At 38.7% G+C, this 134,579-nt stretch overlaps 1 protein-coding gene and 1 long non-coding RNA gene across 5 annotated transcripts; one reads left to right on the top strand and one right to left on the bottom strand.

Moving 5' to 3' along the window:
• Window positions 1-20,059: 20,059 nt before the first annotated feature.
• On the bottom strand, window positions 20,060-30,455 carry NABP1 (nucleic acid binding protein 1). 2 transcript variants are annotated; one of them, XM_023217834.1, is made up of 6 exons: window positions 30,281-30,455; window positions 29,399-29,537; window positions 26,511-26,582; window positions 24,735-24,810; window positions 24,254-24,320; window positions 20,060-22,965 (listed from the first exon to the last, which is right to left on the bottom strand). In XM_023217834.1, exons 3-6 carry the CDS (start codon window positions 26,570-26,572, stop codon window positions 22,796-22,798), a joined length of 375 nt encoding a protein of 124 aa, XP_023073602.1. In that variant the 5' UTR covers window positions 26,573-26,582; window positions 29,399-29,537; window positions 30,281-30,455; the 3' UTR covers window positions 20,060-22,795. The 2 variants fall into 2 exon arrangements, with proteins under 2 accessions (XP_023073602.1, XP_023073597.1); XM_023217829.2 differs by having other exon boundaries at window positions 21,635-22,965; window positions 29,821-30,417.
• Window positions 30,456-30,663: 208 nt separating this feature from the next.
• LOC111546419 lies at window positions 30,664-99,768 on the top strand. Of its 3 annotated transcripts, XR_002732778.1 has the most exons (8): window positions 30,664-30,805; window positions 31,519-31,612; window positions 44,592-44,794; window positions 45,021-45,172; window positions 69,693-69,836; window positions 70,831-71,004; window positions 74,622-74,708; window positions 98,360-99,768. It is a non-coding gene; the product is annotated as an uncharacterized LOC111546419 (long non-coding RNA). The 3 variants fall into 3 exon arrangements; XR_002732776.1 differs by lacking the exon at window positions 98,360-99,768 and having other exon boundaries at window positions 74,622-77,819; XR_002732777.1 differs by lacking the exons at window positions 44,592-44,794; window positions 98,360-99,768 and having other exon boundaries at window positions 74,622-77,819.
• The last annotated feature ends 34,811 nt before the right edge of the window (window positions 99,769-134,579 follow it).

The following is a 134,579-nucleotide window of genomic DNA, read 5'->3' as shown; positions in this document are numbered from 1 at the left end:
GAACTTGCAGTGAGCTGAGATCCGGCCACTGCACTCCAGCCTGGGCGACAGAGCGAGACTCCCTCTCAAAAAACAAAAACAAAACAAAAAAAAAAACCTTTTAACGGCTCTCTATTTTGCAGAGAATCACATGCAAATGCCTTGCACTGGTGCTCAAAGCCCTGCCATACTTGGTCTTCATGTTATGTTTTGGCTTTACCTTCTGTGACCCCTCCACATGGGTGCTCTGTATTAGCCTTTGTATAATCACTATGGACAAATGAAAACATCAAATATAAGTAATGTTTATGTTTTGCGATGCAAACCTACAGAAAAGAAGTCTTCGAAATTAATACCAATAAATACAGTATGCAGATTTTCATTTTAACAGCCCATTAAGATCTTTCTTTCCCTCCCTCCCTCCCTCCCTCCCTCCCTCCCTCCCTTCCTTCCTTTCTCAGAGTCTCGCTCTGTCACCCAGACTGGAGTACAGTGGCCGGATCTCAGCTCACTGCAAGCTCTACCTCCCAGGTTCACACCATTCTCCTGCCTCAGTCTCCTGAGTAGCTGGGACTACAGGCGCCCGCCACCACGCCCAGCTAATGTTTTTGTATTTTTTTTTTTAGTAGAGATGGGGTTTCACCGTGTTAGCCAGGATGGTTTCGATCTCCTGACCTCGTGATCCGCCCGCCTCTGCCTCCCAAAGTGCTGGGATTACAGGCTTGAGCAACTGTGACCGGCCCGGACTTTTTTTTTTAATTTTCTGCATTGACTTTTATAGACACATACATACATTTATAGAACCATGGTTTGTTATCAGGTAATCTACAGGCATCTATGGCTTCAGTCATGGTTTAGAAAGAAATCTGAAACCGTCCAGTGTAGGTCTTCATCCAATGACATCAGACAGATATCACATAACTCACATTAACTTGAGTCTACCATCATTCAGAAATATCATGGAAGGTAAATCACTCTGACAGTTGACTTGGTGGAAACTCTGCTTATTCCTCACACAGGGTGTGGCCTTGAGGAGCATAATATGATTGGGCATATTTGGCCACCTTTCAAAAAGGACCCAACACAAAAAGTGATTTGAACAATAAAGGAAATATATTGACTCGTTTAACTCAGAAGTCCAGGCATGGCTGTTTCCAAGTGTTCAAACATAGTCTTTGGGAAGTTTCTCTGTATCTTAGCTCTTAATTTCTCCATGCTTTATTCCCCAGAAGAATTTTTCTATACAGGAGCAAAGATGGTCAACAAAATTAGCAACTCCTAAGGATGCTAAGGATATAAAAGGATGATGTCACTTTCCTGATCAATCAGTAAACATCCTGCAGTGGGTTCTTATTGGCCCAGTTCAAGTCACATGCCTATTACTGAGCCAATCACTGTGTCAAGGGGTGGAGTCAGGTATGATATTTTTATTACCCAGAACCTTCTCATATACTTTTGCTCCCTTCTGAAGCCAGAGGATGGGATCAACTCCATTGAACTACACGGACTGAGAATGGGAGCAAGGTGTTTCTCCAAAGGAAAACCAAGGTGCTGTTATCAGAAGAAGAGAGAAGAGAGAAAACAAACAAGTGAATAGTAGGGGAAGCTTCTTGCATTTGTGGACATGCCTATTACCTCTTACTATAATATGCTCATTAAGGAGACCCACAACTTTATATTTCAAATTTAAAATAAACTTTGGCAATATGCATCAATATTTTCACATACACTTAAGCCAGCAATCCTATTTCTAGAAATAATAATCATAGCTATGCTAATTAAGCGCTTCATTATGTGGCCAACACGGGCGTAAGCAATTTGCATAGGTTATTTCATTTAATACAGAACAACCCTAAGATGCAAGTGAAATTGTCTCCGTTTTTAAGCTCAAGAAATTGAGCTTAGAGAGGTTAAGTGATTTACCCAAGGTTGCACAGTTAATAAGAGGCAAAGCCAAAATTCAGCCTCCAAAGTCTAAATCACTATTAGCTACTTTTTTCAGAAGTCTCAGGGGCAATACGGTCTCATTGATATTTATTCTAAGAAAAAATATTATAGGTGAGAAAAGATATACATCCCAGGATGTTATTTATAAGTATTTGTTAACAAAACTCAAATGTGAAATAAAATATCAATAAATTATGTCAACCTACATATGTCCCCTCATTATCAGTAAATACATACTAAGTTCCTACTTTATAAAATGATAAAAGATTAATGACTTTTTTTGTAAGGCTGTGAAATTGCAAGTTTGTTCAAACCAGCTGCCTAAGCTACAAAAACATCCACAGTCAAGGTTAATCAAACACAATACGGCCTTGTGCATTGTTTCAAATCTAACACAATGTTAGCTTATTATTTAGGAAAAAATTGAATACTTAATCTGTACAATCACTCAAAATGAATCTGTATATGTATTACTGTCTTCTATCAGGCCAAAGGGAGCTTTAGGCTAAAGTAATTAACCTTGATGATGCTCAGCACTGGAATATTCCGTCAAATGGGAACATGATTGGCTTGAGAGACCAGAGAGCTGATGATTTTAACCACTGCACCTAACATGAGAAGTTTCGATTAACAGTTGGAAACCTACACTCTGCCATAGTCCCCAACTCAGGGCAAAAGACAGACGAAGCAGGACAGCAGCAGCCCTGAAGCTAATAAGGAGCTTAGACCCCCAGGAAGGACAGCTGGAAAAACAGTATACTGCTCTATACTTCTGACACTGCCTACACTGGGTGTAGGGAAAGGGAAGCTCAAAGTGTGTATGTCACTAATTCCTTATTGCCACTTTTTTAAAAAGGTAGATATTAATGTAAACAAGGTGAAGTTCTTACTGGACTTCAGATTTCTTTTCTTTTTTTTTCCTTTTAACCTTTAGTAATACTTAGAAAGATCAATTAGTTTAGAATCAGGCTCTTTCCATCATGCCTCCGTTTCTCATTACCTTCAGGAATGTATCCTCAGCAAATACAGCCCTAAAACACTCCTGAAAAGCGCATGAAGGAGAAGCTCATTTGCACAAGAGTAATGATTTAGTCCTGTTCACTTATAATTTGCATAATCCCTTTTCCTTTCTCCCTTCATAACTGTCTTTGATATTTTTTCTCCAAATGACACAGGCTGGGAGAAAAAATTAAGCAAGCATCAAAGTTCTGGTGCCTGTGTTCTCAGCTACTACATTAATCTTTAAGATTTTCTTTCCTGTTTATTAAAATCAGTGACTCATCCAACTTTACACATAAATCCATATCAAAGTTAATTAGAATCTCGGAAGTGTAATGTTTGTCTCTGCCTTTATTAATTCCCAGAACCTTGAAGTCAAGGCTCTGTGTGTGATTGTGGAAGAAAGGAAAAAGAGAAGCCAGTAGACATGACCTGCCAGGATTAACCAGCAGTGTTTGCATGGCAGGTTTCAGAATTTTGCCCAACCCTCCTTGGTGCAAGGAAGAACAAGACCTCTCAGCAGCCCAGCTGTCAGGTCAGCCTCCTCTGAAATTGGGATTAGCCCTGTCCCCAACTTGAAACAGGGAAGGTGGAGGTAAGAAGTAAACACTGAAGAATAGATCCCTGCTTACTGACTTATTTTTCTCTCCCTCCTCCATAATCAGAAAAGCAGCCAATTCTTATAAATTAACTTTCTCTCCTTTCATCATGAAAAGGTTAAAAAAATGTATCTCACACAAATTTGCAAAACTTCTACTGGAGCAGGAAAAACAAAGTGCAGGAAATAATGTGGGTACAAGGTGGAAATTATCATGTAGCAAGATATTTTTACATTTGGTTTTCTCAAATTATACCTGGACACAAATGTAGGCGAAGGTGCATGAGTAGGACAGGGGATTAGGTCTAATACACTTATTAGTGAGAAACTGACAGCAATAGCTCCAGCACCCAGGATTTTATCGCATATTGATTTTGCTTTAGGAGGTCTGTGTGGAAATCACATAAAACAAACTTAGAAAACTAATTTTCTTCTCTGAAACTGCTCTTGAAAATGTTGGAGAATCTTCCAATGAATTTTTTCTTATTTTAAAACATTAGTTTCATTAATAACATTCCAAAATCTAAAGAAAATGCTACAAGAAAGCCAAGAAACCCAAACTTATACCACACAAGAGGCTTAAATCACCCATAGATAAGACAAGTTAGAGTTTTAAAGCATAATAAATGTATTTTGCATGGACACATTTGAGACTACTTTTTATGAAGTTGTTTAATTCCATGGATGTGTAAGGAGATCAAGCCCCCAAAAAATGTAAAACCAAAAAGTTAATACTGACTTTAACTCACCATGGAGGGCTCCTTCAGGCACTCCAGCTCCCTGCAAAATACTCACCCAACCCAAGAGTTCCAGGAGCTCTTCACAATCCAGGGGGCCCCCACTTCTCTGCATGTGCACCCCTGCCTGCTCCCAGCTCAGGAGCAGCCCTGCTGCTCTCACCAGTCCAGCAGTAAACATACAAGTTGGCAACCTCCTGAACCCTTAGCTGAGTCTACCAGGGCAAGTAGATGAATAATGACTCCTTTGGCTCCAGGTGTTTGAACTTGTGAATAATGACTCCTTTGGCTCCAGGTGTTTGAACTTGTGCGAGAGGAATCTCAGAGCAACCTTGAGCTCTACTATGTTACATAAGTTACTGAGTCAGCCCTTTCCCTTTATCTCCAAAGCTCTCTCCTTCCCCAGAACCCAGCCAGCATGCAGGGCTAAGGATGGACTCTGAGAACAGTCACTGCATTGTACTCGATGCCTCTTCTTGCCCTGTTAAGGAAGGCTTTGTTCTGGTCAAGTTCCACATGCCCAGATCTTTTTTTCCTAGGATGTTTCTCACCCTTTCCCACCACCTCCCTCTCCCACTCAAATCACATCTATTGGGCAATCTCACCAGTGGGTCCAGATGCTTCTAAACCCTAGCAATGGGCCTAGTTTGACTTCTCTTCCCAGGAAGCTCTTCTGCCTCCAATCGACAATAAAAACAGACAAGCCTGAAACCCTAGATATGTTGATAATCCCAAGGAAGGATTCAGAAGAAGAACAGGGAAGGTAACAGGCAGCACCAAGAGCACTTTCACTCCAGCGGCTACTACTTTTACTGAGCAGCGGCTACCAGGTTATTTTGGACCAATGGGTGCTTCATGCCATTTCACAGCACGGCTAAAACGTAGGGGTGGGGATTTGCACAGACGGCTCAAATGTGACAAACAATTTGTCACGTAAGAGCAGGTAAAACCAGACCTATGCTTCAGAATTTACATAGCCAAGTTCATGTTCTCTGACAGCGCTGTCACGTTTCTACCCCTACCCATTACTGCTTATTCCCTTTGGGACATTACCAAGAGTTATTTTCCCGCATCCTCTGGCCCTTCCTTCCCCAGATGCTGCATTTAAGCTTCATCTTCACTCTTCAGTGCTCTCCCAACCCTATTCTTAAGAACTTACTTTTGTTTTGCATGAAACAAAATAATAAACACCGAATTTTGACACATCCTTTGTGCCACACTGATTCACCACATTCAAATGAGGCATTTGTTTTGATTCAATGTGTATAATATAAATCATACAGAGGACTCATGCTTTTTGCAGGGATAGGGTCTAAAGTCAGCATATAAAATAAAACTATGCATTGCCTAAATATTTTTAAATTTCTTTAAATTAACTTAGGATGCACAGTTTTATGTATATAGCCCTATACAATAAAATAAATCACTTACAGATGATTCCATTTACTGTAACAGAGACATGAAAAATCTAATTTTCAAAATTTTATTTTTATAGAGTGAGAGAAGTGGGTATTCTTCACTGAGTTCTGGGTAAGGCAGTTGCTTTACATTATTTTAAAAGCAGAAAGACAGATGTGTTTTCAAGGGCTAGAGTCCCACAGAGCAGCAAGATGCTGCCCTCTAAGAACCACGTCAGAACCCAGACAAACCAGGGGGGCGCCAGTTGTTGGTGTCATGGTGGATGCACCATTAAAATGAATATTTTTGTCTTTCTTTCCCACTTCTGTCTTGTTTTTATTGGATTTTGTTGGCTTTCTTGTTTGCTAAGCCAAGTACCCTTAGTGAATTCTCATAAATTAAATGTGTATGAAATGTGACTTCACTGTAGAGGGAAAAATATTCATCAGGTTGATGATTCAGCAATGTTCGCTTACTCAAATATTTAATCTAAATATGAAGTTAGGCTCCTTTTTACCAGGGGATTGAGTCCTCCTGGTATCACTGGTGCCACACAACCATACGGCCATACAAACACATCCACATCTGCATGCTCATGGTACATACACACTCACAATCAAGCAGCCACACAACCACCACCAAGAAGGCAGTGAATGAAACACCATCCTCCAAAAGCTCCAATCAATGATGAATCAACGTATTCCCCCACTAGTTGGTAAACTCTTTGGTGTCTGTGACCCCACACTGACTCCCTCCTATGTGGCAAGTCGTTACTCCTACTCCCCTGTGTTCCTGTGGTGCCCTACTGGCACTGAGCTCCTTGGCTCCATCTGCACTATTGTCTCACTGGGTCCCTGCTGTGCACTCTGCTGCCCTCCTTGCTGCCAGCATTTTGCAGCCGCCACCTTTCTGCCTCCAGCGCTGCTGGCAGCTTCTATTATTGCTGCATTTGCTGAGAAAGCCAGTCCTACAACTGTCTCCCTTCTCTAGAAACAAAAAAACGAAGGGGAAAACAAGGCACTCTCAGGGACTAGTCAGTTTTCTGTCCTTCAAAAGTCCAAGGTCTGAATTTCTGGTTTGTATAGAGTCTCAATAATATCACCTCACAAAGGTAGGAGGAGGTCTTCCCAGCACTAGTGCTTACTTCAGGATGGCTGATGATGGGGAAATCATTAACATGAAACAACCACAACAAACATTTACATAGCACTTAGAATATTCTAGGAACTGTTTAAAGTGCTTGGCACACATTAATTTATTTAATGCAATTATTATACCAGTCCCTTTCAATGTTAAAAGCATGCTTATACCTAAATTGGCCTCCTAGCCCCAGATCTAAACTTTCCAATAGAAGGGAAATCCTTTGCTCTCCCATCACCATCCAGAGTGATAGTTACGTCTTCCCACTCAGGATATAATAAGATTGGACAAGGTTATACCTGGCCTGTCCCAAATTCTGAGCATTCCTAGATTGTTATATCATAGTATAAAGGTTTAGCTTTCTCAGGACAGATAATGTGTCCATTCAAATTTTTAAACTTTTTAAAAAATGAAAATAAATAGAAGATAGAAAAATATAATAAACCCTTTTATACTAGTCCCCAATCCTTAATAATTATCATCTTATGAACAATCCTACTTCATCTATACTCCTACCCACAGTACTATTTTGAGGCAAATAACTAACATCCTATCATTTCATCTTGTGTGACCAGGTGCCTTGTCAATGGGCAGGAATATTTTGAAAAGAATCCTTTTCTCTGAGTAGTAGTTCTCAACAGTAGGCTTAAAATATTCAGTAAACCATGCTATAAACAGATGTGCTGTCATCCAGGCTTTGTTTTCCCATTTATAGAGCACAGGCAGAGCAGAGTTAGCGTAATTCTTAAGGGCCCTAAGATTTTTGGAATGAGCATTGTAAATGAGCAAGTAAATGAGCATTGGCTTCAACTTAAAATCACCAACTGCATATCCTCTAACAAGAGAGTCAACCTTTTCTTTGAAGCTTTGAATCCAGGCATTGACTTCTTCTCTCTAGCTATAAAAGTCCTAGATGGCATCTTCTGTCAATAGAAAACTCTTTTGTCTAATCATCCTTCAGTATTGCCTCCAGGACCTTCCACATATACCCAAATACACACATGCTCAAGTCCCACAGTCAGCTCTGTGGAACCTGCATATATGAAAAGATGGCCCTCTATATATGTGGGTTTCACATCCCATGAATACTGTATTTTCAATCTGCATTTGATTGAAAACAATTAATGTAAAAGTGAACCTGTACAGGCACAAACCATGTTGCTCAAGGGTCAACTGTGCATTGAAAATCTGTTGTTTAAAGTAGCCACCTGTCTTCCTCTGTTTGTGTTGCTATCAAGGAATACTTGACACTGGGTAATTTACAAAGAAAAGAGGTTTATTTGGCTCATGGTTCTGCAGGCTGTAGAAGAAGTATGTTGCCAACAACTGCTTCTAATGAAGAGCTCAGGAAGCTTTCCCTCGTGGCAGAAAACAAAGGGGAGCTGTTGTGTAGAGATCATATGTCAAGAGGGAAAGCAGGAGAGAGGGGAGGTGCCGGATGCTCACAGAAACCAATAGAACAAGAACTCACGCATTTCCACAAGGATGGCACCAAGACCTTCTTAAAGGATCTGCCCCCATGACTCAAACACTTCCTATTAGTTCCCACCTCCAACACTGGGAAACAAATTTCAACATAAGGTTTAGGGGCACAAACATTCAAACTACAGTACCAACTTCTTCTATTAACGATCTTAGCTAGATCTTCTGGAAAACTTGCTGCAGCTTCTACATCAGCACTTGCTGCTTTACCTTACACTTTTATGTTATGGACTTCGCTTCTTTCCTGAAATTTTATAAACTGACCTCTGCTAGCTTCCAACTCTTTTTCTGCAGCTTCCTCACCTCTATCAGGCTACACAGAATTGAAGAGAGTTAGAACTTATTCTGCATTAGGTTTTGGCTTAAGGGAATGTTATAGCTTGATTGATCTTCTATATAGACCACTAAGACTTTCTGTATATCAGCAATAGACTGTTTCACTTTTTTATCATTCATGTATTCAGAACAGAATTCTCTGGTTTATTTCAAAATGGCTACTTTTCCCATCCCTCTGCCAGAAGCAGAAGAGGATTTTTCTTTGATATTCACTATGAGAATCTGCTAGAGCTCCAGGAGATAAAACTCATGAAAGTGTGGGAGCCCCTCAGTGATTGGGTTTTCCTGGTGTTTTTAATCTCTTAGAATTGTCGCTCTGAGCCTCCAGCAAATCATCCACTACAGTTCAAGTTTTCCTACCCTGCACTGGTTCCCATGGAGGTTTCTGCTCCTGGGTTTTTGCTCTGGTAAGTTGTAATTCTTTGTATTTGCCTGACTACAAATCTGTGGGGCAGTTGTTTGCTCTATGACCTCACTGTTATTACAGATCAAAGAAGAGTTGTTGACTTTTCAGTTTGTTCAGTTTTCTTACTTGTTGTTAGGGTAGAGTAGTGATGTCCAGGCTCCTTAAATGTGGAACTGGAAACTAGAACAGGACACAACAGGTATCTCCAAAATATTAGGACTCTTCAACATAGCCAACGAGCCATGTCACACTAGGAAAAAAGTGACCCATTTCTTAATATTATCAATATCTAATCACAGTTCAGATTTTCCCATCGAGTACTTTTCCATCGAATACTTTTATCCAGTGGATTTTTTCACAACAAAATTCAAATAAGATTCACGAATTGCATTTAATTTATGTTTCCCTTGAGAGGACTTTCCACAATCATCACCCCTTTAATTTCCTTGCAATTTATTTGTTGAAGAAACATAGCTGTTGGTCTTGTAGGGTTTCAAACTTTGTTTTGGGATTATTTAACTTGTCCTCTGTACTCTAATTTCTATAAACTTGTAGATATAGAGACCCGAATACAGTCAGGCTCAATTTTTTTTGAAAGAATGCTAGTGTTAGTTATTATTGCTTCATGTCAGGAGGTGCATAATGTCTGGTTGTCTAGTGTTTTGTGATTGATCAAGGTGGTTCCGAATTGTCAACTAGATCCATTTATTAGAAAGTATCCATCAATTTTCCAAAATGATTTAGAAAACATTGGTGATCATTTCATAGATTGATTGTTTCATTAGAAGTAGCAAAATGGTGATATTATAATGCTGTCATTCCTTCTTAATTTATTAGCTGGAATTTCTTATAAAGAAGAACTTTTCCATATCACCTATTAGATTACCCTGAGGCATGGTTTCTATAGGAAAGACAATATAAATATTCTATTATTCTTTTTATTTATCTTTTTGCAGAACAATGTTTTCTGTATTTTGAGAATATATAACATATATACATATATACACATATATAATATATAATATATGCATGTAATATATGCAATACATATGTATTGTATGTGTATATGTATATATGTATTATACGTATATATGCATTATATGTAAATACATATTATATATGTATATATAATATATATACACATAATTTTCTTTTCTTGGAGGCAAGGTCTTGCTCTCTTGTCCAGGCTGGAACGTGGTGGCATGAACATGGCTCACTGAAGCCTCCATCTCCTGGGCTCACAGGACCCTCCCACCTCAGCCCGCTCAGTAGCTGGAACCATAGGCACGCACCACCATACCCAGCTTATTTTTTTTATTTTGTGTAGAGATGGGGTCTCGCCATGTTGTTCAAGCTGGTCTCAAACTCCTGGGATCAAGCAGTCTTCCCAATCTGCCTCACAAAGTGTTAGGATTACAGCCATGAGCCACCACATCTGGCCAAGTGTAATTTTAAACTCACAGATTTTAATATGAATTTCGATTTATTGCAATTGTTTTGGTATACACAATTTCCCATATTTGGCAAGAAATAATCCCTTCAAATTGGCTCCTAAGTCCTTTAAAATGTAGTATTTTTAAAGGGTTTCCTTTCTTTCATGTTCAACAAGATGTTTTCAGCTTATCTCATACATTTGTCATTTCTCCAAGGAATTCTTATTCCTTTTAGCAGAAAATTGCATTTAGAGACTATAATCTGGGTTCTGAGGGTGCTCATTACTGATTTTCAAATAACAGGGCTAGAAAATGTGCTTCTGTAAAGGAAATACATTATGATTTTATTGATATTTCCAATTCAAATTTTTAATTATAAATACAATTTATAATTTTACTTAGCAGCTTTGATTTTATATATATAGTTTCTTGAGTCCTAATATTAACAAAATTGCCTATTCTTGAGTCCTAATATTAACAAAATTAACCTAATATTAACAAAATATTAACAAAATATTAATATTTATCCTGCAAAATATATATAACAGATTCAGAGTAACGATATTAACATATATTATTATTTAATATTAATACTATTAATTTTATTTTTAATTCATTTTTATTTATTTTTAATTTATTTTCATACCTTAAGGCATATCCACTAAAATGCAGAGACAAATGACTGTGTTTTAAAAATACTTGAACTAATTCTCCTCTGTGTGTTTAGGGCACCAACACAATTAGTTTCATTTATTTCATTTTGCTTTTGCTTTGGATATGTAGTTATGCACCTCATAACATTGTTTCAGTCAACAATGGACCACAGTGAGCCACGTAAGCACTGGTGGTTCCATAAGGCTATAATGAAGCTGGACAATTTCTATCACCTAGTGACATTGTAACTGCAGTGACATCATAGCTGTCTTAATGGTATAGCACAATGCATTACATATGCAAATCTATGATTAAAAAAGAAGCAAATTGAGTAAACCACCATGGACATATTTCTGAAAAAAAGTGACACCTCCTCAAAAAGAGCCTCAGGCAGGTCCTTCAGGAAGCATTCCAGAAGGTATTGTTATCATAGGAGATGACAGCTTCATACATGTTATTGCCCCTCAAGACCTTTCAGTGGGACAAGATGTGGAGATGGAAGACACTGATGTTAATGATCCTGACCCTGTGTAGGTCTAGGCTAATGTGTGTGTGTGTGTCTTAGGCGGTTGTTTTTAAGCTTTAAAAGAAAAAATAAATAAATACATTTGAAAAAATTTTGAAAAGCTTATAGAATAAGGACATAAAGAAAATATTTTTGTACAACTGTACAATGTGTGTTTTAAGCTAAGTGTTATTACAAGAGTTAAAAACTTAAACATTTAAAAAGTTTATAAAGTAAAAAAGTTACAGTGAGCTAGTTCATTATTGAAGAAGAAAATGTTTTTTATAAATTTAGTGTAGCCTGTTTATAAATTATATAGTAGCGTAGAATAATGTCCTAGGCCTCCACATTCACTCACCACTCACCCACTGACTCATCCTGAGCAACTTCCAACCTCTGAGCTCCATTCCTGGTAGGTGCCCTATGCAAGTGTACCATTTTTTGACTTTTATAGTGTGTTTTTACTGTACTTTTTCTATGTTTAGATAAACAAATGTTTACCATTGTGTTACAACTGCCTACCGTATTCACTTCAGTAACATGCTATACGGGTTTGTAACTTAGGAGCAATAGACTACATCATATAGCCTAGGTGTGTAGTAGGTATATTCTATGATGTTGGCACAGGGACAAAATTGCCTAGTGGCACCATGTCTCAGAATATATCCCTGTCATTAAGTGACACATCACTGTATAAGTATTTTTTATTTTGATTGTAAGTGTGCACGTGTGTAAAACATTTACATGGTTCTAAAGTTCTAGCTATAAAACAAAGTAAATTTAGAGATCTCTAACTTCCATCTGTGTCCCCTCTTCTAAAAAATCATTATTACTGTTTTTTATTAATTCTTTCATTTTTTAAAATACATATTTATATTCTCCCTTTATTAAATAAGAGGTAGCATACTCTATTAACTATTCTGCACCTTTTTTCACTTAACAATATATCCTAAAGATCATTTTATGAAAGTATGCAAATTTCCTACCCCTGTTGGAGCTGCTTAGTATTCCACGGGGTGAACGCACTGTAGTATGTTCAACCATTCCTGAGTTGGTGGACACCTGAGTTGTTTCCAGTCTTTAACTATAATAGGCAATGCTTCGGTGAACGTGTCTTTTCATATCTGTGCCATTGTACCTTTAGTTTTGTATCAGTTAGCTTTTGCTATGTATAGCACACTACCTCAGAACTTAATGGCATAAAGCAACATTCATTCATTAGCTCAAGATTCTGTAGGTCAGCAATTCTGGCAGAGCTCAGTGCTGTCCTTCTGTTGTTCTCACTCATGTGACTGAAGTCAGCTGGCAACTCAGCTGGAGCTGGATAGTCTAAGACAGACTCATCCATGTGTCTGGTATTAGCAGGCTGTGAGCCAAGGTTTCTCAAGTGACCTCTCATCCTCCAGCAGGCTAGCTAGTGATCATTTATATGGTCTCATCTCAGTCTCAGGGCTCCAAGCACTTCAAGAGAGAGCAAGCTCAATGCCCAAGCACTTTTCTATCTTCTGCAGCCATCAAGTTTGCCAGGCCCACGGTCAGTAGAAAAGAAGAGGACTAACCAAAGACATGCAAACTTACTTCCCTGCTTCCATGGGAGGGGTATACCACCATCTATTTGCAAATTATCTACCATGGAGAGACATTGAGACATTACTAAACATGGGTGATACAGTTTGGGTATTTGTCTCCTCCAAATCTCATGTTGAAATATGATCCCCAGGCCGGGCACGGTGGCTCAAGCCTGTAATCCCAGCACTTTGGGAGGCCGAGACGGGCGGATCACGAGGTCAGGAGATCGAGACCATCCTGGCCAACACAGTGAAACCCCGTCTCTACTAAAAAAATACAAAAAACTAGCCAGGCGAGGTGGCGGGCGCCTGTAGTCCCAGCTACTCGGGAGGCTGAGGCGGGAGAATGGCGTAAACCCGGGAGGCGGAGCTTGCAGTGAGCTGAGATCTGGCCACTGCACTCCAGCCGGGGCAACAGAGCGAGACTCCGTCTCAAAAAAAAAAAAAAAAAGAAATATGATCCCCGCTGTTGGAGATGGGGCCTAGGGGGAAGTGTTTGGGTCAAGGTAGTGGATCCCTCGTGAATGGTTTGACACTTTCTCAGTAGCAATGAGTTCATGTGAAAGCTGGTTGCTTAAAAGAGCCTAGTATCTCTCTTGCTCCCTCTTGTCAACTAATATGCTGGCTCCTCTTCTCTTCCACCATGACCAAAAGCTTCCTGGGCCTCATCAGAAGCTGAGCAGATGCTAACAGCCATGCTTGTACAGCTTGAAGAACCATGAAAAAAATATACCTCTTTTCTTTATAAATTTTCAGCCTCAGATATTTCTTTTTAGCAATACAAAAAGGACTAATACAACAGGATTGCTGGGTCACAAGGCAAATTCAAATGTAAAATTGCCAAATTCCCCTCTATAGAGATTATACAGTTTCGCATTTCCTCCATGAGTGAATGTTCCTGTTTCAATAGTGTTACCAAGAGAATCTGTTTTTTTGGGTTTTTTTGTTTTGTTTTTTTGAGATGGAGTTTCACTCTCATCGCCCAGGCTGGAGTGCAGTGGTGCAATCTCGGCTCACTGCAACCTCCACCTCCCAGGTTCAAGCAATTCTCCTGCCTCAGCCTCCTGAGAAGCTGGGATCACAGGTGCGCACCACCATGCCCAGCAAATTTTTATATTTTTAGTAGAGACAGGGTTTCACCATGTTGGCCAGGCTGGTCTCCAACTCCTGACCTCAGGTGATCCACCCGCCTTGGCCTCCCAAAGTGCTAGGATTACAGGCGTGAGCCCCCGCATCCAGCCAAGAGTGTGTGTTTTCAGACTTTCATATTTTTTCCAATCTAAAAGTTACAAACAGTATCTCAGTGGTATTTTAATTTACATCTTTCATTATGAGTGAAGTTGTTTCTTTTTATATACTTAAGGGCCATTTGAACCTTTTTTCTGTGAACTGTCCATATCTTTTGCCCATTTTTCCATAGTGTGTTTTGTGTCCTCTATTTATACAAGTTCTTTTTATGTTAGGAATATTACCCCTTTGTGATATTACACATATTTTTCCCAGTTGTCATTTTATTTTTTAACATGTAATTGTAGTCAAATTGATCAATCTTTCATTTAATGCTTCTGAACTTTGAGCCATTTTTAGGAAATTTTCTCCATTCTTAACAGAATTCACCCATGGTTTTTTACTCTTTGTGTGGGGGTTAGGGAGAGTATCCAGTTTTCCCAATATCCAAGACTCCTTATTTTCCCTGTTGATCCGATACCACTTCTGTAGACTTAAATTTGACCAATTGGGTCTGTAATATGTTGACATTTAAAGTATGACTAATCTCAGGTAAAAATGTAAATTAGTAAAATTCCATATTTTGTTTTCCATTTCCCCTCTGCATACACTTCCTTTCAAAACTAACTCCAATTCTATCTCCTCTATGAAGCACCGTCCAGGGTCAGCAGCAGCCACAAAGTTTCACTATTGTTCAGTTGTAACAGTATAGGCTTTGGTGTGTCGAACTCAGTCACCGTCTAGTTGTGTGATCTCATGCAAACTACTCAATCCTTCTCATGGGGATAACAAAACCTCCCTCTCAGGGTCATTCGTAGGCAACTCACTAGCATAGTACTTGACATATAGTTAGTGTTCAACAAAGTATAGGCAGCCCATTAAAGAAGTGGAAGGAGAGGATCCTTAAACAATTGATAAGGAAAAGCAAAGACCTGATATGCATGTGACTCAGAAATGTGAAGTTCAATGCAGACACCTCTGTTTGCAGTGATAATGTGTCATGTGTTTGTGTACATACATGCACGTGCACATGGACTGGGAAAAAACACATGACTGTATTTTTTTAGTCTGTTTCACTCAGGAATGCTTCCCTGTAGACTCAGGTTATAAGACTTGGAGAAATCTAGAGATGACTTTGGCACATATGAAATCTTCCTTTCAAATAAGAATGTTTTTTAAAGTATCGAAAGAGTGATGCCTGCTGGGGCCATGGAAAAAGAGATTGACTGGGGAAGGCACAGTGGAGACTTCTAGAATTACAGCAATGTTCTGTATCTTGATAGAGGTTGTGATATAAGCCTAGTTAGGTATTTGTTAAAACTCACTAATGCACAACTTAGATTTCCACATTTCTTTGTAAATTTTACCCAAAAAAACCCTGAAAAATACTGAATTCTAATGAAAAGGGATATTGCAATGTTTAGGGAAAATTGTATGGTGTCTGTAATTGACTAAAAATGTATTAAAAATGCATTAATGGCTGGTGGGGCATGGTGACTCATGCCTGTAATCCTAGCACTTTGGGAGGCCGAGGCCAGAGGATCACTTGAGCCCAGGAGTTCAAGGCCAGCCTGGGACAACATGATGAAACCCCTTCTTTACCAAAAATACAAAAATTAACCAGGCATGGTGGCTCCCCTCTGTAGCCCCAGCTACTCAGGAGCCTGAGGTGGGAGAATCGCCTCAACCTGGGAGGCAGAGGTTGCAGTGGGCCGAGATTGCACCATTGCAATCCAGTCTGGGTGAGAAACTCTGTCTCAAAAAACATAATTAAAAATGTATTAATAGGATGCACAGATATCTGATAGTGGCAAAATCTAGGTGGTGAGTATATAGATGTGTACGCTAAAATTCTTTCAACATGGCTATATGTTTAAAATTTTTAATAAAATGTTGGGAAGTCATCCAATACTATAGCTATCAGAAGCCAATAAATCACTCCGCACCTCTGGGTGCACAGCAATCCCGAGGACTGTCACCAGGAACAGAGAATTCCTTCCAATGTGTCCTCTGCCTAGCCCTAAGCAAGCCACTGACCTCCTTTCTGACACAAACCTGGACCCACAAGTTCTCTGTACTTTCATCATCTTGTCCCTGCTGGGCAGAGGTGAATGGAAAAACAGCAGTGTACTCAGCTAGTGGGCAGGTCTTTGTAAGGAAGACCCAACTCTACATGCTGTCACAGTAAATCGTCAGCATAAGTGCTTTTCTGTGCCAAGACAGGAAAAACTGGTTTGACTGTTTTAAAAAGAACATAATTGTAATAATTCATATAAATGGCTTAATATTTCAGATTTTAAATTAGATTGTTTTCTAATAATGGCATGGAGAAACGAACAGTATTTTATTTCCAATGCTGATGGAGAAAGGGCTTAACATTTGTTGAGCCTTAGATATGGAGCAGATGTTTTGCATACATTAGCTCACATAGTCCTCCTAACACTACAAGTACATAGCTCCAATATCATTTTATAACGAGGTTCATGGTCCTCGAGCCAGTAAATAGATCCAGGACTCAAACCAAGATCTCCTCAGCCCAAAACCATGTTCTTTTTCATGGAAGCACACTCTGGCATTTAAAATAGGTTATGTTCTGCAAAGCTCACGTAACTACAACAGCAGCAGTCATTTGACCAGGATTTTACCAAATATCATTGGGTAAAGGAATGAAATTTCTAACGGAAGTGTCGTGTTCCACTCCAATTGTTTTTTACCAAACCACCACTCACCAAAAGGCATTTTTAAGTTTACACTTCTCACCAACAATATAGACAGATGTGACGAGAATACAAAACTTGGCAACCTTTTCCATATTTTCTATAGCTTTAGGGGCAGTTCAGGGTTTAATCTACTTAACTGAAATTTAATGTCGGTGTTGACTGTTCATAAACTAAACAAATGGCCCAAGTGCCCCTTAATGATTTTCCATATCATGCTTACACCACCATCAGGCAAAAATTGCTATTCAATGGAACAGAACCATTTCCCCCACGTGTTAAACTAAGCCAGATTTCTTAACAGACAGAAACTAAGCACTAATGACCCAGTAGATGGCACTAGCTGTGCTGACTACCTTTTTATTCAAGTAGTCCAGCAACTTAGGTCCGAAGTTTGTTTCCTACCAGGGCTATAAACATTTGATACTGAAGATTAGAAAAACATAGCAATCTAATCATGATTTCCATGTTACTTGCAGAAAATATTCATTGTAGTTGCCTCTCTGTATAGAACAGATCTTTACGTGGAAGATGAATGGTGGTTTCTGTATTTTCAAAAGTATTTATCAAGTCTCCAACTCAACTACTTTTCAATTTGGGCAGCCTTCTTTCATATAGTAAAGTAGGGAATTGAGGGACAGGAGGAAGGCAGAGGATACGGATAACATGAATTTGCTGAGATGAGCAACAATAAACTCTAAATTTTCAAAAACTTAGGGCAAAAAAAGCATTTTACTTTTATCTAGATAGACTCAAGTCATGTAACCTCCCTATTAATATCTGATCCTTGCATTGATATATAATTTAGATAATTTTATTTGAACCTTATTCAAAATTTGCAATGCCCACATCCAGAGGCAATACTGAACCTCTTATTCTGCTCAGGGATAGATGCTTTACCCAACAATTCTGCCCTCTGGAGGCACATTCTTTTAAGTACAATTTTTTGTTTTATAATCCAAAACTTCAGCATATATTAGCCTCACAAAGGTAAATGAAACTGAGAATATATATATATAATTTCAATACAAAGGGAGATCTCAAGGGCAGGAGGCAGGCAATCGCAGGGTTTCAAGTGCAGATCTCCCAAATATACACTGATGTTATTCTAGTAATGCAGACCTGTACTTTTAACAACCTGTACTTTTAACAAGTTCCTGGGAAGCCTCATGTAGATGGTTTCTAAATCATTAAGAATTTTACTCAATATCTACTTAATATACAAACCAAGAACCTATGCTGAGAAGCATAAATTTTGACGGAGTAGAAGACATAAAAGTTACTTGAATTTCTGATTGCAAGTAACATGTTTTAAAAAATATCAATAGCCCTTCAACAGAGGTTGAGACATATTGTGGGGGTGTAATCAGTAGTATGTCAATAAACTCTCAAGAGACCTGTGCTCTTTCATAGGTCAGCAGTGATCATCCAAGCCCACACGTTCTCAAAGCCTGGGGAGCCACAATAAAATTGTGAGTTGTCGACCAAGACCCTCCAAAAGACTTAAAAGAAATGTCTACTAGTCAAACTTCTTAAAATGTTCGTTGTCTTCACATCATGCTGGTTCTCTCACAGTAGTAAAAACCTCTTAGTAACATCTTTGGGTCTAATGTTAACATGGAAAAACGTTTTGTCATAAACCAGACTTGATTTCCTCTTTTCCTATCTGTGATCTATATTTTGAGAAACATCAATAGATCATTTTAGTTCAGAAATATGGAGTAATTTGGTTACAGTATTTGAATTCCAAATTCAGGCAGTCCCCAGTAAAGCAAACTGTGAGACATTTGGATGTAATTTAAATATACCTGAAAAGCAAGATGTTTTTCTAGCTTTTCCCTCAGGGCGTAACAACACACCATTCATAACAGTGCTATTTTCCAAAGGTCGCAATTAGATTTCCTCAGAAGCATACCTGAACCGTTAATCATTACAACTCCTTTGTGAAATATGGGACTGGTTAATTACCCAGTGTAATCACTGGCTGAAACTTCAGCACACTGGTTATCACCCCAGTGGAGGCAGGTTTTCACCTCTACCCCTACCTGTACCCCTCCCTTAATACCCTCCCTTAATGCCCATACCAGAGAACTGTGATCTTTCTCCACTAGAAATGTTCAGACTTTCATCAGGTAAGGGATAAAACAAAGACAAGAGACAGATCTTAAAAAAAAAAAAAAAAAAAAAAGTAGTAATAGGGCAAGTAAACTCAGGTTAGAGGAATTTGGGGGCATTCCATGTTGTTACTATTTCATATCATGTTCAGTTTGCTGTTTCTAGAACCCTTTGAAATTCATTAGAAGAACTTGAGTCATTCTCAGCCTAAAACGGCTTGGAGCAAACAGCCAGTATGTTAATGACACCAGAAAAAGTCATTTCAGTAACTAAACTGTTAAGAGCTATATGTCCGCAGACTGATGTAAAACTTGTACCTTCTAAGAAAACTTTTTAGGGCCATTTACCTACTTTCCTATACTTTAGAAGTTCTCCTATCATAAATTGTAACTTCAATCTTTTACTGACCTCACATCTATTTGTTTTTAGCATCATCATTCCCTTGGCATTACTCAACCTAGCAAATTAAACATTCATTTAAAATGTTAAATGATAAAAATACAAATGACAAACACTACTACACATATCAGGTTATCCTCAAGTTAAACTGTCATCAAAGTTAAAATTACAAAGGCTATAGGGACACAGTATAAAGCATTGGTACACTAGGAAAAACTTGAGTGTTTAAATGCCTATGGGAAAGCACACTGTAGCCTTCCCCACTAAATATCATTATCTGGCTTTACGGATTTTTTCTTTCAGTTTCTGTATTAGAGCAACTTCTCCTAGAATCTGCCCAAACAAGGGGCAAGCTGATCTGATGAGACTTTGATCCACTCCAGAATCGTTTTGTAGAAATCATATGGGGGACCCAATTCTGGTGGGGGATATTTTTATACTAAGTGGTTTTTGTTTTCAGTAGGTGTTGTTTAAACTTATTTCAAAGTTGATAGCTGAGAGCACCAGGAAGGAGGAAGGTAGAAAACTTTCTTCCTCTTAACTTCTTCATAAGTGTGTTCCAGTAGGCTGGTAAGGCAAATATTCATTATGGATTGTAATCCATTTTGCTTTGCTTTTGGAGGCTTCCCTTAAGAAAAAAGAAATCTGTTAATAAATGATAAAAACACAGAACAAGGTTACATTATTGAAGCAAGTGTCAATCACAGAAGTAAAAGCTTAGGTCTTTCTCCATTTAATCTCAACTTGTTAAACAGGGGTCCCCAACCGCTAGATCAGTATCAACTCTGGCCTGCTAGGAACAGGAACACCCAGCAGGAGCTAAGTGGCAGGCGAGGGAGCGTAACCGAGCTCCGCCTCCTGTCAGATTAGTGGTGGCATTAGATTCTCATAGGAGCATGAACCCTATTGTGAACTGCGTGTACAAGGGATTCAGGTTGCACGCTCCTTATGCGAATCTAACTAATGACTGATAACCTGAAGTGAAACAGTTTCATCCCGAAACCATTCCCCCCATCCCATGGAAAAACTGTCTTCCAGGAAACTGGTCTCTGGTGCCAAAAAGGTTGGGGACCACTGTGTTAAAGGGTAACAATACTTTCACACTGAATTCTGCATTTTTTTCCTACTGTTGGGGTATAAGATGACATTATTATGTGTCGCAAGTCATTATAATTACTTACATGGAAATCTTAAACAAGTCTAGAAAGGATACTCATACTTACTTGTTTTCATAGTTGTGGAACCTAAGGCTCAGAGACATTTCAAGTGTAATAAAACTCACCCAACATCACAGGTGAGGAGACAATGAGGCCAGGATTGGAAGCCCAGCATTCCATACCTGACAGTATTTAAATTTTCTAAAACTCCAAAATCTTTTCTTTTAAAATCACCTTTAATGCCACATCCTCCTACAAATAATTTAAAGTGTTGCTCCTATCTTACTTACATAAAACAATCATATACTAATTTGTTTTTTAAAAATTCTAAACATCTACAATTTTAAGAAACATACTCTCTATCCCAATCCTTAGACAACTTCTTCTGAGGTATTCTGCAATGTGAAAATCTTAAGAAAACATTAATCACAAACAAAGCCAAATTATAATCATGAATATGCATATGAATAAAGGAACAAAATTTCTCTAATTTTTGTAACCCCAGTTACAAAAGTACTATAGAACACAAATAAACTTGTGGAGATTATTCGGTATTTTGTTTAACCCTTAACACTTTCCACACAGTGCCTAATACATACTGTGTACTGAAATATTTGTTAAACACGCTGAAGTAGGACAAACTGGCACAACTTTTTGTATTCAAATGCTATGGAGTTTTCAGAAAACAAAATCTACTTATTTTGTGATTTGAAGTGGAAAAAAAACAAAGCAACAAATGCAGAGCTAAGTAACCATAAGGTTGATACCATCACTACAACAGTAGTAGTAAAGATGTACTGGCTCTCCACTGTAAGTCATTGAAAGAGCAAAAATTAGGTAGGTTTGTGAACATTAACACACGCTTTATTCAAGAGATAATATTCAAAGAGTTAAATCCTAAGAGTTATCCACCCTACAGAAAAAGGGGAAGTGGGTACCACTTACGACATGTACATAAATTCCACCTTTACATTTCTGAATAAAGCTGTAATTGCTTCTTTGATAGAGCCATTTCTTAAAACTTTTGCTAATAAGGCTACATGAACTGTGTTCAGAAACTTTGACAACATGCACACTCACCCCTCTCAAAGTTAGTACCCAGGATTTTCACTCCAGGCTGAGTACCTGTTAAGTAACGAGGACTTAAGACTGCATGTTACTATATAATTCAATTTGACTCACCTCCAGTATGTTTACAATTTTTTTAAAATAATCAGATCAATGTTTATTATAACATTATAACTCCCTCAAATTATACTTCAGTATTTAACATGGTAGTTGCAAAAAATAAACATTCAAGGCCCCACTTTTAAATTTTCCTCCAATGTAATCCACAAAGTTGATAATACATGTTAGGAGCACTACTCTAAAATAAATGTAGCTTTCTTTTAAAATTACTTGTTGAAATATAGATTACATTCTATTCCAAATTCTGATAAGGAATCTGTTTTTCTGGTAATATAACAAAAATTTGGGATGAGTCAGTCCTTGGAAAATCTTAATGGTAGTCACTCAACAAAGTCAATCATTCTGAGAGCCACAAATACTCAAAAATTACTGCTAGCATTGACAAGTTCTTGTTTTTTGATAGTTATTGCTTTAGTTGGCAATATCTGAATACAAGACAAAAGAACATCTCCCATTAAGCCTTATGTTAACTATTACAAAACTTATACAGAAGATAGACTCATAGAGGCTATAAAGCTGATGTAACTCACCCATGAAATGGGTGCAGGTTTTTTAGAGGCTATCTATCCAATAATCTTTTTGCTCTAAAAAATAAATGCCCCTACTTTTCAGTGTTCCCATTCTTCAACAGGAGACTTGAGCAGCTTAACAGTTTTGCTATAAAAACAAACCATTCTTCTTAACAAACCAAGAATATAAAAGGAAACCCAATAAAGGACATACTTTTCACAGTTAACAATAAATAAAAGTGCAATAAGTGTTCAAGTAGGGCACGTAGTATAAAAACTACACGTGAGTATTTAGCATAGGTCATCTTTTAAAGGCTCTCCGAGGGTCCCTGCCATTACTGATTGTGGTCATCACTGTTTGATTACTAGCGGTTCCTTGTAGTTGTGGATTTATAGGTCCCCGGCCATTGCTTCTGCCAGCATGTGAAAACTGGTGTCCCCTTGATTCAGTGCCAGTGTGAACACCATTTCCTAAAAAAGAATATAAAAATTCATCACTATTTTCAGAGGTAGTCTATAGAAGTAGAACTATCTTAAGTGCCAACACGTTATTAATGCTTAAAAATATTAGGTAAAGCACACACTTTTATTTGCATATTGAAAAAAAAACACTCAAGGTGGGCTCTAAGTTTTTCCAAATGTATTGCTATAAATACGTTAACTTGATGCTGTATTAATAGAGAGAAAAAAGCCAACTTGGGCATCAAAATTAGAAATTAATAGAGTAAAAAAATGCATTGCCTACACTATAAAAGGCAAAATAGTGAATATTGGAATTTGGCTCAAATATGATTAATATCTCAAAACAGACAATGTTATTTTAACTTTTTAAAGGCAAAGATGGAGTTTCCCACAATGTGATCAGCTATGCCAAGACATGTAGCCTTCAAGTTAAAACATGAGCTGGCCAGGCTCAGTGGCTCACACCTGTAATCCCAGCACTTTGGGAAGCTGAGGCAGGTGGATCATTTGAGGTCAGGAGTTCAAGACTAGCCTGGCCCATATGGTGAAATCCCATCTCTATTAAAAATACAAAAATTAGCTGGGTGGTAGTGGTGCACATCTGCAATCCCAGCTACTTGGGAGGCTGAGGCAGGAGAATCATTTCAGCCTGGGAGGTGGAGGTTGCAGTGAGCCAAGATCACACCACTACACTGCAGTCTGAGCAACAGAGTGAGACCCTGTCTCAAAAACAAAACAAAATGAAAACTTAAGCCATCCTAATGAACTCCAATCACAAAACACTGACCTTTCCTCATATACTTAAGAAAAAAGACTTCAGAAGACCTTTAACAGGGCTACAAGGATCATAAACATGATGTCTGGGGGTCACGTTAAATGACATTTGAGGGTCATTAGCCTTTAAACGGCTCAGCTCATCTTTTAAAGCAGCAGCTCCTTATACATGAAAAATTAAGGTGAACTATGACTCTAAAGATAAAATGCTTTCAGTGCACCAAAATAACCAGTAATTCTGTGTCTACTATAAGTAATCACTAGATTACAGAAATTTTACAGGAATCAATTTTTAAAAAAGCATGGTATCTCTTCACAGATATCACCAAAACCTAGAATTCTCAATAAATTGGCTTAAGTTTATCGACTTTCTAGAGAATCAGCCCTTTGGGGATTCTCTGTTTACTGGCAGTTCACCTTTATCACTAATTTATGCCTAAAGATGCTGCTTTTCATCTAAATCTTTATAACTCTCTTAATTCTTACACCTGATCACAAATGAAACACACAAACAAAATCTTACCCACTGGTCCAAATGTACCTGTACCCACATTATTATTCGTGGAATTATTCTTCTGTTCACTCTGTGCCTAAAAAAAAGTTTTTAGTTTAACCAAATGAGAATAAAAACACAACTATATTATTACAACATTACTATATCCTTTCTTTTTCAAAGTTTTGGTTTTTGTTTTTTTTTTTAATTAAAATTTTAAAAGATTTTGCCTAGGTCATTCAAGGTTAAAATGTTAAGAAATGTTTCCCAAACTTTTCAGAATTCTGTTATATCCTATTTCCTGATAATTACTTACCACACCACAAAGTGCAAAATGGCACATATATCTAGTAGATGACACCTCAGATATACATCCTCACAAAACATACAATAAAAATTAAGTATTCTTTTAAAAATTCTCATTATACTGAGTATCAACAGGGCTAACCTAGTCATAGAATTGTAACACAGTCAAAATTAGCCGAATCATAAAAGTATACTACACAATTACCCCTTTGTTCTGCTGTCCTCGATAATCTGGGTTGGGTTCACTGAAATTTGGCACTTCTGAATAAACCATACAAAATCTGAAAGAAAATAAAGAACAAATTAAATGACTTCTGAAATAAAGTCATCAACTCTTCTTTATATAACATCTCTAACTTTAAGGAATGAGCTTATGTGTCAAATTAATAGCAACAAACTATCTCTTCATTTACAACAAAAACTTCCCAAACGATTATGTCTCATAAAACATCAAATATTTGACTGTCTACAAGATATATAACATTCTATTTTGTATTTAAATTCTTCTTTAGTGCTGAAAAAAGTAAATCACGTCAAAAATCAAGGACACAAAAACAACTCTGTCCTGTTTTTCCACAAAAGCTGACCAAAGGAAAAATAACATGAGAGTGAACCATGTTTAGGGTTCCAGGGTGGTTTCTCCAGCAGTGGTAATGGATTTGCACCGATCCATTCACCCACTCCCATTCAGTCCCTCTTTTGATCGATCACTGTGGATCTGCAAAGATAATCATTTAGGATTAAGAGTGGTTTCTGGCAATAAATAAAAACAGGCTACATAGCCACCAGTTTATCCAAGTGCTTCCTATAAGTTGACCATATAATGTGTACTAACATTACACAGAAGCATTTTATTAGCTCCTCACCATACCAAAGACAAATCAGAACCAGTTTTGGTAAATCCTAGACTGACCCTGACAAAGAGCAGTCATTAAGAAATGAGTGATCTCTAATGGTTTTTCACATAACTGACCCCCATTATTATCAACACCTCTGTATGAATACATGAAGGTCAGGAGAGAATCCTGAACCTTTCAGTAACAGACACTAAGACCTTTCATAACATATAACTCTATGAATACTACCCTAAGTGAATTCTAACTTTCCTTCTAACAAAGGCAAAGTGTTAAACATTTCTGATCTTTAAAAGCTAGCATGATCATTTCTTTTCCTTCATTATTAACCATAGGTTCTCCAAATAAGTATCTTATTCCCTCAGTGGAGAACAGTTTTCCTTTATTTGGTGCCATTTGTGGCTTCTCTCTTTAAATATCTTCCAATTTGACAGGCATTAAGTAGATGTCTGAGCATTAACCAAACAGAATGGGCTGATGATTTGGCTTACTGCCTATACCATACTTTACGAATACAACCCAATGTCTAGGCTAACATGGAGGCTGAATTACCTTACACCCCTAGAGAGGATGGCTCCTCCAGGTCAGGGTGGAGATCATTACCAGGGTAGTAGTGTATGGAATCTCGCATTGCGGCTGCCTGCACCGCACCTAGACTGTGGATAAATAGAGGACTTCAGTTTTCATTGCTGCAAGTCCTTTTAACATGAGTACATATTCACCCATAACCATAGAAAAAGAAAATTTAAACGTATGGCCTGAAACTTGGTGAATCACTAGCTTCGTATTTGGTGAATCACTGTAAGAGAGAATTTACTTCAAATGGCACTTGTGACACCTAAAAAATGAACATTTCTAAAACCTACAGAAATGCTCCCACTAGGGCTGGTCTCAACTGCAGCTTCTTCTACCGCTCTTTGCCAGGAAAAACTGACACTTTCAACCACACAAAACAGTACTGACAAGTGTTAAATTTGTACACACGAAGTTATTTTTTCAATTAAGCTACCAAAGACACTCAGTTTACTAGTCAAAAAAGCCAAAGGTTTACAGTTCATACCTACCAACTGTTCCGTAGATATTATTTATAATGTATGCAATTATACAAAATGTATTTTAATACTTACTCCCCAATTTTTTGAAGTTCACCACCCCTTCCAGTATAAAGTGTCAGACATCCTTTCCACATGGATGCATACCTAGAGAGAAAAGAAACATTACTTCTTTAGAAATATATTTATTTTCTTCTATTTAAATCAAGTAAATCGTCACACTATATATTTTTTGTATTAAGGTACAAGTGAGGATCAAGCCCTCTCTATCCACCATAGTAAATCAAATACAATAAATCTAACTTTGATAACCTGCTATTTACAAAAGAATACAAAAATTCTGTTGAATTTTGACATAATTATCTAAATCATAACAAACCCTGGAAAATAAGTCTTTTTGCAAAGCAAGCATTATTATACCTGATGACCACATCTTTAGTCAATTAACAAAGAAAAGCTTTTAATTGCAGACATTTAAAGAGAAACTGTTTTTCAGCCACAGGATATGTAAAATCACCCTAATGTTTCCTTTACAGTCTAGTCAAATAATGATATGTTTTTCCTTCTGCCTCCATAAAAGACATAGGATTCCTAAGCTACCGAAGATCTGGTAGAATTTTAAAGTGCTAAAAAAAAAAAAAAACACTAAGGTCACAAATCTTTCACCTATCTGCCTTTCCACACATGCAATTTTTAATACCACACTGGGTTTGTAGTAAACGAGCTGGCAATTGTTTACTCCGAACAACTTTGAAAGCAGATAGCATCGTTAAATAAAATAATCCTAGATAGATAAACGGTAAATTAATATCATAAAATCAATCCAAGGTTTGGTTCTCAATGGTTCTTTGTACAACTACTATGGTAACTTCTTGACTTTAACTTACGATTCAGTTCTCTTAATTTGAATAAGGGTTATTAAAGACACCATTCACCACTCTTTAAGTTACACAACGTGTGGCTTAGGAGACAGTGCATTAACATTTCACCTTACTAAAATAAAAATTAATGCATATTTTGAGAAAAAATTTGGTTACAATTAAAATATTTAACATTCACTTTAAGAAATGAGAACACTCAGGTAAGTTTTCAGGATATTCTGATAAACATGTTGATATTTGAACCAACCATTATTTAGATGTTAGGTATGTTTTTCTTCAAAAGCCATTTTTCTTAGATTCAACCAGAATATAAGGGCCTTAGAATGGGCCCAACTCCAAGCTGGGTGTGTTATTTTGGTAAATAAGGTATAATTATTCCCATTTCACAGAAGAGGAAGCTGAAGTATGAGGGGTAGTAACTTCTCAAGGTCATACTGAAGAAGTAAAGAGTTTCTTTAGTTTTTAATTTTCGTTTAAATTGTACTCCCAGGTAACTGTTCCCCTTACAATTCTATAGATACCTAATAATAAGTTTAATTTTCCAATAATTTTTCTGATGGAAACACCTGTGACTGTCACTACAGAACATGAAATACTTGAAATAAGATGCTGTTTTTAGCATAAAAAATACTTTTAATCATGGGGTGAAAAATATTTGGGGAGCCAAAAACTCCAATTACAATCATCAATCCTCACTATATTTCCCTAAGTAGGAATTCTCTTTTGTTTTTAAAGATGTGGAAGTTTAAAAAACACAGTTACTGTCATGAGTCAGTGTTATGAGAAGAAAATGTCTAAGTCCTGACTCTCACTTCCTGCTCTGATGACACTTTACCTCACTTCCTGAAGATGTTGTAAGCCTGGAACGTAACCTCAAGGAGCTCTAAACTCCTACTCAGTGCTTTCCAATACTTCTAAGATTCTACTTATTAGGCCAACATCAATCTCCACCACTTTCCCTGCAGTTATGATAAATTATTACAATTTTATTGATCTCAAAAGCTTCCAAATTCTGTTAACAAGATCCTTTTCTGACCTTTTATCTTCCTACGATAAAAATTCAGTAAATTTCTACACGCAATCTACTTTTTTTTAAAAAAGTTGTACTATTTTTTAAAGCCACCAATCTGCCAACTGACTCTTTTGGATGAAGGTATTGCGGATGTCTTTCTGCCAAACATTTTCTGTGTATCCCTTTGGTTTTTGAACAACATCCACCTTACAACAGAAGACACAAGAAATCATTTTGGAGAATGAGCCTTCCAGATACTGTAAAGTTTCCTTCTTTTTCCAAGTACAAATTTGACATATTACAGAAAATGCTAAATCCTTTACCTATAATTTTATGTCCACATTGTCTAAATAACATAAGTAAAATGTTGGCCAGGATTTCAAGTCATTAAAAATGGAGGCGGGGTGGGAAACAACTGAGTGGCAACTATACTAAAGAAAACAACTTATAAAAAAGAAAAAATATGGACTATATCAGTCTCCTAAAAAGACTCATTGACTCTGAATAGAATTAAAACTCTATGCTGGGCGTGGTGGCTCACGCCTGTAATCCCAGCACTTTGGAAGGTGGGGGCGGGCGGATCACCTGAGGTCAGGAGTTGGAGACCAGCCTGGGCAACAGGCTGAAATCCCGTCTCTACTAAAAATACAAAACTTAGCTGGGCGTGGTGGCACACGCCTGTAGTCCCAACTACTTGGGAGGCTGAGGCACGAGAATCTCTTGAACCCGGGAGACAGAGGCTGCAGTGAGGAGAGATCGCGCCACTGCACTCCAGCCTGGCGAAAGAGCGAGACTCCATCCCAAGAAAAAAAAAAAAAAATTAAAAATCTACTTAACCTGTAAATCGGGGTGTAGGCGCGTATTTCCCAGCTGAAACCGACTGCCTTTTACCGCAAAGATGTGTTACATCCTAGCGCTGCCCACCAACCAAAGTTAACACCAAAGGGTCTCAAAACTCCTCAGAGTTGCCCACAGAAAAGGCGGGGGGCTTCAGGGCTTGCCAAGATCCCGGGAGCCGGCCAATCCCGCTTCTGCAGACTGTTACGTCCCCGACTTTTTTGCACACCTACCCTCTGGTCAACCGAATAATATCCCCTGGCTGTATAAGACCTCCGATCTCATCCCACACGGAAATAGTGATGCTGCCCGTTTTATCTGCTACTTTGCACGATCTCACTTCATGGCCGTCTTTGGTTTTGGTCACGCGTCCTGTGAGGATTTAAAAATCAAAGGGAGGGGGTGTTAGATAATGAGGACACCCAGAAAGGCTAAGTCCTCCTCCGGTATTTTAATACATCTGGAAGTTGGAAAGTGACCAAGCCCAGGGCTCCCGCCTCAGGTAGGATCCGATCTCCGGCGGAGGCCACTGGAGCCACGTGGGTGGGGGAGGGGAAGGAGGGGGAGGGGAGCCCCGGGCGCGCAGCTGCGGCGCCCCTGTCTCCCGCCCCGGGACGCACAGCGGACGGTGGAGTGGGCTGCAAACCCCACTTACCTATCTCCAGGACAATAAAGACGACATTTAAGTTTTTCAGTCCGGGCTTAATATCTCTTATAAAAATAAGTGGGTCGTTGACCCTATTCATATTGGGGCAGGTGCGACTACGGCTGCGGAGACGCGAGTGGGCAGGGCGGGGTCAAAGCTTCCCACCCTCCCGGGACAGGGGCGAGCGCAGAGGGGCGACCTTGGGCAGGGGTGGCGATAGAAGGGGCAGAAAGCGGTTAGTCAGGGACCGGGGAAACCAGCCCGGACAGCACTGAGCCTAAAAAAAGAAAAAGGGAAGAAAAAAAAAGGGCTCACAAGTTCTAAAGAAAAAGGCGAACCACTCCGCACACCAACCCCGCTCCCAACCGGGCGACAGGACGGCAAGCGTGCTAACTGCCCCGTTCTTTGGATAAAAGGAAAAAAAAACCGCAGTGAGGGGACACTTCTGCCCTGAGTCCCGCTCACTCACACCAGCGCGCGCCCAGCCTGTCCCGGGCTCCGGGAAGGAATGAGTGGTGACAGCGAAACGGGAGCGGAGACAGAACACCGCACGCCCAGCGTCCCAAACAGCGACTGATGAACACGCCCCCGCGCCGGCAGGACCCTCGGCCCGCCCCGCCCCTTTGTGACGTCACGCTGCGTCGGCACGCCTGCCGCCACGCCCGCCTGGTGCGGGGGAGGGGGAGTGAAGGGGCGGGACCCAGCCGCCGCTGCCCGCAGAGCTTCCCTCGCTCCTCTCCGGGGGCTGTCAGTGCGGGCTCCGCCCCCTCGTCCTTCCAATCGCTCTCGGCCCCGCCTCCCCCGCCCGCCCGCTCTCCGCCCACTTCAGCTGTCGAGGCGCAGTGGCAGTTCTGTGCCGCCTCCCTTTCGTGCTGCGGCCTTCTGCCGCTGACTGTCCAACTTTCGGGTTTTCTTGCCTTTTTTCTCTCAGAGTTGAGCCCCTACCCGGGCCGTTTAGTCCCTGGGTCACGAGGAACGGTGGAGTTTAGAACCTGTGAGTACGTTAGATAGTTCGCAGTCGAGTAAGAACAGGGTTCGGGCAAGGGCGGCTGGTCCAGGACCAAGGGAAAACAGGCTGGGATGGTGATAAGGTCAGTGGCTACAAGGCTGGAAGTTTAGCACCAGAAGGGAATTTGGAGATCAATTCAACCGCCTCATTTCAGGCATACTTAAATTGAAACTCAGAAAGGTGAGGTAATTTGCAGAAGGTCACCCAGCAACCCCTGAGCAGGCAGGACTGCAACACAAATGTCGGACGTGGCCTTCCACTGTGTAATACTAAGCAAATAGACACGTAAATTCCTTTGTAGATTTCTCATCTTTCCTTACCCCCTGCCTCTCATATTACACACCTTCCCCATTTTGCTTTTCTTCTTTTACTTTGCACTTGTTTTTGTACATCTAAAAGGAATTAATTATTCGACAGCAGTGGGAACCCTTGAAACATAATCTGGGGAAAAAAAATCAATAAAGTTTTCTTTATGTCGCGTAGTGAAAAGAGCATGTGCTTTAGAGACAAACCTGGGCTCCAGTTATTTACTTGTGAGACCTTTGGGTCAATTGGCTTTTATTGCAGCTTTTTAACCATAATAAAATGGGGATCCCTGCCTCGCAGAAGGTTGATTAAATGGATCATAAATTGTCCAACTAGTGCCTAGCAAATAGTACATACTCAGTATTTTCCCCTTTTTAATCCCCATTTTACAGGCGATGGAACTCACCAGAGACCAGATAGCTAGAGAATGGCTGAACTGGGTTTTAAATCTAGTCAATCTTGACCCCAGAGCTCTCCAGCCTAAAGGTAATGTATAGACTTAACTTGCAGTGGTGTAATTATAAGAGTCAAAAACAGACTGAAGAAATAAAATATCAGGATAAAGTAGTGGGGCATTAAAGAATCATCTAGTTAACTCTTGGTGGTGGTAACAGAAATGTTGGGAAACGTGTCAGAAGCCTTAATTTTTTCCCTATTTTTATGAGTATTTTTAGATCAACCACCACTTCCCAAATATTTGCAAACAAGCAGCATAGATATTATAGCCCTAGAAAGAGTTGCAAAAATTGTCACAACATTAGCAAGAGAGTCAAGGCATTTTTAAGGAAACAGAAGCTTCCATTTCATGAACGAATAAAGCCCAAGGTGCCAAAGACACTGATGTCATACCGGAAAGTGGTGTAAAATAAAATTATGAGCATGATTTCAACATCAAATTAAAACAAATGATGAAACATGCCAGTTAATGGCAGAACCAGTGTCCAACCTCAATCCCAATCCAGATCAGAAGCTCTGATTCTACCATGGTTATCTGGCAGGACTTGACACTTCAATTGGATTGTACTCAAAGCTGTTTTTTCTTACACAGGCAAAATATTCTCACAGAAGCAATATTTAAGGCAGAGCTCTCTTCTTTTTTTTTTTTTTTTTTTTTTTTTTTAAGGTTTGACAAGATCTTCAAGAGATTAAGAATAGACAGGAAACCGATTAAGAATGTTAAGAGTTATGGCCAAGAGTTTGGATAAAGAAAGTTTGCCACTCAACTCTCAATCATTTGCCCCCAGAAAAGGGATTAGGTTGGGCTGTTCAGACTAACTGTATGGACATTTTATAAAAAGGAATCAGAAGCAGAAAATCAAGCCCCACAGAAGCAGAAGCTAGTGCTCCAAGCTGGCTCCGCCCTTCCCTTCCTCCACAGGAGAGAACTCAGCTGAACATCTACTTCCTTCCCTACCAACTCAGCAGTTCTCAGAAAGGAAATGGCAACCATATGCTTTCTCATTAACCAAAACGAAAGGCAGCCTTGAGAAACAAGATGGTCTGGACAATACAGAAACCCTTCAGCCCAGGCTAGTTGGTTTCAGCTACCGTTAAATCACTCCCAAAGGTGTGGTTAATAAAAAGAAAAAGGAGAGGTCAAGAAGAACAATTATTGCTATGCAGGTATCTTATATTACCATTCAGTGAAATAGATCTGCCACTCAGTCTACTCATTTAGGTCATAATGATTATATTAGTCATTCTTTAATACATACACAAGATTACTTCACGGTCTTCTTTTCTCTAAGGCTGTTGTTCTTCAAGCCTCCATTTTTCACAGCCTAAACATAAGCTTACTCTGAAATAATGGACTCTTCCACTTTATGCCCATAACCTCAACACCACGTTTTAGTGTAAAGATGCTTGCTGAGATCCACTATAATACAGAAAGGCATCCATTAGGATCCTGCACATGGAAGGTTCTGTTATCTGGGTCCTCACTGATAAAGGTTTTGTTGTAAATTTTACCCAGCGCTCAGTACTCATGCTCACTCACAGGTTTTGGTTTCTGGAATTACTAAAATTATTTTCACTTTGTTTGCACTATCCGTCTATTTAAAACTATTACAACATCAATGAAACAGTTGTTTGTACCAAGTACTGTTTGATTATAAATATCTTGTATAGTGAAACTTAACAGTTTTTATAATTGACAAGAACCACAGTGTGCTCACTCACCATACAGATATAATCTACTTTGTAACATAATTAGCATCGCAAAAAAAAAAACACAAATGGTCTTTTCTTAATTTTCCTAAAACAATTTAACCAAAAGACTCAGAAGTAATGTTTAGTAATGATTGCAGCAGTAGCCACATAAATCATTCATATAGTGATAAATGCTAATACACTGAGCATTTGCTATGGGCCAGGCATTTTACACTTATAAGCACTTTACACTTTTTTGGGTTTTGTTTTTGTTTTAGAGACAAGGTCTCACTCTGTCACCCACCCAGACTGGAGGCAGTGGCTGCACATATCTCACTGTAATCTGGAACTTCTCAGCTAAAGTGATCCTCCAGGTTCAGCCTCCCAAGTAGCTGGAACTACAGGTGTGCACCACCATGCCTTCGCTAATTGTTTTATTTTGTGTAGAGATGGAATCACACTGTGTTGCCCAGGCTGGTCTCAAACTCCTGGGCTCATGCAGTCCTCCCATCTCAGTCTCCCAAAGTGCTGGGATTACAGGCATGAGCCACCAGGCATGATCTGATGCACACTTTTTGATGTGTTACTTATGTGAAGTAATTGATCTCATTTTATAATAAGTTATGGAGCTTGCATTTCAAAATACCTGCTTGTTACATGTAATAACTTTTTCTACAAAACAGGTTATTTACCCTAAAAAGTACATAACTTTGTTTATCTAAATGGGTAACTGGATTTTTCAAAGGCTTTCTAAGTCACAGTGATAAGTGCAGTGAACATGTTATCTGATCCCCCAAATCTGATTGTGTGGGGATTGTGAAATCTACTTGTGAGGAATAAATCTGTAGTTTCCCTTGGGAAGAAATGCATCCCTAAATGGGTTAATTCAACTCAGCTACATTATCTTTATTATTATTATTATTATTATTATTATTATTATTATTATTATTATTATTATTATTTGAGACAGGGTCTTGTTGTCACCCAGGCTGGGATGCAGAGGTGCAATCACAATTCACTATAGCCTCGACTTCCCAGGCTCAAGCAGTCCTCCTGCCTCAGCCTCCCGTATAGCTGAGACTGCAGGCACATGCCACCACACCCAGCTGATTATTTTTATTTTTTATTTTTTAGTAGAGACCAGGTCTCACCGTGTTGCCCAGGCTGATCTCAAACTCCCGGGCTCAAGCAATCCTCCTGCCTTGGACTCCTAAAGTTCTGGTATTACAGGCATGAACCACTGTGCCCAGCATCTTTTTAATGACATTTAATGACAGAGTGAACAACTTTGGCTTCTGTGTTCTAAAAGGCTTTTCAAATGTATCATACCTCAAATAGCTACCTGGATTTATTGTTTATTCAGGTTAAGAAACAATATTATTAGCAAATAAACTAACTGAAGACTGATGGGACAACATACAGTGCCAAGATGCTTCAAAAAGAGTTGCTTGCTACTGTTTTTTGATGTTTCCCCATGTCCTATGAATAAAATGAATAAATAAATAACAGTTTTTAAAAACCCAGCTGGCCCAGTTGCAGAGCCCTGTTCCTTAACAGGCCCTACAAGGAGTTTGTGACAGTATGTGTAGGAGATTAATATCATGCCTGACATGTTGGAGTAGAAGGCTTGGTGTCTCTTTTTAGAATTCTGACTTACTATTGTGGTTTCTTTATAATAAAGATGGATATCTTTTCTTATTTTGGAGCATTATCAAGCTTATATACATGCACACAAACATGTGCCAGTAAATCACCAGGAAGAAACAGTAAATGCTTTCAAACAAACCCCTAATTAAGAGTATTACCCATAGGAGCATAGCATATCCCAGTTCGAAGGATGCTTACAGGTAATGTACGCTAACCCTTTCACATTGTGCACAAAAAAATACAAGCCCAGAGATGTTAACAAGGTTACCACCTAGAGCCCCTAATGAACTAATGGATCTCAGTAACCTCACCAAAGGCTGCTAATAATCACAAAAAGAGAGACAACCAGTCCAAAACAAATCAATATCTCCCAAGGTGGGACTCGGTCATCAACATATTTTAAAACTCCTTAGGTAATGACAATGTGCAACCAAGTCTGAAAACCGTAGGAGGCTAAGAGATTTTTTTTTAAGTAATTTTCTTTGTTTTCCAAATACCTATTAATATGCTGGAGCAATGTTTCCTTTATATTAGTTAGGGAAATCCTGCATTGATAAATTTCTAGGAGTGAAATTATTAAGTATATATTTAAGACTTCTGTTATGTATTATCAAATTACATTTTAGGAATTTCAAAAGAGATTTGTACTCCATTTGCCTTTTGTATGTATGCATTAAACATAATTCATTAATTTATTCAACAAAATTTTATTGAACTGCTACTACATGCCAGCACTGGGACTACGTCAGTAAAAAATAATACAAAAATCCCAGACTTCATGGAGTTTACATTGTAAAGAGATAGACAATTAAATAAGTAAAATTATATAATATATACTAGTGAAAAATAAAGCAGGGGAAGAGATGGGGATTTAGCAGGTAGGAGTGTAGAAAGTGGTGAGGGAAGGTGATATTTGAGTAAAGAAACAAAGAAGGGGAGGGAGGTAGTCAGGTGGGTATCTAGGATAAGCAAGATCATCACTCCAGACATAGGGAGAGCCATTGAAAAGACCCAAGTATCTCTGGCTTTTTCCAGGAATAGCAAGAAAGCTGCTGTAGCTGAAGCAGTGAGTAAGAAGAAAGTTTAGAAGATGCAGGGACCAGGGGAGAGGGCAGGGATATCATATATGAAGATTTTATGCTGATTTGGCTTCTTAATTTGAGACAGGAATCTATTAGAATGTTTTAAGCAAAGACTTGATATGCTAACCTCACTTAACAGGGTCACTCTGACTGTTGGGTGGAGAGCAAAAGGAGCAACGGTGGAAGCAGGAAAATCAGGAGGTATCATATTAATCCACTTGTGATGAGTGGTGGCTTGAAATAGGGTGGTAGCAGTGACAATGGTATAATGTGATCAGCACCTGAATCTATGTGGAAGATAGAGCCAACAGGTCCACTGTCTGGCTGCAATGGAGCATGAGAGAATGAGATGAGTCAAATATGAACTCAAGATTTTGATTCTGAGCAACTGGTAGGAAGGAATTTTCATTAACAGAAATGGGAAGGAATACAAGTGGAGCAGTTTGGGGGATGTGGAAAGATCAGGAGGATCATTTTAGACATAAGAAGTGAGATGGGAAGAACACAACAAGGTGAGTGGTGTGTTGGATGCCAGGTGAATCAAATGTTTCTGGGAAAAGGGGGTGATAGTTGTATCAAATGCTGCTGATCAGGTGAGACGAGACAGGATTGATCACAGGGTTTAGCAAAAATGAATATCATTGGTGACTTTGACAATGAAGTTGGTGAAGGATGAAAGCCTAAGTTGAGTTCAAGAGAGAACAGAAGTTCGTAAATTGGAAATATGAAAGTAAGCACATATAGCTCCCCCTAGGAGGTTTTTTGCAAAGGACAGCAGAGAAATTGGCTAATCACTTGAGGGGAAAGTGGGACAAAAGAGGTTTTTTTTTAAATGTGAAAGAAAAATAGTAACATGACTGTAGGCTGAATGGCATTATTCAATAGAGAGAGGGAAAAGTCAAATTGCTGAAAACAAATCCTTGTCCTTGAGTAGGTGAGAGATGATGGGAGCTAGGGCTGCTGTGGAGAGGTGAATAGGTGCGTAGAGGGATTTTCTGGAACAGGAAGCTGAGTTGCTATGATGGTAGGAGTGTGTGGAAGGTCTTTTCTGATAGCTACTATTCCCAATGAGAGAAGCAAGATCATCAGTTTAGAGTGAGAATGGGGAGGAGATGCTGGAAGTTTGAAGTGTAAGAAGAGGTTAGAAAGAGTCATTGGGGATGTGGGGGACTGAATGAAATGGGGAAATCTATTACAATTTTGGAAGCCAACTAAAGACTCATGTGAAGGAAATGAACCGCTAATTTAAAGTTGACCAATGCACATGGTTTTGTATTTTTCTTCAGACACATTCATCTGTGAGAGTTTAGGCACAGATCAGGCTGAGAGTTGGATTTTACCATTATCAGAGTTTTGACAAATGGTAGTAATCCTGGTTTTTGCAACATTTGTTGTACACATCTTTCCCATTTGTGATTTGCCTTTTCCTTTTATCTGTATTTTTAGTGCAGAAACTTTATATTTTTATATCTTCAAATTTATTATCTTTTCCTATGATGTCTTCCATTGCTTTTTTGCTTGAGGAAATCCTTCATCATGATAAGATGATATAAACTTTTTTCTATACCTTCTTCAATTTTTATGATTAAATATTTACCTCTTATGTATGCTGTGATGTAAAGCTCTAATAAAATATTCATCAAAAAGTTACTTTATTTTTCCAATGTTATTTATTAAAGAAACAATTTCTTAGATTTATTTTTTAAAATATTGTCTATTTTTTCTATTTTATAAACTCAAGTTCCAGTTTATCACTTTTATCTGATTTATCTGTCTGTTCTCAGTATTTAACATGCTCTAACTGTTGTATGTTTATGATTCTTCAGCATCTGATAAGGCAAATACCAACCTCCAGACCCCTTTTTTTAAACATTCTTTAATCATTCTTGCTTACCTTATTTTCCTAGACTATGTTGTCATGATTTAAAAACAGACTTTTCTCAGGGTTTGTTTGGAATTGAAAGAAACCTAACCACTGATTTGGGACATACCAATTTCTTTATAACATTCAAGTTCCCCATTCAAGAACCAGGCTATGATCCTCAATTCTTGTCTTTTAAATTGTACTGGATTGATTACTCATTCACATTTTTAATATATTTTAAACCCCCTTGAAATCAGAGTTTTACTTTGATTTTCATTTTGCTAGAGTGGTGATTCCTCAAGTAAGTTCCCCAGAAAGAAAAGAGGAAGAAGGTACCTTCTGATACTTTACATATGCAAAAATGTCTAATTTGTTTCTCACATATTTGGGGCAGATATAGAATTTCCACTTTTAGTTTTTTTTTTTTCTTAATATTTATCATTAAATCCAATGGATAGAATGTTCCTTGAAACACCGATTTAAAAGGGAAAAAAATGAAAGAGGCCGGGCATGGTGACTCACACCTGTAATCCCAGCACTTTGGGAGGCCAAGGCAGATGGATCACAAAGTCAGGAGTTTGAAACCAGCCTGGCCAATATGGTGAAACCCCGTCTCTACTAAAAATACAAAAATTAGCCGGGCGTGATGACACACGCCTGTAGTCCCAGCTACTCAGAACGCTGAGGCAGAAGAATCGTGTGAACCCAGGATGTGGAGGTTGCAGTGAGCCAAGATCGTGCCACTGCACTCCAGCCTGGGTGACAGAGCAAGACTCCACCTCAAAAAAAAAAAAAGAAAGAAAGAAACCTAAGTGTTATAAAAGGAAGATTAAGTTAGTGTACTATTACTAGGGAAGTATATGTAATTTTATAAATGAGGTCAATATACTGATAAGGAAACAAGTACGTGCAAAAAAAGAAGCTACATAATAATATGTATACTAACTTATAAAAACATATCAATAGGTTTTTATTATAGATATATATCTATAGTAAATATAGATATTTACTATCTATAATAAGTACAGATATATGTTACTATATATGTACAGAATCATTTTCATACTATATATAGATATATAGATGTATTTTCATACTATATATATCAATATATTATATCTATTTTCATACTATATATCTGGAAGAACATACACCAAGTAATAACAAATCACTATGGGTATTAAGATGTGGGAGAGAAAGAACTTTCACTTTTAATTTTATATACTCTGAAATTATTTGAAGTTTTAAAATGATGTTTTATTCATAGGTATACAGTTTTTTATAGCCAATGTACACATTTATTTCACCTTTTTTATGCTTTTATTTCACTTGACATGGTTGACCACATCCCTTTTGTACAACACTGGGTCAGGCACTTCTCCTATGTATTCCCGTAACACATTGTACATATCCCAATTACAAGAATTTTAACTTAAATTTATAATTTCCTCTTTATTTATGTATTCCAAGGATATCAAAAAGTCAGGTACTTTCCCTGTTTCTAATTTTATGTTTTACCTTACAAAGTACATGTTCAATAACTATTGTTTGAAAGTGTCTGTGTGATTTGAAAGGGAATGTGTATTATCTAGCATCTGGAAAATAAAAGAGGCAATGCTCAGAAGGCAGAAAAAGGAAGTGAGCTAGGCAAGGTGGAAAGTCCTGAGGGTGAGCTATGCCCATTGGTTGAGCAGCCAAACCACCAAGGGAGCGTTTCTTTAACTGCAGCCTAAGTAAGGCAAAAGGAACAAGTGGAGAACAGTGAAAGAAACTGTGCAAGAGCAGTAAGAAAATAACTGGCCTTCTCCATTTAGGGGAATTCCACACCTAAGTGGAAATGTAAATGTCCTTCTCTGGTGACCTCGTAGCTCAGCTATCCCAAGTGGGTGGGATAGATAGGAGTAACGTGGAACCTCTGAAGGGGAAGTTGGTAGGCAAATACCACTGCGAAAGCAAGAGAGAGCTGAGTTCTTGATTATTATGGTAAAGCTTTAGCTATTCTAAAAAGGAAACACCAAGAAGTGTACATCTAGATGCAGAGGCTTAAATAAGATGGAAGTTCATTTCTTCCTTGTGTTATAGTCCCAAGAAGAGCAATGCAGATTTGCAGGAAGACTATGAAGTCACTCAAGGACTCCAATTCCTTCCATTTTCCACCCACTATTCCCTTAGGTGATATCATCAGTGGGTTGTGGTCACACTCACTGGTTCCCATCTGTGGAAAAGAAAAAGAGAGGAACGCCAAAGCAAACAACTTACTTTTAAAGGTAGAAATGACCCAGAAATTGCACATACCTTCAGCTTACATGTTACTTCAACTCACATCCTATTAGCCAAAACGTAATCACGTGGTCACATTTAGCCATGAAAGAGGCTAAAGATGTAGTCTCTAGGTGAGTAATCATGTACCTAGTGTAGCCTTTATTTCTATGGGAAAAGGGAAGTATGGATTTTAGAGGGAAACTGTAAGTCTTTGCTATATGAAGAAACCAAATGTTGTGTTGTTAACCTAACTGGTAAAACTTGAAAGGCTAATGGCCACCAAATGCTGGTCTAAGACTACTATACATGTACAGTACAAAAACCAAGGACAGTGGAGGAAAGCATGCAATTTAAAGGTTTGTCCTTCAGTATGAAATAATATTCTTCCTATTTTTATGTTGTATTTAATGAGATGGTGATAATGGTAGATAGCATTTCAAATGTCCTTTCTTAAAAATAAAAAAAAAAAAAAAAAAAAAAAAAAACCAGAGTATTGGCAACACTACATCAGTATATCCATTCCCTAATGTGTGTGTGTGTGTGTGTGTGTGTGTGTGTGTGTGTGTGTGTGTTGAGATTTTACTGTTTCTTGAAATCTTTATCTGGGAACTAATGCTGCATGTGACAACCAAGCACAGAGGGTCAGCAGAGAAGGCAGTATTATCCCTACTCCTCCTTTAACATCGAAGATGGTTTCTCACCTCAAGGATAGGTTTTGTAAACTCTCCTCACTGGACCCACCATCATCTCCTTCTCTATATCCAGTTAGGTCCTCCCACCTCTGGACTCCCACAGTATTGTTTACATGGTTGCACCATAGCTGCAAGGTCTCTAAAGGCCTAGACTCTGGAACTAGCATAATGTCACTTTTGTCACATTCTGATGGTCAAAGCCAGCCATCAGCTCAAACCAGACTCAAGAAGATGGACAGGTAACCTCTGCCTTTTGATGGGAGGAGTAGCAGCAGCATATTGCAAAGAAGCATGTAGACACAGAGAAGTGTGATTCATATGGGTTGTGGGGGAAGGAGTCATTACTGTAATGCTTTTCCACAGCTGACATTACCCACATGATAACATTCTATCTTCCAGCCTTCCTGTCATGCCCACAACTTCCTTTAAAACAAAGTGCAGTTCATAGGGTACCTTGCTTCATACTATATAATTCTGCCTCCTGGCTTCAAGAAGTCAGACTAGAGATAAATACTTCTATTAGGATTAGGATTAACTTCAAGTGAGAGAAAACGCCAATTGGCTGGGCGTAAATAAAACAGAAGTTTATTTCTGGCTCTTGTTAAAGTACAGAGGTAGATTCTAGAGGTTTGGTATTGGCCTCCACATTATCAAGCCTATTCTATCTTGTAGCTCCATTGACTGTACTTTCCATTTCCAAGGTTGCCTCATTATTCAAAACAGCTGCCAAGGCTCCAAGCATCATACATCCCATTTCACTCAATAGAAAGGAAAAAGGCAAGGGAAAATAGAGCCCACTCTAATTCGGGATGTTTCCTAAAAGTTGCACACCCAACTTCCTCTTATATCCCATTGGCTTGCATTTACTCATATAGACACACCTGTCATCAAGGGGGATCAGGAAGGTGGCTTTCTGGTGGCTGTGTCCCCAGCCAAAAATCAGTGGTTCTATTACTATGGAAAAAAGAGTAGATAAGAATGAAGATATGAAGGAAGTGAGGGAACAAACTACGTAGATATCTGTGGAAAAAAAGCACAGGCAGAGGGAAATGCAAACACAAAGTTTCAAAGCAGGAGCATTCTTGGAAAGTTTGAGGAACAACAAGGAATCCAGCATAATTAGAATGAGAGGAGGGGTATCAGATGAGAATGAAGAGATAGCCAGGGTTCAAGCATAGTAAAGACCAGGTAATGTGCTGTGAATAAGATATTCTAAGAATCCCAAAGCAAAGCTGTGTAGGGGTCCTCAAGACCACCTACCAGGTTCAGTGATTTGCTAGGAGGACTCACAGGACTCAACATATAGTCCTACTTATAGCCATGACAGTGACAGGATACAGAGCAAATTCAGCGAAGGGAAATGCATATAAGGCAAAGTCTGAGGAAACCAGTTGCAAGCAAGCCTCCAAGAGTCCTCTCCTAGTGGAGTCACACAATAGGCACTTTATTCCTCTACAACAAGTTGTGGCAACAGGTATGAAATACTGCCTACCAGGGAAGCTCAAGGTTTTGATTGTGGGCTTGTCACAGAGGCACCCTTTTCCTGGCATATACCAAAGCCCTGACTGCCAGAAGGAAAGCAGGTGGTTAACGTAATAAACTATGCTGGTTATACTAACAATTTAGACAGAGTGGGCGACTTTTGTCATTTAGGGAATGGCCAGAACCCTACTGGAACCTAAATTTCCAGATACCCATCAGTAGCCAACCTTGCAAGGAGATTTCTAGGAATAGCAGTCTTGGGCCTATTGCTAATTCTTTCCTGAACAAAAGTACGCAGGGAGGGATGCACAGAGCAAAGTGGAGTAGGAACCAGGAAACCAAGCAGAGACTAAGCAGGCTCATAAGTTAGTAGAAGCAATGAGTAAATAGAAACCATGAACCAGATAAACTGAGACTTAGAGAGTACAATAGTAACAGAAGGAGGAAGAAGCAAAGAGGGAAGTCCATGGGATGACAACCTCTATTACTGCTCTTAGGATATCAGAGTTGCTATTAATATGTGATTCTGGAGACCAATGAACAATGCTCCAGCTTCACATAAGGCCTGATTATTCCATTAAAATTTTTCCTATACTTGCTTCCTAATGTATTCGTATCCTTATAATGAATTGAAATCACCAAAAGTTAGAGGCATATTTGTGCTCCTTGAAACCTAAAAACACTTCACTAATACATCTAGGGTTTTGGCCATTGAAAACTAGACATTATAGAGAAAAACTAGAATGTAGCCAAAGGATCACTGGCCAACCGGATAAAGGACCAAGATTTATACTGTGGCATAAAACCTCCACCCACTCCCCACCATAAAGCCCCTGCTCCAGCTACATCAAACTACTCACAAGTACATTCAAAGTACATTTATATACTTCTTTGATTTTGATCATATAGTTTACCCTGTTTAGAATTATTGGTCTTGTCATCCTCAAAAAACCCTGAAGAGCTTCTTTACCCAGCTCAAGAGTTATTTGCATTCTCTATGAAGCCTCTCTGACCATTTCTTCCCCATACACTCTTGTCTAGCCCCTTCAGAATGAATCTTTATTTCTGTACTACTCTCTCAGCTCTTGGTACACATTTCTATAGTAGCACATATAAAACATATTGTAATTGATAATTTATGTGTCTGTCTCTGAATAAATTATGGTTCCTAGCACTTAGCATAGTGCTTCACAAGTGGTAATTCTTTACTAAATATGTATCAAGGAAATGAACGGATGAACAAACCAAGAAACAAATGCAATGAATCACGTATTGAAGAGTTATGACACCAGGAATCAAGGACAAGGCTCCATGACCAAGACACCCAATTTTCAATTCTCATGCTTGAAACAATAATATCTCTCATCTGTTGGGGTACTTTTTATTTCTCCAAATTATGTTGCTTTTGTACTACCCTAGTTCTTTGAAGATACTATTACTTTACTCATGTTAAATAGCTGTGTTAGCATTGATTATAACAATTTCTCTAGTGAGCAAGCAAATTATTTTCTTAAAAATTATGGCAGAACTTAAATATCCTTCAACTAAAGAAGTCTGATGCTAAATATACTTAACTCTAGAGTGTCTAAGTGTGTTTATACAAGTAAGTAAACACACACAATTATTCTCCTGCTGTGAAAGTACTTTCTACCTCTAGTGGCTTATATGTGTATGCATATTTTTAAGTTAAACTTTTCAAAGGGGAAAAATTTCAAGTAATACTGATTTCACAACCCACTACTATGACACTAAAAGTGAATTCCCCAAGCAATTTTATAATAAAACCAATTCTAAAAGCTTAGACATGGTCATAGCAAACATCAAATAAGATCTAAATTTGTTACTATTTCCATGTGATTTCTTTTGAGTATTGACCCTTTAAAATCTGATAGTATATAGGTTTCCTTTATCTCCCTGAGAGTTATCAGAATCGAGGCCTTTGGTTAAATGCTTTCATCACATGTTTTGGTTGTGGTGGCTATTGTTTTCAACATGCAAGAGGTTGCAAGAACTGAACTACACAAAATGGATTCCCCAAAACTGAAAAGAGATTTTTAAAAATAGCACTGTCTGAAATTAAAGCTCATTCGAATTAATTTTGAATTTCCTAGGTCAGCCATCTGAGAGAGGGCTTGCAAATGTGTATTGACAAGGTTGAGGTGTTGCCCAGTTCTCACATGTGTGTAGAGAGGAGAATGTTGTTAAAGAGTTAGAGAAGGAAACCAATATTTTTTGAACATTTTCTTTGTGCCAGGCTCTTAACATATGCTCTCATTTAATCATCACAGCACCCTTCTATCATAGAGGTCATCATCCACATTCCACAGATGAGAAAAGAAAGTTTGGGGAAGGAGGCTCCAGGCTGCACACCTATTGCTGAGGAGAGCTGAAATTCCAACCATGTTTCTCCAGCTCCAGAGTCTGTGCCTCTACCACTTGATATAAAAGACCATGTGATCACATCACAAGCTACAAATAACTCTAACTAAATGTAAGCTATCCTGGAATTCATCCCTAAAATAGAGTGATCTGCTTGGAGATTAAAATTAAAACAAAACAAAAAAAAAGAATTAAACAGGGATCAGCAAATTATAGCCCCAAACTTACTTGCCAAATAACCAAAGGCTGCTTCCAGTCTACAAGGGCAGAGTTGAGTAGTTGTGACAGAAACCAAATGATCCACAGAACTCAAAATTTTACTTTTTGACCCTTTGCAGAAAAAGCATGCTGATCTGAACTCTGGAAGAGAATCTTTATCAATCAATATCTAGCGTTGTCCCAGGAAGACAGATTCAATGTGTAGCAGACACTGGAAAGCCTACCTTATATAAGTGCAAGGGGATCTGCTGACCCTGCCCCATTTATTCAAGTGAGTAAATTCCCCTCGCCATAACCTATTATCCATCAAGAAATCTCATCACAAATACCATTTTCTAAGTACCATAATAACTGAGAACAACTATGAAGAAAAACAGGTAACAGATAATAGTTGCTGTGAAAATATGGCCAAATTGTAAATTAACTATTTAATATGCTGGATTTAAAATCACCACACAATGAATTTACAATTGGTATGAAACTCTTAAGTAGATCTGATCATATCTAAAAAAACTGGTAAAAATTAGTTTCTGAACTTTGCCAGAATCAAAGATTAGGATTCTTATTGACCCAAAAAGACAGATAAATGAAGAATATCCAAGTTAAGAAAGTTAAACAGCCTCCCAATCTACATCATTTTATCAGTATGTTTCATGCATTAAATCTGTTCAAAGAATAAATAAAATTAATTGATGAAAAAGGTTTATATGCTTTTCAGCAATTATATTCACACTGTGTTTCTTATTTGTTTTTATACCATGATAGAATAATAGGATGGAAAACATGAGACTCTGCACTAAAATTTTGAATAATTCACAGAAAATTTTGGAATAGAATATAGATAGTTTAAGTTAATTAGATTGGCCCTATGAACCAATAATCCAATTTTCAAAGTAACATGGAAGAAGTAATTTTGGATGACTAGCAAAAAAATTAAAGAAAAAGCTGGAAATAGTTTAATTATAAAGAGGGAAAAAATTTTTAAACTGAATAATCTTTAAAAAGTAAATAATTTCTTCTTAATTTGAAAATATAGAGAAATTGGTGACAGTGATATAAATGTTTACTTAGGACAGCTTTAAATTTACAGAAAAAAAATGCAAAGAAAATACAGAGTTCTTAATATACTCCTCATTCAGTTGCCCCCCCATTAGTATCCTGCATTAGTATGAAACATTTGTTATAATGAATGAACCAATATATTATTAACTAAAGGATTCCCTCAGTTTTTATTTAATGTCCTTTCTAGATTGGTTTATTTTACCCATCCCTGAACCAAGTAGACATTGGCAAGGAAAATGGAATTGCTGTGATTGATTTAATTAATCCAGGCCGACCGTTGGCAGCCCAACTGTATGCCAGCTAACCTTAAGGGTGAAGTTGAATGGATGTTGACAGGTCAATCACTATATTCACTACAATGATTTTCTGATGAGGGATCTACTAAGATATACTATGGGGAAAAGAATCCTAATTAATCAATTAGGATCAACCTACTTATTAATAATCAACCTACTTATTATTCTCCAGTAGGACACTCACTAATATAACTAATCATAAATAGCCAGAGATGTTCATGACACAATAATTGTTTGACATTTCTAGAGGGTATTTCTAGAAACTTTAAAAATTTCCAACATTCAGAAAAACAGAAAAAATTTATATGATTTCTTGGTTTTCTTTCCATTCTATTGACAGACATGTTGCTTCCTATGCACTAACTTAAACCCTATAGATTACTGTCTTTTCTTTTTTTAAAAAAATATATTTTTTAGAGAATAAAATGCATTCACAAGATTAAAAATTCAGAAGACTCAAGTATATATAGTGAGGTTTCCCTCTACTACCTGTGTTCCCTAGTGATTTCCATTCCTCCCTACCACCAAAGTTACCATTTTCTTGTGCATTATTCCAGAGATAATTTGTGCAAATGTGTATTTATGTATATATTCTTTCCTCCACTTATTTTTACAATGCTCTCTTCACCTTGCTTTTTGTCTTTATATCTTATTTGCTCTTTCCATAGTGATATTGAGAGAGCTTGCTCATTCTGTTTTGTGTCTTCATATTATTCCATTGATGAATTTACTGTAATTTATTCAATTAATCTCTCATTAATTCACAGTTGAGTTATTTCCAATTTTTTGATATTACAAACTCTAAAAAGTGCTGCAATGTATAAGCTGAGATATATGTCATTTTACCCACATTCCCAGGAGGATATCTACAGAAAAAACTATTGCCTTTCCATCTTTCACCAAAATTTTATTTTCACTCCAAGAACAAGTTTTGCACTGGGTGAGAATACTCACAAAATAACTTTCACTAATCTTTGTTTGTTTAATATAAAAGACTCATTCAAGTCACAGACCAAAACCAACTTCATATTATATATTTCACACACTAATTTACACTAAAACTCTATTGTCTCACTAACAACAATCACTTTCTTAGAGCTTTACTTGGAGTACCAGAATTAGCAATTGGAGGACACATAACAAAATAATACCATTGACTGAATGTGAAACAAGTTGATAACAATATCAGGAAGATGAGATGTGCCAGGAAGTTGCCTGGCCTTGCTTGGTCGCATGGTAACTTACTCACTGGTCTTGGGATACTTTCAATTCAACTTGACATCTCAGCAAAGTTTCTAAGTTTGTGACCCTCTCCAGAGAAACTTCTATACATCCAAAGTTCTGTAAAAATTTTCTGTCAGAGTTCTTAAAATTATAATACTCAGGATATTTCAGCTGGCTCCCTTAGCAAAGGTCAGGAAAGCTAAATGCATTCTTTTCTAGTTACCAGTCCAGGACAGAAGCCAGTGTGCTGTGAACAAGATCTGAATGTGGATTATACCATCACCTGGGACTTATCAATGAATGCTCCATTCAGTCAGTACCCTCAGGAGCTCAGTAGTGGGAGCCATAATGATAACATTATAATTAAAATACTCACATTTATCGAGCATTCACTATGTGCTCTGCTACCAGCTTTAAAAGCATTTTTTTCATGATTCTTTTTCACGATTCTAGACTTGATTCATTTGCAGATTTAATCTAGAAAGCTTTTTCATGACTCTAAATTTCAGTCATTTGCAGATATACTTCAAGGGTCTACAGGAAGCTCATCGCTTCCTCTTCCACTCTGTAACCCAAAGTTAACCTTGATGTCAGACTCTCTCATTTGTCCTAAGAGTGACTAAAATGAAAATATCCCTTCAAGAGGGAACACAGTAAACAGAACCAGTCTTTTACACATCATTTTGACAAATTTCATCATATTCTTTCCAGGATAAAATCTTCATGAGGAGAGGACAGAAAGAGCTCTGTTGATATGTTAGAAGGTGGGGACAGAGTACTGCTAAAAAGGGGGCACTTAAAGGCAGGTTGATACACAGTAAAAGTTTAGTTGGCCTCAGAGTAGTGTCTGAAATGTAATCACCATTATTACCCATCTTCCAGTTATACATCTCTGTTATGAACGTGTGGGAAAACAAAGGCCAGAATGGTTTTGTTTGATTCTCCAAAGTATTGATAATAATAAACTTTAAGTAATGGTTCATTAAGTAGTGGCATGCTCAAGGATCAGAAACTTCTAATCAAAGCATTAGATAGCCTTCAGAAATTGCTTTTAGGTATTTATGAAGGGTGTTAGAGATTACCCCTTTTAAAATATAACCAACTCAAAGACCAGTTTTGTAGACATTTGCTTTTCAAAATTATTTTTTGGAGATTTTGATCCTGGGTCTTTAAGCATTAGATCTGAGTTATTACTTATCAAGACCTGAAACCACTCAGACTGAAGAAGATCTCTGCCCAGTTGCTGCAAGTGGTTGGCAAGTGGCATGGAATGCCTGAAGAAGTGGGTCACACAGTTAATTACGCACAATTTAGCCAAGAGGTAGGCAAAAGGCAATCTCACTCTGTCTCTTATCTGTGTCCAGTTTGAAACTTTATCATTGGCAGCAATTTGGTTTTTGTACCTTCCTAGCTTCCAAGGGGCATTAGGCTGGGCTGTATCATTTATGGCCTCTCCTAGATGACTGAGTATACCTTGCTGAGTGAATGTCCAGGGCTGAGGGAGGAAAAAAAGGCTGTGTGGTGTCCCACTATAGGCCCTGAATATAGGCTCTAACCAGAAGCACACAACTGGGCTGTGATTACTATGGCCTCACCTTTATTTCCAGAGAATTACCCAGCAACATTACTGGAAATGAGCTGTCTTGTCCAGTCAGCTCCCTTTCAGCAGAAAGGTTAGAGCCCCATGAATTTCACAATCTTGCAGCTTCTTGGGAAATGCATTATGAATTTCCAAATCTCTTATTCAGCCTTGATAAAATTCCCAAATGATTGCAAAAGTGAAAATAAAACCCAAAGCCATTTTGAACCTTGGTATTTACAAATAAGACAGGGAATAAAAATTACATGCAAGTAAACTGGACATCATAATCCTATCGACTTTTTGGCACTTAGTAGAATTCATAGTTTCTGTGTGGAAGGAATAAATATTGATAGTAATACAAGTTTAATCTTGTCCTCTATCTCAGTAATTTATAGGGTGTTAGGACTGATAGGAATTTAAATAACATCTACTCCATACCTTCATATCACAGATTTGAGACCAGAGAGACTGTCAACACACTTATTGGCACTTAGCTTACATGGTAGAAAGAACACTCAGCTTACAATGAGAAAACTTGAACTTGAGTCCAAACCCCGACACTTTCTGGTTGTGACTTTCAGACAAGCCAGCAGGCCTCAATTTCTATATTGGCAAATTGGGGTAATTTCTGCACCAGGAAGGCTTACTGTGAATGTTGCTTTGTTGAGGGAGGAACAGTGAAGTGCCACCAAAAACTTGGAAATACATTGACTCTTAAAACTAGTAAAATTCACATAATAGATGAGAAAGCCACCTTCAGAAATTAATAATAAAATTGTCAATTTATGATGGAAGTGTTGTTTTTAAAACAAGCCTTTTTCCTGATCAAATATTACTAAATTTTCATCTTTTAAAAATCTAGACAATAAAAAACAAAGTGAGGATTGGCTTACTTATAACGTAGTGAGTAGATCTCCAAATGTATTCTGGAGGAATTGACCATCTACATACAGATAGGAACCTATCATATCTGCTTTTGACACTCAGCAAGATATTGGTATAATCTTTCAACATATTTGAGAGCACACAGAATTCTAAGGAAAGTGAATTGGGTGAAACATTTGGGAAGCTGATTTGATCTGAAATGTGATGTGAATTTGATAACCTGAGTAACAAAATAAGACAGATTGGCAAGAAGTAAAACAAAAAGGAAGCCCCAAAAGGCCAAAATGTAGAGCAGGAATGGTCCAAGGCTTTACAGGCTTTATTTATTTTTTATTTTTTTTTATTTTTTGAGGCGGAGTCTCGCTGTGTCCCCAGGCTGGAGTGCAGTGGTGCGATCTGGGCTCACTGCAAGCTCCGCCTCCCGGGTTCATGCCATTCTCCTGCCTCAGCCTCCCGAGTAGCTGGGACTACAGGCACCCGCCACCGCGCCAGGCTAATGTTTTTGTATTTTTAGTAGAGATGGGGTTTCACTGTGTTAGCCAGGATGGTCTTGATCTCCTGACCTCGTGATCCGCCCACCTCGGCCTCCCAAAGTGCTGGGATTACAGGCGTGAGCCACCGCGCCCGGCCTACAGGCTTTATTTTATTTAATCCTCTCAATCACCCTACACAATAGATAACATTATTATTCCCATTTTTCATAGGAGGAAACTGATGCTTAAAGAAGTTAATTATCCAATATCATAAAACTAGTAAGTGTTAGGAATTGTATCTGTACACCAGCAGTACACTTCCGGAGCCTGATTTTTTAAAATTATATTTTATTTTTGCTAAAGTTATGCATACATATAATGTAAAGAATCAAATAGTTCCATAAGGTTTGTTTTGAAAACAACCATCCCTAGCTCCTGCCTTCCGTTTTTCACCCCCTAGGGGCAACTACTTTGACTCCCCACCCCACCCAGGTAATTCTTAAGGTGTTTCCCTCAATTTTGCTAGATAATATGCTTGAATTGTTACTTTGTGGATTTCCCATTATAGACATTCTCTATTGTTATCTCACTCTAGAAAGTGAGGATTTAGCAGTGTTTCTCCCTCATTCCCCACTCCCACCATGAGCACTTGCCTCTCTGCCCATTCTCTCAATATATTCATACTACGGTTTTTATTATATCTAATAGTGAGTGTTGTTCACATTATTATGAAAAGGCAAATGCTATTCATAGCTAATACCTGTAGATCACAGTCATCTTTTCTTTCCTACACAACCTCCTTTTTTCTTTCCTACACAATCTACTTTTTTTGTTGACAGAGTCTCACTCTGTTGCCCAGGCTGGAGTGCAGTGGCACGATCTTGGCTCACTGCAACCTCCACTTCCCAGTTTTAAGTGATTCTCCTGCCTCAGCCTCCTGAGTAGCTGGGATTACACGCACCCGCCACCACGCCCAGCTAATTTTTTGTATTTTTAGTAGAGATGGGGTTTCACTATGTTGGCCAGGCTGTTCCACCAGCTCCAGCCTCCCAAAGTGCTGGGATTACAGGCATGAGCCAGCACGCGGAGCCAGGGGGATCTATTTTTGTCTTACTTTTTGGAAGTATTGTTTCAGTTGTCTTATTGCTTTTCATTTAGTTTTCTTTGTAGTTATTACTAATTCAAACTCTACCTCAATTGTAGAAATCTCCTTTTAATATATTCAAACGCATTAGGACTCTAACAATTTCATCTTCTCAAGGAAATCTGACTTGCTTCCATCTGGATAAGATGCTCTTCAGCATTAAAAATCAAATATTTCTACAAGATTTGCTTGGAAAACAACCATCCCTAGCTCCCATCTTCCATTTTTCATGCCCTAGAGGCAACTACTTGCTCCCCTACACCGCCCAGCTGATGGAGGCTGCCTTCCTCATACTCCTGGGGACTCTCCTGGTCATTTCTAGTCTTGGATCTTGTTTCCTGATTCCTATGTCTTCCTCTTTCTCAGCTTGTTTCCTAGTGAATAACATAATTAAGTAGCTTCTTGAAAAAGAATGCAAAGGAAGTAAATGTTTTGAGGCTTTGTGCTATGATTTCACTGTGTCCCTCAAACTCACGTGTTAGAAACCAAATCTTCAAATTTATATGCTGATGGCATTTGGAGGTGGGGCCTTTGGATGGTAATTAGGGTTAGATAAGGTCATCAGGATGGAGCCCCCATGATGGGAGTGGTGGCTTTATAAAAAGAGGAAGAGAGACCTGAGCTGACATGCTTTTGCCCTATCACTGTGTGATGTTCTTGTCATGCTGTGATGCAGCAAGAAGGCCCTCACCAGATACCAGTGCTGTGCTTTTGTATTTCCTAGCCTCCAGAATCATGAGCTAAATAAAACTTTATTTTTTATAAATTACTCAGTCTATAATATTTACTCATAAGAATAGAAAATGGACTAAGACACCTTATAAATTTGAAAATATCTTCAGTCTACACAATGCTCTTTCAAGGCATAGAAGTCTCTTTTCCTGTGAATTTTGAAAACACTGCTCTTTTAGATTTAGGTGTTGCTATTGATAAGACAGATGACACTCTGGTTCTTCATTTTTTATATTAAACCTGTTTTATTCTAGAAGTTTGTAGTCTCATCTTTTTGTCCCTCTTGTGCTGAATGTTTAAATTCTTCAATACAAATTTACAGAGTGACTACTATGTGCCAGGCACTATTCTAGGTATTGAGGATATATCAATGACAGTTTTATAATGATACTCTCAGGTGAACATGAATTTCTCCCCATCATTCTGGTAGTTGGTGGGCCCTTCAACCTGAAAACTGAGATTGTAAGATTTCAATGTTACACATTTTTGATAATTTCCTATCCTCTGTTCTCTTCTTTTAGTAATACTATTATTACATGTTGGATCACCAGGACTGATCCTCTAATTTTAATATATCCTTTCTCCTCAATTATGCTTATTAGTCTTTCTGTTCTACTTCTTAGGAGATTTCTTTATCTTTTATCTCTTACATTAAATTTCTTATTTTTAATGTCATCTTTTTAACATCTAGGTTTCTTTTGAGCTTACTGAATATTCCTTTTTATAGATAATCCTGTTATTTTATATATTTTCTTATTTTATTGTTCTGTTAGCAGAGCTTATTTCCTTCAAGTTGTTTTCTTCTGTTTGGTTTGGTTTGGTCTCTATCTTTCATTAATAGGCTTTCCTCAAATATCTAGTGATTCCTAGCTGTCTAGTTTTATTTTAAGAATGAAGCATTGAAAAGAGGATGTTTTGTATGCATGAGGGTACTCTCCATTGGTTTTGCTACAGGATGGTGTGACATAGGCCAACATACTGGGCCAATGTCAGTATCTTTTCTTTCAGGCTGATAAGATTGCCCAGACAATATTTCCAGCCTTCTGCTAAGAAAACATAAGCCTGGCTAACAGTGTTCTGGGAGCTAAGTGAAGGAAGAAGATTGAGGAAGTCTCAGTACACAATTTATATACTTAATCCCCAGCCTGCAATATTGTAGCCTACATCCTTTCCTGGTAACCCCAATCCAGAGTCCTTGTATTTGTTCTTGGCACCAAAATAAGAGGCAGTCTCCCACCTGATAAGAATAGGAATGGGTCTTTTTAGCAGCATGATTTATAATCCTTTGGATATATACCCAGTAATGGGATGGCTGGGTCAGATGGTATTTCTACTTCTGGATCCTTGAGGAATCGCCACACTGTCTTCCACAATGGTTGAACTAGTTTATAGTCCCACCAACAGTGTAAAAGTGTTCCTATTTCTCCACATCCTCTCCAGCAACTGTTGTTTGCCGACTTTTTAATGATCGCCATTCTAACTGGTGTGAGATGGTATCTCATTGTGGTTTTGATTTGCATTTCTCTGATGGCTAGTGATGATGAGCATTTTTTCATGTGTTTGTTGGCTGCATAAATGTCTTCTTTGAGAAGTGTCTGTTCATATCCTTCACCCACTTTTTGATGGAGTTGTTTGATTTTTTATTGTAAATTTGTTTGAGTTCTTTGTAGGTTCTGGATATTAGCCCTTTGTCAGATGAGTAGATTACAAAAGTTTTCTCCCATTCTGTAGGTTGCCTGTTCACTCTGATGGTAGTTTCTTTTGCTGTGCAGAAGCTCTTTAGTTTAATTAGCTCCCCTTTGTCAATTTTGGCTTTTATTGCCATTGCTTTTGGTGTTTTAGACATGAAGTCCTTGCCCATGCCTATGTCCTGAATGGTATTGCCTCAGTTTTCTTCTAGGGTTTTTATGGTTTTAGGTCTAACATGTAAGTCTCTAATCCATCTTGAATTAATTTTTGTATAAGGTGTAAGGACACATGCACACATATGTTTATAGTGGCACTATTCACAATAGCAAAGACTTGGAACCAACCCAATTGTCCATCAGTGACAGACTGGATTAAGAAAATGTGGCACATATACACCATGGAATACTATGCAGCCATAAAAAAGGATGAGTTCATGTCCTTTGTAGGGACATGGATGCAGCTGGAAACCATCATTCTGAGCAAACTATCGCAAGAACAGAAAACCAAATACCACATATTCTCACTCATAGGTGGGAATTAAACAATGAGAACACTTGGACACAGGAAGGGGAACATCACACACCTGGGCCTGTCGTGGGGTGGGGGGAGGGGGGAGGGATAGCATTAGGAGATATACCTAATGTAAATGATGCGTTAATGGGTGCAGCACACCAACATGACACATGTATACATATGTAATAAACCTGCACATTGTGCACATGTACCCTAGAACTTAAAGTATAATAAAAAATAAATTAATTAATTGTTTTAAAAAAAGAATAGGAATGGGGAATTCGGTATCCATTAGCTTCTTACAAAGAGGTCTCACCAAATCCCATGTTTAAGCACCACCCTCATTCCTAGTTCCTAAGATATCTGTGCTTCTTTTTCAAAAAAAAACAAAAACAAAAACAAGGCATCTCTATATTGCCCAGGCTGAAGTGCAGTGGCTCTACATAGGTGTGATCAAAAAGCACTGCAGCCTTGAACTCCTAGACTCAAGTGATCCTTCCACCTCAGCCGCCTGAGAAGTTGGGGCTACAAGCATGCAACACCACACCCAGCTATGTGCTCCAATTCTGGGGGGCTCTGTAATGTAAATTGGGTTGGTTATCATCAAGCTAAAGATTCAGCTTTCTTGGTTGTCTTTATTCAGTTGCTACTTGTCTATCTGCTTCCCAGTTTCTAAAGTTTTATTGCTGTTGTCTCCTATCTCATTCCCTTTGTCCTTGTGCATTTATGTTTTGTTAACAATTATTTCATTGTTCTCTCAACTGGATTCAGAAGGAAAGAGATTCGAATGTATGTGTTCAGTCTAACATCTTCAACTGGACTGTCCCAGATCCTGTGCTATTTTTACTCTCTATGTTATAAGAAGTTGGCAATGTTTGTCCTAACTGTTCTAGAAAGACAGGTACTAAAACAAACAAACACAAATGCAGTCACTAAAGAAATACATTGACCACAGTTTGGATGAAACATCCATCAAGACCTCCATCATTTTTTTGTTTTGTTTTGATTCTATGCTTAACAGAAATCTTCTAATTAAATGAAACTCAGAACATCCAAAGTAAAATTGTTAATCTTGCATTCAAACTCTGGATGCTACAGTGTTCTCTTATTACCATGTAGTAAAATGGTCACTATCCTTCTAATTACTCATGTCAGAAACGTAGGAGTCATTCTAACATCTTCTTCAGCCTCTTTATCTACCCATCACTAAGTTCTGTCATGAATATTTATGACATGTTTACTTCTTTTCATCTCTACTATGAAGGTCCTAGTCCAAGTTACTAGCATGTCTCTCCTGGACTTTTACAATTGCCTCTTAACTGATCTCTTTCAGCAACTCACTGGCCCATTCCCCAAACTGCAGTCATAGACACCTTTGCAAAATAAAAGCCAGATCATATTCTACACAACCTGCCTAAAATCTCAGAGTTTCCTATGGATAAGAGTGACAGTCATTAGCAAGGCCTATAAAAGCCTGCAGGGATTGGCCTTGTTCCTTCTCTGGTTTTATCTAGTGGTACTCCTCCCCTGGTGTCAGCCTCCTAGTCAGGCTGGCTTTCTTTCTGATCCTCTTTTTGTCTGAAGCTCTTTCCCCCTAAAAACCCCTACAGGCAGAACAGCTCTCTTCTACAGCTGGTCCCCATGCCTAACTGCCCTGTTCATTGGCCCTGGTTATTGCTTACTCAATCCTTAGGTTACTGTTCAGTGTCACTTCTTCAGGGAAGCCTAGTGAGGTCATTCTTCTTTTGAATTTATACATATAGAAACATGCTTCATTTCTTTATAGCATTGTCTCACTTATTAATTAGGCCCTCTTTTTATGTCTATTTGATTAATATCTGCCTCTGCCACCACACTATAAGTAATATGAAAGCAAGGAATACGTGTATTATTTCTCACTACTGTATTCTCAGGACTTGAGTAATTGCTGATTTTCCCTTTTAGAGTTGGTTTAAGAAAAAAAAATCTTGGATGGAGTCTTCTTTAAATTCAGAAAAATTTGAATATACTATCATGCAGACTTTCTTTTAATGATTCAAGATCATTGTTATTTTTTAAATACTGTAATACAACCAATTTCTTAGTCTTTTGAGTGTATAGGGATATCCACTACTATGTTAAATAACCTCAGACCAATTGTCCAGGAATAATATGAGATAACTCTAAAGTTTTCAAAGGAGAATTTTAGTTCTTTAATGCTCAGCAGAAGACAACTGACTGGTTCAATTACTACCTTCAAATATAGGAAGTATTTAATAACAAAATATATATATATATATATATATATATAGTAAAATATATATCTATAATATATAGCAAAATATTTTGGCATACAAAGTAAGATTGGAGAATAAAGAACATTCAAAAAAACCAACAATTATTATTGTTATTGTTACCATTATGGAGTACTTATCACCTATCAGTAGTAAGCAAGAGCTTTAAATGCATTACCCCATTTAATCCTCACTGCAACCCCCTGAGGTAGCTAACTGGTAGTATAATATTTCCATTTTACCAATGAGGAAATTCAGACAGGTTAAGAAAGTGGTTAAGAAGCCATAGGCCCAAGTGATTGAGTTGGCATTCTTCCCCCAGGCAGTCTGGCTCCAGAACCTGCTGGCTTAAACCCTTTCATGAAAATGCAGGAATTGCTTTTTCAAGAATTGAAATTTCAAGAATTGCTTCACCAAAAGTAGATAGTTTCACCAAAAAAAAAAAAACTTTTAAATTTGAGAGAACCTTCATCTGGACACAAGAAAAAACAATTTAGAAGAATTGAACATTGGAGTAAACTACTTTTAAAAGTAAGTTATATGTCTGTTTTAATTAACTATGAAAAATAGAATGGACCAGGCATAGAGGCCAGAAGAGTCAGTCAATCATATCTTTAAAGATGAGGCAGGGACCCAATGATCTTTTGACATCACCTCCAGGTCTCCAACCCTGAGACTGAGTTATCCTTTGTTTCTAACCTTTTCCCTGGGTGAAAGTTTGCCTAATGTAACTTTGTTTTATCCCAGGGTAGTTTATCCAGGACAAATCTGGCTTTATTGAGTTTGGTAGTCACTTTGCTTAATGACTTGCTGCATTAACAACTTGGCATTCTCTTCACCCGCGATCAGCACCTACCCAGCTTAATTACTTGCTTTGTTGACATTATGCTGTCTTCAGGGAAACACTTTAAAATCCAAAAGTTAATATCTTAGTCCTTGTGTGCTGCTATAACAGAATGCCCGAGACTGGGTAATTTATAACAAGCAGAAATTAAATGACTCACAGTTCTGGAAGATGGGAAATCGGAGTTTAAGGGACCAGCATCTGGCCAGGACCTTTTATTATATCATCCCATGGTGGAAGGGCAAAGGGAGGGAAAGAAAGAGACAGAAGGAGGCCAAATTTGTCCTTTTATAAGAAACCCATTCCTCTGATAATAAACCCACTCCTGTGATAATGGCATTAATGCACTCATGAGGACAGAGCCCTCATGGCCTTATCACCTCTCATTAGGCCTCACCACCCAACACTGTTGTATTGGGGATCAAGTTTTCAACTCATGAACTTTAGGGGCACATTCAAATCATAGCACTTACCATCTCCGCTTTTTTTTTTTTTTTTTTTTTTTTGAGACAGAGTTTTGCTCTTGTTGCCCAGGCTGGAGTGCAATGGCACGATCTCAGCTCACCACAACCTCCGCCTCCTAGGTTCAAGCGACTCTCCTGCCTCAGCCTCCTGAGTAGCTGGGATTACAGGCATGTGCCACCATGCCCGGCTAATTTTGTATGTTCAGTAGAGATGGGGTTTCTCTATGTTGGTCAGGCTGGTCTTGAACTCCTGACCTCAGGTGATCCACCCACCTTGGACTCCCAAAGTGCTAGGATTACAGACATGTGCCACTGCGCCTGGCCAACCACCTCCACTCTTAATACCATTCCATCCCTTTCTGACCCAGGTATAAGATCATAAATGATACTAAGGAGAAAGATACAAGAAAAAAAATTAAAGAAGTTAACATGATTGTCATGAGGATTTTGATGAACTAAAAAAATATGAAAAAGATGAAAGAAGACACTATGGCTCAATAAATCAGAAAGGCAAGAGCCTATAAGAATAGTGTTAGTAAGACTAAATTATTGTTTAGAATTACCATGAGGCTTACTTAAAATATGATAAAGATGCTTTAAAGAAATGGATTATATTTTTAAACACAACAATAATCCAACTTTGGCCAAGCACAGTAGCTCACACCTGTAATCCCAGCACTTTGGGAGGCCGAGGCAGGTGGATCACTTGAGCTCAGGAGTTCAAAACAAGCCTGGGCAACACGGTGAAACCCCATCTCTGCAAAAAGTCCAAAAATTAGTTGGGCATGGTGGCTTGTGCCTGTAGTCCTGGCTACTTGGGAGGCCGAAGCAGGAGGGTCACTTGAGCCTGGGAAGCAGAGGTTGCAGTGAGCAGGGATCATGCCACTGCACTCCAGCCTGGGCAACAGAAGGAGACTCTGTCTCAAAAAAAGAAAAAAGAATCCAACTTTATGGGCTAATGGTGTATATGTGTGTGTGTGTTGGTAATAGTGTGTGTAGAGGAAAGTATGCTAGAATTGGGGTCCCTCCATCTCTTCCCTGGACTTTCCAAGGAGCTACTGCTGACTCCGGCCCTGCTCCAGGGAGGCCTTTACTCTCTAATCTCCATGCAGGGGCCATTGTCCTCACCATGTAGTGGGATGCAGGCCTTAGATGACTCATACTTGCTTTTGGAGAATACTTGTTCGAAGGCCTTAAAACGTTAAAATCTGCGTGCTCAACCTCACCAAATGCCATTATGTCTCCCTGTCTTATCTTTAAAAAACTTCCCCTTTTCCTCCCTCCACTGGATTATTAGAAGAAGATGGGGAATAGAGGAGGAATTGTGTATCTTATGTAGACTCTAGACAAGTTACCTGCAGGAATGTCTTTGGTTTAGATAACTATAAAAATCTCCTACAGTAAGGAGTTTAATCTGTTTTGTGGAATTTGAGACCAAAATGTCAGAAACACTTCCATACATCAGCCTACCCATGGCTTTCTGTAATGTTTTCATAAAAGAGAGCACTTGACATATATAACCAGTTAGCAATTTTGATAGGACAATGCCAGTGGCCCAAAATGACCAGTGATTCTCCCATATGTTAAGATGCATGTGAATATGATTGACATTATCATTCTCAAAATACACTAAACCTCCAGTTTTATAAGGCTCAATCACCTTTGGAATTATTAGTTCAATGTCTGTTTTATCCCCAAGTTCACTGCAGGCTTTATCCATTCAACAAGATGAATAGTGTCCTGAGAACAACAGCATGCAATACTCTGCTCCTCCCCCTTTACACCTGTAATCCTTTCTCAGACTATAATCTTGTTTGAGGTCAAGTGGGTTTTGACTCTCTTTTCACTATTGCATTTCCAGTATTTCACAGAATCCTTGTCACAAAGTAAATGCTCGATAAATAGGTGGATAAATAAAATAATACATTAATGACTTAGGAAGGAGTGTTGTCTTATCTTTCTCAGGATCCTAAGAACATCATTTAAGCCTTTTGCTCCCAAATCTGTCTGTACTTCAGGATCACCTAGGGAGCTTTTTAAAAAACAGAACTTAGAGCCAGGCATAGTGGCTCACACCTGTAGTCCCAGCTACTTGGGAGGCTGAGGCAGGAGGATAGCTTGAGCAAAGGGAGTTTGAGGCTGTATTGCACCATGATTTCACCTGTAAATATCCAATGCACTCCAGCCCAGGCAACATAATGAGACCTGATCTCTAAAAATAGTTCAAAAACTAAAACAAAACCCAGGTTTAGTCCTCACCTTCAAACACTGCAAGTAGTAGTTTACAAAGCTCTTTCAAGTAGTGTGATGTGCTGCTAAATTTGAGGGGCAACAATTTAATCTATCTGGCCTCAGTTTTCTCATCTGGAAAACAGTTGACCTACCCTCTCACAGAATGTCATTAAAATCAAATGCAATAAAATGCAAAGTATTCTGGCAAAGAAGAGACCGTGTATGACTGTGCAAGGTAGGACAAGAATGGACGGCGACCAAATAAATAGCCTGCCAGAGAGAAAAAACACACAATTTCACAACCCAAGTGCTTCTCTGTGGCACATACATAACTCAACAAATTCTAAGATTTGAATAGGATCTGAATGTTTTCTGAACAAATCAACTCCTCACCTCTTTGTCTATGAATCTCCCATATGTATCTTCTGTTTAACTTGGAAACAAAGCACCTATTTTTTTAAAAAAGAAAAAGTATGGGGAAGTTATTGGAAAGACTGGCTTGTTTTGAGAAAGACCATTCATTCATTCATTTTATTTCTTTGCTGCTCAACATTCATAACTAGTCATTTCAACCTCATGCTTAATCTCCAAACTTGCATCAACATAAGTGCTGGAGACACTATCTGTGCTCTTCCTGGATTCCCTGGATCCCCTTTATTGTTTCTGTGTACTTATCTCCGAATCTCCCAGCTTCCACACACTCAACTCTTAACCTAATTCACCAGACCCCTTCTTCAGAGATCTGCCCTCAGGCTACAGGACACCATTACACAGGATGCACTAAGGGCCAGAAGTGGGGTGGGGTGGAGTTGATGTCCCACCCCTCACCCCAGGGCAGCAAGTAGTCAACCGCAGAATTATAGAGGAGTAGGAACACCCAGATTATTTGCCTTGATGCAGAATAAACCATACAGTGTCAATTACACTCCAGAACTCCTGTGAATGAAACTTCACCTGCAATTGGACCCTTGCTTGGCTTCTTCCTCCTCCTATTCTACTTCCCCAACTCCCTTACTGGTTTCTCACTTAAGAACTTCCTTAACAGTTATTTGCCCACAAATCTTCATCTCAAGATCTTCCCCATAACTTCTTCATCCTGCTCAACCCCAGATATTATATATTTTTTAAAACTTCATTTACAGTTGTCTGATTAGTGAGATGGAGTGTGTACCTATGTGTCTATCATAGTTAAGTTAGTTGATTTCTTCTTTTGTGATCACACATCCTTGGCTCATCTTGTTAATTCAGATTAGGTATTTTTATGTGTAATTTACATACAGGAGAGTAAACCTATTTTAATTATATAGCTCAACACATTTTTACACATGTACACACCCATGTATCCAACACCCAGATCAAGATATAGAACATTTCCAGCACACTAAGGCTCCCCAGTCTTCTTCCCAGTTAGCAGTAACCACCCCCAGGTAATTACTATTCTAATTTCTATCGGTATAGATAAATTTAGCCTGTTTTATAGGCTTATAAATGAAAACATCTTGTACATACTCTTTTGTGTCAAGCTTCTCTCATTCAACATTATGTTTGGGAAATTCATCCAGGTTGCATGTATAGTTCATTCTTTTTCATTTCTGTGTGGTTTTCCACTGTATGAGTACACCACAATTTATTTACCCATTTTACTGTTGATGGAAATGTGGGTTTTTTGCAATATAGAGCTTTTATAAAGAAGGCAGCTATGAACATTCTTTACAAGTCTTTAGGCAGATGTAAGTAGTCATTTCTGGATGTGTACTTAAAACTGATGTTGCTGGGTCATAGGTTATAGATTGTTTGGTTTGATTGGTGGTACAGCAAACATAGTAACTCTGTCATATTTGTATAAATTTCTGCCCAATTGACTGCTTGTCTTTTTAATAATAGAAATCTTCTTTTTCCCCAAGTTTCACTGCAGTATAATTTTCACATATAAAATTCACCCTTTATAAATGTAAAGTTTCCAGAAATACTATATGACCCAGCAATCCCATTACTGGGTATATACCCACAGGATTATAAATCATTCTACTATAAAGACACATGCACATGTATGTTTATTGCAGCACTATTCACAATAGCAAAGACTTCAACCAACCCAAATGCCCATCAATGATAGACTGGATAAAGAAAATGGGGCACATATACACCATGGAATACTATGCAGCCACAAAAAACGATGAGTTCATGTCCTTTGCAGGGACATGGATGAAGCTGGAAACCCATCATTCCCAGCAAACTAACCCAGGCACAAAAAGCCAAACACTGCATGTTCTGACTCATAAGTGGGAGTTGGACAATGAGAACACATGGACACAGGGAGGGGAACATCACACACCAGGGCCTGTCAAGGGTTGGAGGAGAAGGGGAGGGATAGCATTGGGAGAAATACCTAAGGTAAATGACTGGTTGATGGGTGCAACAAACCACCATGGCACATGTATACCTATGTAACAAACCTGCACGTTCTGCACATGTATCCTAGAACTTAAAGTATAATGAAAAAAAAATTGACTAGGATTATAGTCATTTAACCACCACCAAATCAAGATAAAGAACATTGCCATCACCCTGGCTGGGAGCGGTCACACCTGTAATCCCAGGGACTCACACCTGTAATCCCAGCCCTTTGGGAGGCTAAGGCAGGAGGACCACTTAAGGTCAGGAGTTCAAGACCAGCCTGGCCAACATGGTGAAACCTCATCTCTACTAAAAATACAAAAAAATTAGCCTGGCACAGTAGCACATGCCTATAGCCCCAGCTACTCAGGAGGCTGAGGAGAATCACTTGAACCCGGGAGGTGAAGTTTGCAGTGAGCCAAGATCACGCCACTGCACTCCAGCCTCGGCAACAGAGCGAGACTCCATCTCAAAAAAAGTTAAACAAAACAAAACAAAACTTTACCTGTTTATTCTTTAAGATAAACTCTAGAATTATTCCAGAAAGTGTCATAAAAATGACCGTTGCCTTCTCTGAAAACACAGATATGTAATAAATCACAAGTCCTAGCTCTTGAGTTGGACAGGTCAGCCTAGGAATCTCAGTCGCTTACTTGCTGGATAACATTAGACAAGCCGCTATCCTCTCTGATAATCAGTTTCCTCTCCTGTAACATGATTATAATAATGGCGCCTGCGTCATGGGGTTGTTATAAGAAATGGTGAACATAACTAGTATAAACGTGCCATTTGCCCAGCACTATACTAAACACTTTGTAGTGACGTATTTAAATCTCACCACAATCCTGTGAAGTATGTATTTTCCCTGTCCTGGTTTTATAGATGCAGAAACTGGAGCACAGGGAAGTTAAGTAAATTGCCTGAGGCCTGAGTCGGGCTCACGAGCAGTGTGCCAGCTACTACAGGGCTTCTCTGCTTCATAGATAAGGAGGTGACACAGGGGAGCATGGAGCATAGAGCCCAGCATGAAGAATGCGGAAAGGCTAACTTTTATTGTCATCGTTCATCTTCTTTATATTCTCAATAAAGCTGTATAATTGTCTTCATTTAGGTCATGCACATTTCTTGTTAAGGCTGGTCATAAATATTTCATGCCCTTTTGTACTATTGTGCATGGGGTGTCTCTTTTTCCTATTATGTTTTCTCATTGGTTTTTTGGGGATGCAGCAAAAGATATTGACTTGTTTACATTGAGTAGCTAAAAGAAAACCTTAGCAGCACATTAGTACCATTTAAAATTCCCCGCCAAGCAGCAGTTTTAATTATGTATGTTCTTTTAGTATCAAATGAAGTTAGTAGATAGATAATGAGACAAAAATGGAGGTTAGAAATAATATTTTAGATTTTTTTCACCCTTGGTCAAAGAGGAATAAAGAGAGAAAAGAGTAGAAAAAATGAATACACTCATCTGGGAATAGTACCCAAAAAGCCATAGCATATTACACCTCCCCACAGAAAAACTTTTTGCTCAGTTTTCTTTTTTATGTGATATCTTAAAATAATATTTGCAGTTTAAATCAACTAAATAAAAATTTTAAGGTCTTCTCACCACTGGAAGAATTGTGAGATAAGCAAATATTTCTTCCGGTTTAGATGTTCATGTTTTATTATTATTATTAATCTAACCAAGAGAAAATAACTATTTCTTGTGAAAACTTGATCTTTCTTAAATAGCCAAATTTTGTACTTATCGAAGGAAAAAACTGACAATATATTCAAAGGTTTTGACCTTTGTATAGTAGATATATTTGAAAGTGAATATGTCAACACTCTTAAGAACATTTTAGTGCCAGCCAAGATGTAACTGTGTCAATGTAACATAATGACTGATCTGCTATCAGTTGTGAACTAATGGAAAAAGATGCTTCATTCAAAGCTTAAAAGTAGAATACTTGAGGAGCGTTAATCAAAGTACTGTTTTTAAAAGGTTCAGAAGTATAGAACTACAACGGACGGTGCAGCACAGTGGGACCAGTGTCAATGAAACTGTTGCTATACCAGACCAAAAGGCAGGGGTGGAGGAGCAGTGGAAGGCCTTCAGACAAAGCCATGTTATGAAGATCCCAAAGGACAATCAGATCCAAATCCAACATATGAAGCCTAATGTGCACTTAAAGTAGGCCCACTTACAGCACAAGAAAGGATGGTCTTTCCTTAGAGTCACTCCATCCATGGCTCTTGACATTTAATTTTATTAAATAGAAGAAAACTAGTTAATGTATTAATTAAGACTTTGGGTTTGCAAATGACAAACACCTAAGTAAAACTCGTTTAAAGAAAGAAAGAAAACATATATGATCACTACTCGGAAATTCAGGAGTGCAGCTGGCTTCATATGTTGCTGGATTCAGAGGCTCAAACAATTTTAAGTGGAGAATACTTATTCCCCATTTTCTTTCTCAGGATGAGCAAGCATGAACAGAACCCTCACACCTTCTCTCACTGTGCTCATTTACTTCTCCTGAAGGTAGGAAGAGTGATCTGGGTCTGCAGGTGTGTTGGGATAGAAGAGACAAGAGGGATCTAAGATCTAGCAGAAACTCACCTCACCAAACTGTAAGCCATGACTGGGCATGGTTCAGCTCTTCCAGTGCCCTTCATTCTCTCTGATTAGTTTGTCTGTCTTGTCGTCTGCCTTCCTTGTGCTAAGCAGTCCGCAGTGGAGGACAAGGTCCAAAGATTCCAGTCATGCCAGTGGCCTGTTGCGTTAAGGAGAACTAAGTAGAAGCATGAACTAAGATAAACGAAGGAGCAGAGTGTTAGAGAATTCTTTTGGGCTGCAATCCAAAGCCATGAGCTCAATCAGCTTCTCAATCATAAAACTATTTATTTTCCAATTACCTAGCCTGCATTAATCTCTAAATTTGTTCTGAATTTAGGTAAAATAAGGTATTATATTTGGACCCCTAAAAATCCCATCAATAGTGTAATCAGAATACTTTTTTACTCTTTCCACCTGTCAAATGTTTTCCTCTCTAAGCTTCATTCCCAAGCAGATTCTCCTCATTTGGGGGTAAAGATGGCAAAAGGAAGTTGTTTACACTGAACTTGAAGCTCACAATTTCTGTAAAAAGAGAGTGATGCATAATAACTCTAGCGAATATCATGGGGAAAATTTTGTATTGGTTCAGCTTGGGTGACATGTCTATCCTTGGACAAGCATGAAGTACACTGATTCGCCATGTATGGATGACTTGGCTCCTCTAGTTGCTGGAGAATGAGTCTGCCTCACCTGAGACATAGGAGGTTAGAGTGAGGAAAGGGACCACACTTAATGTGCAGATTGAGCACACAGTAATTGGCTTAGTCTCAGTAGATTGCTAAGGGAGTTGAAATGCTTTAATTTTGTTTTCTTCATATCAGTGATTATCAACACACTGGAATCATGTGAGAACACACTACCCCAGACCAATTAAATCAGGAGAGCTCTTGGGGATCAGCAGTTTTACGGTCCTAAGGTGTTGCTGATGTACACGCAAGGTTGGCAAACATTATCTTAAGTAGCACCATATTAATTAGTCTGGGGCCAGTTAAGGATAACATTGATCATCTTCCATTACTAGCTTTAACCTGTTATTCAAAGAAGGAAGTCTGATGGTAGAGGGAGACTCTGAGAAGATGGAAGTAACAGTAACATAGCTTTTGAATCTTTCTGTATTTTACATAAAAACATACAGAACAATGAAATAGTAAACCCAAATTCCCATGAACTACATATGCAACCAAACTGGCTATAAGATAGCCCCGCAAACCACTAAATAAAAGCAAGTAGGGGCAAACCACAGACAGTGTCCATCAGGTGAATGAAGAGGAAAGTAACTAGATGCCTGAAAGATGTGAGACAAAGTGACCCACAAAAGAGCGGACCTGAGAACAGCAACTACCTTGCAGGATGGGGCCCACCCAGAGGAGTAACTGCAGGAAGTAGAATCAAATTGAGCAGAGAGGGCCAATAAAAAACCAAGGAAAGAGGTCACACAGAAGTGGGGGAGGGAACAGAGCAATGAATTCACAAAATAGTCAACTTAAAAATATGGAATATAAAACACTAAACTTTTAAAAATGATTACCTCTGGCAATAAAATGTCTGAAATATTTCATTTTAACTTTATACACTTCTTGTGATTTAATACTTTTTTCCCAGCAAGGCTTGTATTGCTGTAACATTGGGCATGTGTTTGTAACATCTAACATATGCATGTTATATATGTAACATACATATATTACAAAAGACATATATACACACACACACACACACACAAAATAGTAAGACACAGTATTTAAAAACATGGTTATGAGCTACCTTATATATGCAGAAGGCAGTGCAGGTTGGACCCATTTGGAGGTCACCAAAATCAAACCCTATATAACTTGTGAACCCAAACCAGCTGTTGAAGAAGAAAAATGAAACTTTCAAGAAAGATTGTATGAAAAACAGAAACTGCTGGTGTCTTAACCCTCACAGTATTGTACAGACATTGTGAAGGCAGCAAATAGTAATTATGTGAATGAATGAATGAATGAATGAATATAGAATGTCAAAAAAGTTTAAGTCTGTTTTCAAAAAAATCAACCTGAAAAATCAAGTAAGCATCAGGAGAATTAAAAAAAAATTATTTTTTTTTAGAATTTAGAATGGGAGAACACTATAGTGTTGAAGTAACTCATTATAATAGAGTTGCCTGAATAAGTAATTCTAAAATTGGGTCATGATCTTTTCACTTCTGATCACAAACATGTAAGACACTCCATGAACATACATAATTTCTCACCATCCTCTATGATTCCAGTTTTCTCTCTTCCTGAAAACAACATATCAGAATGCAGATGAGAGAATCTTCAGTCTCTTCTATTTAAAAAAACGAAAGAAAATCTGGTAAAAATTCAGTACAACTATTATCAGTAAATATGTAGTTGTGCCATAGGAATGAACTGGTTTGCCTGGTGACCCAGCAAGTCCTCATTCCGTGTCCTCAGATAAATTACTCTGCATCTCTAAGCCTCATTTTTTTCCACAGGGTTAATAATTGTACCCACGCTATTGTGGCAATAAAATGAAATAATGAGTGTGGAATGTATAGGAGAATGCCGACAAAATGTTGTCTAACAACAACAATAGTAATTTACCAGTAAGATAATCCTAGCATGTATGGCATTATCCTAGCATGAAGAAAACAAAAATGCCATTGAAAACCATTAAATTCAATAGCCTTAAGTTTCATTCTTAGTAAAATTATTTAATTCTGTCTCTGTTTCCCTCATGTAGTACTCAGGTTAATAGATCACTTATTCATTTTAAAAAATTATGAGTACCTACCATGTGTAAGACACATATGCATTTGTTGGTAATTAGAAACTGTATTGGGCTTTTCCTTTTATTTAGCTGCTATTTGCATATTAAAGTTTCAGCGTACTTCTCAAATGAAGGGTGATTTTAAAACCAAAGTAACACTCTGTTGGGTGGAGCCTGTCCAGATAGCTCATCTTCCACATATAAGCCTTGGAAGATTCTGGTCAGACCTCTGATGAGCTGGGCAGGAGGAGCTATCCTAACCCTTGGGGCAGAGCTGTGTGGGACCACAGATTCACCAGCTGATTGCGGAAAGCCCTTGTTTTTTGAGTTGTCCATGCCCCGTGGACTTGGTAAGCAAGTCACCCTCAGCTTTAGTCCATGGTGTCACCAGAGTACAGCAGCAGCAACCTGGTTCCTGGTGCATGGTTGCAAATAACTTGGTTTCAGTGATTTCTCGTGGAGGTGACTAAATCAATTGGTAGGCTTAGTGTTTGTGTGGACAAAGACTTAGAACCTGTTTTGCGTGGTGCAATTTTAGTTTCTGTGATCTTTCCAGTCATTTTCGTCTACAAGCTGTTGGCCCTGAGAATTATTTACATTTTAATTAGGAGTGCTCAACCCCCTCTATGAGTAGAGTCAAGCAGCTTATTTACTTCCTACTGGCAGGCTTCTGAGGAAACAGCTTAGGCAGGCTTGCTGAGCCGTTGAGCCAAAATAAAGTCACTTGCAGAAGAGCAACACCATGTCCTCACTTCTTAGCTTTGCTTCTCTGCTGGGGCTTCTCATGGGGACCAAAACTGAAATGAGCTGCTCTGTGCAGCAATCAAACTACTGCCTGATTTTTTTTTTTTCTTCCCTTTTCTCTGGATGAAGCAAACTTTTTAATAGGTTTCATTTGCATATATAATTAGCACTCATTTTTTTTAGCATAGCCAGGGAGTGAGTTTGTTCTCTGTGTGCCTTTTCAGATAAGCTTATCCTTTTAATCATGTAAGCTTTTCCTTGTTTACAAAGAAATATTTTTAAATACTATTCAGCTTCACCCCCTTCTGAAACAGAGTACTTTAAACAGAAAGCAAACTTCCTTTGATGACAGACACATGACTGTCATTATGGGTTAGTCACTGAACTATGCTCTCATACCTACAAGAGCTACAGAGATGGGAGAACTTGTTTGCCCCGGTATTAAATAACTCCACAATGCTGCCTCTTGAGTTCTTGGTTCTGCCTTTGTTTCTCTCCCTTCTCTGTCCAGCTGCCTGTCTCTAACTTTCTCTATTTCTAACTTGCTATTTCTAATCTGCCAGGAGCTAGGAAATCAGATAAGCCTGCTTCCTCCAACTGAGAAATCAGATAAGCCTGTTTCCTAGAACTAAATGTCGGACATAATGTTCTGTGAGAGAAGTGCATGAACTTCCATGCATACTTGGCTATTGTTTAGGATGCTTTTGGTTGCAAATAATTGAAAATGCTGATTCATCATGGCTTAAATAACAAAGAAATTTATTGCCTCCCAGAACAAGAAGACTCCAAGTAGGATACAGTCCAGGAAGGGTACCACAGGCTACATTTTACTCCTGGGGAATTCGACCAGCTCTGTCTTCTCCACTGTTGGCTTTGTCTTCCAGCTGGTGGCAATATGGCTGCTGTGGTTCCAGGGCCACATCTAGATGCACCAATGTTCCCAAAAAGGAGAGAGAACATCAACTTCTGTGTCTGTTTTAGGAGAAGGAAACCTTTTCCAGAGGCTTGCCAGCTGACTTCTCCCAAAGGTACCAGAATTGCCCTTTCCTAAGTCAATCACTGACTAAAGGGATAGAATTCTTAAAGTTAACCTTGGCTAACTAGTATCCATCCTGGACCAAATTGAAACTCTCCTGGGAAAAAGAAGAGGAAAAGTGGACATTGGGAAGAAACCAACATATGTGCAAGAAATGAGAATTATTTGTCTACTTATGATTTTATAATTGTGTCTACAATGAGTTAAGACTTGGAACAGAGCAACTTTTAAAAAAGTGAAGTATTATTTTAAAATCAAATCAAATGGTAACCAGAGACATTTAGCGAAAAACTAGCTTTGACATGAACCTATAAATGGAGACAAAGTTTGGTGTTGCTTTCATGTGAATATTACAGCACTTGAATGATTCAACCTAGAGTTCATAGTTCATTACAAGGAAATGTGCAAAGAAAGGGGCTGTTGAGAGGAAAGTGACACAGGTGACTGGGACTTCTTATGAAAGCCAGATACCCTTCAAATGTCTAAAGGCAAATATATTAAGTGACAGGAGTGTCCCAAGAACAAATATTTTCTTCTTGGAGCACATTAGGAAGATCTTAAGAGCTAGACCACTCTCTAGGGATAAGCAGCTATGGATATATTAGGCAAATTTGTTTGTACTTTGCATCTTTCTTACAGCTCTGGAAAAACTTCTCCCTGTATAGAGACCTCAAATTACCATCTCTTCAATTAACATAGGAATATAGATTAAATATTCTTCTGGATCTACTAATAAGCCCTCTCATTTTACAGAGTTTAACTTTGCAGGAAGATATCACTACTCTTTTGATGTGGTCCCTGACTCACCTCCCCAGCTCCAAGCTTGATTTCACATTCCATCTCTATGCTCCCCTAGCACTCAGTGCCTACTTCCAACAACAAACTTACCACACTGGATTGCAGTCTTTGATTATTGTTTGTCTTGTCCCCTAAATTCCAAGGATCTTGACAAAGGAACTAAGTTCTATTTATTTTTGTATCCACAGGGTCCTGGTACTTAAGGAATACCTTTCAGAAGGATGGATGAATATGAAGAAACTAAGGAGCAAAGGAATCAAAGATTTCTTCCAGTCTACCTGGGAAGTTAGCTGCATAGTTAGAAATAGAACCCCAAACTCCTGGCCTGTTTTCCAAACCACAGATATGCTTGGTTTATGCAGGTAAGATTTTAGTTTGGGGTGTTGTTTTTAAACAAATGCTCTAAAACTATGCTAGGGGCAGGCAAAGTTTGCAGGTATTAGAGACCAAATGACCCTGAAACCATAGCATCAGTATGTGCAGTGTTTTAGGAATGTCAATGTGGCTCAAAAAGAATTTCTGTGAAAAATATGGACTCTCAACTCTCCTCTCCAAGGCATCTTTAGTTACTAACCAGTTAGGAGACTGAGCCCCAAGCCTGTCTCTGACCCATTCCATCCCAATATACACGAAAGGCTAGATGCTATGAATATGGTGATAACATCTGCCAGAAACCTCCATCATTCATTTTATCCTTGTGACTTCTCTGGTAACTCAGCATCTCAAAGGATGAAATTTTCTTTTTATTGCGAAGTTTCGGAGTCACTTCAGACTTCAGTGAGATCATAGCATGCTTTTTGCATGGACTAGGACCAGGCAGACAGTCTCACTGAGTCACAGTCAGAGCAGGGACTCCCTCCATCCTCAGACCAGCCTTATCATGTACAAATGTGCTACCTTGTCACCTAAAGTATAAATAAAGTAAAGGTTTATTCTTGTTCCAGTTTCAATTTGACCAAGCTTCCACCAGAGCCATATACCTGTTACTGTATTTGTTTAGTTTGCTATATAACTTTCTGCAGAATATAACCCTTGCTCATTCCTCATGTTGTACGATGGACATATTCCAGAAAGTAGACTGGCCCCAGGATTCATGAAAGCCTTCTTTTTGCTTCACATCTCAGGACTTTTGTGAATTATCAGCACATTAAGTCCTGACTAGAAATGTCAAAATGTTTCAAATTTCACAAACTACAGCAGATAATTTGGCTGAAAACAATTTGGCTAAATGAAAAAGATAATTTGACTGAATAAAAAGTACTTAGAGTTTACTTTAAACTTTATTGTAAAAACTTTTATTTTAAAAGTAACTTTGTCAACAGAACAGTTGGTACAAATAATACTTAATTGAAAATGGGTGAATACAATCACTGGTTTTTCAGTGTTGGTAATTTTAGTGTGTATGTATCACAAGGTAGTGAGGCAGTTCTCTGTCCGTCATCAGCATTTTTGTCTGATTGTCACAATTGGTTCCTTTTTGCCAATTATTTATGTTATTTACTTCTTACAATACTGAAAAGTTGGAAAAGAGAATTGTTCAACAACAATATATATTTGAAACAACCTAAATAACCAATAAAATTGAACTTGCTAAAACAACCTAAAGAGCAAGTAATAGGGAAATCTATTAAAACTGGGAATTATATATTTTGTTCCATGCTTTATTTTATTATTTCAGTTCTTTGTTAATTTTCCCCTGGTATAAAAGCAATGTTACTCAATTAAAAAAATAGAAAATACAGATATGCAAAAAAAAAAAAAAAAAAGGACATTATAAATCACCTACCTGATTGAAACTTTGAGTGATTTCCTCTCAGGTAGTTTTTAACATGCCTACACACATACACATACATACACATTTATACACACACACACACACACACACATATACACCCCTGACCCCCTGCAAAATAGGATCATGCCATAACAATGTTTCATAACTTTCAATATAAACCACATATAAGAAAGCTTTAAACTGTTGGACTTTTTGATAATTTCGACTAATATTCCATTGGCCAGAAGCAAATTAAGGGTTATTATAATTATAAATAGAAAAATCTGATATGTGAACAAAATGCTTAAAGCCACATAAAGGGTTGTGACTCAATCCCATGATTAATACTAATTACTAATATATTTTAAATCCAGTTTCCATAATTTAAGACTTTTAACCATATTGTCCTATTGGCTACTTTTCTTTGGAACATATTGTTTGGTTCCTATTTGCTTGTGATCAAATCACTTTTGAGCAAATTATTATGGCATGAAGGGCCAGTTCAGTGTTAAGCTAGGTCATCCTTCCAATATCACCCTACTTGAGATAACCTTATTGGTCATTTCCATCCCATTTGTTTTGATGCACACAACATCTGAGTGTTCAAAATAGTGTTCACTATGAGCCTTGTTTCAAAAAGAATTTTAGGTGACTTTCACAAGCATATTCAACAGAACAATATTAAAAATAAAAAAAAAACTGGGTGAAGGGTACACAGGAACTCTCTGTTCTACGTTTGCACTTTTGGATAAGTCAAAAATTAATTCAAAATAAAAAGCTTTTTTTAAAAAAATAGCCTGAGGGCTGGATGCAGTAGCTCACACCTGTAATCCCAGCACTTTGGGAGGCCAAGGCAGGCAGATCACCTGAGGTCAGGAGTTCAAGACCAGCCTGGCCAACATGACGAAACTCTGTCTCTACTAAAAATACAAAAATTAGCCGGGCATGGTGGCGGGCACCTATAGTCTCAGCTACTTGGAAGACTGAGGCAGGAGAATCGCTTGAACATAGGAGGCAGAGGTTGCAGTGAGCCGAGATTGTGCCACTGCACTCTAGCCCAGGCAACAGAGCGAGAATCCATCTCAGAAAAAAGAAAAAAAGAATACCCTGAAATATACACAGATTAGAGAGACACCATTTTCCAAAACTAAGAGAAATCAAACCATACACACACACAGTTAGATAATGATAAGATGAGGCCAATGTGAGAATTATTCCATAGCAGGGTACACTCTAGGGTTTCACACAATTACTACCATAATAGAGTTGGGCCGATGTAAAAAAGAAACATGAAATGGTGTTCAATAGATCAGTAGGGTGAGTAGGGTTAACATTAATCAATTGCACATTTCAAAAAAGCTACAAGAGAATAATTTGAATGTTCCCAGCATAAAAAAAAATAAATATTTAAGGTGATGGATATCCCAATTACCCTGATTTGATTATATGAAAGTATCAAATTATCACATAAACCTGAAAATAAGTATATCAAATATGTATCAATTTAAAATATAAAAAGAAACATGGTTGTGATAAAAATCACATTATCATGTGTAAAAATGTACTGTTTTAAAAAAAAGCAAAAGGTTTCCCACACTTAGGTCTAAGAGAAACATTTCTGTGGGTTTTCCCAAAGTGAAAAATAGGTAATATAGAGGTTGCCATTCTCAACAACACCCTAACTCTAAATACAATCATGTCCTGGAGAAGCAAGAATAGGATCCTGGATTTAACAGAAAGGGCAGAGCACTTAGATTTTAATAGTCATGAGCTATTAGAAATATATTTTAAACAATTTTCTTTTTAAAAGAAAAAAAAGTCTAACTGTGGGAGGAGTGGTGTAAAGAATGTTTCAGGAAACATCAGCCTACCTGCCTTGTCAGGAGAGCTTTTAAAAAATTAAATACTAGATAAGACAAGCAGAGGCAATATGCAGGTCTGTATTTCCCAGCTATCAGCCAAGACTGAAAAGCAAGACTCAAGTCATTATGAAGAAATGGAGAAGCATAGTGTTCCCTTAAAATACCTGACATACCTCATGCTGGGAAACACTGCCTGCACTGTTTATGTGTTGGGTTTTTTATTTAGACCTGTTAAAAAAATGGAAGGAAGGTCGAGTCTACCCCAAGCAAAATCATACAGGAACTGAAGTTGTGGCACCTATTTGCCTCCCCTTGTAACTTTCTCCCCTCCCCAACTTAAAAGGATGTTGCCTCCAGGCTGAAAAGAAAGGGATGGATGCAATCCAAAGAAGAATGAGGGCCAGGGGAAGTGTGAAGTCCAGCCATGGAGGTAAACCCCCAAGGGAACAAAATCCACTGGGGCCCAGGTGGGCTTGCGTGAGCTCCAACTGGGGGAAAAAAAGGGAAGATCCTATGGGTCTCTTTTCCTGGGCCCAGTTCTATTCTCAGACTCTTCCTCTGGTGAGGGAGGATGGAGAGGGGGCTTCTTACCACTTTAGACTCACAACACTGTCCTGTTCTTTCCTCCAAGAGATCTAATCCTTACTTGGTATTATTTACACTTAGCCTCTAATGTGATGGAGCTTTTAAACCAGGATTGGCTGTCAGCAAGTCTCCTAGGTTATTCTAGAGTTTGTGGGGATTGGAAAGGAGTGGGTATTGTGTAAGAATCCAAGCTTCCTACTGACAGCCCTAGGACTTAGAGCCCAGCCAACCTGAGCACAGGTCTCCTAGCCCAGCTACTTTTCTCTGCTCTCACCCCATTTCTTTCTCTTCCCCTCCACTCCAAGATGCTGGGCATGCAGGATCCATTCGTACTGCAATTTCTTCTCCAGTCTTTGCCCTGGGTGCTTAGGTCTCTTCACCTGCCCCTTCTCTGCCCCCATCCCAAGAATGATAAGAAAGCCTTTCCATCCTGAACTGGGCATTGTTCAGCCTCCAGAAACTTGGTTCTGGCTCTTTTGAGAGTGGTTGGGATGCTGCTGCACAGAAGGAAACAAGAAAGTGAAGTGAACCCAACAGCCTCAGCCATGGGCATTGGTAAGTAAGATGGAGGCTGGAAATCCTACAAGCTGCAGATCATAGATCCTGATGCTCACTGGCCTCATAATACAGATTCAGATAAGGAAGTTAAGGTCCTGAGAGACTTGTTCAGGATCACTCATTTATTTATTGCCAAAGTCAAGACTAGAATCCACTTCACACAAATATCACCCAATTGATGTTGCTTCTTTTATTGTGCCAGATGCAAGCAGAAAACTGTGGTCCTTCCAGAAATACTCATGCCAACAGGAGTATGGGAAAGATATCAGAAAAGCTTTCCAGGGTCTATGTAGTGGCTCGTATCTATAATTCCAGCACTTTGGGAGGCCGAGGTGGGTGGATCTCTTGAATCCAGGAGTTTGAAACCAGCCTGACCAACATGGTGAAACTCCATCTCTACAAAAAATGCAAAAAATTAGCCAGATGTGGTGGCACAGGCCTGTAGTACCAGCTACTTAGGAGGCGAACGCTGGAGAAGTCTAGGCTGCCGTGAGACCCCTGCACTCCAGTCTGAATGACAGAGCTAGACCCTGCCTTAAACAAAACAAAACAAAACAAAGATATCCACTGAAACTGTTTATAGATAATATGAAACTAACAAAATATTATTTACTAGATTGTATATTTTCATAGCAGCAATTTTAAAAAGAGGTCGAATTTCACCACTATTTCTTCCTTTCTTCCTGGAATTAGGCATTGTTTTGATAATCTTGGTCAACTGAAAATATTCTCTCTATAACTATCAAGTTAGTGTGAAAGTTTTTTAGGAAAAAATGCTTTTCTATTTTAAACTGAATCACAACACATATGTATAGACATCAGTTTCTGGAAGAAGAGCTATTTTTAAATAGTGCATAAAATGGCATTTAAAATAAGCCATTTTATCAGAGTTGCCTCCCTTGCCTAACAAGCTATTCTGAAACTAATCAAATGATTCCATTATTCAGTCCAAGTAAACAAATGTTAGTACCTAAGTGTTAGTTTCTGCATGGGACACAAAGAGATGCTGCTCCCACACAGATCCCCATCTGCGGAAAGAGTTAGGTAAGGGCAGAGCAGCTGTCACAGGAGATGGGGGATGAGGGGGGTGAGTGAGCAAAAGGAGTGCAAAAACCTATGGAGAGGGAAAGCAGGGAGGGAAACAACAAATATTTGTTGAAAAAACATTATCCTGGAATAAATCAGACATTTAGTAAAAGTAGTTGTGGAGGCAGAGGCTGGGAGGATGAGAGGGATTGAATAAAAAAATTCCTGGCTTTTTGCCTCCAGAGCACAAGCATTTAGCAAGTCCAAATATTGAAGATACTGTAATGATTTTTAAAAGAATATGCAAAATATTTTAATTTCACTCCTTCTAAAAACACTTATCTCTTTCCACCATGGTGAACTTATCCAAATCCCTGGGTCCTAGCCATTTTTGTCAGCCTTTTAATATTAAACCAGAAGGATAGAAATCCCACCAGCCCGGAGACCTTTTGCTTTTGTGTCACAGTCACCCTGTCCCCAATAGCTCATATTGTATCTTCATTTGTGCTTGTACTGAGGATGGAGTTTCTTATGGCTTAACCCACTCATTCAACAAATATTTAGTGAGCATCTGCTGTGTTCTAGGCATTGCCAGGCACCAGTATTAGAAGGGTGAATATAAATCTTCAGGGAAATGCAAATCAGAGCCACAATCAGGTATCACCTCACAACGGTTAAGATGGACATTATATTTTGAAAAAAATCAAGACAAGTGTGAGCAGGCATGTGGTGAAATTAGAATCCTTGTACACTGCTGGGGGGGAATGTGTAATGGCATGGCTGCTGTGGAAAACAGGATGGAGGTTTCTCAAAAAATTAAAAATAGAACTACCATTTAATCCAGCATCTCACTTCTGGGTATATACCCAAAAGAATTAAAATAAAAATCTCAAAAGAAATATCTGTACTCCCACATTCATTATTTATGGCCAAGATAAGGAAACAACCTACATGTCCCTTGATGGATGAATGGAAAAAGAAAATGTGGTATATACATACAATGGAATATTATTCAGCCTTTATGGAAAGGAAAGCCTGCTATATGCGACAACATGGATGTACCTAGAGGACATTATACTAAGTGAAATAAACCAGTCACAGAAGCCCAAATACTGCATGATTCCACTTACAGTAGATATCTAAAATAGACTCAGAAATGGAAAGTAGAATGGTGGTTGCCAAGGGCTGGGGGAAGGGAGAAACGGGAAGTTATTGTTCAACAAAGTTTCAGTTATTCAAGATTAGTAAGTTTTAGAGAACTACTGTACAACATAGTGCCTTGTAATTAACAACACAGTTTTGTGCACTTAAAAATTTATCAGGAGGGTGTATCTCACAGTAAATGTTCTTACCACAATAAAAAAAAAAAAAATCAAGCTAAACAAAATAGAAGGGTGAATACACCCTTAAATAAATCAGGTGTAAACAAGGGAGTCAAAGACGTGAAAACAGAAAGGTAGCTGGAGCCACAGGGCAGAACTAAACCACCAGGGCGAAACATTCTGTAGAAGTATTGTGGGAAACAAATTAAGCCACCCAAATTAGGGTCTCAAGCCCATTATTTCCTAAGTACTCCAAATTAGAACAGTATGTACATCCTAATTTTTGCCAGTTTGCCAATTTGATAAGCAAAAAAAAAAAAAAAAAAAAAAATAGTTTATTGTTTTCCCCTGGGACTGGAACAATATCACAGGCTTCTGGCCAAAGTTTCTATCCCCCCAACCCCTGGTTGATCCCCTATGAAAAGTGTCATCTTCTAGTTCTAGTTCTGGAGCAAGCTCCAGGGTGTATTTCAAAGGCAGCATCAGAAGACCAAGGGGAAAATCAGAAGGTTCCCTATGGGCTTCCTATTTTTTTTGGTCTGATGTAAGGGCATATCATTTAGTAAGGTAGAGATCTGTGGTCAAAGAAATGATCCTATCCTTTAAGGTAAGACTAGTTCCACTTTAACAAAGAGTGCCTTTGTCTCCTGGGATCAAGACAGTACAATACCCTACATACAACACAATCCCCCAGCATGCATAGGACAACAGGAGCACACACTGGTCATTTGCCCGCAGAGCCACCTACATGAAAGGAAGGCTGGTAGGTGCAGAGCATAACTCAGTGAATGAGCCATGTCCTTCCCTGCAGATAAGGTGACTAGTGTGCCTGCAGCTAAAGAAAATTCTGGCAATGCATTGGCTTTGTTGGGCCAAACCTCTCCCTGTTCCAGCAACATATTTATCCAGTTTCCTCACCTACTTGTAAAAAGAAAAAATGCAGCTGGGTGACATGTAGCCCCTTCGGGATTTCTAATCAGACAAGGAAGAGCAAGAGCTAAATAGAAGTAATAAAGGTCTTCATTTATTGTGTTGTTTGTAAAAAGCTTTGTTAAGGCATAATTTACATACCATAAAACTCATCTATTTGAAAACACAATTTAAGGAATTTTAATAAATTGGCAGTTGTGTGAAATTTGCCAACTCTCCATCACCCCCAAAAGATCTTTTGTGTCCACTTATAGCCAATTCTAGCCCCAAAACAACCATGATTCTGCTTTCTGTTTTTTATAGATTTGCCTTTTCTGGAAATTTCACATAAATGGAATTGTACAACATACAGGTTTTTGCGTTTGGCTTCTCTCAGTTAGTATCATGTTATTGAGCTCCTTCAACACCATAGCATGTATCAGTACTTCTTTACTTCTCATTGCTGCAGAAAATTTCATTGTATGGATAGATCACATTTTGTTTTTTCATTCACCAGTGGATAGATGTTTGGATGGTTTCCAATTTGGGCTATTATGAATAAAACTGCTATGAATGTTCCCATGCATGTCTTCATATGAACATATGTTTTCATTTCTCTTGGGTAGCTAGACACGAGTAGAATTAGCAGGTTATATGGCAAGTTTATGTTTAACTTTTTAGAAACTGCCAAACTATTTTCCAAAGTGGCTCCATCATTTCCCATTCACACCAGCAATATATGTGGGGTCCAGTTTCTCCACATCTTGCCTAACACTGATCTTTTTCACTATAATCTTTTTAGTTGGTTTACATATTTTGAAGACTCAGATTTTTCCCACCCTCCAGGCCCAGAAACCAGCATGGCTAAGCATAAGGTTTGGGTCCTAGATGGCTAAAGCTCTTGAGGTGGTGGTACTTTGGGAAGAGTGTGGTTGTGGAGATAGACAACCACATCCCTGTTACTGTAACAAGGAAGGGGTAGAGCAAGGCCAGATACCTTCTGTTGTCCAATCTCTATTGTTCAAGACAGGAAAACCAGTTCTTCTAAAGACAAAGAGTTTCCTTCAGATTAGAAATTATCTCAACTTGTTCACACAAGGATTTATGAACATTTATGAGCACCTTTAGAGAGATGAAAAAAGGGATTTCTCATATACTATAAGAAATCAGCTAATTCAACTTCAATATATTTTTTACATCTGTTGCAAGCAAAACATTATGCTGGGAGGGAGATAGAGCAAAACAAAGTATCTAATTAATCAAGTTTAAAATCTGCTCACTCCAGCAGATGGAAGTAGGGAAAAGAGGTAGGATGGGAAGGGGGTGGTACCATTGCCTCTGATAAAAATTGTTGAGTCACAGCACCTTAGCATGTGTCTAAGTCATCAGTGTATGGAGGTGTAAAGCGGGAGGAAGTTCAGCAAATGCTTTAAAAATTAATTTGGGGGTTTTAATAATTATAACCTCAAAGTAGGCATCTGTGCAGTAACAATTCTGAGAGTTTTAGCTGCCTTCCAATTAGTGACCCTAACTTCTGAGTAGATCCATTTATGACTCATTGCTTATGACTTTAAAGCTATTCCAGGGTTTGTCAGCATCTTGTGAAATTAGATGGGGAGGGCTAAGAGGAGGCAAACCTGGAAAACGACACAGTTTTGTGAAGATTAATCACAGGCTTGCCCTCTGTGGGTAGAGAAGGGATTCAACTGGCTTCTCCATTTCTTACAAAATAGCTTTTCTCTTTATCCCTGAGCTGTGAACCAATGGTATGCTAGAAGCTTATGAAGTATGTTTAGGGAGCAAAAGCCAATTGGGTATGTTTTTCCCAATTCTACATTCAGCGTCATCTATAACCAGCAAACACTAGGAATCAGAACCAGTTGTTGAACATTTGCCAGCACATCACTGCAGAGAATTGTACAAATTCTCCAGCAAGGCATTCTGGATAATCTTCCTCTGCGCCTAAAGAAGAATTCTGAGGCTGACCTTGGAAGGCAGCTACAACAAGCGCTACAAAAGTCTCAAATGGATTAACAAATACAAAAAAAATAGGTATAGCTAAGCTTTTTCTTGTAGAGGAATGATGGCAATAGAGTGCCCCTGGATTCAACACAGAAGCTGACATTAACAGTTGGGGGTAGCCATTGGGAATTAAAAGCACAATTTTGTAAGGTGGATCAAACAGCTTCATAAATAACTATGATATGAGACAGAAGGTGGGCAGAGGCACAATATACAAATGAGAGGAGATTATTCAGAGGAGGCAAAGTCTGAGCCCACCACACGGCCAGGTGTAGGGCCTCTCACAGGTGAGAAATGCCCGGGCTGCACCCATTTCTAAGCCTCCTGTTGTACTAACACAGGAGGAAATGCCACAACAGGATTACAAACATTGTCGTATGTCTTTACTAAATATATTACTACTTTGAATACACCTACACACAAAATATAATGCTATACAATTGCAATTTTCATAACATTTTAGAAGTTATTGAAATATTAATTCACTGTGCACTACAGGGGGTATGGTTTCAATAGAAAGATGTTTGATAAACATCTTTTTTGAAAACTGTTAGTGAATCTCAGTGACTCCTTGTTGAACCTCTGTGGGAGGTCAGTCTAAACCTTAGGGCCATCTTGACAGGAAAGCCCCCACCCCCAGAACCAGGATTATAGCAAAGTTTATGACCTCCAAGCAGGACTTTGTCATATATACAGAAAGAAGCATTTATCCAGCAGAACTTGGAAATTTTCATTTTTACATAGGTAAATTACCCCAATAACAAGTGTATCGCCCTCAAATACACAATTTTATCTATACAGTATTTAATGAGAAAACTTCCACAGCCTTCTATTATAGGTTTTTAAAAATAACGTCACCTACTGTTGACAAATTCAGAAGTATTGTTACTCTCGGCTGTCATTATGTGACATGGTAACTGACAATACAGTTTTGCCCTTTTAAGGTTTTGTCTGCTGCCCACTTAGTGCTGAAGTCACTTCCTGCTGCTGTTGGCACATCTGCCCCCTGCAGCTGAGCTTTTTCTGGTTGGTGATTACCCTGTACACTGGTTTGCTTCTATTTGGAGAATCAGATAAGCCGCTTGTTTACATTTGTTATGATTTGTTATGAAGAATCTGTAATGTAAGAGAGGGAGCTGCAACCTCTGACCCTGATGGGACTGCATAACCCACCTTCTGCACAGACTTCATAGGCTAGAGCTGTGCTTGGGAGCTTGATTGGTGCTGGAAATACAGCATCTAGATGAGGAGTTTTTAATATACTGTTATGGGCTGAATTGTGTCCCCCTCAAACTTCACATATTGAAACCCCATCCCCAGTATCTCAGAATAAGATTGTATTTGGAGATAGGGTCTTTAAAGAGGTATTTAAGTTAAAATGAGTCATTAGTGTGGGTCCTAATCTGATAGGACTGGTGTACTTATAAAAAGAGATTAGGACGGACACAGACTGGCACAGAGGGAAGACCCTGTGAAGACACAGAAAGAAGATGGCAGTCTACAAGCCGAGGAGAAAGGCCACCGAAGAAACCAACCCTGCTAACACTTTGATCTTGGACTTCTAGCCCCCAGGATTGTGAGAAAATAATTTTTTGTTGCTTAACACACTTAGTCTGTGGTACTTTGTTATGGTGGCCCGAACTGACTAATACACTCACCAGGCAGCTTTCACCTGTGGTGTAGTGTCCTGAGATTATGCCTGGAGTGGAGAACAGTAAGAGCTATCCCATAGGCTCCCCTCACGAAGCCCATGTCTCAGGACAACTCTTTTATTTAACCTGTTTGTATTATTGCAAACTTTAAGGTTTTCTAGGTACGGAGCCACCAACTCCCTGACGAGAAAGGAAGAGATGACTGGACCCTGCAAGGAGACAGAGAAATGAGCTTTGGTGTACACAAGAATAATGAGGAATTTAAGCAAAAAAAAATAAAAAAATAAAAAAATTCTCCTATGGGAAGATGGCTTCTGAGCTATTAGTTAAAAATTAAGAGAAACACCAGGAATTGTTGTTAATTCTTTCCTAAATCTATCAGTTCAATTAGCTGCTGAGACCAAAAATGTCATACGTTGTGAATTTTTATACACAAAACAGTTTTTATAAAGCATAAAAGTAAATCATCAGGGTATCTTTGAACAAAAACACAGTGAAAGATGAATGACTATGTAAAAACCCGATTTGAATAATTTTGAAAAGACATCAGATAAAAAGAAAAGGCCTAGAGAGAGAATGAAAATTTGAAGGGAAAGAAGGAACTTAGATATGAGGACAAAAGAGACCAGGAAAAAGAGTGAGAAGGAACAGAACTGCAGTTTTGGAGATTATGAGATGAGGTCTAGGTAGACAGCTGCTGTTTCCCTCAAACCTCAGAGTGCAGACCTGATGAAAACTTGTGAAGTTTAAAAGTCTTGCTTTAGGATACAAGAAAGACAATCAACCCTTGCCTAATAGGTAATAAACAATATTCTATTCTTCTCCCAGTTGTTGGCTGGACCAAAAAAATGTATATAGATTTGAAGTAGATTTGTGTCAACGTACTGATGAATGGATAATATTAAAGGAAACTTAATGTTTGAGAAATTCCTAAGGAGCAGAGGCTGAATCCAGGGTGAACAAACTCACTCACCCACCGTTGATCCCAGAGCCCCTGCCTGAGATAGAACTCACATGTGTCCTCATGGGGCACAAACCAAAGACACCCGAGAAGCCTAGGTGGGGTGGGAAACACACAGGACAGAGAAGCGCTAGCTTTTTACATATCTTCAAGGGGATTTCATTTCTTATCTCCTTACTAACCTTAAAATTTTCCCATCTTCTTAGAAGTGGTAACCATTTCTGAGAAAACACAAATAACAAAAAGTATGTTTTTCCACTGTTCCTAAATGTTAAAGTAGAAAAAACTTAAACCAACTTGGAGTCCTTGGAAGTCAATGATTGCCTACTGAAAAGCATGTCTTTGTTTCCACATAATGCCTGGCAGGTGAGCTCAGACACAATCTACTGACTTCAGGACTGTTATCCCTGGGCTCAGAGATGTCCCTTGCAGATTGACTCCAAAGAAAGCCAGCAGGTCCAGACTTGGTGTGGCTGAACCCCAGGCTCGTGAGCTGATATGATTAACACATTAGCTTCAGACGTGAGCACCTGCAAGCAAGGGGATGGGGCCTGGCAGAGCTGCTAACAAGTCAGATTCCAAAGAACCTGACAGACTGGAAAAGCAAACACAGATGAGCATGGCCAGGTGTCCATAAATTGACTATTTAACCTCACCTGAGTTCACTTCTCTGGTGACCACACTAGCAAGAACTTTAGCCATGTAACTTACCAACCTGTGAGCTCTAATTAAAGTTTGCTAAGAGCTTTATAATCGCCGAGACAACTGCTCTGGGAATGCAGAAGTGCTCATACATACACAGTGCTGCTCTTAATCTTTTGTTGTTATTAGGATTCTTCCTGTTTGATAATAATGATTCAGCACATAATTGACTGCAAAGATTCTACTTTTGTTGTGGGGTAGGAAGTCCTTATTTGAAATACTCTTTTCCTTCTGACAGTGGTGCCATGTAAGCACCATAATGCACGTACACAGCAGGGAGGATGGATGGCACTAAAACATCCGTCCCCTCTCCTCAAGCCTCTTCTGGACAGAGGAATCAGGTGTGAGGTGAACAGTCAGGAGTGGGGTGGAGATGCTGTCCCTGGGCTGTCACTGAGGTGTTCTCCATGAGCACACATTGGTTGGCATGTGATTCAAACCCAGCCTTTGATTCATAAGACATTTTAGCTCTCATTCTGTGACTTGAGATGTGAGTGCTAGAACAAAACGGTTGACTAGAGGTGGAAGTCGGGCATTTAACTTTAGGATTCATTTACTTCAGAGTCTAAAGTATATACTCCCCTACCCCCAACACCCACACCACACCCACATAGTCCCAAACACCACATCTTTTTTTTTTTTGAGATGGAGTTTTGCTCTTGTTGCCCAGGTTGGAGTGCAATGGCATGATCTTGGCTCACTGCAACCTCCACCTCCTGGATTCAAGCGATTCTCCTGCCTCAGCCTCCCAAGTAGCTGGTGTTACAGGCATGTGCCACCACGCCCAGGTAATTTTGTATTTTTAGTAGAGACGGAGTTTCACCATGTTGGTCAGGCTGGTCTCAAACTCCTGACCTCAAGTGATTCACCCACCTCAGCCTCCCAAAGTGCTGGGATTACAGATGGGAGCCACCGCATCCAGCCAACACCCCATCATTGTTTGGCCATCAGATAATTCATTCTACAAACCAGCTGAGTAGGGGCAGGAGGCCAAAACTGCAAGGAGGCTAACTTTGACCTATTCCATTCTCAAACGTAAGCCAAATAAACACAAAATGTTTGAATCTGGAGGAAACTTACAGGTCTATGAAGTCCAAATTTCTATACAATATGAAATCTCTTGATTGCCTCACCAATGTATGGTCACGTACCCTTTGTCCGAATCTGTAAAGACAGTAGGTAGATTTTTTACCCTGAACCTAATGAAATGTTCCATTTTGTGCCTCTCACTGCCAAGGTCTTCTTCCAGGCCCTGTACTAAATTTTGTATGTATAGTTTTTTTTTTTTTTTTTTTTTTTAAAAGCGCCTTCTGGGGGCCCTGTATAAGCTTCTGGCCCCACAAAACCTGAGGTAGGGACAATAATACCTTTCCAAAGAGCAATGCAAAATGCTTTCTTACATTGGAATGAAATCTGCTTCTACAAATACACTGAAAATATCAGAAACATGTTCTCAGTGATAGAGTGATATTTCTGAGATTGAGTGTATTCATTGAGTGAGTATTTAACAGGGTTATCTGAAAGTCCTACATTTAGATTTAAAAATAGTTGCTCTCTTTCACCCCAGTACCTTCACTCAGGCTGACCTCTCTTCCTAAAAATGTCTCATCTTTATTTTGTCTGATTATCTCCCACTTTGCTTTCAGATCTCAAATCATTAGCTCCTCAAGAATGTCCTCCCTAACTTCCCTGACTAAGACAAATCTTCCTATACCTAGTGTTATCACACCATGCTTCTTCAGGGCACATACCACGTTGTAACTTTTACACATATTTGCATGCTTAGATTTCTCTCTAAATAACCCACCAAGCTGAAAGATGCAAGAGGCCCAATCATTACCTCCTTTTTCTCACCCCTGCCAGCCCAAACTCAGCACAGAGCCTGGCACAGAGAAGACACTCAAGACATATTCACAGACTGAATCAATGATGCACAACAAAGGTTAACAGCAATTGGTAAGAAAAGGTCCTCTAGATTTAGGTTGAACGTAAATTTGATAAGAACTGAAAAGTCCATGTGATAAGGAATTATATTTTAGCTCATTATGAGGTACATTTTCTGATAATTATTGCTGTCCAATGGTGAAATGGGCTACCTTAAAAAGTAGAGTATGACCCTGAAATGTACATGTTCACAACTAGGAAGGCTTAGAATTGGACAATGATCAGATAGATCATTTAAGATTTGTTTCAACTAGAGATCTTGTGGCCATTGAGATATAGCTTTTGTTAATGGCACGATGATGATCTGCATATGTGTTAATATGGTACTGTGTTTAACAAGGAAGATATTAAGTAGAACGAAACAGTTTCTGTTAGAAATTTACGTTCGCTATACATAGGAACCAACACAGAGGAGTAACTATATGTAAGAAAATAACAGCACTGGAAGGGGGAACCCAGAAAGAATCTGCAATCTCACTGAGTACAGAAAGATCAGAGTTCAGAGCGCTTAAGGTGTTTAGGATTTGTAACCCTGAGTACCATCAAGGAGGGAGCTGCAGGGTCTGGGAAATCTACAGAGAGGGTCATTCAGGTATTTGACTGTGTGCTATTCTGGACAGGCATGACAGGAAACCACCCAAGGCTGAGGAAAGAACCATGAGAATGAGTAGGCAGAAAAATGTTTGGAACTTACACAAGGCTTGGACTAGTTAATGGTCCTTTCAGCCAAAATAGAGAGACCTCTTAATGCAAAGGCCATCAGGTGTTGGCAAACTACTGCTCACAGGCCACATCCAACCCACAGACTTTTTCAACAGCTCACAAGCTAAGAATGATATGTGTATTCTTGAAGGATTGAAAAAACAAAGAAATATATGCAACAGACTGTGTGTGGCCTACAAAGTCTAAAATATTTACTATGTGGCCACTACCAAAAAAGTTTACCAATCCTCCAAATAGTCTATAGACAGCTATCAGTATTACTATTATTATTATTATTATTATTATTATTATTATTTATTATTATTATTTTCGAGAAACAGCCTCACTCTGTCACCCAGGCTGGAGTGCAGTGGCACGATCTCAGCTCACTGAAACCTCCACCTCCTAGGTTCAAGCGATTCTTATGCCTCAGCCTCCCAAGTAGCTGGGATTACAGACACACACTTCCACATCTGGCTAATTTTTGTATTTTTAGTAGAGACAGGGTTTTGCCAGGCTGGTCTCAAACTCCTGACCCCAAGTGATCCACCCAACTTGGCCTCCCAAAGTGCTGGGATTATAAGGTGAGCCACTGCACCTGGCCTGTTATCAGGTTAGTAGTAGATATAAGTTAGCCCTAAGATAAAGACTGTCCTGGACCCACCCTAACAAACTTGAGAGCAATCCTCAAGAGGATTCTACTTGTAACTTAGCTAGCAATGAAACAGAAGCCTAGTACTGTTTAATGAAATACAACAAAATCCAGTTTCCTAAAATATAAAATTCATATTGGTCATTCAATAAAAAATTGCCACACTTGCAAAGAATAGGAAAATACTACCCTGTATATTTATCTATTGCTGTATAACAAACTACCCCAAGAGTTGGCGACTTCAAACAATAAACATTTCTTATTTCATGCAGTTTGTGTGAGTCAAGAATCCTGGCAGAACACAGTGGGGAATGCTTGTTTCTTCTTTAAAGTGCTTGGGGGCTAAGCTGGAAGACTTGAAGTCTGGGGGCTGGAATTATCTAAAGTCTCATTTATCTATATATTTTGCAGTCAGTGCTGACTGTTGGCCACCTTTTGTGAGGAAAGAGTTAACAGAGCAGATGTGGTCCTATATTCCTTGCATGGCCCCAACAGAACCTAGAACCATGATTGACCCTTTGCCAGTCACTGGGAACATGGCTCATGGATGTCAGGGACTGATGATTTTGTTGTGTACACCTGAAGCAATGGACTGTGCTATACTAGCTTTTCAGGTTGCTTCGTACAAGTGTCAAGATTAATGATGTGCACCTGGCTTCATTCTTGGAGTCCTGCATTTCAGTTGCCATGGTTGGTCACATAGCAAGATATGCTTATGTGACCAGCATACCAAAAATTCTTTGGATCCTGGGTAGAGATATTTCACACATGTTCCTGTAAGTTACTGCTAGGGAGAAAGTACATCCTGTGTGGCCTCTAATGAAGAAGGACTCTGAAGCCTATACTGGTTCTCTCTGGACTCCGCCCAGTAAAAATATTTATCCTGCTATTTTCTCTGTATCCTTTGTCATAATGAACCATAGCTGTGAATATAGCCTTTTTTGAGTCTTATGAGTCCTGACCAACCACCAAATGTGGGGTGGTCAACATACATTTATTACCTCATTGTTTCTGTAGGTCAAGAATCTGGAGTGGCTTGGCTGGGTATTGATTCGAGGTCTCTCATTGTCTAGGAGTTAGGCTTGGCCAAGTCTCAAGGATCTGCACCCAAGCCCAGTTATGTGGTGCTTGGCAGGAGGCATCAGCTCCTTGCTACCTAGATTCTCCACAGAGCTGTTTATGACATGCCTTCCCTGAGAGGAAGTGATCCGAGGTAATCCAAGAAAAAGATAGAGAGAGAGAGAGGCAAGGGCGGGAGCTGTGACAGAAGCCATAGTCTTTTATAATCTAATCTCAGAAGTGAAATAACATCACTTTTGCCATATTTTATTGGTCACACAGACCAACTGTGGTACAATGTGAGAGAAGACTACACAAAGGTCTATATACTGTGAAGTAGGGATGATTGGGGACTATCCTGAAGGCTGACTACTAGAATAGCTGTATTAACATGAGATGAAAATAGACTCCAGGAGAAGGAATACTATTAGTGACAAAGAGGGACATTTCATAACACTAGAGGGGTCAATTTCTCAAGGAAACTAAAAATCTTAAGTGTGAATGCAGAGCTTCATGCCAAATTCTGTCCCAAATAGAGATTTTCTCCATATGTGTTTATAAAAGGAAACCTTTTGTGGTGGATTTTAGCATATTTCTAAGTCCACAACAGCATCTTCATTGCAGTTGTCTTCATCAACACTAAGGGAGTCTAAAAGCCAACTTTTTTTCTAATTTTAGAAAATAATTATGAAGATGCTATAACAAAAATAAAATTTTATTTGTAAATAGTTCTGCGTTAAGTAAAAGTACATTGGGGGAAAAAAGTCACCTAGGAGTTAAGAAAGGGCATGGGGATTTCAAGAAATCATAGTTCAGCAAGGCAAACAGGAAATCATAACCACAAATCAGGAACAAGGCCGAAGCAGCAGAAGGTGACGTCTAGGTGATGCTTATTTTTAATGGTTGATAGGCAGGCAAAGTTTGATGCAGATGATGTCTGGGAAGTGAGGAGAAGGTGCTGGAAAGTCTGTCAACCAGGCTATGAGCACTGGGAGCTAAGAATGTGTCCTGCTCACCATAGATACCCTGGCACCTAGCATAATACTGGGCACATGAAATAACACATGAGCAAATTAATTTTTAAAATATTAACTTTTTAGTGAAAGAAACAGCCAATGGAAGAGGCTGCCAAAATGTACCAATAGTTTTAAAGACATCATTTGAATAAGAACTCTAGAATATAGACTTTTTTTTTTTTTTTTTTGAGATGGAGTCTTGCTCTGTCACCCAGGCTGGAGTGCAATGGCACGGTCTCAGCTCACTGCAACCTCTGCCTCCCAGGTTCAAGGGGATTCTCCTGCCTTAGCCTCCTGAGTATCTGCGATTACAGGTGCACACCACCACACATGGCTAATTTTTGTATTTTTAGTAGAGACGGGGTTTCACCATGTTGGCCAGGCTGGTCTCGAATTCCTGACCTCAAGAGATCCACCTGCCTTGGCCTCCCAAAGTGCTGGGATTACATGTGTGAGCCACCATGACTGGCCGACTTATTCTTCAAGATTAGGTTATCTGGTCTCATCCTAATTTCTAATAGCTTTTAATAAAAAAAGAAATATATCTGGGAAAAAAATCAAAACAGAAAATATCAGATTTACCCTGGCATTCAAGGTTCTCCATTATCAGCTCTACTTACTGTTCCAGATTTAGCACTGGTTCTACCTTCTGGAAATCTGCCACTCCAATCAAATTGACCAAATGCTATATTTTCTTGATTTAACTTGAACATTTCCCACCCTCCCACTTTTTAATATCTCTGAAATCAAGATGTTTTACAATCAGTACATTTGGATTTGACAAAATGAGGTGACCTTCCTTCAAACATGTCCTATTTTTTCTTCCCTTGAAGAACTGGCTTGAAGATTTTTTTTTTAACCTCTTTTACATTTGTTGAAATCCAATCAATCTTTCCAATCTCAGTACAAATCCAAAATCTCCTAAAAAGCCTTCCTGGTCAGCTTTTTAAAAGTTAATTTACTTTCTTCTGACTTATACTACTTAATATCATTGTTGTATATTTTTGTGTCTTATTTATTTTTCCAGATTATAATAAGAATCCAATAGGCAAAAACTATATATCTTACAACTTTGTATTTTCCACAGCAACTAGCACATATTTTCCTCATTTTGATGATCAACAGATATTACTTAAGTAAACAAATGAATAAATTAATGACCACACAATTATGCTTAAAAAACACAACTTACTACAAAAATGGGAAAGTTATATTTGTAACAATATGAGATATCCATGGTACATTGTTAAAGATGAAGAAAACCAAGCTGCAGAACAGTATGTATAGAATTACTTTATTTTTACTAAGTCATCAACAATAAATTTCTCCCTAACACATAAAATGTGAATGGTTATGGATATACCTAAAAAGTTGTTTGGAAGATCACAGGCCTAATGGTTAATATCAATTATCTTTGGAAAGTGGAATTGAGGTAATGAAACTGTGAAAGTTCATGATAGATTTTTTCCTTTTACTTGTTTACTTCACACATATATGTGTGTGTGCTTTTAAAAAGAAAATTCAACGAAGTATATGAATTAGTTTTATAGTGAAAATTGAAGTGATAAAAGGGAATGGCTCACTGTCTTTCAGGTACGTAGCTTTATGATGAAGGGGAAAGAGAAAGCTCAAAATTCACTACATAGAAGGATGTGAGTTATGAGATATGACAACCAAGAAATAAGATTAATTCAGAAAACTGGAGAAGAAAATAGTTTTCTGAACCCAGATGTAGTCAAATTCTGGGGGCTTCTACACTGGTTGATATAAAACCCAGTATCACACAAAACAAAGTGGAAAGTTTAGGGCAGTGGGCCAGAATGGGGAAGTTAGTTATCTTAACAACAATGACAAAAAAAAATGTTCTTTCTTCTTTTCTAAAAAAATTAAATGTTTATGGGTACATACTAGGTATGCATATTTATGGGGTACGTGAAACGTTTTGATGCCGGCATGCAATGCATAATAATCACACCATGGAGAAGGGGGTATCCACCTTCTCAGGTGTTTATCCTTTGTGTTACAAACCATCCAATTACACTGTTAGTTATTTTTAAATGTACAGTTAAGTTATGATTTACTATAGTCACTTTGATGTTATTTTAAGGTATAACCGAAGCAAGATTTCTATTCAAGAGACATCACTCAAATGTATTTTTCTCCTAAGAGTGGCTTCATCAGAGGCATATTGCTGGTAGAGAATATTGCCCATTTCTGTGTAATCCAGTGACATCACTGATGTCACGTAAACATACTGGATGAATGAGGTATTTGTATCTTTACCAACTGTAAAAACTTTTTGCTTTCTTCTTTTTTCCACTGCTAGCCATACACCAAACACTATGCTAAGTGTTTTACAGGTTTTATTTGTACCTCCAACAACCTGTAACTCTCCCACTTCACAGATGGGGAAGCTGAGGCTTACTTCAGTTTAACTGATGCCAAATCCCTTACTCTTTGCCTCTCCACAGCTGTGTCTGTCACATGATAATACTGTTAAATAAGCACGAGGCATTAGCTTGAAGTTGTGTCCATACTTTGCAATTCCTGTATAACAAACTGCAACCTAACTTAGTATGTAAACAAGCTGAAACTTAACTTAGAAGTATAACGGACAGCCGAGTTTCAGCCAATCATAGCCAGCCAGCTCATTGCACCAAGCCCCGATAAGGCAGACACCTAACTGTAGCTAAGCAGATGATTGCTCTACTTTGCTTCTGTGTCCAGACTATAAAAGCTTGTTGCTCACTCTTCTGGGTGGACTCTTCCTAGCTCTTCTGGTTCTGAGTGTTGCCTGATTCATGAATTGTTCTTTGCTCAAACTCTGTTAAATTTAATTCCTTTGAAGTATTTCTTTTTTTTGAGAAGGAGTCTTGCTCTGTCGCCCAGGCTGGAGTGCAGTGGCACAATCTTGGCTCACTGCAACCTCCACCTCCCAGGTTCAAGCGATTCTCATGCCTCAGCCTCCCAAGTAGCTGGGATTACAGGAGTCTGCCGCCACACCCAGCTAATTTTTGTATTTTTAGTGAGATGGGGTTTCACCATGATAGCCAGGCTGGTCTCGAACTCCTCACCTCACGTGGATCACAAAGTGCTGGGATTACAGGTGTGAACCACTGCGCCAGGCATGAAATCTTTCTTTAAAAAATACCTGTTGTTGCTAGACAGCCCATATATAGAACATTATTCCCCATTTCACATTCTCGTTCCACTGCTGTGTGAAGTTTTTTCCTAATTGCCCATATTTGTGCCAATAATGCACCATCACACTGTATCTCAGGTCAGTTTTTCCATCCATTCAGCTTATCGTTTTTACTAGAACAGTAAAAATACTCTGTTGAAAGGCAGATGTTCCCAAATATTTCTATTTTTCTTTGCTAACTTCTTGTAGCTCTAACACTTCTTAATTCATCTATTTTCTTTTTGAACAGTGCATATTTTCAGGTGTATTCAATGAGCAGAGGGAAAAGTATGGTAGCCATTGCATAAGGCAGTATAGGTTGACAGTCCCTTTTCTACCTATTTAGAAGTCCAAAGAGATTTGATAAATGAAAGACTTTTCATAACTCATTTGGCATCAAAACCTGACCTGACATGAACTCATTTGGCAACAAAGCTTGTCCTCAACTGACTTGAGGCTATTTTTAATCTCCATTGATCCCAGTCAGTGTGAATGTTCACACATTTCACTGAAACAATATCAATTTGTTTCATTACAGGGTTCTGCCCCAGACCCCACTGAGTATCTTATGTATGATTTGGTGTAATTTATCTTATTATCACTCCAAGATTCAAAAAGTCCTAAATTACAAAACACTTCTGGACCCTGAGGGTTTTGTATAAGGGATTTCAGCTATGTATTTGCTTTTCTTATGCTCCTCTTTTTTAAAAGGTTAATATGCTTTCCCAAGTTGAACACTTTGATTTGGTGAATGTCTATGGCCATTTTATACAAAACCTTTGTGACTTTAGAAAATTCAAATATAGAGGAAATGAAACCCTTTTTAGAACTTTATCCTCACACAAAAGTCATTACATAGTATCTCCCGCCTCACCAATTGTTTCATTGTTTATTGATGGGGAGCCACTAAAACATCTACCCCAAAGGATTAATTTTTTTCCCCTCAGTTTCTAAATGTGGGATACCTTTTTTCAGGCTATTGGTTATTTGACTGACGTTTTTGGAATATGTAAAGTAGTTTGTAACTCCATGTGGGATCAGATTAACCATAATGTGATTAAAATTAGGGTGATCCCATCCTAAATAACACAGTGAAACCCCATCTTTACTAAAAATACAAAAAATTAGCCTGGCATGGTGGTAGGTGCCAGTAGTCCCAGCTACTCGGGAGGCTGAGGCAGAAGAATGGCGTGAACCCGGAGGCGGAGGTTGCAGTGAGTGGAGATCACGCCACTGCACTCCAGACTGGATGACAGAGTGACTCTGTCTCAAAAAAAAAACAACAACAACTAGGATGATCCAGATGAACTTTAAATTTTAAAGTTTAAATTTCAGACTGGTCTGGATTCTCTCAATCTGAATTTTCTGTATATATTTATACAGACCCACAGGTTCATTTTCTTATTCATTGTCACATGACTATCGGGTATTCTGGTATGCTTTCAGAACCTTGGGTGCTAAACCATAACATCTGAACATCTGTTAAACCTGGCACTTTAGAAATTTTTTAACTGCCACAGAATTGTTATTCATTGAATGAAATTTTTCATGAGAGTTGTGTGAGTCACAAAGCTTAATTCTAAAAGTCAAAGAAAGATTCCCAAATAAAGGGTAAGGAAAAGCACCTCTGACTTAAGACATTTCCCTGCTTTTCTGTGGTAAATCAGTTGCTATGACAGTAGACTCACTCAGAGAACATGCACCTAAGTGCTTAAAATAGCTGAAGAGCACTTTTCCCTTATGAATCAGATTCTTCAAGGAATTGCTAAGTCTTACAGCATGTATGTGAGCATTGTTTCTGCCATTAGTAACTACAGTTACATGGTGGGGTTAAAAATATCCTATTGTTTGGGGTTTTTCAGTTTTAGCAGAGAAAAAAAGAAAGGAAATTCCTGAGTATTTAACATGTATAGATATACATGTCTGTTAATTTTAAGGGTCTTTATTTGGTTTGAGGTGAAATAATTTTAATTTGAAGTCCACATTTTAAAAGCATTAATTAATCTTCACAATAGCATCTGTGTGGCATACATTAATGAAATTATGCCCATTTCACAGGGGACTGATTAAAGTAAAGATGCCAAGTATATTTCTACTTTAAAGTAAATTTTTATTCAGAAATAAAATTGAAGACCTCAGACTCTTAGCTCTCTGAGTAATTGCTGTATACTATGACTGCTTTTCTCCATGTACCAAGCTATTCTGGATTATTCTCAAGTTCTCTCATTTGTCTTTACTGAATGTTTGTTGGACAAGCAATGTGGATAAGGATTCCAAGAATACATGGGAGGGCAATGGCTCCCTCAGAAAATAGGGAAGGTGGACATGCTAGTCGGGCTCCCTGTGAGTTATCCACAGCTCTTTTGACTTGCCATACTTGTTGAATAGCATCCATGGCACCTGTTCTCTTAGCTGCCCTCTTCCCAACCAGTCCAGGCTGTCCTCACTCCTGAATTCTTCTGCAGAGTTTCCTCCATCCGCCATTCCTGTGCACGCACTTCACTCTGCTGCCAAAAGCGATCAATCGCCTGTCAGAGTGGATGTGCATGGGGCTATTACCAAATGGGAACTGAAAGCCTGAGAATTTCATCTCCATGAGGTACCAAGGGGCTACTTCTGCAAGCAGAAGTACCAGATTTGCCCTTTAATGATGGTCCTTCAGGGTAATTATAGAGTGCAGAGAAAAACTCTTAAGAAAATGGAATAATAAACTGTAGATTGGGGAATACTGAAAAGAGAAAACATGCTACAGACTTTTTGGCTTCTTGTCTCTTTTTAAACAGCTATATACTTTCTTTATGTGCTAAGCACATATTTCACTAAATCAAGTTCCTTCATCCGATAAAATGTATTGTTCTACTTCCCCTTAACCTTTTTTTCCAGTAAATATAGCTATAAGAAGTCCATTAGCATGTATTATCCATTGAGCCAGTAAAGGGCTTACTAAGCTTGAGGAGAAGCCACTGAACACTACAGGCTTGGCCCTGCCCTCAGGGAGATTCCATTTTGTGCACCTGAGATAGCCTGAGGACCCTAAAGTCTTGATAAAGAAGTCACTTGTACAACGCTGCTTTGAAAGTTTGGCATTTGTTGAAAATGAATAAGGATATGTTGGTCTACATTACATATTCAGAACCAAGTATCAAAATAAAATTTATAACAGCCTTTGGCATAACTCCAGATTTGAATTATGAAGGATAAATGTTCTTGGCATTATACTGGAAGGTTTTTGGAAGAGAAGTGCTGTAAAAGCAGACTCTAAGGCAGTATCTAAGATAATACTAAAACCATTGGTTGAAAATTTAAACATTTTAAAATTTGTAATAAAAAAGTCATTATTTCTCTGTGTTCTCTGAATGGAATTTAGCCAAAGATATATGTTAAATAATTAGTCATTTCAGTTAAAGTGATTGCACAAGTTGCTCATTTATGCAGCGATCATGGAATTGCATTTTGTCTGTTTTATACGGTCTAATTTTCACTGGCAGTCCTTAATCCTTGTCCCCACTTCTGGGAACAGATGCTACAGATCCTCTCACTTCTAGATCAACCTATACTCCCACTGTCTCTGAAGAGATGGTATAGCCTCTTCTCGTGAGTCTCTACTTGACCAACTTTATTATGATCAGATTCTTTCTTACTAGGCTTCTTTTGAAATGTAGGCCCATTTTTTTGTTCTCTGCTCAAAAGCTACTAATATACACCCCTATGGTTCCACTCCCCATAACTGCTTTGTCCCAAGCCAGCCTACACCCTGCCAAGGAACAACTCCCTGATTTAGGAAATCAGATCCTCTGCACAAACTGGCTCTGCTGTTAATGCCCCTGTGGGCACAGGTTAAATGCTTCTGCTAGTATCACTGTCAAGAAATCATGTTTGAGACCTAGAGACCTGGGTTGAGAAATAGGTATCAAGATCTACAGCTGCAGCCCTGTACCTCTAGACCAAGATTAGCAGGGCCACAAAGTTCAACATCCAATCAAGGATCCACTGGTCTTCCAATTCCTAAAAGAGACTGAGAAAAGTAAATAGTCTTGGAGAACTGCCTGGACATTACTGTTGAATACCAACATCTAAGCCCCTTTTAATTATTTCTAACAAATAGATAAAAATCTAAACAAATCTCAGGTGAGCAAGGGGACTACTATCTTGAGTTCTCTGGAAAGTGTTCAAGCTGTGAAGTTACTGGGGCATGCTGGGCCAGAGACAGAGAGCTCTTGGAGGCCAGTGAGCAGGTCATGCCTGCAGGGCCATGTGACCCATACAGAACACCAAACTGACTCTCAGGACACAGTATAGAGCTGGACCCCTTCAGCGTACCTTCCTCAGAGGACAGTGGCTAAACATTTGCATGAACAGCATATGCCATTGGAGGATCCCAGCACAAGATAATTTGTGCCTATGTTCTTTATTGACTTATCGCAATAAGCATTTCCTTCTGACTTACTACTAATACGTTAGCAAGTCCCCCATCCTACTAGCTTCCATTCAGAAGTTAGTATTCTCAATTTTAATCAATTATTCCAAATATTATTCTAAATAAGAATTATTTAATCTAACAAAAATTATGTTTATACCATTTTTTAACCTAGCACAATAAAGGATGCCAGTGTTACGTATGTAGGTCTCTAGAACAAAGACATTCTGTAAGTTTCATCAGCTTATGGTCTAGAGGTCACAGAGGCTGAACAAAAGCATCCAATCATATCAGTTTTTATATATACCCTTCCAATTTTCCTTCGAACACATACATTTATACAGGCATGGCACTATTATCTATGAAATAAAAAAACTGTAAGCAACCTAAATGTCCAAAATTAGGAAAAATTTTTATCTAACTATACTATGGCCAATTGCTGAAATATTATGTAGCTGTTCCAACAATCCTTATAAATGTTATACAACAATGTTGGAAAAGAACTTTAATACACATTTAAGTGAAAAGGCTAGCATACAAAATTATTTGTATGCAGATGAAACAACCTATGTAAAAATAAACGCACATGGTGGGGAGGAGGGTACTGGAAGGGTATACACAAACCTACTAATAGTTGATGTTTTAGGTAATATGCTAATAGATCATTTTCTCTTTATTTAAAAACAATGTTCATAATGTTGCTACATTGGCTTTACACAAAATTAAGCATATTATACATATACACATGTGTGCCTCTTTCAAGACAGTTCAGAACTGTGCTAGGCCTTGGATTTTAATATTATGTCTTAGAAATACAAGTAATAAAAGATTTTATGCAAACTGGATTAAACCTGAGAGAATGTATGAAACTGTATCACTGGAAAGTTCAGACTGTGGACCACTCTCAGGGTGAACTGTTCCAGAGATTCATGGGGTCCTCAGTGCTGTGGCTCCCTTCCTCTTGACACTGCCTTCCTGCTTTTGTCACACTTCTTTCCTTGTGGTAGAAAAATGACTGCAGCAGCTCCATATTGGTTAGAGAAAGAATAAGATCAAGTCTTCTGCCATCATCAGACAACAGTCTCTGCTTCCCTCTGTTTGGACCAATGTAGATCAATTGCCAAGGCCAAGGAACTATTACATGGGCTTCAGGTTAAGTGATGCCATCCACACATCAATCTGTTACTGTCCACAAATATTTGGCTGGCCCTCCCTATCAGAGGACACTACTTCTCTACCTCACTGACATCAGGTTTTGCTGTAACTTGCTCTGGCTATTGAAATACAAACTACCATTGTTCAACAACGAAATGTGACATAATTGTTCAGCAGCACTATTGGCTTCACTAAAGCGGTTTTGTTCCTTCTCTCAGGTATTATACAAGCATTCAGAGCCAGTGTGTGGTTTTCTGTGCTCCCCTTCCCCTCTGCTACAACGCCAGACAGACAGAGGCTTCACCGTCAGCCTGAATTCTAAAGTGAATCTGTAATTGAGTGGAACCACAGCCCACCAACAATGCACATACAGCGTGAGCTACACCTTCATTATAAGTTGCTGAGATTTGAGAGTTGTTTGTTACTGTACCATAACTTAGCCTATCCTTACTGGACTGAAGTCCCTGCTTAACCATTTCCTAACTTTATGACCTTGGGAAATTTTCATTTCTCTGAACTTTAGTTTCTTTATTGGTAAAATAAAGATAATGTGTAAAATTCCTGGTATATACTCAAAAATGACAATTACTATTTATTAATGCTAAGAATTATAATTCTCACTGCAATGGGGGAATTTTCTTCTAATTTATCTTCTGAAAGAGGAGGTATATTATATTGCTTTTTACTAAGGCAAAGTTACAGACTCAAAGTCTCGGTATATTCACTGATCATCTGTAGATAGAAAAAAAATTCTTCCCCACGATATGAATCTTAGTACCTTGGAATGCTCCTTTTTTTTAAGAAATAAAAAAGATTAACCTAAAATTTCATAAGGAAAAACTGCTTTTTCACGCTCAATACCAAAATGTGATATAGCTATTCAACATTACAGTTGACTTCACTGAAGTAATTTTGTTCCTTCTCTGAGTTATCTATTATTGAAGATAGTCAAGCACAGATATTGAAATAGATGATTTTTCTATTCCATTGTGAAAACCTTTGTGTTCCCTGCACCCCTTCCCATAAAGTGATGAATTCTATAATGTGAGATAGAGAGTGACAGAGAAAGGGATTATAGTCAGAGAAATGCAATTTAAAAGTAAAAATTCCACTTTCTCTTTTAATTGAAATTGTAATTATATTTAGACTTGAATCTAACTTGGCTTGATTTCATAATCAATAATTATTTTACATTATGCAACACATTTTCTATCTTAAACATCCATCATTGACGTCTAATACCTAGTAAATTCTTTCAGATATTGTAGGTTTTATCTCGCTTAGTTTTCTGGTATCCAGTATTTAAGATATGAGACAGTTGTTTGTCCCTTTAGATGAAAAGTGTGTGCCTGAAAAAATTAGCACAAGCTAAATCATGTTTTAAATGCATTACAGCAGTAGTTCCCACACAATGTTATGCAACAGAACAACCTGGAACTTTACACATACACCCACACACATTCTCTCTCTCTCTTCTGGGCCCTGCCCCAGGATATATGTATTACAATCTCCCAAAGCAGAACTCAAAACATTTTTTCCTAAAAAGCGCCTGAGACACCAAGATCTTGGTTTCTAAATACCATTGCCAAGATGGGCACAGTGGCTCACACCTGTAATCCCAGCACTTTGGGAGGCTGAGGCAGGAGGACTGTTTAAGCCCAGGAGTTCAAGACCAGCCTGGGCAACATAGGGAGAACCAGTGTCTACAAAAAAAAAAAAAAAAACACTATTACCCACTAAAAGAATTCAGTGACTCCTTAGTGAAATGGGGTGAGGTGGGAAAAACCTGACCTTAGAACATTTTTTTGTGCCAGAAAGTAAAGAAATCCTCAAAAAGATGGAGAACATGTCAAAGGAAACAGAAGCAAGCAGATTTTTGCAGGCCAGCTGTAGCAAAATTTGATCATGAAAATAAAACGAATAATAGGTTATAACCCAGTGAATAAAATGAGAATCAACACATCTATATTGTTAAGACAAAAGGATGAAGGAAGGAAGGAAAGCAGGAAGGGAGAGAAGCTCTTAAAACAGAATGCTAACTAATAAATTTAGAAGGAATGATGAAATTAGAAAATCACCAGTTGAGTTAGAATTATCAATAAATACTAAAACTAATGGGTGAGAATTGTGATGAGGAATGAAATATTTACATAGTCTTCCCACAAATTACTTTTTAATGCCAAAGAGAATATAATAATTTGACAGTGAAACAAGCTGGCAGCCACCAAATGTACTGGCTGGAATGGTGACCCCCAAAAGATATGTCCACGTATTAATTGCCAGGACCTGGGATGTGACCTTATTTGAAAAAAAAAAAAAAAAAAAAAGGTGGTGGTGGCGGGGCGGGGGGGTCTTTGCAGATGTAATTAAACTAAGGATCTTGAGATCAGATCAGTTGGGATTACTCAGATGAACCCTAAATCAATGACAAACATCCTGATAAGAGACAGAAGAGAAGACATGGACAAAGAGAAGGAGGGGACGACCATGCAGAGATGGAGGCAGTAATGAAGTGATGCAGCCACAGGAATGCTGGCAGTCATAGAAGCTGGGAGGCACAAAAAGGATTCTCCCCCAGACCCTCCAGAGGGAGCAGGGTCTAGCAACACCTTGATTTTTGGACTTCTGCCCTCCAGACTGCGAGAGAACTTTCTACCTTTTATAAGTGATCCAGTTTGTGATGATTTGTTATGGCAGCCCTAGGAAACTAATATACATCCTAATCAAATGATCAGCATTAACCTCACCAATAAAGGGATTTACCTTCCTCAAGTGGCTCCTGAGGAGATGCACTGAGAAGTTTACAGCATTACTCACTAATGTTTGTGCTAAAATTGCATAACACGAATCTAATCATGAGGAAACATCAGACAAACTCAAATCGAGAACCATTCTACAAAATAATTAGCCTGTACACTTGAAAAATGTTGAGGTTATAAAAAAACAATGAAAGGCTAAGAAACTATTCTAAATTAAAGGAGACTCAAGAGATACAACAATAAAATACCATGTGCATCCTTTATTGAATTGTGGACAGTGACAAACTAGTCACAAGGGACATTTTGGGATAATTGGCAAACCCTGAATGTGAACTGTGGATTAGATAATATTGTAGTAATCTTAAATTTCCTGTTTTTGCTAATCCTACTGGGATTATGTATGAGAATGTCCTTGTTCTTAGGAAATAAACACTGAATATTAAGGGGCAAGGGAGCATCCTGTATCCAACTTATTCCCAAATGAGTCAGAGTAAAATATTTATGCATATATTTAGAGAAAGAATGAAAAGCACATCTGGCAAATGCTAACAATTGGCACATGAGAGTTCTGTGTATTATTATTGCAATTTTTCAGTAATTTTGAAATTATCTCAAAATAAGACTTTTTAAAAAGGCTTACTACATTATTATAATGTGTAACTAGTTATGAAAAACGCTGTATTAGAACTCCCCTCATAAGGCAGTCATTCTCAAATGGGATGATTTTTGCCTCCCAGAGGACATTTGGCAACAGCTGAAGACATGTTTGATTGTCATGACCGCACAGGGTAAGAAGAGTAGGGTCTGGGGATGTGCTACTGGCATCTAACTTGCAGGGGCCAGGGATGCTAAACATTGCAGAATGCACAGACAGCTCCCCACAGCAAGTAATTAGCTCAAAATGTCAATAGTGCCACTGTTAAGAAACCTTGCTTTAAGGAAATTATACCTCTTCACTAATATAATCAGATTCTAAATACCCATGGGAAATAACACCAAGTTTGTATAGATTTAGATTATTACTACAGCAAAATTTTATGTCAACAAAAGATTCCCACTTTGTAGGTAAAAATACATTTGCATTTCAAGACTTAGCAATCACAAACAGAATGCATACAGAAAATCATGTCACCCCATACATCAGACAAGAGTAGTAGAGGATTGGAGAAGCATACTAGTTCAGCTCATTCATTTTAACAGCAACCAAGTGTCTTTTATACAATTGGACAATAAATCCACAGAAAATGTGATTTCAAGGCTTTAGAACAGCTCTGTGAAAAAGATAAATAGACTTTTCTCAAACTTATGACTGTACTCATAAAGCAGTATAAATATGTTACATTTACAGGTTACCTGGGGTAATTCATATCACTTCTTTCAAAACCTAATGAGATTTCCGGTTTTTATATTATTAGTATAGGAGGGCTACACAAATCTCACCATAGCTAATAAGGGATGAATTTGACAGTATTAGTCAAGTTTTTGCATAACAGATAACCCCCAAATCTTAGTGACTCTCAACAGCAGACCTTCATTTCTCACTCATGGGTCTGCACACCTACTGGGTTGACTCGGCTTCAAGTTCAGGTCTGCTCTGCATGTCTGTCACTCTAGGACCAATGGTTACCAGAACAGATGGCTGCTACCTCATGGCAGCTAACAGAAGCTCAGGAACCGAGGCCAAACTCTGCAAGCACATTTAAAGCCTCACTCACATCACATCTGTTAATGTTCCGCTGGCCAAAGCATATCATGACCCATCTAAAGACATCAGAGCAGGGATGCATACTTCGTAGAATACTACTTGATGACACTGCAATGTCATATCCACATGGCTATAAATATATAATCCTGTTACACAGAAGCAGAGAGGACTTGAGAACAATAATATAATCTATCATATACTACTAAAGGTACAATAGTGGACACTTTTAATGGGACCTTTCTGATGCTACTTACACTTATTATGCTCAGGGGCTGGCAAACTTTGTTAGTAAGAAACTGACTAGTAATTATTTTCGGCTTTGTGGAACATACAATCTTTGTTAAAACTCTGATGTTGGAGCATGAAAGCAACCATAGACAATATGTAAATAAATGTACCTGCACTCCAGTGAGACTTTGTATATGGGCAATGAAACTTTAATTTCATATAATTTTTATGTGTTACAAGATGTTATTTTTTTCAGTCATCTAAAAATGTAAAAACCAGTCTTAGTTGGAGGGCTATACAAAAACAAATGGTTCACCAAATTTGATCCATGAGCTGTAGTTTGGCAGCTCCTGAATTATACCATCAACCAGCAAAGCACTTGATGTTTATTCATCACAGAAGATAGTACAATAGAAAGAAAATGCAATAACCAAGGAATTTACAATATCATTGAGGATATAGAATACACACATATAAAAACTATTTTGAAATCTTTGAAAAATAATATATATGGTAACCCAAGTCCTAAGCCACAAATCATAAGAGGCATGGTGCCAAGAAGAAGTTATTCACATATAATAAGTAAGACAGAATTCCTTGCAAAACTACGTTTGTAGATGAGGTCATGGATTCATTGAAAGTTTACTCAATTATTTCTTCATATACAGAGAAAAAAACTTTTAGAAATAATAAGTTCCAATAGTATAGCCTATCTTATTTTATGAATTTTTCTTAAATATAAAGTATTTGACAAAAACTGTATATATTTTAAATGTACAATGTGATTTAATATGTGAGTACATTGCAAAATGATTACAACAATCAAATTAACACATCACCACATATAATTACGTGTGGCAGGGGGGCAGTTGTTTTCTACTCTCTCAGAAAGTTTCAACCTAAATAAAACGTTGTTAAAGTTGTTAATATTGCAAAGTAATCAGTGTAATACCAAAATGTTGAAAATAGAAAGTCACGCTATCATCTCACTACCCAAACATATCCTCTGTCAACAGCAGTATATATAATTTTAGTTTTCTCTATACATACACATACATATTTGATTGTTGCTTATTAAAATATTTCATTATACCTAGTGTTTCACAATTTGCCTTTTTTTTCCCCTAAAAACGGGATCTTGCTCTGTCACAAAGGCCAGAGTGCACTGGCACAAACACAGTTCAGTTGAGCCTCAACCTCCCAGGCTCAAGCAATCTTCCAGCCTCAGCCTCCCAAGTAGCGGGGACTACAGGAACGCACCACCAAACCCGGCTAATTTGTACAGTTTTTGTAGAGACAGGGTTGCACCATGTTGCTCAGGCTGGTCTTGAACACCTGAGCCCAGCAATTTGTCTACCTCAACCCCCTAAAGTGCTGGATTACAGGCGTAAGTCAGGGTGTCTGGCCTGCTTTTTTTGTTCATTTAGCAATATATCCTGAACATCTTGCCATGTCAGTATGAATAGATTTACCTAATTTTAATTGTTGCATATTATTTTGTAGCACATGATACCATCATTTATTAAGTCCCTTACTGAAGTATATGTAGGTTATTTCTAATTTTCCCCTATAATATGTAAAGTTGTGATAAACATCCTTGTGACTAAATCTTCAAATTAACTATTAATTTCTAAGGAAAAATATCTAAATGTGGAATTTCTGGGTCAAAGCATATAACACATTCTTTTCAAAATATTTTTCTTAATGTTACCTGGTATTAAAATCAAGGTAGTTGGCCAAGTGCAGTGGTTCATGCCTGTAATCCCAGCACTTTGAGAGGCCAAGGCAGGTGAATCACAAGGTCAGGAGTTCAAGAGCAGCCTGGCCAATATGGTGAAACCCCATCCCTACTAAAAATACAAAAAATTAGCCAGGCGTGGTGGCGGGAGAATAGCTTGAACCTGGAAGGCACAGGTTGCAGTGAGCCGAGATAGTGCCACTGCACTCCAGCCTGGGCGACACATGGGGCTGTGTCTCAATAAATAAATAAATAAATAAATAAATAAAATCAAGGTAGTCAATGTTAGGCAGTCAGTTGGGGATAAGGGGATTTGCAATATAGACCACATAGAACATAAGTAATATAGTAATTAATGTATGTGGTTTATATGTGTATATAAATAGGGATGGGAGGGGACAAGATGGAAACAGAGATAGGAGAGGGAAAAAGAGAAGGGAGGAAAAAAGAGGGGAAAAGAGATATATTGTTGCATTCTGAAACATTATATCCAATGTAGAACACTACTCGGATGTTACAAAGACTTGTGGAAGTGGAAGAACACTTTCTGAACAGCAAGTTTTACTCTTACTGATTTGTAAATAAAATAAAAAGCCAAACCCTCTCAAATCAGAAGCTCTCTCAGTGTTGTACAAACTTAGGTAGTGATTTCTATAAGATGCACAAATATACAGCTACTGTTGTAGAGCTTTATAATTTTTAGCTGAACTTTATGAATGTTACTTATTTCCTTTTCTCAATAAATCATTATGAGCAGTGGTTCTCAACAGGGGTGGTGGATGTTACAGTTTGTTATATTTGCTATGTAATAAATCACCCCAAAAACTCAGTGGCTAGAAACAACCATTTATTATTATTGCTCTTCCTTGTGTGGGTCAGCTGGGCTAGAATGGGCTCTTCTATCCAGCTGCAGTCAGATGTTATCTGAGGTCAAAGCGAAGACCTCACTGGAATGAATGACCAGGATGGCTCCCTCCCACGGCTCTGGCAGTGGATGTTAGTTGTTGGCTATGAGCTCTGAGTGTGCCAACCAGAGGGGCCACATGTGACCTCTCTTTGCAGCTTGTGACCCTAACAGGATGGCAGCTGTGTGGTAAGAGGGTGTGTCCCAAGAGCAAGCACCCCAAAACTCCCAGGTAGAAACCACAAGGCTTCTTATGATCTAACCTTGGAGGTCCTAGAACATTTCTTCTACTGCATTCTTTCAGTTCGGCAAATCACTCAGGAATGCCCAGAAGCGAGAGGAAAAAACTTACACTCTACCTCATGGTGGGAGAGCAGCAAATGCCGTGGCAGAAGAGCGTGTGGGATGGGAGCTGTTATTGTGGCTGTCTTCAGAAGATACCATCTGCCACAGTGGGGGAGTTGACAGGAGCCCTCTGAAATTGTGGACTAATTTTTCTCATGTTTACGTCTTTTTCAGAAGGGAACCCTGACATTAATAAGATTCTCAAGCGGATCTGGGGAAGGGCAGAGGGAGGAAGAGGGAACGAGAGAAGGAGAAGAAACAATCACTGATCTAGGTAGATTATAGGCTATTACATAATTAAATTTATTTTATACACTAATATTCCTCTTAAGGTTTAAGGATATTTAACCTCTGCCACTTACGTGGAATTGCTCCACATCTACCTATTCACTAAGAAACTCAACCAATTAAAATTTTAAACAAATCAGAACAATTCTGACAGTGTGACTATAATAGTTAAATGAACCTGGATGGGTACACACACACACACATATAAATGTTCCAGATTTTTAAACGGGGGCCTGAGGGTGCTGATTAAGTGGGATTTGTATCATATTTTGGACCACGATTCCCATTAGAACTACCTACATTTGATAGAAAGAGAGCTCTAATCAAATATTAGTATTCTGCACACAGTTAGGGTGAAAATTTTTAGACCCCTGAAGCACAATCCTGCACAGTGCAGAAATGGATTTCCATCATAGAGGATGAGATTTGATGACTTTTATCTCAGCATATGCAACTATAAGCATTGTTATTACTCACAAACATTATCTGGTGTATGTTATAACATTGGACTGTGTGATGCCCAGAATATGTGACTACCTCAGACAAGCTCTATTTTGAGTTATAACTGTTACCAGAAAGGGGTCCCGATCCAGAACTCAAGAGAAGGTTCTTGGATCTTGTGCAAGAAAGAATTCAGGGTGAGTCCCTAAAGTGAAAGCAACTTTGTTAAGAAAGTAAAGGAATAAAAGGGCTGCTGGTTGCCCATGTTTATGGTTATTTCTTGATGATATGCTAAACAAGGGGTGGATTATTCATGTCTCCCCTTTTTAGACCATATAAGGTAACATCCTGATGTTGCCATGGCATTTGTAAACTGCCATGGCACTGGTGGGAGTGTAGCAGTGATGATGAACAGATGTCACTCTTGTGGCCATCTTGGTTTTGGTGAGTTTTGACCAGATTCTCCATTTTAAACTGTTTTTATCAGCAAGGTCTTTATGACCTGTATCTTGTGCTGACCTCCTATCCCATCCTGTGACTTAGAATGCCTTCAATGTCTGGGAATGCAACCCAGTAGGTTTTTTTACCCAGCCCCTATTCAAGATGGAGTTGCTCTAGTTCAAACACCTCTGACAGAACTATTTCTGTTTATACCCCTATACTTGCTACTAGTTTCATGAACTTCAATGCAGGTGAGAAGGAGAGGGCAGAGAATTTGGGAAGGAGTGCAGGAATCACAAGCTAGCTGCATTCTTCACAAGAGGTCAGTAGAAACACTAAGCACTCAACATGCTAACCACACTCTTTTGCTAGAATACATATGTACATGTGCACATTCAAGACACAGAAATAACTAGGAAGGTGGAGGGTTTCTTTTGCTGTAGTTGAGGTTGCTCTTAAAAATTCTGGATTCTGCAGATTTTTTTTCAATCTGTTTCCATGCCCTATAACCTATAAGTTACATATGAAGGCTTGGTTAGATTCAGGGCTAAAATCTGTGGCATGGGTGCTTCAAGGTGGTACTGTGTGCTTCATATTACATCCCATCAGAAAGTAAATAATACCCATTTGCCCTGCTTTCAGTGGTGCTAAGACTTATCAACAGATTCAGGTGGTGACTGCCTGATCCCTGGTTGTAAAGTTGTTGTATGACCCTTTGGCACCCTTGGAATGTCCAGCTCCTCATTAATATTTTACTTTTTAGTCTTAGCAGCCATTGATATTCATTTCCTAAATCAGTGATTTCACTACATGTTGTAAAACGGTGATTTTTCTATCATTCTTTCTACATTTATTTGAATACTTCTGTCAGAACAGCTCTCTCTCATCAACTATTTTGTGACTTACAAATAGAGTTTTCACAGAAAATGCAGATCAAGACCTAATTCTTTCCTCTTAATTATTAATTTTCAGAGTACGAAGTTGATGGACTACCTCCAGCTGTGACAAATGAGTTGCGTTTGTTACTTTGGCTTTCTCTTTGGGGTATTATAAATTCATGAATTTTTATTTAATTAGTGAGTTTCAATAAATTGCCATCATTATTCTTTTTGATGGTGAAATTGTCCACCATTGGCCGGTGGTCAGCTTCCTTACTTCCCAGCATAATAAGGTGATTCATTTTCGGTTTGACATTTCCCACCCCACCCCTGGAACCAGTTATTTCTCCAAGAACTACTTGTTTTTAGTAGAGAATAGTATTCAGAGCCCATTGTGTAGGTATTAACACTCTCGTGTTACTGGGTTCTTACCGTTTCTGGGTTTTTTAAAAAACATTTTAAAGACATTAAGAACTTATATTTATATCCCAAATTCAAATATTCAAATATGTTTGAATATTTTATATATCAAATTCAAGTTTCAATTTCAATATTCAATTCATTCACTTTCAAATTTAATAAAAAATAACCCAAGTTTTTCTTTTAAATTTTATACTCGTGGCCAGGTGCGGTGGCTCACGCCTGTAATCCCAGCACTTTGGGAGGCTGGGTCAGGCGGATCACCAGGTCAAGAGATCGAGACCATCCTGGCCAACATGGTGAAACCCCGTCTCTACTAAAAATACAAAAATTAGCTCGGTGCAGTGGCGTGTGCCTGTAGTCCCAGCTACTCGGGAGGCTGAGGCAGGAAAATCACTTGAACCCGGGAGGCGGAGGTTGCAGTGAGCTGAGATCACATCACTGCACTCCAGCCTAGCGACAGAGCGAGACTCCATCTCAAAAAAAAAAAAAGAAAAAGAAGAAGAAGAATTTAGGCTGGGCACGGTGGCTCATGCCTGTAATCCCAGCACTTTGGGAGGCCAAGGAGGGCGGATCATGAAGTCAGGAGATCGAGACCATCCTGGCTAACACAGTGAAACCCCTTCTCTACTAAAAATACAAACAATTAGCCGGGCATGGTGGTGGGTGCCTGTAGTCCCAGCTACTTGGGAGGCTGAGGCAGGAGAATGGCGTGAACCTGGGAGGCAGAGCTTGCATTGAGCTGAGATCGCGCCACTGCACTCCAGCCTGGGAGACAGAGCAAGACTCCGTCTCAAAAGAAAAAAAAAATGAAATTTATACTCGTTATCTCCTTTCTCTTACAGTGAAAATTATGATTTCCAAAAATATCAACATTAATTTTTTATTTATAAGTATAGTATACATGTCTCAAAATAGAAATATAATATGGTTCACTAAAATATATAGATATTAATATTACTACTAACAAAAATTTGTGTTTTTGTCAGATTTTATTCCATTAATGATACGTAATATAACCTATATTCTAAAATACCCAGTGGACCTGACTAACTGCAGGTAGAAGCCTTTCCCTTGAGGAAGAGGAAAGGTCTGGCTAGGACAATGGTCAAGATGGCTTCAGTTACCTCATCTCCCCTCTCCCCAAAAACCCTGAGAAGAGAGGAAGGGCTAAGGTGAGCAGTGTGTGGGGATGTGTTAGCCTGTTGACAGGTAGCCCGAGAAGCTCTGAGTCCCACCCTCTGGGATAGTCGGGTGATGGTGGCAGCCCAGGAGATACGCCTGAAGACATGTTGAACAAAGACAGATGAAATAGGAGATGTGTGTTTATCTGTGCACAGCGTCTGTGCAGCGACTGCAACCATGAGATAGCCAGACATTTCACCACAGTGATGAAAATGTTTTGTTGCAGTTTGGCACTTAAAGATAGAATAAACTGCATAAATAAAAAGTATATACTCCCATCCCCACCCCTAGATATATTTTACTGGACAGCATGTGGCACCAGCCTGACATTTTTGGTGCATCACATGGCTCATTGCTATTATTTATCTTGTTCTTCTCAAGTTGACATTTAAGCACCTTATCACCACACATGAGAGAAAAAAATCCCATTTCTTTGGACTGTGTTTTTTCAGCCTGTGATTCAGAAGCACTGATATGCTGCTCTTTTAATTTTGAGCCGTACTCCCATTTCTGCTGGGAGGCAGCAACGTGGAAAATAACAGGTGAGGCTTGCAGCCTTCAGGGAAATAGCAGGTGGGAAGAGTGATCAGGAAAAGCAAGGAAGGCTTTGGTTTTCTTTAAACTGAAATGTTTCTGCCTCTTTGAGACACCATGAGCTGACAGAGGCTTGTTTTCTTCTCTTCTCACCTTCTCCCCTTCTGTTTTGCCCACACCCTTCTTTTCAGGCTCAGAGAGGTGAAGTAACTTGCTCAAGTCTGATTCTCTATCTCTCATTAATTAAGCCTGGCCCCTAAGAGCCTGCTGCTTCACCTCACACAGTCTGCCCCCTGTTGTAATGCATCAACATTAATTACTGGGAGCAATTTGGACATTTTGTTTCCCATTTTTCTAGCTCTTTCCTTAACCCTTTATATTCATAAAAACTTGCTTAAAGAAGTAGTGTCAATTAATAATGTTCAGAAGCATCCTAAAGAGGGAGGTTGCTAGAAATAGTGGGTCCTCTCTCTTGTATTTAAATTCTGTTCTGATCAGCTCAGATCTAGTAGTGGAGCTCTAGTGGTGCTAATGAAGGAGGTCCAAGGTTTGCACCTCAAGGAACAATGGCTTGAATATTAAGTCTTAAAGTATGACGAGTGGAGAAAATAGCTAAAGGATAACTCTTAGATCCTGTCTACGCTCTCACTCAACTGGGGAAACCCAGCGGTACATAGCAAATTTGTATGTGCCTTGTACATTAGATTACTACTCAGAAGTAGAAAGGAATGAACCACTGGTACACACAACAGGGTTGAAGCTCAAAAGCATTACACTGAGCCGAAGAAGCCAGACACAAAGGAGAGCATACAGAGAGAAAACAGATCGGTGGTTATTTGAGGAAGGGAGAGTGTCTGATGGGAATGGAGTTTGAGGGAACTTTCTGGGAGATGAAAACGTCTGTCTTGATTGACGATGGTGTATATCACAGGAGTGCATGGCTTTGTCAAAAATAGATCTAATCGTACATTTATGATCTATGTACATCATCATAAGCAAATAATACCTTAATAAGTGTTTTATGTTGAATTATATGGGGTAATGATAATTTTTTTACCAATTTTTATCTTTTAAAAGTACATAACAGGCCAAAAAAGAAAACTTACACATTAGGAAAAGATCTAATACAGTGCTGCGCACACGGTAAGCACTCAATAAAAATGTTATTTATGATGAATAGCTTTGCAAGAGTAGTTCATTACGAAGAGTTCTTTCTTACAAGATGTGTCCTTTCAGCCCAGCAATATAGTCCAATTCTGCACCGTGTACAAGATTAAAGTTTCCCAGCCCTATATAAATATTTCCAGTAATCCTGTATTCCATCAATCCAGTTATACAGCCTTTTCATGGGAGTACAATAAATAAAATCAATACATTTTATTACTTCACCACCAGCAACTGTTACTACACCCAGATTCAAAGGCATAAGGCTGTCTGCAATGTTGATCCAAACTTTAGGGAGTTCTTTCTGAGGAAAGTGCACTGCTATAATTTTGTATGAATAAGAAAAGCTATCCTTAAATCTTAAGGATTTCTTAGGTTGAAAAATATATATATAAGGGCTATCAATCTCTATGCAGATCTCTACTGGATAAATATAGTGGGGGGAGGGGGCACCAGCTAGTCTTCCAAAGAAATACATTTTCTGAAAATATATAGTGGATGAATTTTATATTTCTATAATAAAAAAGTGTCCACTACCAAGTCTCGGGCAAATTGGACAAATCACTTAGTAGTACTTACTTTTCTTAATTGTGCTGTTTCTAGCACTGACTGAGGTCATAATGTATCTGTGACTATCTTCCTTTATTTTTAATATTTTTACTCACTTTAAAGAGTATGACAAAGAAAATTAACTAACCAAAAAATCAAAAATGCAAACCAAATTGTAAGCTTCAGGTTAAGAGAAAATAATTTACTGTTAGGTTATATCTCCACAATGCTAAGTACGAGTCTGAAAACATTCTTTATCAACAAGAACTCCCCCAATATTTTCAATTGCTTTGTCTCTAGGGAATTCACATATAGAGAAGAAATAAGCAACAAAGCATTATAGGGCAGCTATTACAGGAAAAATATGATTTTCTGTTTCAATTTCTAGAATATAAATTCCTTTTTATTATTATACTTTAAGTTCTGGGGTACATGTGCAGAATGTGCAGGTTTGTTACATAGGTATACACATGCCATGGTGGTTTACTGCACGAAGATAAAATTTTTAAAGGAAAAAAATTGAAATTACGAAAAAGTAAGGGCAACTCAAAAACTGGGGAAAGTTTTAAATCCCGTGACCACATAGAAACATTTCCATTTTTTGGCCAGATGTGGTGGCTCACCACCTGTGATCCCAACACTTTGGGAGACTGAGGCAGGCGGATCACTGGAGGTCAGGAGTTCGAGACCAGCCTGACCAACATGGTGAAGCTCCATCTTTACTAAAGATACAAAAATTAGCCAGGCATGGTGGTGCAAGCCTATAATCCCAACTACTTGGGAGTCTGAGGCAGTAGAATCACTTGAACCCGGAAAGCAGAGATTGCAGTGAGCCAAGATCGTGCCCCTGCACTCCAGCCTGGGCAACAGAGTGAGACTCCGTCTCAAAATAAAAAAAGAAAAGTAAAAAGAAACATTTCCATTTTGTAATAAAAGAATTAGAACTTCCACAATTCAAACTTTATTTATTCCAGGAATCTCAAAATGGGATCTCCTGCACCAGCAGCACCCAGAGACTTGTTAGAATTGCACATCCCAGGCCTCACCCAGTCTGACTGAGTCAGAAATTCTAGGGGTGGGACCCAGCATCTGTGTTGCAACAAGCCCTCCAGGTGATGCTGATGCAGAGTAAAGTCCGAGAACCACTGACTCATTCCAAAAACATTTGTTGGGTGCCCACTGTGTGCCAGCCTCTGAAAAAAGAATTAGAGATACAAAATGGAGATTTATTACGATCTATAGTTTAATCGGTCACCAAAAAAGGAATATTTGCTCATCATTTTTTGAATACAGGAGAGTTGCCTGGGCACAGCTGGATCAGGTAGGACCACCAAGGATCCTGAGGCTGCTATGGAGGTTGTGGCAGTGGTGCTTAGTCAGAATCCCCTGGGAGGATTTTTTCACCAGCACAAGCCTTGTCCCTCCCCAGGCCTCTGGAATCACAGTCTCTGGGAGTGGGGCTCAGGAAAGCGGTATTTTGTTAATTCCCCCCAGTAACTCTGATGTCCACGCTGAGTCCACCCTGAGTTAATCATGCTGCTGCTGTAAAGTTGTGTGGGTTCTGTGGTTTTTTTCATCACTGCCCTCCCGTCAGCTTCTGTAGGTATGCTCTAGGGCTCACCTGAACTGAGTCACCTATGGCAGCACTGCTAGGGACAGGGGAATGGGAGTTTGCACATACATAAGGCACCATCCGCACGTTTGAACCATGGATCTACTGAATCTGAATCAGAATCTTCGAAGGGAGGACTCCGGAACATGTATTTTTTAAACAAACCTCCTGGAGGTTTTTTGTTTGTTTGTTTTGTTTTGTTTTTTTCAGAGTCTCACTCTGTCACCCAGGCTGGAGTGCAGTGGTGCTATCTTGGCTCACTGCAACCTCTGTCTCCCTGGTTCAAGCAATTCTCCTACCTCAGCCTCCTGAGTAGCTGGGATTACAGGCAAGTGCCACCGTGCCCGGCCAATTTTTGTATTTCTAGTAGAGACAGGGTTTCACCATATTGGTCAGGCTGGTCTTGAACTCCTGACCTCATGATCTGCCCGCCTGTGTCTCCCAAAGTGCTGGGATTACAGGCATCAGCCACCGCGCCCGGCCACACCCTGGAGATTTTTAAGCACACAACAATTTGAAGTGTACTGCTTTGTCAAGCCCTCTAAGGAGCTACTTTAACTGTCCATTACAGTCTCGTCCCCAGGAGTCTCTCAGAGAACATTCCCTTTGTCTCTTTATACATGTGGTAGGAAATAATAGCCCCCAACAAAGATGTCCACATCCTAATTCCCTGAATCTGTAAATGTTATCTTATGTGGCAAAAAGGACTTGACAGACAAGAATAAGAATTTGTGGTGGGCCTGAGCGTGGTGGCTCATGCCTGTAATCCCAGCATTTTGGGAGGCCGAGGCAGGTGGATCCCCTGAGGTCATGAGTTCGACACCAGTCTAGTCAACATGGTAAAACCCTGTCTCTACTAAAAATACAAAAATTAGCCAGGCATGGTGCCACATGCCTGTAATCCCAGCTACTAGGGAGGTTGAGGCAGGAGAATCACTTGAACCTGGGAGGCAGAGGTTGCAGTGAGCCAAGATTGCACCATTGCACTCCCACCTGGGGGCAACAAAGTGAGACTCTATCTTAAAAAAAAAAAAAAAAATTGTGGTGGATGGTTGATTCTTTGGATCATCTGGGTGTGCCAGATGTAGTGAGAAAGATCCTTATAAGAGGAGGCGCACAGGTCAGAGTCAGCACTTTGAAGATGTTCCAGTGCTGGCTTTAAAGGTGGAGCAAGAGGCCACAAGCCAAAGAATGCAGGCAGCCTCAAGAAGCTTAGAAAGGCCAGAAAACAGTCTCTCCTAGAGCCTCCTGAAGGAATGTAGCCTTGCTAACACCTTCTTTGGTGTTAAACGCTTTTTGGGTTTCTGACCCAGATTTGTGGTAACATATTATACCAGCTGTTGTTCCAAACCCCACTGACTCCAGTGGGGGAAGGTACCAGATTCAAGAGGTCCAAGAAGAGACCCAGAGCCACCAAAGGAGACATGGGGTCTTAGTGGGGCCTTACATACAGAATAAAGAGTCCAATGGTGGTGGGCTGAACAGATCCGCAACTGCTTGCAAAAGGAATGCAGTTTATATAGCATTTTTCTCCACCTGTCAACCTTCACTTAACCCAAAACAATCCCCTGCATGGCTTGCATTCCATGGCCTGGGGTGGGTGCAGAGCAGAGAGGGGTGTGCTCAGATATTTCTTATTGAAAAGGAGTGAATCTCCCAGTTGGCCAATCCCTGATCCCTTAGCTTGGAACTCCGAACACCCATTCATGTGCGTTGCCATACAGGGTCATTCTCAGGAAATGCTTAAGCTATTGCTATCAAGTGCATTTACCATACCTCAGCAACAGGGAAATAATACAATATGTAGAAGATATAGAAGGGAAAATAATTTAGAGACAAGTAGTGCTATTAACTGAAGAAACTTACCTCATTTGGAGATTCTAACACATAAGAGATGGCATCTTTAGTGTTCCCTTGGGATTTATATTTATTGAACAATTTCTTTGACTAGAAGTCTTAACTATATCTGTAGTTACAGTAATCATAAAAAATTACAGAACCTTAAAAAAAAGAACCTAAGTTACTTGACAACAGTTCGTTTCTGATTCATTTCACCTTCACAACACTGTCAGATGATACAGAATACCATCTACTGTGTATAGCTAATGACACCATTTTCACTAGTGTCTACTCCCCCAAGAGCTGACAAGTCTAAAAATATTAATTTGGAGGAAGAATCAGGAAACTCATTCATAATGGACATATTTGATGTGATGTCATCAGTTACACAGTAAAACCTGTGAAAGAACATAGCACAGGGAAACAGCATTCAAATCCCTTTGTTTGGAATATTTAAAAATAGGTGAATAATTGCCACCTTCTCTCACTCACCCTTGCTTCACTCTTACCAGTCAAGGGTTCATTCCTCTAAGCTGTGGTTCTCATTCTGAGTGTGCATCAGAATCACCTGGAGGGCTTGTTAGCACACAGATGGCTGGGCCCCACCCCAGGGTTTCTGAGGCAGTAGGTCTAGGGGCAGAGCCTAAGAAGGTGCATTTCTAACATGTTCCATGGTGCCGCCCTGCTGCCTGTCCCGGGATCATGCTCTGAAAATTGCAGACCACAGTAGTGGCTCTCAACATTAGTTGTAGGTGAGCATCACTTGAGCACGTGTAGGAGCCTTAGTGTCCAAGCCACACTGAGGCCAATTAAGTCAGACTTCCTGGCACTGAGATTCAGAAATCACTATTTTAAACTCCCCAAGTGATGCCAATGTGCGGCCAAAGTTGCTAACCACTGTTCTCAAAGTCAAAATAACAGTGAATGCCTGGCACGGTGGCTCATGTCTGTAATCCCAGCACTTTGGGAGGCCAGGGTGGGTAGATCACCTGAGCTCAGGAGTTCAAGACCAGCCTGACCAACATGGCAAAACCTGGTCTCTACTAAAAATACAAAAATTAGCTAGGTTTGGTGGTGCGTGCCTGTATAATCCCAGCTACTTGAGAGGCTGAGGCAGGAGAATCGCTTGAACCCAGGAGGCGGAGGTTGCAGTGAGCTGAGATTACACCACTGCACTCCAGCCTGGGCAGCAAAGCAAGACTCCATCTCTGAATGAATGAATGAATGAATGAATGAATGAATGAATGAATGAATGAATTAAAAAAACAGTGAAAAGGGGGAGCAGGTAAATGTTAGGGAGAAGCAGCAGCAACACTGCCAGTGAGATGCCCAACCCCTCGGCCCCGCTTGAGCCTAGGATGCCCTGCCATGCAGATGCTTCTCCTGCCTCACAGTCTAAGTTTAAAAACATCTGATCTCAAGGAATAAGAATATGATGCTACAACATACTGCCCAGTCAAAGGATATGACAGGGGAAAATGGTAACCTGTTGAAACAAATAATACAATTCTAAACACTGTCTATATAAAAATTTAGAATTGTTTTAAATTTTAAGAAAAGTCTTTAATCTTTACAGAAGGACTCAAAGGAACCACAGTTTCTTAAATGAAATAAAAGTTCAGTGCTTTATCTCCCAAATAGCCTCCTTATTTTCTATTTTTCAGGCAGTTAATGTCCCGTGCCTCACATCCAAGTGTTTCTCTCCTTCTTACAAACACACACCCTATTTTTATTGTCATGAATAGTCATTGGTTCCAAACAATGTCTAATTACCAATTTGTCAGTAACCTGTCAATTCAGGTTTTGTTCACTTAAATTCATCGTTTTCTGTGGATATCTACATGACCTAGAATTTAGGTCATGCTGCAAGTAGAATATGCTACTTTTGTTCCTTTTTGAAATAACTGCAAGGTGGTACTACTTTCTAGCACAGTTTTCTCCTGCTGCCAATGCTGAAGCAGCTCGAAAAATAATTGCCTTTTGAGGGGCTTTTTCTTATCTGCCCCCCAAGAGTGGCTCCAATCTATTCATAAAAGTTTGATACATGAGCTGATATATGTACTCATTTTTATCCTAAATTTGATTGATCTATGTACAGAAAGATACTTTGGATTTTAGCATCTATCAACAAATATCATAAATCCCTCAAGCAAATATGTTTATAACATACTGTGAGAAATAGGTGTTTAGAGTCACATTTATTTCTCCCAGTGTATTTGATGTGTAAATTTCTTAAATATTTACTTATATGAAAGAAATTTACAAATTCTTTCTGCCTTTCCTTCATGGTAGGAATCAAGTTCTAAATGCCCTCTTTTCAGTTTTCTTTAGGTGATTGTGAAGGATAAGCTTGAAGGACTGACCTTTACTTCAAACCACACCTATTTTAGCCCGTTTTTTTAAAAGATACTATGATCCTATGTCTTGTGTCACAGAGTTGAATCTTCTCCAGAACACAGACCAGATTTTATTTATGGTACTAACTTATGAATATAAATCAGTTCACAGGACAAACTAAACAAAGGTGAACTATAAGATTTAATTCATCGGCCGGGCACGGTGGCTCAAGCCTGTAATCCCAGCACTTTGGGAGGCCGAGACGGGCGGATCACGAGGTCAGAAGATCGAGACCATCCTGGCTAACCCGGTGAAACCCTGTCTCTACTAAAAAAATACAAAAAACTAGCCAGGCGAGGCGGCGGGCGCCTGTAGTCCCAGCTACTAGGGAGGCTGAGGCAGGAGAATGGCGTAAACCCGGGAGGCGGAGCTTGCAGTGAGCTGAGATCCGGCCACCGTACTCCAGCCTGGGCGGCAGAGCAAGACTCCGTCTCAGAAAAAAAAAAAAAAAAAAAGATTTAATTCATCAATGCCAAATTAAAATGTGAAAATGTAGTCAAATGGATTATTTAATATCAAATGTATTACACACATGCACACAAATTTAACTATTTTCACACTTGTTTCCAAAGTATATATGTCTTTGTTGCTATTTGCCTGATAATATGTAATGGCTAAAAGGAATTCACTTATTTCAGGAAAAGTAAAACTTGGAACCTCTACTCTTATACCCTGTCTTAGTAAATTTGGGCCGCTATAACAAAATACTATAAATGAGTGTCTCATAAACAACAAACATTTATTTCTCACAGTTCTGAAGGCTGGGAAGTCCAAGATCAAGGTGCTGGCAGATCCAGTGTTTGGTAGGGCCTGCCTCCTGGTTCATAGAAAGGACAGCTTCTCCATATGTCCTCACATGGAGAACGGTCAAGGCAGCTCTCTGGAGCCTCATTTATAAGAGCACTAATCCCATTCATGAGGGCTCCACTCTCCCTCTTGACCACTCCCCCCAACCTCCCAAAGGCCCTACCTCCTACTATCATAACATTGGTGATTAGGTTTCAACATATGAATTTTGGGGGGATGCAGGCATTCATGTCATAGCATACCCACTATGTTTTGGTAAACATATATAGGTCCATACCATAAACACCATACTTGAACTGCATTGTTGTTGTTGTTGTTAGATAGTTCTCCATGTAATTACAGTAAGATTTCCATGGAAAGACTTGTAGACTATTTCTATGTTTGGATAGATCCTATTGTGATTTAACTAATCCCTTATTGATTGACATTTATTTCTATTATTCAATATTGTAAACAACTTTACAAGAAACAACCTTGTATCACATATCCATTTCCTTACAATAAATTCCTAGAAGTGGAATTGCTAGGAAAGACAACATAAATATTTGAAATATGAATAGGTTTTACTAGATGTCCCCAAAGATGTTACACCAAATTTCATGCTTACCAAGTGCTTATTTTCCTCTGCGATCACTAGCACAGGTTTTTTAAAAATTTTTTTTATTTTTCTTTCGAGGGAGACCAGAGTTTTATTATTACTCAAATCAGTCTCCCCAAACATTTGGGGAGCAGTTTTTTTTGTTGTTGTTTTGTTTTAAGAGGGAGTCTTGCTCCCTCGCCAGGCTAGAGTGCAGTGGTGTGATCTCGGCTCACTGGAACCTCCGCCTCCCAAGTTCAAATGATTCTCTTACCTCAGCCTCCCAAGTAGCTGGGACTACAGGCATGCACCACCACACCCAGCTAATTTTTGTATTTTTAGTAGAGAGAGGGTTTCACCATGTTGGCCAGGATGGTCTTGATCTCTTGACCTTGTGATCCACCCACCTCGGCCTCCCAAAGTGCTGGGATTACAGGCGTGAGCCACTGGGCCTGGCCTGGGAGCAGAGTTTTGAAGGATAACTTGGTGGGTGGGGGGAAGCCAGTGAGCCAGGAGTGCTGATTGTTCAGGGATAAAATCACAGGGATTTTATCCTGTTTTATCAGGGATAAAATCACACAGGATTCTTGTGCTGAGTCAGTTCCTGGGTGGGGGCCACAAGATCAGATGAGCCAGTTTATCGATCTGGGTGGGGTCAGCTGATCCATCAAGTGCAGGGTCTGCAAAATATCTCAAGCACTGATCTTAGGAGCAGTTTAGGGGTGGTCAGAATCTTGTTGCCTCTCCCTGCATGACTCCTAAGCCATAATTTCTAATCTTGTGGCTGTCAGTCCTACAAAGTCAATCTAGTCAGTTTGACCTTAAAGCATATAGCAAATCTGATATCTGACCTTAATTTAGACCAAATGTCTACATTTTCAAGGCTTTTATTTATTTTTTTTTTTTTGAGACCAAGTCCCACGATGAAATCTCTGCTCACTGCAACCTCTGCCTCCGGGTTGCAGGCACCCACCACCACGCCCAGCTAATTTTTGTATTTTTAGTAGAGATGGGGTTTTGCCATGTTGGCCAGGTTTGTCTCAAACACCTGACCTCAGGTGATCCGCCTGCCTTGGCCTCCCAAAGTGCTGGGATTACAGGCGTGAGCCACTGTGCCCAGCCATTACCAATAATCTTTAAAACTGTCATTATTTCCAAAAGATTGCTAAAGTCACATGAACAAAAAGGCATTAAATTTTCTATTTTTCTGACAAAATATTTAAGTGCTTAGTTTTCAAAGCCAATTAATCAGAGTTCTTTTATATATAAACATAACACAGACACCCAACACATATAAATACAGACAGACAGAAGATTTGGCACTTGTAAGAGTTTTCATTTGCCGGTTTCTTAATTGGATTACTGGCTTCAGAGTGGAGCCCTTGGAGGAACAGGGCCAGGAAAGCATGCATTTCTAGGGCCAAATAAGCAGTAAATAAGCAGCTGAAGGCAAAGACATATCCCCAAAATTAAGCTTGCCATATTATACTGGATTCTGGATCCCCAGAAGGAAGGAAACACTACTGAAGAAGACAGTGCAGTGCTTTTACCATACATTTCATTGCAAGACAACCCAAAGCCAATCAACCTGTTTTGTCATCAGTCCATCCCCCATGGGGATCTTATCTTCCAGTGCAGGGTGGAGATGTTTCCTTATCTTCCAGGTGGACAGTAGCGTGCTTCTCTGATCCAAGTGTGCAAAGGGTCAAGTATCCCTCCATTACTACTATTAGCCATCCCTTAAAGCATATTTCCTACCTAGTTATTACACACCAAAGCTCTCTCACAATGCAAAGTAATTTCTGATACCCCTAAAACTCAAAACCATCAGATAATACAATGCAAAACAGAACAGAGACTTTGATTTTGAGAGGGATCTATCTGTTTTTAATTCCTGGGGTTTCACGAGGAAAATGGAGGTTTTTCCCAAAACGGGGTCTGTGGTGCCTTCTCCTTTTTCCCAGTGAGTCCCAGGCTACCAGAAGAGCCTGTTGTGTGTGCATTAAAAGTGAACAAAGAAAGAAAATGGAGAAAAATAATTCCATCAACTGAGAAGAAAAAAACCTTTTTCCAGAAAAACAAGTTCCAAGAAGAGAAAAACATAGAGGCTTTTTAAATATGCCTATAGCTTGTTTATCCACTTTTAATTAAGCTGACTTTTAACCATAGCACTCAAGACGGGAAATCAGAAACTATCCATGAGGGGGGAAAAAAAACCTCAATAAATGGCAAAGTTACATAAATAAAAAAACAGAAAGGAGTCATTTCAGGAGCCAAGGATAGAAGCCAGGCTGCCATTGTCAAAAAGCAAAGTTTTAGCTAATGAGTTATAGCAATGAGCAGTTTCTATTGCTCTTCCCAGAAGGAGCCTAGAGAAGCAAATTTGAAGCTTGCAAAGGCTTTTAACTGCCCAAGGAAAATTTTAGGGTTAACTATGAGATGAGCCTCAAAATTCCTGTCCTCTGATGGTGGAAACCAAGAGAAAGTATCCCCACATGGTCACAAGGTTAAGCTCTTAAGGAAACAAAACAAGACAGAGAAATTTCATACAGTACTGGTTTCAGAGACCTGTAGCAAAGTTTGTGACTCATAAGCCTGATGGGCTGACTTGAAAAGCAGGCTTAGAAGGGTCCTAAACCCACATTCTATCCTGTGATACTCCTTTCTCCATTACAGAAAACAGAAAGACAAATTCTTAGCACAAAGTACACCAGATTTGCTACCACTTAAGACTAGTCTCACAAATCCTTTTTCTTAATCAAATCTTTGTAGAGAGACAAATAGTGACGTTTACCATTTACCCAGACAGAGAGAGAGAGAGAGACCAGGAACTTGGCTGGTAAGAATTTCTTATCATTTTTGCCGGCATACCAGGCTTCCGGGCTCCCTTTCTCTGCAGCTTCCAGAAGAACAGAGTGGCTTCTGCTGACCCTGCTCACTGCGCCATAGCTGTGGGGTTCAAGCCACTTTTCAAGAAAAAATCACCCTTTCCTGTTTTACGGAACCATAAGCAAGATTCTTACTTTGCCAGATGCTACCCAACAGGCAGTATGGGAAACTGAATTATCATTTCCCATCCCGGCAATACACACATCAAAACAAACATAGCACCTCCTTCAGCACCCAGTATCAACCTGGCAAAGCTCAAACTTTTTCCCGTTGGTCCCTTTTGCCTTTGATCCATTGCAGGTGGGGATGGGCGACCTCCGAATGGTAATTCACATGGGGTCTCTGGGTAAAGTGAAGAGCCGAGACAGGCCCCAAGAGACAGGCCTGTTGAACTTTCTTTAGGGCTCACTGAATGTGACCAGAAAAATAAGGAGGGTTCTCTGAGTTAGGCCAGCTGGACTTCCATCAGCAACCCCTTCTGAGATCCCTTCCACATATGCAAACACACACAAAGACGAGCGGGACAGAAGGCCTTCCAAATCAGATTCCCAACCAAGAACTCCAAGAGTATCCCTTCCAAACTATCCTCCTTTTCTCCGTCTGAGAAACCTCCTCGAAATCGTCCTGATGGAGAAGAAGTCTCCCAAACCAGGACTCTTCCTACTAGTTAGAAAGAGCCAACCTACTAGTTAGAAAGAGCCAAGACCTCCCAAGAGCCGAACAGACACCCAGCAATGAGGCTATAGACACGGACACCCCATGGTGAAGCTACAAACAGACATCAGGCAATGGGGCTACAGACACCCTGTGACAGGGCTACAGTTAAGGGACATCTCCCCATGACTATTTCTCCATTGCAATTAAATCCATGCACATTGGATCAGCCACACCCCGCCAGTAGAGAGAGTACCAGAGTTAGCTCCCAGTCCAAGAGAAGTAGGCGGCCGCTTGGGCTGGCTTCTGGATCCATCCCAGCACACGTTTTTATCTTAAAAGGTTGTTTTGAGACGTAATTAACATATCGTAAAATTTACTTATTTGAACTATACAGTTCAATGATTTTTAGTAAATTCACAGTTGTACAACTCTCACCACCATCCAGCTTTAGAATGTTTCCAGTACCCTGCAAAGGCCCCTCATGCCCATTTGTAACTCCCACCCTAATGCCGAGGAACTACTAATCTACTTCCTGCTTCCATAGATGTGCCTTTTTTGACTATTTCATGTAAATGGAATCATTCGTGAATCCCGAAGGCCCTACTTGAGAGTGAATGAGTGCTTTTCCTCGACCCTGATTCTGCTTTTGATAAGAAACTTCTCTGTTCGGGGGCTCAAGGATGATTTTTTTTTTTTTTTTTTTTTTGAGACGGAGTCTGGCTCTGTCACCCAGGCTGGAGTGCAGTGGCACGATCTCGGCTCACTGCAAGCTCCGCCTCCCGGGTTTACGCCATTCTCCAGCCTCAGCCTCCGGAGTAGCTGCTACTGCAGGCGCCCGCCACCGCCCCCGGCTAATTTTTGTATTTTCAGTAGAGACGGGGTTTCACTGTGGTCTCCATCTCCTGACCTCGTGATCCGCCCGCCTCAGCCTCCCAAAGTGCTGGGATTACAGGCGTGAGCCACCGCGACCGGCCGCAAGGGTGATTTTAAGGCTCAGGCAGTCAATGGCCTTTTAAGTCTAGGCTTATGTGGAACCCTACCCAAAGTTCTTTCATAAACATAACTATTATCCGTTATTTCTTTCCTTGCTTCCTCAGCTTCATGCCTCTCTCACATGCACCCAATTTGATGCCAGCATCCCTGAAGTCACACGGTTTGGGAGAAAAAAACTACACCTTTAATTGTATTTCCTATTGTTTGGAATCTAAAAACAGTTGGTGTTTCAATCTCTTTGATGACCCAAATTTCTTCTCTCTCTCTATTTATTTTTATTTCTGCTTGGAACCTGTCAAGCTATTTACTGATTCGTTTTCTTTTTCTTCTAATACTTTCCTAATGGAAGCCAGTAACCACCAACACGTATCACAAAATTCTGTTTTCCAATCTCTTTCCCTAGAGCTACAGGCTCTATAACTACCTGGCTGCCTTTATGCTATTTCCGGTGACAGTTTTAACACAGATTTTATCTTCCATACTTCTTTTTTAACTTTTATTTTAGGTTTGGGGGTACATGTGCACATTTGTTATATAGGTAAACTCATGTCATGGGATTTGTTGTACAGATTAATTCATCACCCAGGTATTAAGCCCAGTACCCAATAGTTATCCTTTCTGCTCCTCTCCTTCCTCCCACCCTCCACCCTCAAGTAGACCCTAGTGTCTGTTGCTTCCTTCTTTGTGTCCATGAGTTCTTATCATTTAGCTCCCACTTGTAAGTGACAACATGTGGTATTTGGTTTTCCAGTTAGCTCCATTCATGTTCCTGCAAAAGACTATGAGCTCATACTTTTCTATGGCTGCATGGTATTCCATGGTGTTTATGTACCACATTTTCTTTAACCAATCTGTCAATGATGGGCATTTAGGCTGACTCTATGTCTTTGCTATTGTAAGTAGTTAACACATATTTTACCACTGTATTACATGAGTCTCCATCTTCCTATCCTCTGATATTAATGTCCTCACTACCCAATGCTGATTCCACATATTTTAGGTTTTTATTACAGAGTAGTACCTCAGTTTCAATGCTAATATCTCTATTAGTTAAGATTATGCTAGCACTAAAATGAATAACCCCCAAATCTCAGTATCTTAACATAATAGAATTTTATTTCTCAATCTGATATCAGTTCAAGCCAGTGGGAATGAAGGGTATTCTGCCCCACAGTTCTTCAGAAACAGCCTGACAAATGCTCTGCTGTCTTTCACAAGTGCCTTCCAAGCTCACCCTGCATTGACACACCATCAGCAAATAAGGAAGGAGAGAGCCTTGAGAATTGTGTAAGAGGTAACTTTAGGCCACACCTGGAAGCATTGTGCATGATTGTATCACTTCTGCCACATTCCTTTGGGAAGAATTCATTCTCATGTCCTTACCTCACTTCCAGGGAGGCTGAGAAATGTAGCCTATCTCTGTACTCAGAAGGAAAATGAAGCAAGTTTGGCAAACAGCTAGCCAGTATTTACCAGAGCTTCATGTTAAACATTTAGCCTTTGACTCAATAATTCCAGTTGTAAAGATCTTTGCTAAAAAATATTCTGAAATACAAACATGTTCATTCTTAGGTCATTTAAAGTCACAAAAATAAATATATAAATAAATAGAACACTAAATATGAGTTCATTTATGTAATGGAATATTACATAGCAATTAAAACTTATGTTTCTCACCAGGTATGGTGGCTCATGCCTGTAATCCCAGCACTTTGGGAGGCCAAGGCGGACAGATCACTTGAGGTCAGGAGTTCAAGACCAGCCTGGCCAACATGGTGAAACCCCATCTCTACTAAACAAATACAAAAATTAGCAGGGCGTGGTGGTATGTGCCTATAGTCCCAACTACTTGGGAGGCTGAGGCATGAGAATCGCTTGAACCCGGGAGGCAGAGGTTGCAGTGAGCCAAGATCATGCCACTGCGCTCTTCACTCCAGCCTGGGCGACAGAAAGAGACTCTGCTTAAAAAAAAAATGTTTATTAAAAATTTTAATCACATAGGAAAATGTTGCTGATATAAAATTAAGAAAACTCCCGGAAGCAAATGTATACATATAATATGTATATATTTTCTAAATAGAGCAGTAAAATTATTAGAAGGAAACATGCCAGAATGATGACACCTATAATCTCACCTACCAGGTATGGTAGGAGTGCAGATTTGTCTGTTTTTTTGTGTGATTCTTATGATCCAAATTCGTTACAATGTAGTGCCATTATAATCAGAGAGAAAATAAATATTATTCTAAAACATAATACATTTATAGCCAGATCTATGCCTTCTAGTATTCTAACCATCTCAAATGTCAATATCTTCTATAATGAATTCAGCAAAGTAACATAATAATGAAATAATGTATCTTTAAATAGAAGTCAATATTATCAGTATTTAATTACATACATCAGAAAAATACTTTGAGATGAATAAAACTAATACCATTTCCTCACAGATGACAGTACTTTAGGAATGCAATTTTGACTTATATTTCCCTACAATATGCCTTCTGTGTTTTATGTTTTAATTTCTTTTACAAAAAATTCCACAAATATTTATGAAAATATCTTCTAATAGTCTGTCTCTCTCTCTCTCACTACAATATACAACCTGTCAAAGTATACTTCACCAGCTGCTGGCAGATGGCCTTTATCACTCATCAAGGTTTTTAGTAGAAGTTTATTTTCTGTATGTCCATTAGCTTCTGCACTTGGGACAAACAGACAAAAAAGACCAAAATCACCAGATTATTATCACATTGTTTCTCAGAATATAGAATGGATGGTGGCCACATTTCATGAACAGTTTCTATCAACACTTATTTTCAATCTTAGACTCTTCATAACCAGATAGTCCCAAATCCCTTATACTTACCTGAAATGAAGCTATTATTCTCACCTATGTATCAGTACTGTGAATCTATCGATTATCAGTATTTAAGAGCTGTTGATTTTTCTGATCACATTTGAGGGTTATGTGTATGTTAGAATGAATGATGCTCATCGTTTTTGGCCATTGTGGAAATAGGACTACTTATCCGAATTTTTGGCCAATTAACCTCCATGACTCATGCATAGCCATTCAAATGTGCTCCCATGGGACTTATTGTGTGTGTGTGTGTGTGTGTGTGTGTGTGTGTGTGTAATATACATATATACACATAAGACATTGTGAAAATAAATCAGGGGATAGTATATAAAATGGTATGTTCATGCTTTGTTAATAAAGTACTTTGCACTTAATTTTTTTCTGTTTAAAAATGAATTCATATCATTCTGTCACCTCACTCATATCCTAGTATTTAGATTGTTCTCTATTGTGTTTTATTTATTTTTTCTTTTATTTGAGAAAAGACAAAACTTTAAAATCCATATATCTTATTAAATCTTTTTTTATTATTTCCATTTATGAATATATTTTTTGTTTCTGACAATGCTTAATGTACAATGGTTAACTATGAATAGTAAAAGTTATATGGAACTACTAACACAATTCAGAAATCTAATCTTTAATATTTTGCCAGGGATTATGCAGAAACTTATAATTATGTTTTACTTGGGATTTACCCCATCTTTACTTTATCTCACATTAAAATGTAATCAAATCAGCCTGTTTCCAATCGGTTGCAAATCCCCTTCTTAAAGCATCTATTCAAAAGTTTCCCCAATTTTCATTTTCTCTGTCTTTTCTTATTATATTAAATCCTGATATCTGAAAATTGAACCATATAGTAGCATTGCCATATTCCTTTAGAAATACAGATCATATCTATTATTCCTGTATTTTCATATTATAACTGTGGTGTTTTAATCCTTGACAGGTTGCAATTAGATTTCTAGTATGCCATTGTGTTACAGTAAATACCATTATTATGGTAGAAATAATTCACTTTGTTTAGTGCACTGTTCAGATAGTCTGCTGAGATGACTCTGATACCAAATGTCATTTTCATTCTTTAATTATAATTTTTAATCTTTTCTAGTTTACCATTCTTTCAGTAGATTATTTTTATTCTAAACTTCAGAAATTGTCTGAGTTTAATAATGTTTATTAATAAGAATTATAATATCCTATTGCTTTTTTTCCCCCTGCAGAACAGTAGGAGTAATTTTGTTATTCTCCAACTCTCTGACTGCAATATACTGGGGCATTGTGTGGAAGAACAACCCTCAGAGGCATTTAGTAGTTGAATGCATTTCTGAGCGTAGTTGTTACTTGCATTCCAAATAGTTAGTAGTTACCACCTGAAAAGTCACTCCATCAGGAACAAAGTTCCCTTTGTCTAGGGCTGTTGTTCATATACACGGTGTATAATTAGGCCAAATTCTGACATCACAAACAAAATTTAAAGCATGTATATATTAAACACATCCATAATAAGATTAGATGCCCTGTGAGGACAGGGACAATGTCTATCATGCTTAATCATTAAATCCGTAGGACATACTACAATGCACTGGCACATAGTAGGTGCTCATTAAAGATGACTTGGCTGAGTAAGCATGCACCTGAATGACCCTCATCGAATTATGTGTTCAGTTGTTGTCTCTCTTGCTGCATGCATGGATACATCTTTATCTAAAAAGTTCAATTCAATCTAAGCAAATCATGTCAGTGAGCAATGCAGTGTAATGGAAGAGGATGCACTCTACAGTCTCTTTAGAGCTAATTCTCCTTTTATTTCTCCTAGTGGTGTGATTCGGTCCAAGTTGTTTTTATCTCTCTTAGCCTTGATTGCTTATCTAAATACAATAGAAAAAATAATGTCTACCTCCCAGATTTGTTGTGAGAATTAAATGAAGCATTATTTGAAAATTGTCTACTACTTTGGCTAATTTGAGCATTCATGATCATTAGGTTTGGGGGATAAATACTAGCAGCCTTGAATATGTCAGTGATTGTCACGTATCAAACAACCACCCAGCTGATTTCATCTGAGTGATTCTAAGCTGCAGTCGAGATCCAAGTCTGCTCCATATGTTTCTCATCTTTCTTGGACCAGAAGGGCACCTAGAACATATTTCTATCATGGTCTTAGCAGAGATGCAAGAGGGCAAGCCTACTGAACAAGCCCATTTTTAACCCCTGTCTTCATCACAACATCACATTGGCTAAAGCATGCTCTGTGGTCATCCTAAAGTCAAAGCGTGAGGAAGTGTTCTTTTTACACAGTATTTTTAAACAATAGTCCAATTTAACACACTTTTCATAACTCTAGGTAGATGAGAGCCATAGGTCTTTTCTTCTAAATCCTGGCCACCAGACAGAATGATACAGAAAGAAGTCTCAGATGGCATTCTGCCACACATATAGATAAGTAGGCACAAAAGCAGTCATAGAACCTGTTCTGTAAGCTTGAGGAGGTCCCAGATCTCTACCTTTTTATGTGCTCTGATGACTCCTTGAATGAAAAAGTTTATTATAGTGGCAGGATTTACCTGATTTTTTAATAGAAATGGTCAGATTTTTCAAATCAAATAGAAATGATCTACTGAGTCAGTCAGAAGTCAGGAGTACCATTCTGAAAGCTATCAAGTAGTGGGACTTTAAAAATATTATGTCCTATGCAAGAAAAATAGGAATTTCTGTGTAATATTTTCAGAAAATCCACATTTCCTTATCGTTACTAATTTTATCAATACAGAAATAATTTCTAATAAACATAAACATATTTCTAATAATTTAGCCATTAATAAAATCTCTGGTGTTGATCAAAACTTAAGAAGAAAACTTGCTGAAGTGTCTCTGACTCATGTCTCTCCAGTGTTGCATAACCATTCCCAGTATTCCCAATTAGGATATATTCCCAATCAGGTACTCCAAATGGTAACCAACCTTCGCCTGAATAGACTTGTACGCTAACACTGTACACTAAAACTAAATCACTATGTTAAAGTATTTTAAAAGTAAATTACAGACAACACAATTAGATATCCAAAAACCAATGTTTGCTGGGTGATTTCCATACCTGCCATCTTACATTCAAAACTGTAAATGCTGTTAAGTTGTGTCTCTGTGATTCTAGAAAAGAAAATTAAATATGCAATAATCACTTGTTGTTGATCTAAGTATTTGGCAAAACATCATGTTGATCTTTTAGTTGCACTGGATTCATTCTTTTTACATCACAAAACCAAGGATGTAAAATTGGGCTAATAATGAATGAAAACAGCCATTTTGAAATCGTATCACACTTCATGACCACAAGATTTAATTTAGCTTTCACTTGAGAACAAAGTACTCAAAATAGCATTAGCATTTCACATTCTTAAGACTTTTGGCCAGAAAACTGAGATGAGGACAGTAAATCTATCTTGGTGACTCTTCTGTAGCTGTCAGGTTGTTCTGCTTAGATTGTCTAGATAGAGCTGGCGTGAAACTCCCCAGAATGTCCCTGTCATACAAATCTCAGGTGATTTTAACTGTCCTTGATTATCCATTTATTTTAAAATACAGAAGGGAGATGGCAGCTGTCTTTAAACATCTGAAAGGTTGTCAGGCCAAGAAGAGAGAAGAATTATTCTATGTATTCCAGAGGACAAAACCAGCACCCATCAAATCTAAGAAAGGTAGTTCTGCTCAGTGTGAGGTAAAGTATTCTAACAATTAGAGCAGTGTAAATTGTAAATACTGCCTTGAGTAGAAGTAAACCAGTGACCGCTATCTACAATACAGTTGAGGAACAGGAATTAGGTGATCTCTATGGAACCTCTGCTGCTACGTTCTACGAGTCCATGATTACAAGAAAAGAATTGAGTATTCTCACTGGGTTTGTTATCTTTCCTTTGCCCTGTTTCCTCATCTTCCCTCCTTTCTTCTTCCCATTTGAGTAAAATTTTCTGGCCAAGAGCCTCTTCCATTGTTCAGTGTCATACCTAACTCAGACTTGGGCAGCTATGTGACATTTTCTGACTCTATTTGAAGAGAAATCTCAATCCCAAATGGCTACCTTTTAGTTATTACGTGTGTGTGTGTGTGTGTGTGTGTGTGTCTCAATATACATATTGGAGACAGGATCTTGCTCTGTCACTCAGTGCAGTGGTGTGATCCTAGCAACTGTAGCCTCAAACTTCTGGGTTCAACTAATCCTCTGGCCTCAGCCTCCTGATGAGCCAGGACTACAGGTGCATGCCACCACACATGGCTACATGTTGATTTAGGAAGATAACTCCAATAAAAATTTTTGACAAGTTTTCTATTTCTGGTTAGTCTTTAATTCCTTTACCACAAATAGAGAGAAAATCAGATTTAGCTAAAAGTTACAGACAGGTTGCTAATGTTTCCCAATCTTTGCTTGTATTCTTCCCTAAAACCAACACATTTCCCTCATTTATGAAAGCTACTTTCTCTTCCACATGCAAATTGTAATCTTGGAAACATAAAATGTTTTAGTTAGAGGATTTTACTCTTACTATACATTTATAATACTTCCATGGTCTCTCTTCAATAAATTCCCTTCATTCTTTGCAATAAAATATGGACACTTTCCGAAGCATAAACCCAGTGGTGACTTGATGATATACAGAACCAGCAGCACTATTAAATTACTAGAACTGATCCCTTTTGTGGTTTCTCAATCCATGAAATACTGTTGTAACAGGTTTAATAAATTGGATTTTTGAAATTATTATTTTTCCAATAATAACTATTATTTGAATTATCAAGAATGCTATTTATTTGAAGAGGCAAATATCAAATAACAATTATGCCTTAGTCCTCCAATTTTGAAGTAGCAGTTAGTATCAGTTCTAAATCACCAGAAAGTCTGTCTCCCCCACATCCAGAGGGGTGTGTGTGTGTGTTTGTGTGTGTGTGTGTTTGTGTGTGTGTGCAAAAGTCTCACTCCAAGGCAGATGCCATAATGTTTAATGATGGGAACGGGCAACATTCTGATCAGGCAATGATGTTCTGTGACGTGTGGGACCCAGGACCAATGAGCTCTACACTGAGGACTCCTCTGAAGGAACTGGAATTGGGTGGCTGGGCTTGTCAGATTCCCAGAAGTTTTCATGCAACAGTGGTGGGACATGAGAGTCAATACATATGTCCAACACCCATCTTTTCATTAGTGAAAAATTATTTTTACATCTCTTATGCTAATTATCAAGTCCTTATGAGCAGATTTCCATGGCAATATTTGAAGTGCTTGGTAATCATGCCTGAAGTGTGTATTCCTGATCAGGATACTTCAAATACTAACTGCTGCTAGGATATAAAGGAAAAATTAATTTTGTTCATAAATCACACTGTTTATCTCAAAGTATTCTGAAAGTAAAATTTTACAAAGGCATAGAATAATCTAAGGCCCAACTCAGGAATAGCTGTAACCTTTATCTATTTGCATGTGGGCTAGTTGAAAAACATTGACAGCATTCTTGTAAATCTCAAGGCTGGGTTAATATGAGACAAAATGGGGAAGTCAAGTTCTGCTTCCTTTATCCCCCACCTTAAACTCAGTGTCTAAAACTAAATGAGAAAACCAGCATCTCCTCAAATGTTTCCTCTTCTAGGTATATGCCACCACAATCTTACCATCTGTCCTGACCAGAGATTTGGGATTCATCTTTATTAGAACTCCTTAATCAAACAAACACATTCATGTGGTCACTGTGGTGAGTTAAATGGTACCCTCCATGTCCTAATCCCAAACTTGTTAACAGAACCTTATTTGGGAAAAGGGTCATTGAGTTAAAGATCTTGGGATGAGATCATTCTGGATTATCTGGATAGTCCCTAAATCCAGTGACAAGCATCCTTATAAGAGAAAGACAGAAAGAGATTTCACATGGAAAGAAGACAGAGAAAAGGAGAAGGTCACGTGAAGAAAGACAGGGCAAAGGTTGGAGTTACTCAGCTATAAGCCAAGGCAAACTTAGAGTCTCACAGGAAGCTGAAGAGGCGAGAAAGGATTCTCACCCAGGTCCTTTAAAGGAGCATGGCTTTGCTCGCACCTTGATTTCAGATTTCTGGCTTCCAGAACTAGGAAAGAATAAATTCCTGTTGTTTTAGGCCCCATGTTTGGGGTAATTTGTTGTGACAGCACTGGGAAACTAACATAGTCACCAAATCCTCCTGAGACTACCTTTTTAATATCTCTGAATCCATCCTTTTCCCCTCGCTTTTATGCCACTGATATGACTCAGACTACCATTACATTCCACACACATTTTAATTGATAGAAAAGGAAGTTGATAGGTAGAGCCAAGACAACCTTCTGATCTGAGTTTTATGAGGGCCTGGTCTTAATTACTCTATGCTTTGGATCCACTATCTGTTCACACTGAGCACTTCTAGAAATGGGGAAATAATGACATACTTCATTATCATCATCAACTAACTTCTGCTCCACACCTGACAATTATACCATGCAGCAGAAACATACATAGTTACATTTTCCAGAGTTTGAAAAACTGCAGCTATTTCTCATCTACCCTTTGAAGAAGGAAAACAAGTTGCTTCATTTTTGCACACGTATTTCTGATACTGCAGCAGTGTTCTGGAGAACACAGACCTCTCACAAATCTAAATATTTCTTCCTTCTCCTTGGACTAAGGAAAAGCTATGGCAGAAAAAGAACTCCATTGCTCTGTGGGATTAACCAGATTAAACCCTGAGCTGACTGATTGGAAGGAGACGTCAACAAAGGCTTTCGGGCAGAGACAGCAATAATTCCATCTGTAAGATTGATAAATAGTTGTTCAGTACCTGGAGGAATGTTTTTGAATTATTCTGAGCTTTAATGCCTACAAAAAAAATTTATCTTTCCACTAAGGCAGGTGCCCATCGGCAGATGTTCCAGCAACTGTACCACTCTACAAAGTATAGAGATCCAGTCCCCTGGGGCTAATGAGGTTATTGATTCCTAAGAACTATCTGGCTTCAGGCAAACTACCTACTCACAGAGACTGAAATCTATGCCAGTGTGAATATTGTAGTCTGTTTTCCCACTGGTGTACTGCAATTTCAATAGTCGTAACCTATAATGTAGGAATTTAACAAATACCATATCAATGGGTTGCTAATTACAGATTATAGACAACAATGCCAAGAATAAACTCCTTAAACCTTTCCCAAGCACTAGGACGCTCAAAATTTCCCTTGATGGCTGTTTACACCCTTTTAGAGTCTAATATTCTATCTCTTCCTCTCAATATGATTCATCTCCACCCTGACACTATAATAATAAGACTAAAAATATTACAGCATATCAAATTTGGAGAGAGGCAGTGAGAAAATCTGGGAGAACTTTCCACTCAAAGCCTCCTCTGTTCATGTCTATCACAGCTTCTCATTACCTGAGAACGGAAATCACAATGAACGTTTCTGCTGTGAAGAAGTGCAAGAAATAACAAACTGGATTGTAAAAAACACAGTGTTTTTGATTATATATAATTTGGGTGAGTATAGAAATAGACCCTGGAGGAGCATGTAGATGTGCATAAACATAGACATACATTTTGGCAAAATTAAATTGCATTGTCACAGAAGTGTGACCATAAAGTAATAAGATTAGTTTCCTTGTCAACCTTGTGGAAATCATTTGTCATTCTGTATATGTATCTATTCTATAATTGTGTTTCAAATGTAGCAACCCTTAAGTACCTGGTCTCACAAATACACTGGAGTCTCTTCTCAATTCCACATTGACCCAGTTGGATTTATGACTCTCATAAATGATCCAAAGATTCAGGGTCCATGATTAGAATGGACTCATAGACAAATTAGGTAGACATGAGGCATTAGGGCAAAACACATAGGCCCACCCTAATTCAGTAGGCAGCTACCACTCTCCATTCTAATGAGCCAGTTTCAGTTGTACTAGAAAAGTCCTCTTCTCAATAGAAGTCCCAAAATTTCCATCATCTGCATGCCTGACACCTGCATGGCCGACATGCCTTTAACTACCATTTATGGACCAGGTACTTTATATCCCTAATCTCTAATCCCTATAGCCACTCACAAATGTGCATATTACTATCATCATTACTATTTAACACATGAGAAAATAGACTCATAAAGGTTAAATGACTCGCCTAAGGGCCCACAAGTGATGAGTGGATGGACACAGATTAGAACTTCTAATTACCAATCTT

The sequence above is a fragment of the Piliocolobus tephrosceles genome, chromosome 11 (genome assembly GCF_002776525.5).
Source record: "Piliocolobus tephrosceles isolate RC106 chromosome 11, ASM277652v3, whole genome shotgun sequence".
Lineage (NCBI taxonomy): Eukaryota > Metazoa > Chordata > Mammalia > Primates > Cercopithecidae > Piliocolobus > Piliocolobus tephrosceles.
This window is presented reverse-complemented; position numbering and strand designations above follow the sequence as displayed.

What these genes read in the sequence shown, in the direction of transcription:
- NABP1 (XM_023217829.2), bottom strand. Translation starts at nt 29,911, where the DNA reads ATGAATAGGGTCAACGACCCACTTATTTTTATAAGAGATATTAAGCCC. An exon ending in CTTTATTGTCCTGGAGATAG is followed by an intron (nt 29,538 to 29,820) that starts GTAAGTGGGGTT and finishes AAATCCTCACAG; the next exon opens with GACGCGTGACCAAAACCAAA. An exon ending in AGGTACATTTGGACCAGTGG is followed by an intron (nt 22,966 to 24,253) that starts GTAAGATTTTGT and finishes ATTCTTTTTTAG; the next exon opens with GAAATGGTGTTCACACTGGC.